Source organism: Muntiacus reevesi, chromosome X (assembly GCF_963930625.1).
Source record: "Muntiacus reevesi chromosome X, mMunRee1.1, whole genome shotgun sequence".
NCBI lineage: Eukaryota > Metazoa > Chordata > Mammalia > Artiodactyla > Cervidae > Muntiacus > Muntiacus reevesi.
Window position 1 is genome coordinate 131,839,014 of NC_089271.1, and position 144,179 is coordinate 131,983,192.

General features: G+C 37.6%; 1 protein-coding gene across 1 annotated transcript; it reads right to left on the reverse strand.

Annotated features, from left to right (window-relative positions):
- Positions 1-553: 553 nt before the first annotated feature.
- On the reverse strand, positions 554-94,172 carry WDR44 (WD repeat domain 44). The gene is made up of 20 exons (XM_065914925.1): positions 93,718-94,172; positions 67,155-67,188; positions 58,932-59,006; positions 50,043-50,679; positions 49,420-49,550; positions 46,931-47,026; positions 45,508-45,644; positions 38,000-38,083; positions 32,912-33,018; positions 31,766-31,917; positions 29,474-29,612; positions 28,117-28,181; positions 14,004-14,117; positions 10,422-10,544; positions 7,676-7,867; positions 7,366-7,467; positions 7,034-7,149; positions 5,808-5,935; positions 5,273-5,407; positions 554-1,625 (listed from the first exon to the last, which is right to left on the reverse strand). Exons 1-20 carry the CDS (start codon positions 93,792-93,794, stop codon positions 1,531-1,533), a joined length of 2,739 nt encoding a protein of 912 aa, XP_065770997.1. The 5' UTR covers positions 93,795-94,172; the 3' UTR covers positions 554-1,530.
- Positions 94,173-144,179: the final 50,007 nt, after the last annotated feature.

Genomic DNA, 144,179 nt, shown 5'->3' on the forward strand with positions numbered 1-144,179 from the left:
AATACACTGAGTCCTCTGAGACACTAGACCAATTCCACTGCCATCCAGACCTTGAGACTAAGAAAGAGACCAGTTAGAAAGTCAATGGCATAACAACTTGATCTGTCAGGCAGAGCACAGGAAAGTGAGCAGAGAGGTGGGGAGAGGATAGTGAGGGAGGTGGGAGGAGAGGAAGGAGGAAGTATGTCGCTGGGAAGAGGAAGAAAGCAGCATAGAAATAAAACCAAGATAAACAATACGGAATGAACTAGAAAATCCAGGACACTCAAGACTATGCTGATTAATAAGGATATGATCATGGCTCCTCAGCTTCTCACTTACATACTGAAAACCACTGCAGTAAAGAATGTATAAGCATAGAGATGAACTGGTAGCAGTGTTCATTTTAGAACTAGAATTAAAAACTATTTTTCTTAAAGGTATGTAGCTAATGCATTATAATTTAGGGGTCCAAAATTTGATCTCTGCTTGCTAAAAATCAAATTATATAACAAGACTTTTATTTTCTTACATTTCTCAAGTTACTGAAGTCATTGGAAAATAAAATCACATGTTTAACAATTTTTGGCCACCAACTTTTAATAATACATATTTAATTTTCAGAAACATATGCTAACCATCAACAACATTATTAGGGTTCCATCAACCCCAGATGTTATTTCATTGGTACATTATCAATATTTACAAAGGCTTCCAAATTTAACAACACAAAACAAAACAGCTTAATTTTTAAAACTACAATGCTTTAAAAAAATGTAAACAGTCCATTTTTACATTATTGTAAAAAAGAAGACTCACTCCTTAATGCGGCTTAATTTTTTTTAAGTGAGCAAAGCCTGGTGCTCATGGATAAAGAATGAAAAGAATTCTTTACATAGAAACATTGTGCTCCAGTGTGGCAAAAAAAAAAAATTATATATACACATACAAAGAAAAGAATCTTAAATCCACAATTTAGACCACACACAAAAAAAAAATCGTCCCCAAATTGAGAAATTTATAAAAACCATTTACACATGGTTGTTGACCTATTGAAAACCTATATAACATTTTTAAAACAATAACTCAGTCAAAAGATACCACTTCTCTTAAAAATGAAATTTTGTGCAAAAGAAATTATTTAAGCTAGAAACAAGACACTCCTCCTCAATAAGAGGCCAAAAGAGCCACTGAAATAATTTAACTCTGTTAGATTTAGTGCATGTAACCAAAAGGCACACACATGTGATTAATATATTAATATATTTTCATGCATAAACCTGTGCATGTTCACAATTATATAACAAAAACACAAACGTAACAAAATGTAAAGCCTAATGTTTGGCAATGTTATTCTAGCTACATTCCTTTCTAGTCTATCAATCCAGGGTTTACTAGATCATTAACACTGCCTCTCAAAAAATATATTATATTTGAACAACTTCCAATAAAAATTAAAAAAAAGGATGTTAACCTGAAACACTATGATTTTTTTCAGTCCTGGTAAATACAGAAACTTACTGATATGTTTATTTTAAATGTCATTTCAAATTAAGATACATTTTTCCTTTTGTTAATAAACACTTTGATTGCTCCAGTGAAGTCAGCAGAGAGAAGAACTTCTGTGTTGTCTGTCTTCATAATACCTTAAAAGCATAAAAAAAAAGTTTTTCATTGATTTTAAAGGAATATGAAGTCTGCTGCTACAAGCCTGTCACATGCCCATGACGCTCAACCTCTGGGGTGGGAAGAACCTCTCCCCGTCTTTTCAGTCTATTTCCTGGCTTGCTCCCGTAATCCTTTCATTCTCTCTGAGGCTCAATTCCACTTTACCTTGTCTTAGCTGCTCTTTTCCTGGCATAGGGAGATTATGGTCCCTTGGGGCCTGGATGCCTGGATTTAGTCCCAGGCAGCCAAGGCCTCTAAATTGTCTAATTCTTCATTTCATGGCAAAAGTGTGTGTGTGTTAGTCACTTAGTCGTGTCGAACTCTGTGACCTGATGGACTACAGCTCACCAGGCTCCTCTGTCCATGGGATTCTCCAGGCAAGAAGAATACTGGAATGGGTTGCTGTGCCTTCCTCCAGGGGAATCTTCCTGAGCCAGGGATTGAACCTGGGTCTCCTGCATTGCAGGCAGATTCTTTACTATCTGGGCCATCAGCGAAGCCCTCACAGCAAGAGGCTAGTGTATTATTCAGCCCCAGGACTGGAGTGTTGGCAAGATGGGATCAGCTGGGCAAGTCTTTTGCTAACAGGGTTCACTAATGAGATTGACAGTAAGGTTTACTGTACAGCAGACATACTGGAACTGCCATAAAATGCAGTACACATGATTGCTCTGTGAATGCTGACAACACCTTTTGCCTTTCCAGTTCATACTGAAGAACTATGTAGCTATGCTGAATGGCAAAAATGCTTACCTCTTATGTTTGCCGATAAAAACATTTAACAAACAAAATTCAGTGTTAACGATTATGCACAGGCAAAAATTGTAGACTTAAGAAGTGCTGATTTGTAAGGAAGCAGATAATCCAAACTTTAAATGGACAGTTGTGTACAGGATGAGTTAGACAAAATGGTTTCACTTAGATTTGCTACAAACATATGCTAAACCTTTGAACATTCCTAATACACTTTTCATTTATCTCAAAGTACCATCATGCAGCAGAAGCAGCAGCAAACAACTGACAGATATCAGAGAGGCTGGAGAAGAAAAGAAATCATCATATATATAAATATAAAAATGTTTTATAAGATACTATATAATGAAGATGATAATATCTATTACATGTCAGGCATTTTGCTAGACGAATGTGTTATCTTTAATTCTTATCACAACCTTGTTTCTTTCTTTAGTTTTCAGCTGTATCTTTTTAAAAATTGAAGTATAGTTGATTTACAATACTGTGTTAGTTTCAGTTATACAGAAAAGTGATTGAGACATGCATACACTTGGAGGTACATAAATATGTACATGAGCTTCCCACGTGGCACTAGTGGTATTGGACCCGCTTGTCAATGCAGGTGGATGTAAGAGACATGGGTTCGACCCCTGGGTTGGGAAGATCCCCTGTAAGAAGGTATGGCAACCTACACCAGTGTTCTTGCCCAGAAAACCCCATGGACAGAGAAGCCTGGCAGGCTGCAGTCCATAGGGTCGTACAGAGTCGGGCACAACTAAAATGACTGAGCATGCACACACATATATGTACCTATATATTTTTTCCATTATAGGTTGTTACAAGATATTGAATATGTTCCCTGTGCTATATAGTAAATCCTTGTTATATATATTTTATATAAGGTAGTGTGCATCTGTTAAACCCATACTCATAATTTCTCCCTCTCCTCTTCCTTTTTGGTAACTGTAAGTTTGTTTTCTATGTCTGTGAGTCTGTTTCTGTTTTGTAAGTTCATTGGTACTATTTTTTAGATTTCATAAATGATATCATACTTATCTTTGTCTGACTTACTTCACTTAATATAATCATTAGGTCCATCCATGTTGCTGCAAGTGGCATTATTTCATTCTTTTTAATGGGTGAGTAATATTTCTGTGTGTGTGTGTGTGTGTACTGTACCTTTGATTTGCATTTCTCTAATAATTAGTGATATGGAACATCTTATCATGTACCTGTTGGCCATCTGTATGTCTTCTTTGAAGAAATGTCATTTAGGTCTTCTGCCCATATCAAAACCTTATCAGTGAGGTATTATCACCATTTTAAACATGAGGAAAATGGAAGCTTAAATAGTCAAATATGTCAGGAATAAAGAGGAGGGCAATCAGATATACTTTATGATCTCATACCCTGGGTTTGAGAGTATTCTTAGAATATACCTACACAGGTAGAAAAGAGCAAACACAAATCTGAGTATGATCCAAAGTTGTGCCTCTTTAAAAAGGACCCAGCGAAGTGGTAACTGAACAATGTTAATACTGTGCGGTTTTGAGAAGTCTAAAAAAAAGCACTTTCCATTTTTCCTCAAATAGTTTAAAAAGCTAGAATTTTCTGTGCAATATGTAGGGGAATGTACAGAGTGTAAAAAGGAATCATTGGACAAAAAGAAAAGAAAAAACCCAACCAAATGACTTAATTTAGAAGACAGAAACAGGATTTGACTGTGAGGGAAAAAAATGAAAAGAAATATTTCCAAACAGGCATTTAGTAAAGGTGTAATAATTCTGAGTTGGTTTATTTTTAAATCATGTAATTGAAAGAAGTGCTAGACTGAAGCTTGTCTTTGGTATCAAAATTTTGCTTCACAGACAGAAGAAATAGTGTATTTAGTGCAGTGTAGAGTGCAAACAATACCACAAGGGAAACTGCTTGAGATTAAATAAACATGCTTGAGAACTTTTAAATATTCAAATAACTTTAGAAGCACTCTTGGTACACTGTATGTATTGCTGTGTCTTTATAACACTCTTCAAGACCTGGTGTAGTCTCTAAAGTGAGAAAACGCATTTACTAACATATTCTGCAATCGAAGATAACAATACAAACTGTTTTTGTTAACAACTGGTCCAAATTCACATGGCTTTATCTTGTTCTTAAGAATTAACAGAAAAAAAAAGAATTAACAGGAAAATAATTTTTATATAATTGGCACTCACTACTACTTGATGGTTTCTTTTCACTTCCTAATCTGAGCATTTTATATAACTGAAAGGACTCTTCATTATTAAAGCCTTATTACAGGCTTGGAGATATTGGGTTGACCAAAAATTTCATTCAGGTTTTTCCACTGGATATGAGGGAAAAACCCAAACAAACTTTCTGGTCAACCCAAGAGCTATCTATGAGAAGCTATAAATTTGTGGCAAGAGAAAAGAATACTGCTTTCGTTTTGGTTTAACTCACTTATTCAGTAATTCTTTATTAAGCATCTACCATATGCAGGCAAGCACTGGGCTAGGCACTGGCACTACAACAATAAATAAAATACATAAAATCTGTGTCCTCACAGAGATGATACTGTAGTGGAACAGAAAGGTGATATATTTTGTATATTTATGTCTTGTTTGCATTTCTCTAAAGAGAACAACTGTTCATAAAAAAATTACAAACTTTCAAAATTTTCATTTTTAATTCCCAGGTGAATTTAAGAGAAGTAAAATCTCCAAGAATTATGTTACCAAAACGTTCAGAAATGAATATCTGTCAACCATTATGCTGTATACAAGAAATATTCTTCATATTCATGAAGACCTCATAATACTCATAGATCAATGAAGCTACTAAAGGCTGATCAGAGAGCATGAAGGACAAATAAAACACAGGTACCTACCAGAGGGCATGGTTTCCAACACTTCGGCATCTTCACCTTTTTCATTTCCTTCTGATTTTTCAGATTGCACATCCAAAGACAACATTAAACTTGGGTTTGGAGCAAAGATAGCTGATGTAACAACTGCATTATGTGCTGTAAAAAAAAAAATCGACTTTAAGATAACTAATAAGCTTGATTCTAAACATCAAGATAAAAAGTATAATATGCAAAAAATATAATAGTGTATGTTCTATACAAATATCTTTAGAAATGAACAGATAAATAACTCAGAACTATTTAAAACTCAAAAATATTTTCTTAAAAAAAACACCAAAACCACACACAAGTTCTGAGATTCCATGACGTCTCAAATTTTACACAAGTATAAGTTCTTCCTTGGTATAGAAAAGTCAAACAAAGACAATACAAACTGAAAGCAGTTAAAACTGCCAAACTCTCTCTCTGAAATAATGCCTATACAAATTTACCTATAATATATCTTCATTTTAACTTTATTTATTTAAAAGACACACCAAACTGGGCATTTGCTTACCTTTAATACCTTCCCAAAAGTCATTACGATCTCTCCTGACTGAAGTAAACTTGCTTAAGTCATGGTAAGTACTCCAGATATAAACATACTTATCTTCTGAGCCACTAACAAGGTAATTAAAATCATGGCTAAATTTAGGGAAGAAAGAAAAAGAATCAAAGTTGTGGGGCTTTTTAGGGGTTTCTCTCTATCAGAGCTCCCTAGTTTGAAACACCTAAGAAAACATCTAAGAGAACTTGCTGAAATACAGACTCCTAGCCTCACTCCAGAGGCCCTAAACATTGATATGGGTGATATGGTTGATATAGGTGGCCAGTGGCATTCATATGTTCATCAAGGTTCTAGGTAACCGGTGCTGGGTTAACCCACACTGGGAGGAATGCCTGTTGCTGCTGCTTTGTCTCTAAGTCATGTACGACTCTGTGACACCAGGCCCGCCAGGCTCCTCCGTCCATGGGATTCCCCAGGCAAGAATACTGGAGTGGGTTGCCATTTCCTTCTCCAGGGGATCTTCCCCACCCAGGGATGGAACCTGTGTCTCCTGCATTGCAGGCAGACCCTATACCACTGAGCCACCAGGGAAGCCCTCAGGAGGAATGTCTACTTAAGAGATAAAAGAGAGAAGCTGAATACTTTACTAATTAAATTACTGGGTAATTACTGGGTAGTTCAAGAAAAACAGAGAACTGGTAAGAAAAGGACTGAAATAAAGAGGGCTATAAAGAAAGAAGAGGTAGGTATTTCAGGAGAGCCTGCAGACCCTAAATTAAAAGTTCAAATAATGACATGTAAAGGTATAAATACAGGACATTGTACCTTAGGGTCTCAAAATGCTTTATTAGTTTCTGTACTTAAAAGGCCAAGGGTGAGTGGTGGTGGGATAAATCTCCTCTTAGAAAGCATACATGAAAGTACAAAAGCACAAATTCTGGAGCTGGGAGTCTTCTAATCCTGGCTCTGCTACAACCAGTGTGACTTAAGGCAAATTACTTAATTTTCTGGATGTTGCTTCCTCATCAGCAGAGGAGGAGCAATTCTAACTCTACCAAACAGGTGGATAAGGTAAGTTCTGTATGATTGATAATATGAGATACCAGTTGTAAAAATCCAAAGTAACTAACACCATTATACACAAACATATAAACATAAGGTATAGATCAATGGAAAAATGGGAGTAGGGGAGAAATATTGTGATCTCTATGGGGAATTCCTCATTGTCAATTTACCTGAAACTTGCTTTGATCTGGCTGCTGCTGTTGACATAACCTTTATACTTCATGGACAGCGACAAATCTCTAAGATCATATAGTCTGATTCTGGAGTCATTTGAGGTTACCAGTATCTAAAAACAAATCAAAGGAAAAGTTAAAAATACCACCATTTAATCTGTGTTAAGGTATAACCAAAAAAGGGTGTTACACAAATATAGAATATACCTCAAAACTAGAAAAAGCAATATTCCATAAGAAAGGAAATATATTCTTAGCCGAGATATGAAGAACTTACTTTCAGGAGTCTATACATAGTGTGGAGAGAGATGGTTTTGAATACTTAGTACCTTATTTTCTCCAGGTAAAGGCTCAATGCCAGTAATTTTTCTTCCAACCTTGTTGCGCCCTCTAGTAGATCGGACATGTATCTGTGTGTGGTATTTCAAATGCTAAAAAGAAACCACAATTTAAAAAGATCAGAATTAGAACCTCAAAGATCATCTGAGTCAACTCACAGACAAACATGGTATTAATATTATTTGTCCCAATTTACAGATAAGGCAGTTAAAGTCCAGGGAGGATACGCCAACTTATTCCAAACCACAAAAGGGTCTTCCAAGTATTCAAGTACGTAATTTATACAAGATTGTCATTTACCTCTGTATCATAGAAAATACACCTTCCATCATATGTTCCAATCACTGCATATTTGCCATTCTGACAGAAATTTGCAGCTGTGATCAATTTTGTTTGACCATCTACTTCATTCCACAAAGCCACTTTTTTGTCAGGTATGTTCCAAAGGCGGAGCTTTCCATCCAAAGACCCACTTAGAAAATACCTGTCATCCTAAAAAGGTGGCAAAAGAGGAAGCTTTCATTTTACCACATGAAGAAAAACTAATCAGCAAAATCAATACATCAAGTCTATTAGAAATAAATGTTAAAATATGTAAGATATTATTTTAAAAATATTAAAGTAAGCATTATTTTATTGATTAAAAATAACAATTAGAAACCTCAATATTCATTTTTGAGAAATGAGGTTCTAATCATTTATCATATCCTTAAACTGCTTTTCCCAAAGAATAGATGTTAACAGACAATGGAGTAAGTATCATGTAGAGGTGTTTTATGATCAAATAAGTTTGAGAAATTCTGGGTTCTCTGTTAAAATGTGTTCTGAATCTTTCTGTGGGGGGTTGGCAGGGGGTCAGGTAGGGACACCTAGCAGGGCTAGCACATTCAAGGAACACGCTTTGGGAAACACTACCCTATAATGGTACATTTGCCCATACCTTCCTTGGGATACATGTAATAAATACATGGATAAAAAAGTAACTAATGTTAGTTAGCTCACAGAATCAGTTAATTTTTGGAGCTCCAACACCCCGTCAGCAGAGAATTGCGTCACTATTTAAATTCTCAACCAAATTTTCAATTTCAAACCAAGGATTCTCAGATGGGGGCAAACAGGCCCCACAGGGGACACTATGTCTGGAGATATTTCTGATTGTCACAATTTAGGGGGTGGGCGCTACTGACATCTAGTGGGAAGAGCCCAGAAATGCTGTTAAACACACTACAATGCACAAGACAGCCTTCCCTCTCTCTACAAAAAAGAATTATCCAACCCAAAATGCCATTAGTGCCAAGGTTTAGAAACCTTGTTCTAAACTAAACCAGGCCTATCACAAAGTTGCTCTAATTTTTGGTAACATAAGAATTAAAGATAAGATAAAATAATTAGGACACCAAAACATGAAACAGATTTTCTTTTCCACTCAAGATTATTATTCTTACCTACTTCTGAAGCCTGTCAAGAATAACCTTCATAGAATAGGTATTTTTACAGATATGGTATAGTAGGCTCAACTCAATGTATACCAGTAGAAGTGCTAACAAGTAAAAATACTTTATCTTTGTCTTACAATTCATTATATACATATATACACATGTGTATATGTGTGAGTATCTCTATTTTGCTATTTCTTTTATAACCCTGCTTCCTTCCAAGTTACATTATTTGATACAGTCATATTCCAAGGAAAATGTCAACATCACTCCATTCTTCGCTAGCCCTCTCATAAACTCTCCAGGTAAGTAGAAGTTTTAGAAAGAAGGCTTTTTGGCTTCTAAAATAAAACCAAATAAAGATATAGGAAAATTGCTGACTAAACAGAAACCTTAATGATAAAGTACTACATGGATAACTATCACCATCTAATACCCCTCTCTTTCCACTCTGATACATTATAGTTAAAATAGAGGTGGGGGATTTTGTTCACAGTTGCTGACAGGGGTAAATCCATTCTTCTGTTGCATCCTTAGGTGACAGGATGGGGGTATTTTTCAGAAAGAAGCCTCGAGAGCTTGATGGTCAAACTGATATGGTGTTAACACAGATTAAACATCTTTAATTTTCAAAAGTTCTTAATAAAGTACTTTATTAATGCCTATGTTATAAGCCTGCCCAGGGAGGGAAATTATATTGAGAGACAAAAGTCATTCTTCTTTCTTAATCTGAGGAAAGAGAGAAAGAAATGTGAATATAATTGAAAGTCTGCATTAAAAAGACAACGGGTATTAACATATAGAGATGAGGACATGATTGGAAATGTAATCATATACACCAACATAGGGGAGGGAAAGTCAACGAAGGTCAGCTCAAGCCTTCCACTTATTTCAACCTAGCTGGTGAAGCAGTGCCAACACATGACATCCCTATGCTTACAGCTGCAAAGAACTAAAACTTCTCTAGCCTTATGCATTTTAGTGGATCTATCTTACAAGGGCATCAGATAGGTCTGGAGTCCATGATAGTAGACTTTTCTCCTTTAGTTGAAATCATATGAAATTCCTTCTGGAAGAAAGATATTACAGGATTTTCTACACTGAAAATGAGTAAGAGGAGATCTCAAGATTCACAATGTTTCCAGATATGAAACCGGAATTCAGTCTATCTTGTAATGAATTTTGGTCTTTGCCACTTTCAACCTTTTCTTTATCTCTTCCCTTCCTGACTCTCCTACAACTAACTATTCCTGCCTATATGCTTCCCTTTCTTATTTATCTGCTGTATTTTCTTCTTCCACCATCTCCAACCTCTTTCCTCTTTAATAGGATATCTTATTTATTTATACCCTGCAGGTTTTATTAAAGACTTGGGATGACTTTTCACTAGTATATTGATATTTAGACTATAATATTTCCAGCTCTTCTAATGCAGATTAGTACAATATTTAGTTCCTTTCTTATTTCTAAAGCAGAATGAAACATTAAATTAAGTTGCTGTAAACTATATGGCTATTAATAATTTTTTTTCCTGTAGTCCAGATATCCTCCAGAGAAACCTGGTTCCCTCACCTTCCTCATAGTATAACAAAAAACATGTAAACACTTACTCTCGGATGGAAAGCTATGGCAGTGACAAAATCTATATGCTGAAAACAGCAAAGGCATTCTCTTCTGGAAATGTGCCATAATCTGACTGTTTTATCCATTGAAGAAGAAAGCAGAAAGTAGTTCTATGGAGAAATTGACATTGATTATTTTATCATCATATAAAAAAATATTTACACCATAAAAGTGAACTTTTAGTTTTAGTACCTCAATAGTTTTGTTATTATTATTACTGTTGTATGCAGGATCAGACAGCACAAAAGATATCCAATCCACTTGGACAATCCCATTTTTCCCCCAAATAGTTAAATACCATATTTCTGTGATTCTAAGACTTTTTCACATTACATATTCTGAAATGAGGATGAATCTTATGACTTCTGTTGAAAGAAATTTGCAAGATGCCAAGAGAGGACCAGGGTGTGCCTTAGTCGTTGGAGTCTGCACCTACTGGACGTTAGCATCACTTCGGTTATTTTCACATTGATAACACTAGTGAATTTTAACTTACATGAGTTCCCTAACTGTCACTTAACAGGCCTTCAAAAAGATCACCATCCAAAGCAGCATGGAAATGAAAAGTTACTGTGCACCTGTCACACCTCAGGCAAGAAAATTAGAGAATAGAAACTGTTAAATGTCTCAGAATTTTCAAAGCTAGAAAGAGGGTAGTGTTACTGACTTAGGCATTATGATGGCTCATCACCAGAAACCAAACATCTATTTGTCAAAAGCTTCCAGCTGGCTGAAGCTCTTTAACTTCTAAACACAAATCTATTTAAGGGAAGAACTATGAGTTATGCTGAACAAGGAAACTCAAATGAAATCTTAGTATTCTTTGGCATGAGTAAAGGTGCTAAACAAATTGAAATAATGATGATATTTACTGAGTACTTACAATATGCTAAACATTGTTCTCAGCACTATAGCGCAACCCTATGAGGTATGTACATTATTATCTGCTTTTGCAAATGAGAACACTGAGGTAGAGAGGTTACATAATTTGTCTAAGACTATACAGCTTGTCAGTGGCAGAGCTGTAATTTGAACCCAAGTAGTCTGGCTCTAGGTCAGGCTCTAACCACTACACTACTGTGCAGAGTGCTTATGAAAAATGAGGTGCTTTGTTATTTGCTTAAAGTAATAAAAACTCTTTAATCTTTGAATGTAAAAAGACTAAGCACAAATATGGATTCAGATATGTTACTGTACTGATACATATACTATCTGGGCTAGTGTAAAAATCTGTGTATTTTATGTGGTATACCTACTTTAAAATAAAAATATAAAATAAAACCAAAATAATAGAAAAAATAGAATTTTGAAAGATTTATAACTTTTGAAACATCTAATAACAATTCTTTTTATTTTCAAGGTCCACTCAGTTCCAGAAGTTTTGAAGAGTATATACAGTTTGCTTTATATTTCCTGATATTTAATAACAAGTGTATAAAAACTAAATCTATGGTCTGCTGTTCATTAAAACTGAATTTATTCAATCCTTCCAACAGTCCATTGGTTTAAGTATACAAAAGAAATACTAAGACATCCCTAAAAGTGAAGATGTCGAAGACGTGTTAAGACTGGTTCTATCATGCTAAGAGATTTTTGTTCAATAAATACTTATTAACTAAACAAAATTAAATAGTTTTCTTGAACTAAGCATGGTCTTATGAGTCAGAAAAATTAGATTCAGATCTAGGTTCTACCCATAACTAGTTTTGTGATCTGGGATGGGTCAGAGGCCCAGTCTTCTAATCCACAATATGAAATAGCATCCACCTCACAGCACTAAGAAGGTAAATGTTAAAAAAAAAAAAAAGAAAAGAAAAGAACTAACAAGGTAATTCTTGCTACCTGGCACAAAATAAATTTTCAACAAACAGAAAACCCCCTATAAATATCAACTGTGCTAGATACTGAAAGAAACAACAGTAAAGAAAGTCAGACCCCTACTCTTGAGGGGCTTAGAATCTCATTGCCAATAAGACCTAGAAATGTACATACATAAACAGTTAAGTAACAAGAAAGTTTAAGGGAAGAGCACACAGACAGATGAAGGCCTTAAGAACAAAACTGAGGTTTTCTGGAGAAGAAATTCTGCCTTAAGACTCCAGTATGACACCTGCTGTGCTTTCAAAGTCTGCCCTACAGATTTTAAACTTGCTTGGCCCCACAACCGTGTGAGCCAATTCCTTAAAATAAACTTCCTGATGTATGCATTTCCTCTTGATTCTGTTACTCTGGAGAACCCTGACTGATACAGCGGTCAATGGAGAATTAATTTCTTCAGTTAGTTTTGCATTTCACAAAAAATACTGGCTTGCTTTAAGACAGTAAAATGAGTGTAGGGTTCCCAATTAGGTGCTTTGTACTTCTTATTCTAGATGAACATGATTAGAGTGAAGGGGGAAGTACAAAGGTACAACTGGGGCTCAATTTAGAATTAGACTACCAGGTGAGGCCCAAGCTTGTTCCAGGAGGTTAGAGAAAGATGTTATGAAATGCACCCATAATATCTACACAAATATGATAGGTGCAGCAATTCAGAAGTGGAGTGACTCAAAGCTGAAGCTCAGGGAAGCCTGACTTGCTAGCATGTGTGCACGCTCAGTCATGTCCAACTCTTTGGAAGCCCACCCGGCTCCTCCGTCCATGAGATTTTCCAGGCAAGAATACTAGAGCGGGTTGCCATTCTCTTCTCCAGGGGATCTTCCTGACCCAGGGGTTGAACCCACATCTCCTGCATCGGCAGTCAGATTCTTTATCACTGAGCCACCTGGGAATCCGACTTGCCAATACATACCAGTGATATCTTTGTGATACGTGAAGTTCTCCTGACATAGTTAAAATATATGGGCATTACCAGTATCCTTGCTAGTATTTTGTTAACTCAGATGACTTTTCTCAATTTAAGGCTTTTAAATATTACTCTCCCCCACAAATTCTTAATATATATTAGATTCTGATTACTGACAAATTTTAATACAAGGGAAGTATATTGAATAATGTAAAAATTAAAAAAAAAAACCTCCAAAAATGGCTTCATGTTTCAGATATCTTAAATGAAATTTAAAATATCTCTTAAAATTTTTGCAAACTTCTAAGATATTTGATTGGTGGCAAAATAGCCCGCTACTCCTAAAATAATCTTGCTCTAAGGAAAAAAAGCATAAAATGAAGACTTACCATTGATTTGTAGAATATAATTGTTAAACCTAAATTAATAATTTCATGAAGGTAGCAGACTAGCTCCAAAACAGTCTTGATTGGCTAGGTCAGACTTCATCTTTGTAGTTGAAGTCATATGCATTTTGCTGAGGACAGTTATTTTGCAAAACTACTTTATAAAAGAAGCAAGAAGTATAAGTATATAGACAGATCCAGATAGAAGCTGTTAAGTAACATAAACATTTTCTTATTAGCCTAATCTATCATTTCTCTTTTTTAATTTCAATTAATTTGTAACTCCCACAAAGTAGTTACAGACATTCAGACTTGATGGTGACAATCATACAAATAAAACATTTGTTCTTATCCTAAAAAGTTATGTAGAATACAAAATTCAAACAAGAATTTCTTACTTTAGACCAGGAAAGATCAAGCAGATCAGCAGTATGTCCTTTATACTTGCAAAACGGCCGTTGTCGAAATGGTGCATTTTTATCATCAGGGTCTTCATCAGTTCCACTGCATACCTATTTAGACATGAAAACAACTATTAAAACTAGAAAAACAAAAGCTTCATACTCTTTCCTCCCTATTTGTTTTCCCATCATTCTGTACGATGTTTGACTAAAATCTTGACCCACTAAAACCCAATTCCTCTTTATGTTGAATCTACTACTTATTACTTCCTTACCTCCTTGTCCTAATAAACCAGGATCATCTCTAAAGACATTGTGCTATTGCAATCTTTCGCTCTCTAACAAAGCTCCCACTTTGTCTTTTTTTTTTTTTTTTTTTTTTAGCATCTGTTCCTTTAGGAGAGGTGGGACCAAATACCAGGGGATGATCATGGACTCAATAAAGGACAGAAATGGTAGGGACCTAACAGAAGCAAAAGATATTAAGAAGAGGTGGCAAGAATACACAGAACTGTACAAAAAAGATCTTCATGACCCAGATAATCACCATGGTGTGATCACTCACCTAGAGCCAGACATCCTGGAACGTGAAGTCAAGTGGGCCTTAGGAAGCATCACTAAAGCTAGTGGAGGTTATGGAATTCCAGTTGAGCTATTTCAAATCCTGAAAGACAATGCTATGAAATTGCTGCACTCAATATGCCAGCAAATTTGGAACACTCAGTAGTGGCCACAGGACTGGAAAAGGTCAGTTTTCATTCCAATCCCAAAGAAAGGCAATCCCAAAGAATGCTCAAACTACTGCACAGCTGCACTCATCTCACACACTAGGAAACTAATGCTCACAATTTTCCAAGCCAGGCTTCAGCAATACGTGAACCGTGAACTTCCAGACATTTAAGCTGGTTTTAGAAAAGGCAGAGGAACCAGAGATCAAATTGCCAACATCTGATGGATCATCAAAAAAGCAATAGAGTTCCAGAAAAACATCCGTTTCTGCTTAACTGACTATGTCAAAGCCTTTGACTGTGTGGATCACAATAAACTGTGGAAAATTCTGAAACAGATGGGAATACCAGACCACCTGACCTGCCTCTCGAGAAACCTATATGCAGGTCAGGAAGCAAGTTAGAACTGGACATGGAACAACAGACTGGTTTCAAATAGGAAAAGGAGTACATCAAGGCTGTATATTGTTACCCTGCTTATTTAACTTACATGCAGAGTACATCATGAGAAACGCTGGGCTGGAAGAAGCACAAGCTGGAATCAAGATTGCTGGGAGAAATATCAATCACCTCAGATATGCAGATGACACCACCCTTATGGCAGAAAGTGAAGAAGAACTAAAGAGCCTCTTGATGAAGGTGAAAGAGGCAAGTGGAAAAGTTGGCTTAAAACTCAACATTCAGAAAACTAAGATCATGGCATCCGGTCCCATCACTTCATGGCAAATAGATGGGGAAACAGTGGAAACAGTAGCTGATTTTATTTTTCTGGGCTCCAAAATCACTGCAGATGGGTGATTGCAGCCATGAAATTAAAAGACGCTTACTCCTTGGAAGGAAAGTTATGACCAACCTAGACAGCATTTTAAAAAGCAGAGACATTACTTTGTCAACAAAGGTCTGTCTAGTCAAGACTATGGTTTTTCCAGTGGTCATATATGGATGTGAGAGTTGGACTATAAAGAAAGCTGAGCGCCAAAGAATTGATGCTTTTTAACTGTGGTGTTGGAGAAGACTCTTGAGAGTAGTCCCTTGGACTGCAAGGAGATCCAACCAGTCCATCCTAAAGGAGATCAGTCCTGGGTGTTCACTGGAGGAACTCATGTTCAACATCAGCTGAAACTCAAATACTCTGGCCACCTGATGAGGAGAGCTGACTCATTTGAAAAGACCCTGATGCTGGGAAAGATTGAGGGCAGGAGGAGAAGGGGATGACAGGGGATAAGATGGTTGGATGGCATCATCAACTCAGTGGACATGGGTTTGGGTGGAATCCAGGAGTTGGTGATGGAGAGGGAGGCCTGGAGTGCTGCGGTTCATGAGGTCACAAAGAGTCAGACAGGACTGAGCAACTGAACTGATCATGATTGGTTTAAGCTAATTATGATGAGCTCACTCTCTTTTCCACCGATGATTGGTTTAGGCATAAGCATATGCTAGAATTTTCATCAATGAAACACGAGGGCAGGTTGTTTGGGGATGAGGAGATAGGGAAGGCTTCTAGAAAGATTTTCTCACTCTTAAAAAGGAGTATTCTAAAGGGACCTTTCTCTTTTCTGCCTCTGAACACTGTTGTTTGCATGTGACAGTAAGTCACCAAGACAATAGCAGTCATCTTACTACCATGAGGGGACCAAGTTAAAGAGAACAACAGATAATGAATTGCAAAGCAGGAGGATGGAATGACTTTGTGTCTCTGATGACATAACTGAGCTGCTGAATTAACCAACTCTGGAGCTGCCTTACCTCCCGGCTGGCTGCCTTATTGTTTAAGACATTTTCAGTTGAATTTCTGTTATTTGAAGTCAAAAGCATACTGACAGGTAGAGGTGGGTAGAAAATAATGCCATGCATGTTTTACAGTATGCTTTTGTATTCATTATCTGAATGAATCCTAACAACTCTGTGAGGTAGGTATTACCATTATGAAGATGAAGAAATAAAGAAAAAATTGAGGCTCAAAGATGTCAAAATAACATATTAAAGGTCACACAGCCACCTGTAAACAGCAGAACCAAAGCATCTAACTGTAAGTCCAGAGGTTGGTCCTCATATGTTTTAGAGGATGTTGCTTGAGCAAAAATACAGAAGGTTAGCTAAGACTTGTATTTTAGGGAAGGGTAGGTAGAATGATGAGGAACTTATATGGAAAAAAGCAGAGGATTGGGACAAAAAGGTACTTTGAGGCCAGATCATAAAGACCCCTGGATTTGCAGTTTAAAACTTCAGAGGTAATGGAGAGCCAAGACAAGTTTCTGAAAAGAAAAAAACAACATGATCTGACTGGGACTTTAGAAAGAGAATGCTGGGTAATAACATAAAAGGTGGTTTGGAAAGAGAGTTGGGGCAGGAAGAGCAGTCAGTAAGTTTAAGAGTAATGAGGGCTTAAATAAGACAGTGGCCATGAGGACAGAGAGAAACTACTCCTGTTAGTTGTTAACAATTTTACAGGTTATAAAAACATCCTCACATCCACTGTGGAGGGAGACCAACAATATCAATGCCCTGACCCCTTGCCAAACACTCCTAATGCTGGAAGACTACAGCTACTTCCTCTAATTTTACTGTCAGATTAGTGAGCACCATGGGAAGACACAAAACAAAACAGGCTTCTTGTCCTATTACATCAAATTCAATTTTATGTTTAATAATCATTTTCATTTAATTAACTCCTTAGTGTATTGCCCCTAGCCATGATTCCAGGTCTCTTTTTTTCTCCTTAAACATCCATTTTCTTTCATGTATATCTGAATCACTTTGCTGTGTACCTGAACCTATCCCAATACTGTTAATCAACTATACTCCAATATAAAGTTAAAAAAACATCCATTTTCTTCCCCTTGTATTCTACACATTTTTAAAATACTTCATGTAATTTTTATTATAAAGTAATACATACTCAGTATAGACAAATCAGAAAGCATAGAAAGTAGAAAAACTAAATGATCTGAGAGAATAGTATTGAAACATATATATTATCAAGTGTGAAACAGATCTCCAGTCCAGGTTGGATACATGAGACAAGTGCTCAGGGCTGGTACACTGGGATGACCCAGAGGGATGGGATGGGGAGGGGGGTTCAGGATGGGGAACACATGTAAATCCGTGGCTGATTCATATCAATGTATGGCAAAAACCACTACAGTATTGTAAACTAATTAGCCTCCAACTAATAAAAATAAATGAAAAAAAAAAAGAATTACCAAATGAAATCTTATATATTTTATCTATATCTCTCTGAATAGATATATATATGTAGAGAGGTATTTTTATCTCTATGTAAATATAATGTATATATTAAACCTTATTATGAATATTTCAAATATACACAGTAGATAAAATAATATACAGTAACATAAACTCCATGCATCCATCACCCTTTTAATGATTATCAACATTTTATTCATCTTGTTTTATCAATCTTCCCACTTTTATGTATTTGCTTATATTTGCTGGAGCAGTAAAAGCAAGATCTAAACATCAGTCATTTTATCAGTAAATATTTTATATGTATCTCTAACTAATAATCTCGTTTAAATATAACTATCATTACATTATCATACCTAAAAATACCATTTGTATCATCTAATATCTAACTTATATCTAAATATCCTGATTATATAAAAATGTCATTTTACAGTTAGATTGCTTCTATAGATTCAATGCAATCCCTATCAAGCTACCAATGGTATTTTTCACAGAACTAGAACAAATAATTTCACAGTTTATATGGAAATACAAAAAACCTCGAATAGCCAAAGTAATCTTGAGAAAGAAGAATGGAACTGGAGGAATCAACCTGCCTGACTTCAGACTCTACTACAAAGCCACAGTCATCAAGACAGTATGGTACTGGCACAAAGACAGAAATATAGATCAATGGAACAGAATAGAAAGCCCAGAGATAAATCCACGAACCTATGGACACCTTATCTTTGACAAAGGAGACAAGGATATACAATGGAAAAAAGACAACCTCTTTAACAAGTGGTGCTGGGAAAACTGGTCAACCACTTGTAAAAGAATGAAACTAGAACACTTTCTAACACCATACACAAAAATAAACTCAAAATGGATTAAAGATCTAAATGTAAGACCAGATACTATAAAACTCCTAGAGGAGAACATAGGCAAAACACTCTCCGACATAAATCACAGCAAGATCCTCTATGACCCACCTCCCAGAATATTGGAAGTAAAAGCAAAACTAAACAAATGGGACCTAATGAAACTTAAAAGCTTTTGCACTACAAAGGAAACTATAAGCAAGGTGAAAAGACAGCCCTCAGATTGGGAGAAAATAATAGCAAATGAAGAAACAGACAAAGGATTAATCTCAAAAATATACAAGCAACTCCTGAAGCTCAATTCTAGAAAAATAAATGACCCAATCAAAAAATGAGCCAAAGAACTAAACAGACATTTCTCCAAAGAAGACATACAGATGGCTAACAAACACATGAAAAGATGCTCAACATCACTCATTATCAGAGAAATGCAAATCAAAACCACAATGAGGTACCATTACACGCCAGTTAGGATGGCTGCTATCCAAAAGTCTACAAGCAATAAATGCTGGAGAGGGTGTGGAGAAAAGGGAACCCTCTTACACTGTTGGTGGGAATGCAAACTAGTACAGCCACTATGGAAAACAGTGTGGAGATTCCTTAAAAAACTGGAAATAGAACTGCCATATGACCCAGCAATACCACTTCTGGGCATACACACCAAGGAAACCAGAACTGAAAGAGACACGTGCACCCCAATGTTCATCGCAGCACTGTTTATAATAGCCAGGACATGGAAGCAACCCAGATGCCCATCAGCAGATGAATGGATAAGGAAGCTGTGGTACATATACACCATGGAATATTACTCAGCCGTTAAAAAGAACTCATTTGAATCAGTTCTAATGAGATGGATGAAACTGGAGCCCATTATACAGAGTGAAGTAAGCCAGAAAGATAAAGAACATTACAGCATACTAACACATATATATGGAATTTAGAAAGATGGTAATGATAACCCTATATGCAAAACAGAAAAAGAGACACAGAAGTACAGAACAGACTTTTGAACTCTGTGGGAGAAGGTGAGGGTGGGATGTTTCGAAAGAACAGCATGTATATTATCTAGGGTGAAACAGATCACCAGCCCAGGTGGGATGCATGAGACAAGTGCTCGGGCCTGGTGCACTGGGAGGACCCAGAGGAGTCGGGTGGAGAGGGAGGTGGGAGGGGGAATCGGGATGGGGAATACGTGTAACTCTATGGCTGATTCATATCAATGTATGACAAAACACACTGAAATGTTGTGAAGTAATTAGCCTCCAACTAATAAAAAAAAATAATAATAAAAAAATAAATAAATAAAAAAATAAAGTTAGATTGCTTTGAAAATTTGTTAACCTTTTGATATTTATTAACACTTACTATATATCAGGTATGGTATATAACTTGAATGCCAAAATGAATATTTCTAATCTACTTATAATCTATTCTCAGTATTTAAGTCAGAATATGCCTTTTAAAATATGTCAGACTATGTCATTCTCTGTTCAAAAATTCTCCATCGGCTTCTTTCTCGGAGTAAAAACCAAAGTCCTTGCAGTGGCCTACATATTATGGCTGCCCCATCTACACCTCCATGACTTCATTTTCTATTATTCTTCTCTTGCTCACTGGCTCCAACTACCCAGGCCTCAGTGCTATTTACTGAACATACCAGAACTCCTGCCTTATCACTGTTTCACAAGCTGCTATTCCCTCTACCTGGAATGTTCTTCTCCTCCACATAGCCAGATAGATGATCCCTCTCTCACCTCCTTCAAGTTTTCTTCAAATGACAACTTCTCAATGAAGCTTTGCTTGTCCACTGTATTTACCTCCCATCACCCCACTTTTTTTTTCCCATGAAAATTTTCACCTTCTAATATATTACAAAATTTACTTGCTTTGTTTCTCTGTCTTCGACCACTAGAGTAAGTTTCATAAAAATAGATTTTTTGGTTTCTTTTATTCACTACTATACCCCCAGCCTTCATGGATCACAGCCTTGTCATGCAGAAGGGGCTTGCAAAACTCAATGAAGCTCTGAGACATGCTGTGCAGGGTCACCCAAGACAGACGAGTCATAGTAGAGAGTTCTGATAAAATGTGGTCTACTGGAGGAGGGAATGGCAAACCACTCCAATGTTCTTGCTGTGAGAAACCCATTAACATAAACAGTATGAAAAGATAGAAAGATATGACACCGAAAGATAAGCGGCCCCCCCCCGCCCCCCGCAGGTCAGAAGGTGTCCAATATGCTACTGAGGAAGAGTGGAGGGCAATTACTAACAGCTCCAGAAAGAAAGAAGTGGCTGGGCCAAAGTGGAAATGATGTTCAGTTGTCAATGTGCCTCGTGGTGAAAGTAAAGTTCAATGCTGTAAAGAACAATAGTGTGTAAGAAGCTAGAATGTTAGGTTCCTGAATCAAGGTAAATTGGATGTGATCAAGCAGGAGATAGCAAGAGTGAACATCAATATCTTAGTAATCAGTGAACAAAAATGAATGGGAATGGGCCAATTTAATTCAGATGGCCATTATATCTACTACTGTAGGCAAGAATCCCATAGAAGAAATGGAGTAGCCCTCACAGTCAACAGAGGAGTTTGAAATGCAGTACTTGGGTGCAATCTCAAAAATGACAGAATGATCTCAGTTCGTTTCTAAGGCAAACCATTCAACATCACAGGAATCCAAGTCTATGCCCCAACCACTGATGTTGAAGAAGCTGAAGTTCTATGAGGACCTACAAGCCCTTTTAGAACTAACATCAAAAAAAAAAAAAAAAAAAAAAAAAAGATGTCCTTTTCATCATAGGGGATTGGAATGCAATTGGAATGCAAAAGTAGGACGTCAAGAGATACCTGGAGTAACAGGCAAGTTTGGCCTTGGAGTACAAAATGGAGCAGGGCAAAGGTTAACAGAGCTTTGTCAAGAGAACACATTGATCATAGCAAACATACTCTTCCAACAACACAAGAGACGACTCTACACATGGACATCACCAAATGGTCAACACTGAAATCAGTCTGATTACATTCTTTGCAGCCAAAGATGGAGACACTCTACACAGTCAGCAAAAAGAAGATTTGGAGCTGACTGTGGCTCAGATCATGAGCTCCTTATTGCAAAATTCAGGCTTAATTGAAGAAATTAGGGAAAACCATTAGGCCACTCAGATATGATCTAAATCAAACCCCTTATGATTATATAGTGGAAGTGACGAACAGATTCAAGGGACTAGATCTGGTAGACAGAGAACCTAAAGAACTATGAACAGAGGTTCATAACACTGTACAGGAGGCAGTGACCAAAACAATCACCAAGAAAAAGAAATGCAAGAATGTAAAGTGGTTGTCTGAGGAGGCTTTACAGATAGCTGGGAGGTGAAAGGCAAGGGAGAAAAGGAAAGATATACCCAACTGAATGAAGCATTCCAGAGAATAGCAAAGAGAGATAACAGGCCTTTTTCAATGAAAGTGCAACGAAGTAGAGGAAAACAACAGAATGGGAAAGACTAGAGACCTCATCAAGAAAACTGGAGATACCAAGGGAACATTTCATGCAAGGATGGGCAAAAGAAAGGATAGGAAATGTAAGGACCTAACAGAGGCAAAAGAGATAAAGAACAGGTGGCAAGAATACACAGAACTATACAAAAAAGGTCTTAAGGACCTGGATAACCATGATGGTGTGGGCACTCACCTAGAGTCAAACATCCTGGAGTGTGAAATCAAGGGGGCCTTAGGAAGCATTACTATGAACAAAGCTAGTGGAGTGATGCAATTCCAGCTGAGTTATTTAAAATCCTAAAAAGTTATGCTGTTAAAAGTGTTGCATTCAAAATGCGAGCAAATTTGGAAAACTCGGCAATGGCCACAGGACTAGAAAAGGTCAGTTTTCATTCCAATCCCAAAGAAGTGCAGTGCCAAACTACCGTACAATTGTGCTCATTTCACATGCTAGTAAGGTTATGCTCAAAATCCTTCAGCTAGGCTTCAACAGTATGTGAACCAATGTACAAGCTGGGTTTAGAAAAGGCAGAAGAACCAGAGATCAAATTGCCAACATTCACAGGATCACAGAGAAAGCAAGCGAATTCCATAAAAACATCTGCTTCATTGACTATGTGAAAGCCTTTGACTGTGTGGATCACAACAAATTGTGGAAAATTCTTCAAGAGATGAGAATACCAGACCTCTTTACCTGCCTCCTGAGAAACCTGTATGCAGGTCAAGAAGCAACAGTTAGAACCGGACATGGAACAACTGATTGGTTCCAAATTGGGAAAGGAGTAGGACAAGGCTGTATATTGTCATCCTGCTTATTTAACTTATACACAGAGTACATCATGTGAAATGCCAGGCTGGATGAATCACAAGCTGGAATCAAGATTGCCGGGAGAAATATCAATAACCGCAGATATGAAGATAATACTACCCTTATGGCAGAAAGTGAAGAGGAACTAAAGAGCCTCTTGATGAAGGTGAAAGAGGAGAATGAAAAAGCTGGCTTTAAACTCAACATTCAAAAAACTAAGGTCATGACATCTGGTCCCGTCACTTCATGGCAAATAGAAGAGGTAAAAGTGGAAGCAGCAACAGATTTTATTTTCTTGGGTTCCAATATCACTGCAGACAGTGACAGCAGCCGTGAAATTCAAAGATGCTTGCTCCTTGGAAGGAAAATTATGACCAACCTAGATAGCATATTAAAAAGCAGAGACATTACTTTGCCAGCAAAGGTCTGTATAGTCAAAGCTGTGGTTTTTCCAGTAGTCATGTAAAGATGTGAGAGTTGGACTGGAAAGAAGGCTGAGCACCAAATAATTAATGCTTTTGAATTATGGTGTTAAGACTCTTGAGAGTCCCTTGGACAGCAAGGAGATCAAATCAGCCAATCCTAAAGAAATCAACTCTGAATATTCATTAGAAGGACTGATGCTGAACCTGAAGCTCCAATACTTTGGCCACTTGATGCAAAGAGCCAACTCCCAGGAAAAGAACTTGATGCTGGGAAAGACAGAAGACAAAAGAGGGCAGTAGAGGATGAGATGGTTAGATAGCACCAACTCAATGGATATGAATTTGAGCAAACTCTGGGAGATAGTGAAGGACAGGGGAGCCTGGCGTGCTGCAGTCCATGGGTTTGCAAAGAGTCAGACACGACTTAGCAACTGAACAACAAAGACGCTCAGTAAGTATTTGCTGACTAAATGAAGACACAGTACCAGACCTTCAGATGCCAACTAGTGGAACATAATGGTTAAGAGCATTAGATCTAAAGACAGATCAGAAAAGTGAAAGTGTTAGTCGTTCAGTCACGTCCAGCTCTTTTTGACCCCATGGAGTGTAGCTCTCCAAGTTCCTCTATCCATGTGATTCTCCAGGCAAGAATACTTGAATGGGTAGCCATTCCCTACATCAGGGGATCATTCTGACCCAGGGACTGAACCCAGATATTCTCATTGCAGGCAGATTCTTTACAATCTGAGTCACCAGGGAAGCCCAAAAGACTGATTAGAGCTGGGTTCTAATTCTGGTACTGTATCTACCTAGTGTGTAAAACTGGTATATTACTCAGTATCTCTAAGCCTTCTTTTCTTCATCTGTAAAACAGGGTTCTTAATAGTACTTCACAACCGTACCAGGATTGTTGTGAATGTGAAGACATAAAATGTACTTAGTGAAGTACATGGCACAGAGTAAAGGCTCATAAAATGTTAGCCGGTGTTACATAAATTGATATAGTATATAGTAAGTGCTTTTAACAGAACTATGGGCAAAGTACCATGGGAAAAGTGAGGGAGCACTGATTAAATTAGGTGAAGCAAGGAATGTTTCAGTGAGGAGAAAAGTCTTAAATGAATTTCCCAGGCAAAAGGGGAAAAGCATATGTAAATACATGAAATCAACAAAGGGTCTGACATTTTTGTTGGGGCATGAACAACCAAGTGGCTCAGAACATAAGGTTTGGGAGAGGGAAGGGTTGAAAGTAACAGTGAGAACTGAGGTCAGGCTGATCTCTGGAAGACTGAGTCATCTAAGGGATTTAGACTTAATTCTATAGGAAAAAAAGAGAGCCAAAAGGAGTGCTTAAACAGTAGAGTAACATGATCAGATTTGTTTTACAGGAAACTAATTCTGCTGGCAGTGTGGATCAAAGAGTGGAACCTGGGAGAACAGCTATAATGGTCCAGGTAAGAGATAAAGCCCTGGATTGTAGCAGTGGAAATGAAAGGAATGGCCAGATTCCAAAGACATTTCTGAGATTAAGTGGACAGGATATGGTAAATGAGTAGACACTGAAAGAGATAAGAGAATGAAAAGTGATCACAGCTTCTAACTCAGGAGATGACATATTTATTAAACAATGACCTGATGTCAAGTATGTAGACCATCAAAGGAGTGATTTTCTCAGGAAAATGGTAATTCTGTTTTGGGCATATATTATCATTGTCAATATCTGTCTTCTCCCATGCATTGCTCGTTGGCATGAATTATCCACGGCAACTTTATATTTTTAGTGCCTAACACATTTTTGACATTTAATAACTGCTTGTTGGCTGAACCAAATATAAACTAGTGTGTATTTTTAATAAAATACTGTATGTGCACAATTTCACAAAAATTTCGTCTCACTTTCTCACAGTTAAATCTTTTCATCCGAGTTTTAGACTCTAATGATTTTGAAGATCAGAATGTCACCCCAAAACATGCCCCTTTGCCTAAGGATTATTTTGAGCTGAAGGGAACTGAGAAGAAAGAGAGACAAGAAAAAACATCTGCCCTCCTCCTTTCTATCTGAAAGCAGAGCATAAAATGCCCTTTGTGAAGCTGTCTCCCCCTCACCTCTCCCTTACCAGGAAGGAGAGAATCAATCTTATCTGGCTAAACAGAATCTTAGTAAATAACCGTTACCTTCCATTAGTTTCCTCAACAGATTTACCTTCTCACAATTTACTGCCCCTAAAAGACTAAGCTCCTTTTTCTTTATCTTGTCACTTTTCTGCTAACTTCTTGCTCTTTGTTAAAATGATACATAAGTTCCTGTGTATAACAGCTTTTTGGGGTCTTCATTCTTTCCCTAGGAAGGCCTCTATATGCATACATAATAAACTGTCTCTCCTCTTAATCTGTCTTTTGTCAGATTATTTCATAGATCCCAGCCACAGAATGTAAGATGGTATAGGAAACTTTTTCCTCCCCTACAATCTATTCTCAAAAATTCTAAGCAGAAATTAAATTCTATAACACCCATTTTGGTATTCCACTAATCAAGCACACCAAACACAAAGAGATTTATCCATTTATCCATTGGATAGAATTTTTAAGTAATATGACCTGTGAGTAAGAAAGAAAAAGTAATAGAGTGTTTCTAACTGAGTTAAAAAGGTAACTAATGGATGTTGATGCCATTAAAGATGGCTCAAAAGAGCAGAAGCAGGGTTGTGGGTAGATAATAATAAAAAACATTTTCAAGAATGATCATTAATATCTAACCAGCTGCTCAAGTCAGACACATGGGAATCATCCTATGCTACTCATTTTTTCCCCAGGTAGTGAGTTATCAATTCTTTCTTTTATATTTCTCAAATTCAGCTCCTCTTTAAGGTGTCTAGACTCATTGCTATCATAATCTACCATAATTGAAGTACTCATTTCTTTATGAAGTTGAGAGCCTCTTAAACAGTCTCCCTGTCTCTAGCCTGGAACCTCCATCCAATCTGTCTTTTACACTGCTACCAGAATGCTCTTTCCAAAACAAAAATCTAAACATTTTAACTCGGCTTCTGATCTAAACCCCTCAAAGTTCATCCTTCCCCAGTACCCTGAGGATAAAGTTTATGTCTTGGTTTAACCTGTCTACCTTTCCCACAACTCCCACACATGCAGCCTTTGGTCCAGCCAGGTAGTATCTTTAAAATGCCATGCTGTTTCAGCCTCCACACTTTTGCACTTGCTATCTGCTCTGATACTCCCCTTCCTTCCTTGTCTTACATAATTGACTCCTCATTCAAAAGCCTCCAGGGAGCTTTTCCTGACACCCTGATTCATAAGGCTAACTTGTATATTTGTGTCGTATCTTCGATAGAGTATTACCATCAAATATTATAACTGCAGGCATATCTATTTCACTAGTCAGCAAGGTCCCTGAGGCCAGAAAATAAGTCTCCTTTGATTCTGCAGAATCTAGCAGTATGTGGAACATGTAACAGACACTCAAAAAACATTTGTTGAGGGAGTATAGTTAATTGATGTGCTTAAAGAACATGTAGGTGGAGAGAGCCTTTATATATTGTTATGTGAAAAGGGTAGCATGCACAATAAGATTTCATTGTTGTTTAAAAAACATAAAGCTCTTGAAAGAAAACGAATTTTGGAGCCAAAGCCAGTTCAGGACTGGAGGTAGTGAGTGAATATCTTAAATGAGAATGGACAAAGGACAAAACTCAAAGAGAAACAGCAATACTTAAGGGGGTGGAAGAGGAAGAGACAGCAGGGGTACAGGCAGGGAACAAGGAAGAGCAGAACCATGGAAAGCTGAGGGGGAGCACGTTCAGAGTGGGGAAAACTAGTGTCAAATACTACAGAGTGAATGGAATCCCAGCAAAATACTACTGAGCAGGTGAACATTTTAGGTTCTCTTTGTTGACATCACCTTTGCCTCACTCAATACATAAGCACCACAGGGGACAGCTTAGAATAATATTTTGCATTCTGCTTTTTAGGTTTAAAATTGGTTATATTTAACTTTCCAGCTCTGAGACCAAATGAAAATCATTAAGATATTTTAAACTACCTGACACTGGGATAAAACATTTACTAAACCAAGAAGATGGAAAAATTAAGATATTTCAGTATCTTTTTTTCTTTTCTTAGTTACTTCTTATTCAGGTATTCGTTACTTTTATTATTTTAAAAATATCTAGGGACTTCCCTGGTGGGCCAGTGTCTAAGACACTGTGCTTCCACTGCAGGGGGAACAGGTTCAATCCCTGGTCAGGGAACTAAGATCTCACATGCTGTGTGGTGTGGGCAAAAAATAGGAAAAAATTTTTAAATAAAATATCTCACGTGAATTTGAGGGGAGGGAATTTTTTTTGTTTAGATTTACAATAGTATGGTAGCTTGAGTAATATTAGTTACTGTCTGACAACCTTTAACCATCACAATTTTTCATTTACTAATTCTAACAGAAGGAATTCTCATTTCTAATGCATCCAATTTTAAGTGCTTTCATGAATCTGTAATATCTGATAAACAATAAGGTACTTTATGGTAAAAGAAAAATCATAGCATGTAACAATAGTAACCATAAAATAATGAACATACCCCTGTATCTGTATCAGATTTTGATGAATTTAGACTTTCCTGAGAAGGTGATGGGGACACACGTCCTAAAATGACATAATAATTGTAAAAAGGCACGTATGTATATACAACTGTATACACACACACACAGAGAAAACATCAATCACAAATAATAATACAGTAACACCTAATTAAAAGTCATAGAATGTATCATTCTAGAAAAATGTATTTTTCTAAACAAGCGAAGCATTAACTCTTAGGCACCAAAATATTTGTTCTTATTATTTTTATATAGACTCTTTATAAATTGGCTTAACCACATCTCCAATTTAATAAAATATTGTTATATCCTCATTATTCATTGTGAAGACATTCTTGTCAATCAGAACAATTAGCAACATGAACAATAAAAGGGCAAAAAGTGTCTGGGCTGGGTTAAATCTCAATGGCCACTGAAAATAGTCTTTCTGCTCTAGGCAGGGCAATAAAGGAAATGTATAATAGACATAACTTTACTTTCTGTCAACTCATTATCATCTCAAATTATGTTATTAGAACATATTGCAAACAACCTCATGGGGCTGCTAAAGTATATGGGCCCCGCTGGCCAGTTTAGTGGCTCTCCCTAGATTTCTATGTTCCTCAAACTACTACTTCAACTATATTCTATACTCCTGCCCATGGTCACCTCTATTCTTCTTTCTCCCATATCTTAACTTCATGTATTCAGCCTTGGATGATTGGATAGCAAGAGGTTTGTGGTGAAAATGTACTGCAGTTAAATAATAATGACAATAATTACAAGAAAAGAATCCTATAAACTTAAAGCTCCTAAAACATCAATTCTAAACACTTTGCTGATAGCACAATACAGAAATATTTTACATAGTTGTAATCGTGTGTACACACATCATATTCTGGGGTCTCTCTTTTCCATTTAACCTAGTTTCATATACTCTTTGACGTACTGACAAATAACATTTACTTTCCAAGGCTTTTGTTTCCTTAATCATTCTTTACTTATTAGATGTATGTATTATTCTCATTCTTTTTCTAGATTAATCACACATTTCATTTTAACCTAGGATAGAACTGAAAGTTACCAGGGGAACCAAACAACCTTGTCCTCAATAGTTCATGAATTTAACTCTGCAGTATACCTGATAAGAGATAAAGTCAAAAACTTTGTGGTAGTTTTTTTCACTGGGTTTAAATGCTTTTTGCTGATGACTTCTGTCTTACTTTTAGGTTTGTGGCTTTTATGGAAAGTAGTGGTTGCTGCAAATGATTGCCAGATAAGAGGGCATTATTACACCCAAAATGTAAAAATGCCAGATGTCTCCAGATTTTTTAAACTCCACCAATAAAGGAAAAATACCTTCTGTATTGTATTTCATTCGCATATTGTTGAAATAGTCAAAAGCATTTTTTAAAGCCCATATTCTCACTACATTGTCTTGTCCAGCAGAGGCAAGTAATCTGCCACAGTGAGAAAATTTCATGGTCCACACAGCTCCCTGTGAAAACAAAGGAAGGTTCAAAGTTGAAAAGCTGAGACATTATTTTTCAGCCAAAAATAAATACTTATAAGTTGGATGCCAAATTGTACATACAGTAAAGTCCCTGCATATGAACAAATTCCATTCCAAAAGTGCCTTCATAAATCCAATTTGTTCTTAACTCCAACAAAGTTAGCTTAGGTACCCAACTAACACAATCAGCTATATAGTACTGTAATAGACTTATGATACTTTCCAAACAAATAATACACAACATAAAAAATTAAGACAACATTTTTAATCTAACAGCACAGTACCTTGAAAAGTACAGTAGTACCAGCTACATCACCACTGCTTTTATACTTGCTTCCAGACATCCTGGAAGGATACTGTACTACTGTACTCTATACAGTAAAGTACACAAAAGCACAACCACTTGTAGAGGATGCACACATGTGACCATGTATGCCAGACACGTGAACTAACTTACGTGATTGGACATGTGAACTCTGGTTCGCATCTTTGAAAGTTCGCAGGTTGAAGGTTTATATGTAGGGGACTTATTGTATACCAAAATAACGCTCACATTACTAGAACCACTTAAAGCTAACAGTCCAGTGGTGCTATAATACCACAAAAGGGGCTTTCGAAGACAGGGGAAAGACAGCTGAGCTGCAGTTTGCTATAATGTAAACTAACAACTTCAAGACCCATATATTGTCCACATATTAATGAAAATGGGAGATCTGAGGTAGCCAGAAATCTTCACTGCAAAAGTACAAATCCTAGTTTGTGGTCTTAGTCTCCTAGCTGAACATGACAGCAAGTAGGATAGGAGGGGGCACAGCCCTGAGAATAGCAATAACAACTCCTGAGAAGGGCTGAGGGAAGAAAAAGGTGCACCTTAGCAGTAACCCTCACAGCACAGGGCATTTGGAAATGTTGCAATGGTGTGGTCTCATTCTGTTTTTCTCCCCAGAAAAAAAAGTTTTGTAACATACTGCTAAAATTCCCAGACAGATAGTACTGAAAAGAATGGGGAGGTATGTGGGGGAAAGCAATAAAGAATGTGAATCCTTAAATTGGAAACGCCAAATCCCAAATAATCTTATAACCACTATTAAACTGATAACATACATCTATGCAGATCAAAAAGATCATCCAAGTTAGAGCTAACAGTTTATTTACTGGAATATTCATTTCCACAAAATTCCCACAAAAACGTTAAGAAATTTGTCATTTGGAGCTTATTGCCATGAGATTTTAACTTAAAACTGGAAATACTGACAGAGACTCAATACAGTACAAGGAAATTCATCAGATTTCTTAAGGAACTTACTATAAACAACTCAAGCTTTTTAAAAACTTTTATTTTATTGAAGTGTAACTGATTTACAATGTTAATTTCTGCCATATAGCACAGTGATTCAGTTGTAAATGTAATACATATTCTTTTTCATACTCTTTTCCATTATAGTTTATCACAGGATATTGAATATAGTTCCCTATGCTCTACTACTCAAACGTTTTATGTGTAGATTATAAGCACCAAATAAATTCAAATCTGGTTGCCACCTGATATGTATAAGCCAACTTTTAGATTTAAAAATATAAATAGATAAGTAGATCCCCTGGTCAAAGACCCACGGCATCACTTATCCAGCTCGAGTTTATTACACTCTTCCTTGTGTTTCTAGCATTTTCAGGGGGTAACTGTGATGTACTTTGTGAACTTGACATCTACTTTGGTACATTTTAAGACAACCTGTACCTCTACCTCTCTCTTTGCTCTTTCACTTCACAAAATATACTGAGCTTCTGAAACATTTGTATAAATTATTTAAAATATACCAAGGAACATTTTAAACATTGTTCAAAGTGACAGATCACCCTTAATTGCTTTTAAGTTTGGTACCTTTCTTTGGTAAAAGGAAGTTTACATAGCTTTCTTAATGATACAGGCCTAGAGTTTACTTATAAGTCACTTCTTGAACAACAATTCAGAGACAGACTCTGCATTACTTATTCATTAAATCATATTAATATCAATTCACTCTTCATGGCTCTGGCTAGCAAAACTATATACATAAGAAGACATCAGCTTTATAGAAGCCAAATTATTTCTCTCAATGAAAACAGAATCAATCCTAAAAAATGAAAAGGTTGCTTACCATATGTTCACCACTAAGATCTTGTACCACTTTGATCTGATCAAAATCGTAAGGTCCTTTGAAGCCATGTGCTGCTTTGAATTTAACTGGTCTTGTGTACGGCATTCCTTCATCATCACTTGATGAAGGATCATCTTGATCAGTATGAAAAACTGAATAGAAAAGCAATAGAAAGCATCACTAGCTAATGTAGATATTGCTACAATCATATTTTCATATCTACTGCTTACCAAGAAGATTCATTAATTGGAAAAAGCAAAATCTGTCTACTACTAAATAGCATATTGGTTTAGCAGCATGGAGTCTGGTAGTACCAGACTGCCTGGGTCCAAATTCCGCTCTGTCATTTATTATCTATGTGACTATGGGCAAGGTATTCGACCTTTCTGTGCCTCAGTTTTCCATCTATAAAATGGGATAATAATGGTATCCCCACTGTACTCAGTCATGGGGGTTTCCCTGGTGGCTCAGTGGTAAAGAACCCGCCTGCAATGCAGGAGACATGGGTTCAACCCCTGGGTCGAGAAGATCCCTTGGAGAAGGAAATGGCAACACACTGAAGTATTCTTGCCTGGGAAAACCCATGGACAGAGGAGCCTGGTGGGCTAGAGTCCACAGAGTCACAAAGAGTCAGATATGACATTGTGACTAAACAACAACAATAATGGTACTTACTTGATAGACTTTTTAAGAGGAGTAAATGAGTTCATACAGGTGAAAGTGCTGAGAACAGTGTTTGGCACAGAATAAATACTATATAAGTGCTTACTAAATAAAACAAATGAATACAGCTATAATAAGGGCACAGGAAGTTAAGGTACAGAAATTCAGAAAATTTACCTAATTTTGAGAATATTTATAAACACTAGTCTTACAAAACTAATTTACGACTGATTATTGAACAATCAACTCTTCCAAGTTGTCACAGTCGCAAAATATGTACAAATTCATGTTTAAGATAAATAAATTTTTCTTTCCACTCATAAAATTGATAGTGAGAGTAACATGATTTATTGAAATGCTAAGATAAAAACTATAAAGATTTACTACTTTCAATAAAACAGAATGTTTCTTATAAACCTCAGGCTAAACTTAAATGACTACAAATCAATTAAATATTCAGTTGAAGGGTTCTATTTCCCTTACCTTCATCTCTAACACTTTTAACTTTATTTACAGCACGTTCACCATATTCCTCAGCAAGGTGCTTCGCTCTCTTTACTGATTTTCCTAGGAACTTCTTTAGTTGAGTCCTTACCAAAAATGTAAAAAAAAAAAAAAAAACCAACCCAGATTACTTCTTATTAACTCAACTAACTGTAAAAGTTCAACAATTCACAGATAATCTCATGAGCTGTAACTGGTAAAGTCTATCATTTTGAAATAACTCCTTTTTTATATAAATAGTAGGTGTTTAACTCCCCAAATCCCTTGTTCTATGGAACAAATATACTCAAATCAATATGGCTACAAAGGAAATATAGGCAGTTCTCCCCAATGACAGTATCATATCCTCTACAGCATTATGTCACTAGAGGAAAACATAGGTATAACACTCATTGGCATAAATTGCAGCACTATCTTTTTGGATCTAACTCCTGGAGTAATGAAAATAAAAACAAAAAAATGGGATCTAATTAAACTTAAAAGCATTTGCACAGCAAAGGAAATCACAAACAAAAGACAACCCACAGAATGGGAGAAAATATTTGCAAATGAAGTGACCAGCAAGGGACTAATCTCCAAAATATAAAAAACAGCTCCTGACAGCTGAATATCAAAAAAACCCCCAAAACAATACAATCCAATTAAAAATTAGCAGAAGATCTAAAGAGATATTTCTCCAAAGAAGACATATAGATGGCAAAAAAGCAGACAGCAAGATGCTTCAACATTACTAATTACTAGAGAAATGCAAATCAAAACTACAATGAGGCATCACCTCACACCAGCCAGAATGGTCATCATCAGAAAGTCTACAAACAATAAATGCTGGAGAGGGTAGAGCAAAAAGGGAAACCTCCCACATGTTGGTGGGAATTTAAATTGGTAAAACCACTATGGAGAACAGTATGGAGACTCCTTAAAAAAATAAAAAAAGAACTACCATGTGGTCCAGCAATCCCACTCCTCTGGGCATATATCTGGAGAAAAGCACACTTTGAAAAGATACATGCATCCCCAATGTACATTACTCACAACAGCCAAGACAGGGAAGCAACCTAAATGTCCATCAACAAAGGAATGAATAAAGAAGATGAGGTACATATATACAATGGAATATTACTCAGCCATAAAAAGAATGAAATAATGAGATTTGTAGCAACATGGACGGACCTAGAGGTTATCATACATAAGTGAAGTAAGTCAGACAAACACAAATATCGTATGTTATCACTTACATGTGGAATCTAAAAAAACGATACAAATGAACTTATTTACAAAACAGAAACATACTCACAGATTTCGAAAACAAACTTACAGTTACCAAAGGGGAAAGGTGGAGGGGGGAGATAAATTAGGAGTTTGGGATTGACATATACATACTACTATATATAAAATAGATAATCAACAAGGATCTACTGTATAGCACAGGAAACCCTATTCAATATTCTCTAATAACTTATATGGGAAAAGAATCTGAAAAAGAATGAATATATGCACATGCATAACTGAATCACTTTGCTGTACACCAGTCAAGCTAACATGATATTGAAAGTCAACTATACTCCAATATAAAATAAAAATTAAATAAAGTTATTATAAAATAGTGGCTATATCCCCCATGCTGTACAATATATTCTTGTAGCTTATTTTATACATAGCAGTGTGTATCTCTTAATTCCCTGCCCCTATCTTGCCTCTCCCTTCTTCCCTCTCCCCACTGGTAACCACTAGTTTATACCTGTGATACAGAGGTTAAATAAATATAGAGATTAAAAACAGATAAACCATTTTAAAAACCACAATAAGGTCTCTGCTATTTATAACTGAAGTTATATTTTTCTGGTTAACTATAGGTTTACTACTACTATAAGCAAGAAAGCAGATATTTTAGCCAGTTTGTATGAGACCATCTCTAAAATACATACATTTGTGCCTTCTTCAATGGTACTTAATGCTTAATAAGTTTCTTTAATAAATAGGGTCAGTTACCATCTTTACTATTCTTTAATACACCTGATGCTGGGAGGGATTGGGGGCAGGAGGAGAAGGGGACGACAGAGGATGAGACGGCTGGATGGAATCACCGACTCGATGGACATGAGTTTGAGTAAACTCCGGGAGTTGGTGATGGACAGAGAGGCCTGGCATACTGCGATTCATGGGGTCGCAAAGAGTCAAGACACGACTGAGCAACTGAATTGAACTGAACTGAACTGAATACACCAAGGCTTCTCAAATGATTGCAAGTGGGCCATAATAATGGTTCCCCTCTCAGCCTTCAAGACAACAGGGTAGGGCCCAGAGAAGCCAGAGCCCTGGGTCAGTCTCTTCTGACCATCAGCTGCCTCATCAGCTTACCCCAGGATTCAGTGCAAATAATACCATGTTCTGAACATCATGATGTGAGAAGAAGTTGAAAGCACTGCCATGTGGAATGGCTGAGCAATATATGAGTCCTTTTTATCATTTTCCTGATTCTTCTCTTGCAATCAGAATATTCTCTGACATTCGTATGTGCTAACTTATATCTGTCATGGTTTGATGCTTCTATTTTGCTCTGAGATATAACATCAGATGACCAGACTTTTTAAAAATTATGTAAAAAGTAAGTATAAAGGTTTTCAATAAACCTGAGGAGCTTTTCTTTTTAAAAAATAATGAGCTTTACTGCATGGAGCACTCTTTCCTAGATGTCTATACGCCTCCTGAATAATTCTAATTATACGGTCCTTAATAATTGCCACTGCTAGACAGCCAGGGTCCAGATGGCTGAGGTGTTATCATATACCTCCACTGTGGGCATACCTTTTCTAAAAAAATCTCAGTGTTTTCTTTGCTATACTTTCCACATGAGGAAAAGATCAGACTTGAGTGGAGAACTCGCTTTGGCCTTATACTAAATTATTGCCAATTAAAGGACTTCCAGATGTACAAGCTAGATTAAGAAAAGGCAAAGGAACCAGAGATCAAATTGCCAAGATCCACTGGATCATAGAAAAAGCAAAGGAATTCCAGAAAAACATCTATTTCTGACTCATTGATGACACTAAAGCCTTAGACTGTGTATCACAACAAATTGTGGAAAATTCTTAAAGAGATGGGAATACCAAACCACCTTACCTGTCTCCTGAGAAACCTACATGCAGGTCAAATGCAACAGTTAGAACTGGACATGGAATAAAGGACAGTTCAAAATTGGGAAATGAGTATGGCAAGGCTGTATATTATCACCCTGCTTAATTAACTTGCATGCAGAGTACATCATGAAAAATGCCTGCCAATCTGGATGAATCACAAGCTGGAATCAAAATTGCGAGGAGAAATATCAATAGTCTCAGGTATGCAGATGACACCACCCTCATGGCAGAAAGTGAGGAAGAACTAAAGAGTCTCTTTATGAAGGTGAAAGAGGAGAGTGAAAAAGCTGGCTTTAAACTCAACATTCATAAAACGAAGATCACAGCATCCAGTCCCACCACTTCATGACAAACAGATGGGGAAGCAATGGAAACAATGACAGACTTTATTTTCTTGGGCTCCAAAAATCACTGCAGACAGTGACTGCAGCCATCAAATTAAAAGATGCTTGCTCCTTGGAAGAAAAGCTGTGACAAACATAGACAGCATATTCAAAAGCAGAGATATCACTTTGCTGACAAAGGTCCATATAGTCACAGCTATGGTTTTTCCAGTAGTCATGTATGGATGTGAGACTTGGATCATAAAGAAAGCTCAGTGCCAAAGAACTGATGCTTTCCAACTGTGGTGCTAGAGAAGACTCTTGAGAGTCCCTCGGACAGCAAGGAGATCAAACCAGTCAATCCTAAAGGAAATCAGTCCTGAATATTTATTGGAAGGACTGATGCCAAAGCTGAAGCCACCAACTAATTTGAAAAGACCCTGATGCTGGGAATGACTGAGGGCAGGAGAAGGGTGTGACAGAGGATGAGATGGTTGGATGGCATCATTGTCTCAATGGATGTGAATCTGAGCAAACTCTGGGAGATAGTGAAGGACAGGGAAGCCTGGCATGTTGCAGTCCATGGGGTCGCAAAGAGTCAGACACAACTGAGTGACTCAACAACAAGGGACTTGTGTATAATCAAGGAAATCCTACATGTCTACCACTGTGCTAGATTTTTATACAGGGAAAAAGAATGGTATGATCAAAATCCTTTTGGAACATATTGTTGTTGTTCAGTCATTCAGTCACGTCTGACTCTTTGTGACCCCACGGACTGCAGCATGCCAGGCTTCCCTGTCTTTCACCATCTCCTGGATGGAGCCTGCTTAATCTCATGCCCACTGAGTAGGTGAAGCCATCCAAACATCTCATCCTCTGTCGTCCCTTTCTCCTGCCTTCAATCTTTCCCAGCATCAGGGTCTCTTCAAATAAGTCAATTCTTCTCATCAGGTGGCCAAAGTACTGCAGCTTCAGCATTAGTCCTTTCAATGAATATTCAGGTTTGATCTCCCTGCAGTCCAAAGAACTCTCAAGAATCTTCTTCAACACCACAGTTCCAAAGTATCAGTTCTTATGGTCTAGTTGTTTAACATGTATTTATTTTTTAAATCAGAAAACAATTTAAGATAATATAAATAGCAAATATATGGTATATAGACTATGGCTGTCATTGAAATTGAGAACAGGAAAATCTTTACTATGAACTGGAGTAGTCAGGAAGAGTCTCATGTAGTTGAGTTTAGAAAGACAAATAGGATTTGGAGCAATGCTGTGAAATGGAAAAAGCAACTTCAAGAACAATCATGTTCTTCTACCAACACTTCTGGTACCTATCTACCATTAGAAAAATAATACAAGCATGAAGCAAAACGTTATTGATCATTTACTGTATGTCAGATGCTATAAAAATGACCAAGATAGCCTCAAGGAACTCATAATCCATTGCCTAAGGGCAGGGAGTGGTGGTGGACAAACAAACTGGCCAGAGCATAGATTTAAAACAGTATGACAGTTCTCATATATAAAATACACACACACACACACACACACACACACACACATAGTAATAGAAGCCTGAAATGAAGAAATTGGATGTAACTCACGTTTTCTGTTTTAACCGTCCACCATCAGTATCTGTTTGTTGAGACTGTAACTTCTCTTCATCGTCTGACTGTGCTGCATCATTACTACAAGAAGAAGTCATTTTATTTTATTTTATTTTTTAAGGGTAACAGAGTTTTATTTTATTTTTTTTTTAATTTATTTTTTTTTAATTATTTTTTTTTTTATTTTTCAGGGGGTTTTGTCATACATTGATGTGAATCAGCCATAGAGTTACACGTATTCCCCATCCTGGTCTCCCATCCCACCTCCCTCTCCACCCGATTCCTCTGGATCTTCCCAGCCCAACAGGCCCGAGCACTTGACTCATGCCTCCCACCTGGGCTGGTGGTCTGTTTCACCACAGATAATATACATGCTGTTCTTTCGAAACATCCCACCCTCCCCTTCTCCCACAGAGTTCAAAAGTCTGTTCTGTACTTCTGCGTCTCTTCTTCTGCCCTGCATATAGGGCCATCGTTACCATCTTTCTAAGTTCCGTATATATGTGTTAGTATACTGTAATGATCTTTATCTTTCTGGCTCACCTCACTCTGTGTAAGAAGAAGTCATTTTAAAAGAAGCCATTTCTCAAAACTTCTCAAAACTCTCTATGTATACTTACTATACAATTAACTAATCAGTGTTAAGAAAAAAAATGTTTACATGCTTTATGTAGGTTTAATTTAAAAGACCCTGAGAATTAAAAGACTTGAAAGATGGTACAATGCATAAAACATAAACAAATGCAATTCAGGAATTTATGAAAAAACTAACACAAAAAAGGTATTGTGCTGGGTAAAACATGCTGCGCAGAAATGACAAATTAACTTGTAAATATCTTCCTCCTTACTTATCAGGCACATCATGTGAAAGCTTTGGTTTCACAGAAATTACTTCTTGGGTCTACATATTTCTCACAGTAAAGACAATCATTTCACTCTAAAGACACTGTCTGACCCTAAAAAGACAATACAATTATTTATAAAATTTCTGATCTTTAAAGCAAGGTTTCAGAAGACCAGGTATTTATCCCACATGGCTTTTTAGCCTCTTATGTTTTAATATTCTCTCTAGAATAATAAAAATCATTTTAAAAGAAGACAAACCAAATATTATGATATTTAAGACACATCATGGAATCCAGTCCCACCACTTCATGGCAAATAGATGGGGAAAAAGTGGAAACAGTGGCTGACTTTATTTTTGGGGGCTCCAAAATCACTGCAGATGGTGATTGCAGCCATGAAATTAAAAGATGCTTACTCCTTGGAAGGAAAGTTATGACCAACCTAGATAGCATATTAAAAAGTAGAGACATTACTTTGCCAACAAAGGTCCGTCTAGTCAAGGGTATGGTTTTTCCAGTGGTCATGTATGGATGTGAGAGTTGGACTATAAAGAAAGCTGAGCACCAAAGAATTGATGCTTTTGAACTGTGGTGTTGGAGAAGACACTTGGGAGTCCCCTGGACTGCAAGGAGATTCAACCAGTCCATCCTAAAGGAGATCAGTCCCGAGTATTCATTGTAAGGACTGATGTTGAAGCTGAAACTCCAATACTTTGGCCACCTCATGCGAAGAGCTGGCTCATTTGAAAAGACCCTGATGCGAAACCATGACAAGCCAATCGTCTAACCCCACCCACTGGGTAAAACCTCCACAATAAAAAGGAACCACAGACCTCCAGAATACAGAAAGCCCACTCCAGACACAGCAATCTAAACAAGATGAAAAGGCAAAGAAATACCCAACAGGTAAAGGAACATGAAAAAAGCCCACCAAGTCAAACAAAAGAGGAGGAGATAGGGAATCCACCTGAAAAAGAATTTAGAATAATGATAATAAAAATGATCCAAAATCTTGAAAGCAAAATGGAGTTACAGATAAATAGCCTGGAGACAAAGATTGAAAAGATGCAAGAAATGTTTAATAAAGACCTAGAAGAAATAAAAAAGAGTCAATTAAAAATGAATAATGCAATGAATGAGATCAAAAACACTCTGGAGGGAACCAAGAGTAGAATAACGGAGACAGAAGATAGGATAAGTGAGGTAGAAGATAGAATGGTGGAAATAAATGAAGCAGAGAGGAAAAAAGAAAAAAGGATCAAAAGAAATGAGGACAACCTCAGGGACCTCTGGGACAATGTGAAACGCCCCAATATTCGAATCATAGGAGTCCCAGAAGTAGAAGACAAAAAGAAAGGCCATGAGAAAATACTCGAGGAGATAATAGCTGAAAACTTCCCTAAAATGGGGAAGGAAATAGCCACCCAAGTCCAAGAAACCCAGAGAGTCCCAAACAGGATAAACCCAAGGCGAAACACCCCAAGACACATATTAATCAAATTAACAAAGATCAAACACAAAGAACAAATACTAAAAGCAGCAAGGGAGAAACAACAAATAACACACAAAGGGATTCCTATAAGGATAACAGCTGATCTATCAATAGAAACCCTCCAGGCCAGAAAGGAATGGCAGGACATACTGAAAGTAATGAAAGAGAATAACCTACAACTGAGATTACTGTACCCAGCAAGGATCTCATTCAGATATGAAGGAGAATTCAAAAGCTTTACAGACAAGCAAAAGCTGAGAGAATTCAGCACCACCAAACCAGCTCTTCAACAAATGCTAAAGGATCTTCTCTAGACAGGAAATGCAGAAAGGCTGTATAAACGTGAACCCAAAACAACAAAGTAAATGGCAACGGGTCCACACCTATGAATAATTACGTTAAACATAAATGGGTTCAATGCCCCAACCAAAAGACAAAGATTGGCTGAATGGATACAAAAACAAGACCCCTATATATGCTGTCTACAAGAGACCCACCTCAAAACAAGAGACACACACAGACTAAAAGTGAAGGGCTGGAAAAAAATATTTCACACAAACGGAGACCAAAAGAAAGCAGGAGTCGCATAAAGTAGACTTTCAAATAAAGGATGTGAAAAGAGACAAAGAAGGACACTACATAATGATCAAAGGATCAATCCAAGAAGAAGAAAGAGACAAAGAAGGACACTACATAATGATCAAAGGATCAATCCAAGAAGAAGATATAACAATTATAAATATATATGCACCCAACATAGGAGCACCGCAATATGTACAGCAAACGCTAACGAGTATGAAAGAGGAAATTAATAGTAACACAATAATAGTGGGAGACTTTAATACCCCACTCACAACTATGGATAGATCAACTAAACAGAAAATCAAAAAGGAAACACAAACCTTAAATGATACAATGGACCAGCTAGACCTAATTGATATCTATAGGACATTTCACCCCAAAACAACCAACTTCACCTTTTTCTCAAGTGCACACGGAACCTTCTCCAGAATAGATCACATCCTGGGCCATAAATCTGGTCTGGGAAAATTCCAAAAAACTGAAATCATTCCAGTCATCTTTTCTGACCACAGTGCAGTAAGATTAGATCTCAATTACAGGAAAAAAATTGTTAAAAATTCAAACATATGGAGGCTAAATAACACGCTTCTGAATAACCAACAAATCATAGAAGAAATCAAAAAAGAAATCAAAATATGCATAGAAACGAATGAAAATGAAAACACAACAACCCCAAACCTATGGGACACTGTAAAAGCAGTGCTAAGGGGAAGGTTCATAGCATTACAGGCTTACATCAAGAAACAAGAAAAAAGCCAAATAAATAACCTAACTCTACACCTAAAGCAAGTAGAGAAGGAAGAAATGAAGAACCCCAGGGTTAGCAGAAGGAAAGAAATCTTAAAAATTAGGGCAGAAATAAATGCAAAAGAAACTAAAGAGACCATAGCAAAAATCAACAAAGCTAAGAGCTGGTTTTTTGAAAAAATAAACAAAATTGACAAACCATTAGCAAGACTCATTAAAAAACAAAGAGAGAAGAACCAAATTAACAAAATAAGAAATGAAAATGGAGAGATCACAACAGACAACACTGAAATCCAAAGGATCATAAGAGACTACTACCAGCAGCTCTATGCCAATAAAATGGACAACTTGGATGAAATGGACAAATTCTTAGAAAAGTATAACTTTCCAAAACTGAACCAGGAAGAAATAGAAGATCTTAACAGAACCATCACAAGCAAGGAAATCGAAACTGTAATCAAAAATCTTCCAGCAAACAAAAGCCCAGGACCAGATGGCTTCACAGCTGAATTCTACCAAAAATTTAGAGAAGAGCTAACACCTATCTTACTCAAACTCTTCCAGAAAATTGCAGATGAAGGTAAACTTCCAAACTCATTCTATGAGGCCACCATCACCCTAATTCCAAAATCAGACAAAGATGCCACAAAAAAAGAAAACTACAGGCCAATATCACTGATGAACATAGATGCAAAAATCCTTAACAAAATTCTAGCAAACAGAATCCAACAACATATTAAAAAAATCATACACCATGACCAAGTGAGCTTTATCCCAGGAATGCAAGGATTCTTTAATATCCGCAAATCAATCAACGTAATACACCACATTAACAAATTGAAAGATAAAAACCATATGATTATCTCAATAGATGCAGAGAAAGCCTTTGACAAAATTCAACACTCATTTACGATTAAAACTCTCCAGAAAGCAGGAATAGAAGGGACATACCTCAACATAATAGAAGCTATATATGACAAACCCACAGCAAGCATCACCCTCAATGGTGAAAAATTGAAACCATTTCCTCTGAAATCAGGAACAAGACAAGGATGCCCACTCTCACCACTACTATTCAACATAGTTTTGGAAGTTTTGGCCACAGCAATCAGAGCAGAAAAAGACGTAAAAGGAATCCAGATAGGAAAAGAAGAAGTGAAACTCTCGCTGTTTGCAGATGACATGATCCTCTACATAGAAAACCCTAAAGACTCTTCCAGAAAATTACTAGAGCTAATCAATGAATATAGCAAAGTTGCAGGATATAAAATTAACACACAGAAATCCCTTGCATTCCTATATACTAACAATGATAACACAGAAAGAGAAATTAAGGAAACAATACCATTCACCACTGCAACAAAAAGAATAAAATACTTAGGAGTATATCTACCTAAAGAAACAAAAGACCTATACACAGAAAACTATAAAACATTGATGAAAGAAATCAGAGGACACAAACAGATGGAGAAACATACCATGTTCATGGATTGGAAGAATCAATATTGTCAAAATGGCTATTCTACCCAAAGCAATCTATAGATTCAATGCAATCCCTATCAAGTTACCAACGGTATTTTTCACAGAACTAGAACAAATAATTTCACAATTTGTATGGAAATACAAAAAACCTCGAATAGCCAAAGTAATCTTGAGAAAGAAGAATGGAACTGGAGGAATCAACCTGCCTGATTTCAGACTCTACTACAAAGCCACAGTCATCAAGACAGTATGGTACTGGCACAAAGACAGAAATATAGATCAATGGAACAGAATAGAAAGCCCAGAGATAAATCCACGAACCTATGGACACCTTATCTTTGACAAAGGAGGCAAGGATATACAATGGAAAAAAGACAATCTCTTTAACAAGTGGTGCTGGGAAAACTGGTCAACCACTTGTAAAAGAATGAAACTAGAACACTTTCTAACACCATACACAAAAATAAACTCAAAATGGATTAAAGATCTAAATGTAAGACCAGAAACTATAAAACTCCTAGAGGAGAACATAGGCAAAACACTCTCCGACATAAATCACAGCAAGATCTTCTATGACCCACCTCCCAGAATATTGGAAGTAAAAGCAAAAATAAACAAATGGGACCTAATGAAAATTAAAAGCTTTTGCACAACAAAGGAAACTATAAGTAAGGTGAAAAGACAGCCCTCAGATTGGGAGAAAATAATAGCAAATGAGGAAACAGACAAAGGATTAATCTCAAAAATATACAAGCAACTCCTGAAGCTCAATTCCAGAAAAATAAATGATCCAATCAAAAAATGGGCCAAAGAACTAAACAGACATTTCTCCAAAGAAGACATACAGATGGCTAACAAACACATGAAAAGATGCTCAACATCACTCATCATCAGAGAAATGCAAATCAAAACCACAATGAGGTATCATTACACGCCAGTCAGGATGGCTGCTATCCAAAAGTCTACAAGCAATAAATGCTGAAGAGGGTGTGGAGAAAAGGGAACCCTCTTACACTGTTGGTGGGAATGCAAACTAGTACAGCCACTGTGGAAAACAGTGTGGAGATTTCTTTAAAAACTGGAAATAGAACTACCATATGACCCAGCAATACCACTTCTGGGCATACACACTGAGGAATCCAGATCTGAAAGAGACACGTGCACCCCAATGTTCATCGCAGCACTGTTTATAATAGCCAGGACATGGAAGCAACCTAGATGCCCATCAGCAGATGAATGGATAAGGAAGCTGTGGTACATATACACCATGGAATATTACTCAGCCGTTAAAAAGAATTCATTTGAACCAGTTCTAATGAGATGGATGAAACTGGAGCCCATTATACAGAGTGAAGTAAGCCAGAAAGATAAAGAACATTACAGCATACTAACACATATATACGGAATTTAGAAAGATGGTAACGATGGTCATATATGCAGGGCAGAAGAAGAGACGCAGAAGTACAGAACAGACTTTTGAACTCTGTGGGAGAAGGTGAGGGTGGGATGTTTCAAAAGAACAGCATGTATATTATCTGTGGTGAAACAGACCACCAGCCCAGGTGGGATGCATGAGTCAAGTGCTCGGGCCTGGTGGGCTGGGAAGACCCAGAGGAATCAGGTGGAGAGGGAGGTGGGATGGGGGACCGGGATGGGGAATACGTGTAACTCTATGGCTGATTCATATCAATGTATGACAAAACCCACTGAAAAATAAAAAAGAAAAAAAAAAAGAAAAGACCCTGATGCTGGGAAAGATTGAAGGCAGAAAGAGAAGGGGATGACAGAGGATGAGATGGTTGGATGGCATCACTGATGCAATGGACATGAGTTTGGGTAAACTCCGGAAGTTGGTGATGGACAGGGAGGCCTGGCATGCTGCAGTCCATAGGGTTGCAAAGAGTCAGACACAACTGAGCCACTGAACTGAACTGAATTGAACTAAGATATATATTTCCCCCCAAATAACTGCACAGTTATAAGAAAGAACAAAGTTAAATGAAGAAAATGTGACACACATAGGAATATTATTCAGCCATAAAAAGGAAGGAAATCCAGCCATTTGTGACAATATGGGTAGACCTTGGGAACATTAAACTAAATGAAGTAAATCAGACAGAAAAAGACAAATACTTTATGATATCACTTAAATGTGGAATCTTAAAAAAAAGAACTTGTTTTAAAAAAGAGAGGACAAAGTTTAAGAATATATACATTAACTGACTCTATTTTAATTCTAACTTTAAAAAAAGAACACTGAATGAAACCAAATTAGGGACTCTCGCAGTTCATAAACAGAACTCTTCACCACTTTGAATGAAATACTACAAATGATGAATAATAACATTAGGCCATACCTTACATATTCCTTAGTCCTTCTCATGATGTGTAGAGTGAGAGGATTAATACCCGTTGGCAGTTTCTCTTCTGCAAGACTCAAAGGTATTTCTTCTCCAGTATCTAGGTTCTTAATCATTACACTGGCTAAAATTTCCTGAAGTAAAAAATAACACCAAGAGTACCTATAATTTAATTATCTTTTTGAGTCCACAAAATCCTAAAAAATTTAAGCTAAGAACTCTCTAGATACATTCAGTACTGTGTGCAATAATTTTGTAAACATTTTTAGTGAGATACAATTCCCACACCACATAATGTACACATTTAATATATAATTCAACAGTTTTTAGTACACTGAGAGTTGTACAATTACCATCACTATCTAAGTTTGGAACATTTCTGCCTCCCTCAAGAGAAACCCTATATCCATTAGCTGTCATGCCTTATTCCCTTTTCCTCTCAGTTCCTGGCAACCACTAATCTACTTTTTTCCTCTATGTAATTGCCTATTCTGGGCATTTCATATAAATTATATTATATAGCATGTAGTCTTTTGTGATTGACTTCTTTCAGTTAGCATCATGCTTTCAAGGTTCATTCATGTTATGGCATGTATCAGAATCTCATTCCTTTTAATTGCCAAAAAATAGTCCACGTGGATGGATATACTACATTTTATTTATCTATTTATCAGACATTTGTATTGTTTCCACACTTTAGCTAGTTATGAACACCTATGTACATTTTTTGTGTGGACATATGCTTTCATTTCACTTTGCTGTATACATAGGAGTGGTATTGCTGGGTCATGGTAACTCAATGTTTAATATTTTGAGGAAGTACAAAACTGTTTTCCAAAATACAATAATTTTTAAAAAATGTATTGTTTAAAAGAAACAAAAACTCAGATTTTGCTTCAAAGCTTCATTCTGAATAAATTAGCCAACAGATAATTTAAGGTAATTTTAAGTTAAGAATCAAGCATTGAGCTTGTATATACTGTACATCATCTACATGTATAATGACACATGTATATAATATCAAGTTCCTTTTACACCTACTTCCTGTAAAACATAGGCCTTGGCTTTCAATACATTTATTCTACCATATATTTGTGTGAAAGGGCAAGTTTAAGTCAGAGTTAAAATTCCAGCACATTAAAAATACAAAAACTAAGACAATCTTCAATTTTCATTTTTTCTTTTACAATATGATTTTTTACCTAATAGCAATAAACTTATTTTTTTGATCATAGTAAAATATATATAATACAAAATTTATCATTATAACTACTTTTAATTGTATAGTTCAGTGGCATTAACTACATTTACATTGCCATGCAACCACCATCACCATTCATCTCTGGAATTTTTTAATCTTCTCACTATGACCTTTATATTTTATATTTTCAAGAACAAAAAAAAAAAAATTTAATTATACCTCATCAGTAAGCTCTCGCCCAGAGTTGGATCTAGGTCTCTGAGGGCCCATCACTTCACCTGCTATTGTCTGCCCATCAGGTGCTTTTCCATTTTCCTGAAATTATAATTTTATAAACAGAAAGTAGACTGAGTCAGTTTTTATAAATATTCAATTATTCATTACCACACACAGTTCTAAAGAATTCCATAATACAGATAATGGAGTCTACTGAAAATTTAAACAGAACATTCCATTTCAGTCTTTTATTATTCCCATCATGCTAAAAAACATTAGGTACCAAAAGTGTCGCTGCTCATGAAATAATGTCTGAGTAGTCTTGAAAGCAAATAAATGTTCTATTTGAACTTGGTCCAAAATCAGTTCTCTGCTAGTAAAATTTGCCATTAATCAGGACTATACACATGGATGTCTTGAGGGCAGGGGTTGGCAAACTTTTTTGTACAGCCAGATAGTAAAGATTTTAAGCTTTTTGCTTCACATATAGTGTCTATTGAATATTCTTTTTTAAAAAAAACAATGCTTTAAAAATACAAAGACCATTTTTAGCTTGAGGATCCTATAAAATCAGGTCACTATTGACCTCTGCTCTAAGGCTATGAAAAGACCATTGTGTCTTTTTGTGTGTATGTGTGTTTTGAATTTTATTCCAAGTCCACTGGCCACAGAATCCTTGATTTTCTAAAAAAAAAAATTAAACATTTTTATTTCATATTGAAGTACAGTTGATTAACAATGTTGTGTCAGTTTCAGGTGTACAGCAAAGTGATTCAGTTATACATATACACATAGCTCTTCTTTTTCTTTTTCACTTATTAGTTGGAGGCTAATTACTTTACAATATTGTAGTGGTTTTTGCCATACATTGACATGAATCAGTCATGGATTTACATGTGTTCCCCATCCTGATCCCCCCTCCCACCTCCCTCCCCATCCCATCCCTCTGGGTCATCCCAGTGCACCAGCCCTGAGCACTTGTCTCATGCATCCAACCTGGACTGGCGATTTGTTTCACACTTGATAATATATATGTTTCAATGCTATTCTCTCAGATCATCCCACCCCACCCTTGCCTTCTTCCACAGAGTCCAAAACCCTGTTCTATACATCTGTGTCTCTTTTTCTGTCCTGCATATAGCATTATCGTTACCATCTTTTTAAATTCCATATATATGCATTATTATACTGTATTGGTGTTTATCTTTCTGGCTTCACTCTGTATAATGGGCTCCAGTTTCATCCGTCTCATTAGAACTGATTCAAATGTATTCTTTTTAATGGCTGAGTAATATTCTATTGTGTGTATGTACCATAGCTTTCTTATCCATTGTCTGCTGACGGGCATCTAGGTTGCTTCCATGTCTTGGCTATTATAAACAGTGTAGCTCTTCTTTTTCAAGTTCTTCTCTCATTTAGGTTATTACAGAATATTGAGCAGAGTTCCCTGTGCTATACAGTAGGTCCTTGTTGATTATCTATTTTAAATATAGCAGTGCGTATACGTCAATTCCAAACTCTCAATCTACCTCACCTACTCTTCCCCCCCCCCACCCCTGGTAATCATAAGTTCAATTCTCTAAGTCTGTTTCTGTTCTGTAAATAAGTTCATTTGTGTAACTTTTTAAGATTCTGCATATAAGCAATATCATATGATATTTGTCTTTCTCTATTTGATACTTCCCTTAGTATAATATCTCCCAGTCTGCCAACCTGCCCCATCAGAGCTACCATGTAAGTAACCCTTGAATTCCAGAATTTGGCAGAGGTAGAAATTCATGTTATCAAGTTCTTTCTATATTGCCTCATATATGGATGTATAGTCTACTGTATGAAGGCTTTTTTTTTTCATGATTAGGAAAAGGAAATTGTAAAAAAATAAAAGTTCCCAATTTGACCACTATGTGTGCGTGTGTGTGTTAAGTCGCTTCTGTTGTGTATGACTCTCTGCAACCCTACACTCCTCTGTTCATGAGATTCTCCAGACAAGAATACTGGAGTGGGTTGCCATACCCTTCTCCAGGAGATCTTTCCGACCTAGGGATCGAAGCCTCATCCCTTATGTCTCCTGCATTGGCAGGCAGGTTCTTCACCACTAGCGCCACCTGGTAAGTCCTTTGACCATTATAGGTCAGATAAATGAAGACAGTAGTTGGTATTTTTAATAAATACTACATATAGCAGCATCTGTCACTTTTTGAACACACATACCAGGTACCTGGCATACTTTAGCTCATTTCAATCTTGCAATAAACCTTCAAGGAAGGTTTTCCCCTCATTTTATCAATGAGCCATTTCAGACTCAGATATTAAAAAGGTTGCTAGAATCAGTCAGCTACTTAGTAGCAGAGCTGGACAAGGGATGTGGTAGCCAGGTTTTGGAGACAAGGAAATATTTGGCCTGGAGAAGAAAGAAGGTTCAACAATCAACAAACCAGTTAGTTGCAGAAAGTTGAGACAGCCTGTATCAAATATAACACATATTCACCAACCTGGGCAGTAACTATTTTATCTCCACTGGTAGCACTTGCCAAATCAAGAGAAGGCTGAGAATCTTTGACTGTACTCTCTGAAGCCATGCTCGTAGTTAGGAGAGTATCAGATGTAATATTCTCTTTGGGAACTGCAATAATAATAATATAATAATAACAACAACAACCAATACTTATATGACCTTATTCATAGCTTAAAAGTGCTTAAACCTTTATCTGATTCTTAGAACAATCCTATGAGAAAAGTGGTTTCATTACTCTCTTTTTATATTAGGGGAAACCAGGGTTCAAATAAGTTATTTAAATTCCTCAAGGCTATACACCTTATACATGAAGAGATCTGAGGCTTGAATTCAAATCCTAAGTCTCCAAATCCTATGTTCTTTTCACTGTGCCACTCTGGCTCTCCAGCGGTAACAGATTTGAAAGCCTGCTGAAATGTTTAATTACAATAATGCAACAATACCAATGTAAATATTTTGGCTTTCTGTTACTAAAATACATTTTATAACTTGATCATCAATGTGGTTAAATACAGCATAAATTGAAAAAAAAATCAGAAAGGTCAAGTTTCAACTCCCCAAACTCCCCACAAAGATCCTTATTTCTCAATTAACACTTACCATCTAGATCAGGTGTCTTAAGAGCCTCAAACTCCAATTCACTCTTCTTTTTTCTTGGTGGTGGAGCAGGTCGAGATGGAGGTGGGGGCCTAGGAGGTGGGAAGTTAGCTGGAGGGGGTGGGCGTGCTGGAACAGGCTTCTTTGTACTAGCTACTATATCAGGTTCTGGAGTAAGCTGTCTTGGCGGTTTAGCAGGTGCAACTTCTTCCACTACGGCAAAATCTTTCATAGATAAGGAGTGTGAGGATACAGATTCTAGAACATCACTTTCTTTGACTTCCACTTCTTCCTTGTTCAACACTTCTGTTACAGTTTCAGGAATATTAAGCTGTGCAGTTGAACTTATTTCAGTTAACTCTGTGGTTTCATCTACTGGCTTCTCACATGTGTCATCAGAAGGAAAACATTGTTTTGATTCTAATTCAGTTTCTTCAGATACATCCTGACTCTCTGCCTTCTGAGAATCTTCCTGCAGTGCTTGATCTATGGCTAACAGTCCAGGTATATTGCTAAGATCTCTTCCAGCTGTGACAGGACTGGCAATAGCCTGATCAGACTGTCCTTTTCCTTTGGAATCCAAAGAATCATCTTCAAGCTGTAGTACTTTCTGACTCTCCTCAATAATACTTTCAATAATCTGATGAAAGGTTAAAAAGCAGTTTAAAAAAACAGTGAAGTGATTTTCAAGAACATAATATTAGCTAATCATTTATATTTTACTTACTATGTGCCAGGCAATGTTCTTAACATTTTACGTGTTTTAATCTTTATAACAATCTTATAAGATAGCACTCTTACTATAGTCAATATACAAATGAGGGAACTAAGTCACAGAGATTTATTCAAGGTTACAAAGCTAGTAAGTGATGAAACAGGTATAAATGTAGGGAGCTTGGTTCCAGAAACTGCACTCTTAATCATTATAACAAGGAATCTGTGTTAGTCTGTGTAATCACAAAAGTTCAATCAACCCTGTAAAAAAAAAAAAAGTTTAAACCTAAATTTACATTCAGATGCTTCATGTCATAGTTTATTTACATATTTATGCCAAGTTAGTTGCAGTAATAGCCTGCTGGTTTGAGTCTAGTTAACAAAACTATGAGAATGAAAACCACCTTGTACAAGAATTCAAGTTGTTTAGCTCTGAACTCAGGCCTGAACATGAAAAGCTAGCAGATCCAAAGAGATTAAAGTTCTTAAACAGGCTACATCTAACTCCCCACTCTGCAAAGAGATGTCAGGAGCATCAACAGTTCAAATACCCAGCTCATCTTGCCTTTTTCCCCTTTTATGTCTTATCTATAGTTGAAAAATACAGGCAGGGTTTCTGTTACTTCTACCAACATTTACAAGAAAATGTATTTTCTACTCAGTCTTGTCATCATTAACACATTAAATCTCCCAGCCCACTCACTTATCTTTCTACCACAGAGCCATAGATGATTTCTGCTTCCTCAATTCTTTGGCTCCAGAAAATTAACAGACCGTCTCATGAAACTATCCTGATGTGATTTACTACAAATTTGTGCCAAGTTGAACTGGATAGTATGACATTCAATAATATTCATCCCTGATTTTGCAGCATATTCTATATATGATTTTTTGTCAATCTTCACATTTTTATCCTAGATCTACCTCACTTTCACCAGAGAAATATTAACTAGACTCCACCTAATTTGTGAATTAGGTAGTTACTGAGCACTGAGTCCTTTAACAGGAACAGAAGCCAGATTATAGTAGGTTCAAGAAGGAATAAGGGGTGAAGGGCATCCTGGGTGGTCTAGTGGTTGGGAGTCTGCCTGCCAACGCAGGGGACGCGCAGTTCAGTCCTTGGCCTGGGAGGATCCCATATGCCGTGGAGCAGGTGGGCCTGTGCAGTACACCACAACTACTGAGCTCACATGCCACAACCACTGAAGTCCACGCAGCCTAGAGGCTGTGTTCTACAACAAGAGAACCAACTGCAATGCGCATATAATGAAGAGTAGTTCCTGCTCTCCGGAACTAGAGAAAACCAGTGTGCAGGGACAAAGATCCAGCACAACCAAAAACAAACAAATAAATCTTTTAAAAAAAAGAGGTGAAGACACAGGGACAGCCAGTACAGTCTATGTTCTCAAAGAGCTTGGCTACACATGGAAGAGGGTTCAAGAAAGTGCTCCAGCATTTTTATAAGCTGAGGGGAAGGTGCCAAAGGAAAGGAAGATAAGTTCTGGAGAAGAGAAAGGGTCTGCTGTGTATTAGATCCAGTACACACATTTTCTAGTCAATCTTTACACAGCTTTTGTGAGGTAACTAGATTATCTCCCTTCTACAAAAGCAGCCCCACCCATCAGCAGAAAATTGGATTAAAGATTTATTGAGCATGTCCCTGTCCATCAGAGCAAGACCTAGTTTCCCCAACAGCCAGTCCCTCCCATCAGGAAGCTTGCACAACCCTCTTATGCTCATCTATCAGAAGGCAGACCAAAGAAGCAAAAACTACAATTCCACTGCCTCCAGAACAAAAACAATCACAGAAAGCTAACCAAAATGATCACATGGATCATAGCCTTGTGTAACTCAATGAAGCTCTGGGCCATGTAGTGCAGGACACCCAAGACAGATGGGTCATGGTGAAGAGTTCTGACAAAGCCTGGTCCACTGGAAAAGGGAATGGCAAACCAGTTCAGTATCCTTGCTTCGAGAACCCCATGTAAAGTATGAAGAGGCAAAAAGATATGACACTGAAAGATGAGCCCCTTATCATCAGGTCAGTGTCTAATATGCTACTGGATAAGAGTAGAGAAATAGCTCCAGAAAGAATAAAGAAGCTGAGCCAAAGCAGAAATGATGCCAGTTGTAGATGTGTGTTGTGATGAAAGTTACAGATTGATGTTGTAAAGAACAATATTGCACAGGAATCTGGAATGTAGGTTCATGAATCAAGGTAAATTGGACGTGGTCAAGCAGGAGATGGCAAGAGTAAACATCAACATTTTAGGATTCAGTGAACTAAAATGGATAGGAATGGGAGAATTTAACTCAGATGACCATTATATCTACTACTGTGAGCAAGAATCCCTTAGAAGAAATGGTGTGGCCCTCATAGTCAACAGAAGAGTCAGAAATACAGTACTTAAGTGTAATCTCAAAAACAACAGAAAGATCTCTGTTCGTTTCCAAGGCAAATCATTCAACATGACAGTAATCCAAGTCTATGCCCCAACCACTAATGCTGAAGAAGCTGATGATGAACTGTTCTATGATGAGCTATAAGACCTTCTAGAACTAACACCAAAAAAAAAAAAGATGTCCTTATCATCACAGGGGATAGGAATGCAAAAATCAACAGATACTTGGAGTAATAGGCAAGTTTGCCCTTGGAGTACAAAACGAAGCAGGGTAAAGGTTAACAGAGTTTGTCAAGAGAACACATTGGTCATAAGAAACACCCTTTTCCAACAACACGAGAGATGACTCTATACAAGGATATCACCAGATGGTCAATACTGAAATCAGATTGATTATAATCTTTGCAGTCAAAGATGGAGAAGCTCTGTAAGCAAAAATAAGACCTGGAGCTGACTGTGGCTCAGATCATGAGGTGCTTATTGCAAAATTCAGGCTTAAATTGAAGAAAGTAGAGAAAACCACTAAACCATTCAGGTATGACCTAAATCACATCCCTTATGATTATACAGTGGAAGTGACAAATAGACTCAAGGGATTAGATTTGGTAGACAGAGTGCCTGAAGAACTATGGATGGAGGTTAGTAACACTGTATAGGAAATGGTGACCAAAACCATCCCAAAGAAAAAGAAATGCAAGAAAATACGGTTGTCTGAGGAGGTCTTACAAATACCTGAGAAAAGAAGGGAAGCAAAAGGCAAAGAAGAAAGGGAGAGATATACCCAACTGAATGCAGAGTTCTAGAGAACAGCAAGGAGAGATAACAAAATCTTCTTAAGTGAACAATGCAAAGAAACAGAGGAAAACAACAGAATGGGAAAGACTAGAGTTCTCATCAAGAAAATTGGAGATACCAAGGGAACATTTCATGTAAAGACTGGCACAATAAAGGACAGAAACAGCAAGGATCTAACAGAACAAGAGACTAAGACGAGGTGGCAATAATACACGGAAGAGCTGTACAAAAAAGGTCTTATTAACCCATATAACTACAATGGTGTAGTCACTAACCTAGAGCCAGACATCCTGGAGTGTGAAGCCAAGTGGGGCTCAGGAAGCATCACTACAAACAAAGTTAGTGACTGTGATGGCATTCCAGCTGAGCTATTTCAAATCCTAAAAGATGACACTGTTAAAGTGCGGCACTCAACATGTCAGCAAATTTGGAAAACTCATCAATGGCCACAGGACTGGAAAAGGCGTTTTCATTCTAATCCCAAAGAAAGGTAATGCCAAAGAATGTTCAAACTACTGCACAATTGCACTCATTCCACATGTTAGCAAGGTAATGTTCAAAATCTTTAAACAGTATGTGAACCAAGAAATCTCAGATGTATGAGATGGATTTAGAAAAGGCAGAGGAACCAGAGATCCAACTGCCAACATCCATTGGATCATAGAAAAAGCAAGGGAATTCCACCCAGAAAAACATCTACCTCTGCTTCATTGACTGCACTAAAGCCTTTGACTGTGTGGATCACAACAAACAGTGGAGAATTCTTCAAGAGATGGGAATATCAGACCACCTTACCTGCATCCTGAGAAACCTATAGGCAGGGCAAGGAGCAACAGTTAGAACCGGACATGGAACAACAGACTGATTCAAAGTTGGGAAAGGAATATGTCAAGTCTGTATATTGTCAACCTGCTTATTTAACTTACATGCAGAGTACATCATGCGAAATGCCAGGTTGGATGAATCACAAGTTGCAATCAAGATTGCCAGGACAAATATCAACAACCTCAGATATGCAGATGATACTACTCTAATGGCAGAAAGTGAAGTGGAACTAAAGAGCCTCTTGATGAGGGTGAAAGAGAGTGAAAAAGTTGGTTAAAACACAACATTCAAAAACTAAGATTATGGTATCTGGTCCCATCACTTTTGGCAAATAGATGGGGGAAAAGGGGAAACAGTGGCAGATTTTATTTTCTTAGGCTCCAAAATCACTGCGGATGGTTACTGCAGCCATGAAATTAAAAGACACTTGCTCCTTGGAAGAAAAGCTATGACAGACCTAGACAGAGACTTCATTTTGCTGACAAAGTTCTGCAGAGTCAATGCTATGGTTTTCCAGTAGTCATGTATGGATGTGAGAATTGGACCATTTATGGCTGACTGTGGAAGAATTGATGCTTTCAAACTGTGGTGTTGGAGATGACTCCGGAGAGTCCCTTAGACTGTAAGGAGATCAAACCAGTCAATCCCAAAGGAAATCAACCCTGGGTACTCATTGGAGGACTGACGCTGAAGCTGAAGCTCTAATACCTCGAGCCAACTCACTGGAAAAGACCCTGATGCTGAGAAAGACTGAGGGCGGAAGGAGAAGCGGGCAACAGATGAGATGGTTGAATGGCATCACTGACTCAATGGACATGAGTATGAGCAAATTACAGGACACAGTGAAGGATAGCAAAGCTTGGCATGCTGCAGCTCATGGGGTCACAAAGAGATGGACATGACTTAGCAACTGAACAACAACCATACAAAAGCAGGAATCTGAGACAGAGGCATTAAGAATTTCGCCCAAGGTCCCACAGCTAGTAAACTACAAAGTCAAAATGAAATCCAGGTTTTTCTCCAAAAGTCCAGGGTTCTTTATACCATTCTACTTTGGACAGGAAAAAAAAGAATACTAAATTCTCAGGAATTACATGAAAAAGAGGTAAAAGATGAAAATTTGCAGAGAGGGAATTTCGAGATGATGGAAAGGAGTGAATTTAGGCTTCTTAGCCTCTGATGGGCTTCCCTGGTGGCTCAGCAGTAAATAATCCACCTGCAATGCAGGAGCTGCCAGTTCTCTCCCTGGGTCGGGAAGATCCCCTGGAGCAGGGCATGGCAACCCACACCAGTATTCTTGCCTGGAGGATCCCCATGGACAGAGGTGCCTGGTGGGCTACAGTCCATAGGGTCGCAAAGAATCAGACATGACTGAAACAACTTAGCACGCCACAGCACAGCCTCTGACACCTACATGCAGTGGAAAGCAAGGTTATCTGCTAAAAGTGAGCAGACCCAAGTGGGCACCATGAGATGAGGTGAATGTAAAGGTTTCAAATGACAACTATGCAAAGTGAAAAGGCCTATGCCATCAGAGAGGTTAAAAAAAGGTTGAAAGTCTTAAGCCTTCCCTCATCCCTTACCTGAAGACAATCTCTTCCTTTTCTGAACTCCTATCAGTCTTACTGTTCATTATAATATGAACTAGAATATAATAAATGCAGAGTAGTACATGAGCTAACTCTGTACAAATATTTTCTCTACACCTGGAAAGCAAGGCCCATGTTTTCTACCTCTTGATATGCTCCCATAACACCTATTTATAGTACCAAGCTCTGTTTTTTTCCCCCTGGGTTTCAGGAGGCAGCAAACAGGGAAAGAATAAGAGAACAGTGAGAATCAAAACTATGTTTCCTATCACCTCTCTGCTTCAAAAAACTCATTCCTTTCACAGTGACTGTAAAATAAAAACCAGATGTTTTAGCATGACATAAGAGGTATTCCAGTAATCTGGCCCTAAATTTGGTTTCTAGACTCATCATCAAACATTCTGCACATTCCGAATCTCCACGCCTTTGTTTATGCCTCTTCTCTTCCACCTCTGCCTGCCCAAATCTTATCCATCCATCAAGAACACCAGTTCAGATGCTACTTCCTCCTTCCCCATTCCTATCCTCAAGCAGAAAGTAAAGTCTCCCTTGTTTTTTTGTAATAGCTTGAGAGTTTATTTGAATACTTACTACATTCGGTTTTGTGTTGATCTAATTTATTCTACTAAAATGTAAGTTACTGAGAACAGGGATTGTGTCCTGATCCAGCACATAACTTCCATACCCTGTATCATTAATGTTGGATACTTAATTTACCTGAATGGCCTAGAACTTAAAAACTAATACCTAGAGTCTTAAGACTCACTCTATAGCCCTATGTGCGTGCATCGTCAATCAGTCGTGTCTCTTTGCAGCCCCATGGACTGTAGCCTGCCAGGTTCCTCTGTTCATGGAATTCTCCAGGCAAGAATTATTGGAGCAGGTTGCTATTTCTTCCTCCAGGGGATCTTCCCAACTTAGGAATCAAACCCACATCTCCTGAATTGGCAGGCAAATTCTTTACCACTGAGCCAACTGGGAAGCCCTATTGCCCCATAGTGTTTACTATTTTTTCAGCTTCTAAATGCTCCTTAAAATGCCACTTTTGAGGGTGGTGGTAGTGGTTTAGTTGCTAAGCTGTGTCTGACTCTTGTGACCCCATGGACTGTAGCTTTTGAGGGTGGGGGGCTACTAACTATACTTAGTTATAGTCACTCAGTCGTGTTGTGTCTGACTCTCTGCAATCTCATGGACTGTAGCCCACCAGACTCCTCTGACCATGGGGATTCTCCAGGCAAGAATACTGGAGTGGGTTGCCATTTCCTTCTCCAAGGGATCTTCCAAACTCAGGAATCAAACTCACATCTCCTGCACTGGCAGGCAGATTCTTTACCACTGAGCCACCTGGGAACCCCTATTGCCCCATAGTGTTTACTATTTTTTCAGCTTTTAAACTCTCCTTAAAAAGTCGCTTTTGGGGGTGGGGGGCTACTAACTATACTTAGTTAGTTATAGTCACTCAGTTGTGTTGTATCTGACTCTTTGCAACTCCATGGACTGTAGCCCACCAGGCTCCTCTGACCATGGAATTCTCCAGGCAAGAATACTGGAGTGGGTTGCCCTGCCCTGCTCCAGGAGACCTTCTTGATCCAGGGATCAAACCCAGGTCTCCTACATTGCAGGCAGATTCTTTACTGCTGAGCCACCAGGGAAGCCCAAAGGAAAACGTAGGATCAATATTAAAATTTTTAGTCCATTAATTTTCTAAATTCCATAAGGGTATGACAACGAATCTTCAGGGGTGGTGATTTTGCCCAGTACCATTCCCCTAGACATTTGGTGATGTCTGGAGACATTTTTGGTTGTCAAGATGGGTAGGGGTGGGTGGGGGTTGGGATCTGACATCCAATGAGTCAAAGCCAGGAATGCTGCTAAACATTCACAGAACAGTCTCCCTTTCCCTCCACAACAAACAATTATTCATCCCAAAGTATTGCTGTTGAGAAACTCTGGGGTAGATGTGTCATTTCATTGGTCTCTGGCAATCTACTGACTAGAACAGTGCCTGGGGCACAGAAAACACCCAAAACTTATATAAATGAATGAACACACACCATTCTTTCTCTTTGGTTTTTATTCCAATACTGTCAACATTTTTATCTTATACTCAGTCTCTTTTAGTAAATCAAACTCTGAAGGTTCATATCATCAATTCCTTAAAAAATATCAAATGTACTACAAAAGTAATGACTTCTTGTAACCTCTAACTCCTCAAGACATCAGAATTTGCTGCACTAAGCTTTTCAATACCTTTACCTCTTGGTACTAACCTTAAGAGTAGCTATAGCTTACTTTAACAAAAATACAAGTATGAAAAATAAAAATATATTATAAAACATTTTTCAAAATACTGATTCAAAGATAAATTACCAATTAGTTGGATTACAAAATGACTTCTAAAAAGTCTTATGTGCTTTCAATCAAATTCAACAGATTCAAGGAACATTTACTGAACATTCAGCATGTACAAGGTACTACGCTAAAATAATATAAAAAAAATTCCACTTTAAATATACCATATAAATATGACATCTGCTAAATTAATATTTACATTTTATCTTACCAACCTTTTTAGATACATCTTGTTTCAGTTCTTGTACAGTGGACTCATTTCCAACTTTGTATGCAGAGTTCTCTGTTTCCTATTTTCAAAAGAAAAGAACAAACCAAATGATGACATATTTTTTTAAAACTCTGTTTAAAATGTCTACAAATTAGAAATTATAGCATTAATAAATCAAAGGCCCATAAAGGGCTTAGACGTTTGGGTACTGATAGATTCCCAGAGATTTTAGGCCAATTGGGACAATTTAATTTTCATAAGAAGGTTACCAATCAGCAATTTTCTATTTTTCTACTGTAATAGGATATTTTCTTTTAAAGTGTACCTAACTTTTTAACAATAAAAAACTGTACAGGAATATAAGAACTACTAAGTACTTTTGCAGCTCAAAAAGAAGAAAACCATATTCAGAGAGTTGTTTTCTTGGAAACTCTATATGCTTTAGATAAAAGGAATCAAAATTTAACTGGTATTAAATGAAGTTCCCAAAATAGTAACACATGAAGAAAATTAAACCCACCAAAAATACATATATATCTACGTATACATTCATATACACATACGTACATATATATATATATTTGAGAGGTTAAAGAAGGTAGAAATGGATGCTGCATTTCTGCTGGAAAAAAATTTGGGTAAAATAAGACAATCATACATTTGCAAATCATAACACAGTATTCTTTTCCATCTTAAATTTTCTTTACATTTATAAAAGTACAGGAATTTGAATGCTACTACTGACACTGAGAAAAAAATGTTCCTAATTCTTGGTGTCCATCACAGAGTCTGTCAAGAAGTCACTATATAACCATTTTTAACTGACCTAAGATATATAAGGATGTATGTACATATTAAGGAAGCAATTACACAAGCATCAGGATAGGCTCCAATAATCTCTCTACTCCAGAGATTATTATACTGCTAAAGATTTAATATGCTAGATGTATTTCTGTAGGACTGTGGGATTTCCAATATCTTCAAGCTGAAAAGTTGTTTCATTGAATTCCTCTCAGCATTTGGGAAATACTACCAATCTTATATAGATTATTCTAGAGAAAAGTTGTTTCAGGGGATTTGAAGTATTAGATAAAATCTAATCTCTACCATAGTCCATGAGCACCTAATATGATTTGGCTCCTGCATACATCTTCCACATTCAACATTCAGAAAACTAAGATCATGGCATCCAGCCCCATCACTTCATGTCAAATAGATGGGGAAACAATGGAAACAGTGACAGACTTTATTTTAGGGGGCTCCAAAATCACTGCAGATGGTGACTGCAGCCATGAAATTAAAAGACGCTTGATCCTTGGAAGAAAAGTTATGACCAACCTAGACAGCGTATTAAAAAGCATAGACGTTACTTTGCCAACAAAGTTCCGTCTAGTCAAAGCTTTGGTTTTTCCAGTAGTCATGTATGGATGGCTTCCCTGGTGGCTCTGTTGGTAAAGAATCTGTCTGCAATGTGGGAGACTTGGGTTCAATCCCTGGGTTAGGAAAGATCCCCTGGAGTATTCATGGACTGGAGAATTTCATGGACTATTCCATGGGATCGCAAAGAGTCAGACGTGACTGAGCGACTTTCACTTTCGCTTTCCTTTCACTTTCATGTATGGATGTGAGAGTTGGACTATAAAGAAAGCTGAGCACTGAAGAATTGATGCTTTTGAACTGTGGTGTTGGAGAAGACTCTTGAGAGTCCCTTGGACTGCAAGGAGATCCAATCAGTCCATCCTAAAGGAGATCAGTCCTGAATATTCATTGGAAGGACTGATGATGAAGCTGAAACTCCAATACTTTGGCCACCTGATGTGAAGAACTGACTCATCTGAAAAGACCCTGATGCTGGGAAAGATTGAAGGAGGGAGGAGAAGCAGATGACAGAGGATGAGATGGTTGGATGACATCACGGACTCAATGGACAGGAGTTTGAGCAGGCTCCAGGAGCTGGTGATGTACAGGGAAGCCTCGAGTACTGTAGTCCATGGGGTTGCAAAGAGTCGGACACGACTGAGCAACTGAATTGAACTGAACTGCATCTTTCACATCTATATTGATCACCTCCCTTTCCCATCATAACCCCAGAATTATACTTTGGCCAACTGGATGGTTCCTTAACATCCTTAGTGTCATAGCTCAAGCATTATTATATTATAAAAGTCTTCCCTGATCACTTTAAAATAGCCATGTTGACAAGATGAGAGCAAATTCTTGAAAGCTGATGATCGTTAAGAACAGTTCATGCATATTAGAGAAACACCTTCAACTGTCCTACAAATTAACTGCATGCATGTGTTCCAAGTCCCTTCAGTTGTGTCTCACTCTTTGTGACCCCCTGGACTGTAATCAGTCAGGCTCCTCTGTCCATGGGATTCCCCAGGAAAGAATACTGGAGTAGGTTGCCATGTCCTCCTCCAATTACCTTCTAATAACTGTTCATTATTAGTAGGGAAGTCAGAAGCACTGTACTACCTTAATTCCATAGATATTTTCCCTAAGTTAACCTAAGAAAAATAAATACCAATAATTCTTGTACCTCAATTTAATTTGATTTAATTAAGTGTACTTACAAAGATCACAGACCAAAACTGCCAAGCAGTGATTAGGCTTCTGTTTTATTTGGCTTTAAAAAACTCTCTTAGACTTTGAACTTTTGAAAGATATCAACTCCTATAAGGTAAACTGCTGCTAAGTCCTAGTTTTAAGGAGTGATACTGTACCTACCAGATGATCTAATCTATAAAGAGGTTAACTAGATTTCTTAGTAAAATCTGATTTGGTATATAGTCATCTATGATTCTCTCCTTGGTAAGGTCTAAGGTTCAGGCCCTTCCCCCAGCACTTCAATCAGGCTGAGGACAAAGCAATGGAAGCCAAGCATGTGCCTGCAGACAACCAACATCAACTTAGCTAGACTTGAGACAGTCCTCAGTTATTACCTTCTTCTGGAGATGGGCTGCCCCATTACAAAAGCACAGTACCAACTAAATCCCGGTTCCCACCATCAGGCCATTTCTCTTAATTACTACCTATCAGAACCTAAGAAACATGCTTTCTTTTTTTTTTTTTTTTTAAACATGCTTTCTTAAAAGGTATGTATGGTTTTTCTATCCAATTTCCATTCAATTTCCAGCAATTCACACCATTGTTTCCCTCCATCTATATTGGATATTAAAGAGTCATTTGTACCCTCCTCATAGTATTGAGTTGTAAGATTTGAGCTTTTTAATTTTAAAAAGCACACCACCAAAGGACCTAGTTTCACAAATAATTTGTACAAAGGTGATCTATACTCAAAGAAATCTTCATTATTATCTACTAAAGAACATTAAGCTAAAAATGTTAGTTACTAAAAAATTCAGGTCGCTTCTGTTTTAGTAGTGAGGAAGGGGAAGTTATTAACTGTGACTAAAGTGAAATTTTAAAAAAAATGCTTGAGAGATGAGATTGCTGTTCTTTTTTCAGAGGAGAGGAAAAAAAAAAAAAAGGAAACTCAAATAGCTGTCATATGCATCCATACGTTCCTATCAACCCCATCTCTCCATCAGAGTCTTTTGCTTTAAAATTTTAAAGTCCGGATTTAAAATTTTTTTTAATTTATTTTTAATTGGAGGATAATTGCTTTACAATGTTGTGTTGGTCTCTGCCATACATCAACATAATGAATCAGCCATAGTTATACATATGTCCCCTCCCTCTTGAACCTTCCTCCCACTGCAGACCCCATCTCATCCCTCTAGGTTGTCACAGAGCACCAGTTTGAGCTCCCTGAGTCATATAGCAAATTCTCACTGGCTATCTTTTACATGTGGTAGTATATATGTTTCTATGCTACTCTCTCCATTTGTACAACCCTCTCCTTCATCCTCTGTGTCCACAAGTCTGTTCTCTATGTCTGCGTCTCCACCGCTGCCCTGCAAATAGGCTCATTAGTAACATCTTTCTAGATTCCACATATATGCATTAATGTACGATATTTGTTTTTCTCTTTTTGAATTACTTCACTCTGTATAAATAGGCTCTAGGTTCATCCAACTCATTAGAACTGACTCAAATGTGTTCCTTTTTATGGCTGAGGAATATTCCATAATATATATGTGCCACAGCTTATCCATTCATATGTCGATGGATATCTAGGTTGCTTCCATGTCCTAGCCATTGTAAACAGAGATGTAGTGAACACTGGGATACATGTGTCTTTTTCAATTATGATTTTCTCAGGGTATATGCCCAGTAGTGGGATTGTTGGGTCACATGGTAGTTTTATTCCTAGTTTTCGAAGGAATCTCCATACTGTTTTTCATAGTGTAAAGGCCAGATTTCTTAACCTGACATTCAAGACTCATGGAAATATGGCCCCAATTTATTTTTCCAACATTCCACCACTGAAATGTTTACATTGGTCACACCAGTCTTTCAACACTCCCATCAAATTCTCTCCTTTGCATACTATTTAGTTCATACTATTACCTAACATATAATGCTTTCCCATTTTTTCTCTACCTACCTATGTAAATATCTCCCAATTTTCAAAGCCTAACACAAGTTCTATCTCCTCCCAAAAACTTTTCTCTGCTATTCCAGGTAACACTGCCCTCACCATTGTTCTATCTTCCCATTCCTCCTCCAAGCTCCTTGTAGTACTTAAGATCCATTCTAGTCTACGAATATCAATACCTCATCTATTATCCCTTCCTATATATAGCTCTCTTCTGTGAGCTTGTAAAATCATCAAAAACCGGGACTGTATCAAACTTTTCTTTAGATTGCTTAAGATATCAACAGATATGCTGTTATACATAATAAGCACTCAATAACCCACGTACATCCACATCATAGAATATTACTCAACAACAAAAAGGAATAAACCATTGATACAGGCAACAACTTGGATGGATCAATTGAGCCAATCTCAAAAGGTTACATACTACATGATTCAATTTTTAGGACATTCTCAAATGACAAAATTATAGAGATGGAAAACAGATTAGTGGCTGTCTAGGATTAGGGATATTGTGGGGGAGGTGGTGGGTATGACTTTATAAAGGAAGATCTCTGTGGTGATAAAATCTCATCTTGATTGTGGTGGTGGTTACACAAATATACACAAGTAATAAACTGACACAGAACTATACACTTACACTGTACTGATGTCAAATTCTTGGTTTTGATATACTATAATTAAGACATAATCAGTTTTTTAAGAAATCTCCACACTGTTTTCCATAGTGGCTGTACTAGTTTGCATTCCCACCAACAGTGTAAGAGGGTTCCCTTTTCTCCACACCCTCTCCAGCATTTATTGCTTGTAGACTTTTGGATAGCAGCCATCCTGACTGGCGTGTAATGGTACCTCATTGTGATTTTGATTTGCATTTCTCTGATGATGAGTGATGTTGAGCATCTTTTCATGTGTTTGTTAGCCATCTGTATGTCTTCTTTGGAGAAATGTCTGTTTAGTTCTTTGGCCCATTTTTTGATTGGGTCGTTTATTTTTCTGGAATTGAGCTTCAGGAGTTGCTTGTATATTTTTGAGATTAATCCTTTGTCTGTTTCCTCATTTGTTATTATTTTCTCCCAATCTGAGGGCTGTCTTTTCACCTTACTTATAGTTTCCTTTGTTGTGCAAAAGCTTTTAATTTTCATTAGGTCCCATTTGTTTATTTTTGCTTTTATTTCCAATATTCTGGGAGGTGGGTCATAGAAGATCTTGCTGTGATTTATGTCAGAGAGTGTTTTGCCTATGTTCTCCTCTAGGAGTTTTATAGTTTCTGGTCTTACATTTAGATCTTTAATCCATTTTGAGTTTATTTTTGTGTATGGTGTTAGAAAGTGTTCTAGTTTCATTCTTTTACAAGTGGTTGACCAGTTTTCCCAGCACCACTTGTTAAAGAGATTGTCTTTTTTCCATTGTATATCCTTGCCTCCTTTGTCAAAGATGAGGTGACCATAGGTTCGTGGATTTATCTCTGGGCTTTCTATTCTGTGAGCCACTATGGAAAACAGTGTGGAGATTTCTTAAAAAACTGGAAATAGAACTGCCATATGACCCAGCAATACCACTTCTAGGCATACACACTGAGGAATCCAGATCTGAAAGAGACACGTGCACCCCAATGTTCATCGCAGCACTGTTTATAATAGCCAGGACATGGAAGCAACCCAGATGCCCATCAACAGATGAATGGATAAGGAAGCTGTGGTACATATACACCATGGAATATTACTCAGCCGTTAAAAAGAATTCATTTGAATCAGTTCTAATGAGATGGATGAAACTGGAGCCCATTATACAGAGTGAAGTAAGCCAGAAAGATAAAGAACATTACAGTATACTAACACATATATACGGAATTTAGATAGATGGTGGCGATAACCCTATATGCAAAATAGAAAAAGAGACACAGAAGTACAGAACAGACTTTTGTACTCTGGGGAAGAACGTGAGGGTGGGATGTTTTGAAAGAACAGCATGTATACTATCTATGGTGAAACGGACTACCAGCCCAGGTGGGATACATGAGTCAGGTGCTCGGGCCTGGTGCACTGGGAGGACCCTGAGGAGTCGGGTGGGGAGGGAGGTGGGAGGGGGGATCGGGATGGGGAATACGTGTAACTATATGGCTGATTCATGCCAATGTATGACAAAACCCACTGAAATGTTGTAAAGTGATTGGCCTCCAACTAATAAAATAATATTTAAAAAAAAAAAAAAAAAACTGACATGAAACCTATAAAAACCAATAAAAAAAAAAAAAGAAAAAAAAAAAAAAGACATAATCACTGGGAAAAATAAGTGAAGGATAAACAGGACTTATCTGTACTGTCTTTGCAGCTTTCTGTGACTCTATAATTATTTCAATATAAAAAGTAAAAAAAATACAAATATCTAACTTCATCTTTATTTACTAAATATGTATATTTTCTACCTAATTTTATTCAAGCTAAGGATAATCTATAATTACTGAGATAAAATAAATTCCCCAAACCTATTTGTGATAACCTAAAAACATCTTACAATCTAAGTGGCTTTTAAAATCTACAAGCATAACCAGCAACAGTCTGTGGATAGGGGGACTGGGAAATGGAGGGTGAGGAATGGGAGGGAAGCTACAATTTCAACCATGAACTTTAACCATGTCCATGCATTATTTTTAAATGGTTTTATTAAATAGTTCATATAAAGGATTTTTATAAAATATAAGAATGAAAGAATTATGATATAACCTTTCTTAAGTACTCAGTTTAATAAAAAGAAGTCTTATTATTAGCTTTCAAGTCTCCTGTATATCCTTCTCCATTTCCATTACATTCTTTACCCCCTCAGAGATGACTGATATCCTAAACTTTGTGCTTATCATTCCTTGCTGTTCTTTAGTTTTACTCTGCTTATATCTCTAAACAACATATTCTTTAATTTTGCATGTTTTGAGACTTAATATAAATGGAATCTTACTGCACATATTTTTCTGTGACTTGTTTCCCCCCAACTCAACACCATGGTACTGAAATTCATCCATGTTATTGTATATAATGAATTCATTCATAACCACTGTACAGAATATTCCATATGAATATCCCATAATTTATCAAAGATTATCAGTATCTAATATATATAAATAGAAGGTAGAGACAGTGGAACTGAAAAAAATATATGGCATGTTTGAAATTACACATACATATGTACAGACATACACACAAACACCACCATATACAAACATACACATACAGTATATATTCTATTTGATGTAAATAGTTCTGTTTGGTGATATTCCTGTATTTAAAATGGTTCTCATTGGCGTAATTTCTCAGTATCAAATTTCTTTGCTTGAATATAAGGCTAGGATTGATTTTTATATGTAGTTATGATACCCATACATGTGCCCATAATAAATATACAAGTGTTTTAGTTACTTTATAAAATATACACATACACAAATACAAGTGTTCCTTTATTCTAAAAATTATAAACCAAATAAAAATTAGTACAAATCTACAAAAGACTTATAGTCCCTTCCTTACAGTACAGTATTTAACTAGGTTACTTCTAGAATACTTAATCACACCTCAAATAAGATACAATGATAATATTACTTAGCAAAAAATAAGTAATAGAAAGCAAAAGCAGAAAATGAAGAATTACATAAAAAAGAGAAAAATGAATGAAAAGTGTATGCGATTTGTAGAAATACACTTATGACTTTCACAAAGCACAACTTACCTTTAATGCTGAAATCCCAACTTTTCCTGGATACCTGTTCAGAAATAAAAGCAAGAAGGTGTTGAATAGTGGCTATGAGAAGGGAAATCCTTCTATACACTCATTAAAGGCAAGCCCATATTTTTAAAAACATTTATATATTTTGTCATTTAAAAAACTCTTCTGAAAAAAAAATAAAATAAAAAACTCTTCTGTACATACAGAAGATGCAGAGAACATAAAAAAGTAAAGAAAATTAAAGTGACCCATAGTCTTACCACCAAGAGATCTGAGTTTGTATCTTTTGTTTTCCTACATATATAACACTATAATTAGCATTAATGTGAATATAATTTTGTACTCTTCCACAAATTTCTTTAGAAGTGGAAATGCAGCTTAAAAGTATACATGCTTTTCAGCGTTTGGAGAAACTCTGAAATTGTTCTCTAGAACAGTTGTGCCAATTTACACTCCCATTGCTCTACATCTCTGTTTCTTAATAACCTTGCCAAAAATGAGTGTTATTTTTAAATGTTTAGAAAATTTGATAGGCAAAAGTATATTTCACTGCTGTCTTAATTTGTGCTTCCTTGATTTATAGTGACGTGAAGTGACGTGAAAGTCACTCAAATAAAAACCTGACACATTATTTTGGGGAAAAAAAAAATGAAAGTCGTTCAGTTGTGTCCAACTCTTTGCAACCACATGGACTATATAGTCCATGGAATTCTCCAGGCCAGAATACTGGAGTGGGTAGCCTTTCCCTTCTCCAGGGGATCTTCCCAACCCAGGGATCAAATCCAGGTTCGCATTGCAGGCGGATTCTTTACCAGCTGAGCCACAAAGGGAAGCCCAATGGATGAAAAGCTTCATATGGATTAGACATTTACGTTACTTTTAAAGACAGAGAAACCATTTTTGTTCATAGCTCTTTTTTGCTTTGTTTTTCACTACAACAAAACTCAATTCTTAAATACAGGCTACTTTAGATATGATGATTTTAAAAAGTAACTTTTCACTAATTATTTTCACCCCCCATGTTTTTCTTCAAATAGGAACAATTTGATACCTGCTTCAAAACATAAAAGAGTGACATACCCTTACAGCTGCTTATTATATTTCAGGGTTACACACTAAGAAGCTTTTAAATCATAAATATTAATAAGCCATTTCTAAATTTTTTAAATGCAGTGATCACAGATGATACAATTTTGTGTAGAAAGGTGCTTTCAATATCTATCTAGCCATAGAGCCTCTTTTTACAGGTAAAGAAACTGAGGCGCTGAGAGACTAAATGGCTTTCCCTAAAGTCACATATTTAGTTAGGGGCAGAATCAAGAGAAGCATCAAGTCCTACTACCAAGCATCTCAATGTGCCAAATTGAGTAATCTTTGACCTCTAATCAAAAAAAAAAAGTGTGATTAAAAAGCTACTTTTGCCACTCAATAGAAAATCAACTCCTTTATTCAATGAACATTTATGAAACACTTACTATATATCAGAGACTAAGGAAAGGAAGATGATTAAGACACAATCCTAGTTTAGGGGTTTTTTAGAGCTTGTTTAAAAAAAAAAGGTGGCTGTATAAAATAGTACCTGCCCATTGCAGAGCCTGGACAATATAATTTAATCTTAATAAAGGATAATTTCCAGGAATGAAAAAATTTTATCCCCAATTACTTATTTTCCTTGGCAAACATATACTGCTCTGTAAGAAAATCCTCTTTATCCAGAGGTGATTAGGACCAAGGCTATTCCAATTTTTAAATAAGGAATCAAGATTCTACACAAAGAATGTGTAAAATAATACAAGTGCAATCAAATCAATAACAAAAGGTTAAAAAGAAAAAACAAAAAACCTTGAAGAGGCTCAAATTCCCATGTAGCACATATTCTGAATTCCAACCAAGAAGAAAATCACCTGCCACAGAGGTATAGAGACAAGAGGAAGTAAGATTTTTTTTCAAAAAACTTAAGCCCCATATGAGGTAGAGAAGGAAAGAAAAAGAAAATCTGCCTTCCTCATGACTTCCACTTTGAGAAATCTGATCAGGTTTTTTAGCTGTCAAAAAAAGAAAAAAAAAAAAACAGAATAGGGCACATTTTTCTCTCTTGTATGTAACTGGTTTCATAAAGAGCTCTAAGTTATAGATCAGTTGTTGACATACAAGGAAACAGTTCTGATTGGTTATGGTGGAGCTTTACATATAACTATGTACAAACCATAAAAAATAATTTATTACTTCCTTTTGAGAGCCAAGGGAATGTAGTGAAAAGAACATGTACAGATAGATGTTGCTTGAATATTGTTTCTGCCGTTTACCTTCTGTGTGATCTTGATCAATTCATTTAATTTCTCCAAGCCTCAATCTCCTCCTTTGGAAAAGGGTAAAACCATTTACACTTCATAGGATTAAGTGAGAGAGCACATGGGGCACACACAATAAGCTGTAGTTTCCTCAGCAGCTTTGAATTGCTCCATTGAAACTCACAAATAAAGAGTGTCACCAAGTTTCTCTAAGGGACTTTGGCAGTCTGTCAGCAGTGAGCAGCCTGAGACCAATTTCTGGATACAGAAAAGATACCCTACAGCCCATAAAACTCCAGCCTATTTAACAACAGGGAACATGAAAAACACCAGATTATACTGAGCTGGGGATTAAAATGGGATCCTGCTTGCATTTTGTGATGTCATTAAACAAAAAACTAATAAGAAAAGCCACTCATATTTGAAACATAATGTAAATATTAAAAGGTTGTTAAGGTTTGGGTAGGTAGTAAAATACTTTGTAGCTTCTTCCAGTCTGATTAAGCCTGAATTTGTCTTTAACAGGTAGTCTGTAAGACCAGAATTTTTTGTGATAAATTTTTTCATCCATTTATAGAACATTCAATTCAGTTAAATCGCTCAGTCGTGTCCCAACTCTGCGACCCCATGAATCGCAGCACGCCAGGCCTCCCTGTCTATCGCCAACTCCCGGAGTTCACTCAAACTCAAGTCCATCGAGTCGGTGATGCCATCCAGCCATCTCATCCTCTGTCGTCCCCTTCTCCTCCTGCCTCCAGTCCCTCCCAGCATCAGGGTCTTTTCCAATAGAACATTAGCACCTAGTAAAAACTGAAAGCATATTTATAATTTGCAAAGTTAGCTAAAATGATTTGTATCATGTGCCAAAATGTGAAAACAACAATTCATTTCACTATAAGAAACAGTAAATCATTATTTAGTATTCCCACATGAAAAATTCTTAATAGGGGCCTTGTAATAACAATTACACAATGGCCATCAGTTACTAAGCATGTGCCAAAAACTGTGCTAAGACTTGATTGCTTTAGCTTCTTTAGTCCTCACAACTTTCCAATGAGGTATAGGTTATACTATCTTCCCTATTTTATACAACAAAAAAACCCTGAAGCTTGGGTCAGATGGGGTAACTGCACTGCTAGCAAATAACTGGGCCAGAATTTGACCCTAGGCAGTCTGACTCTAGTGTCCACTCTCTCAACTACATTGCAATGCTGCCTTTTTTCTGTGTAAGGCCTTAAAAGATGACAGTTATGAGAATATTCTAAGCAGTGCTGTGAATGAACACCAAAGTAAAGGTAATTAGCATTGCTTCTTGGGTTGGACTAAACTAATTAAGTCAAAGGCTTGAATCCTGATCTGCCTTTAACAACTACAATTAACATCTAATTGATTTGGCACTGCTAGGAAATAAAATAATGAAATGTTCCATATAGAAAACTGCCAGAGAAATGAAGCTTCTCTTTTCAGTGCCAAACTTCTGAAAGTGTTTTAATTATTTTTGAATTTCAAATTTCAAAAGCAGCCTGTAGATAAGTACATTATAGGCTAAGCCTTGCCATTTCAGTAATCTTGCTCTAGAAAATACCTTCTTAAAGGATATACATTTTCCCCTTTGCTATTGACTCAGAATAATTATGATCAAATACTACACTATATGGTAATACAGTAATGCCCTTCAGGGACTGTAAGGCACGGAGGTTTTATGTGCCTTCACACTACAGGACCCTAGGCTATAATGCTTGGAATGTCTGGGTTTTATAGCTTTACATCTCCCTCCTCAATGGAAGTGGTCACTTTATACAGTTGGCCATGTGCCTGCCTTTAAAAGCTCTCCTCCCCCTCTCCTTCTATCTTTTGCTTTTAGTCTGGGAAACCGGGTTTTTCAAAATGTAATTGTAGTGGTAAAGAAAGAATCCAGATATTATGAGGATCTCCCCAGACAACCATTCAACTCTTCTTTGTAACTCAGTCTATACATTCAAAGTAGAGATAATATTACTATACTATTTCAGAGTGATTATGTGCCTAAAGGCAATTTATTCATGTTTGAGTTTGGGGACAAGAGAAATAAGGGACTAGATCAAGAAAATTTAGTTCTACTCTTGGCTTTCCCAACCAACTAACTGCAAGACCTTTAAGCAAGGGTTTTTAGAATTCCATAATTTTAGGAAAGTTTATTTTGAGACCCTTCATTAATTTGGGAGTGAAGATGTAATTTTTATACCATGATTAATGATCTAAATTTTATACCCTCTGATTTCCCTTAAATTTGAGATACATCATAGAAAACATGGACATAATCCAGCACACACACACAGACATCCAGAAATGTCTGGTAAATATTGATACATCTAGTTAACTAAAAAAAATACTCCTTCAAAATTTTCTGTAGATACTAAATATTAGATTCCTCCTTATTTAAATGTTAAGGTTAGTAATTCTTCCCATAAAAAGCCCCAATTTTCCCATAAAAAAAGTAAATAAAATAATTTTTATTACATCCCATACATATGAGAAATCTTTAAGAAAACCAAAGTAACAGGTAGATATATTTAAGTATTGGTAGTCTACCACACATTTAAACAAAACTTTTATAAACCAAAATGAGAACTTCAAAAGTTCAATTTTCATTTCAAAAGTTTTTACTATAGGTTATTTTTAAATCAAATATTTTTGATACATTTAAATACATGATTAACAAAGCTTCATTGAAATAAGAAATGTGCTTTTTACAAAGCTGAACAAAAATATGACTTTAACAGGCAAAACTACCTTCATCACCTAATAGTATAAAAAGAATCTTCCAACATATTCTAATTACAAATGCAGTAAATCTTTGATTTTGCAGCACAGTTTCTGAAATTAAAGACAATGTCTATCAATGGTACTATTAAACATGAAAACAAACAATTTCTGAAACAGTTCCAAAATAGAGTGTAAGTTAAAAAAATACTGGTATTCTACTAAACAAAAAAACAACAACAAAAAACCCACATGGCTTACAGATCAAATACTAATTTTTAGTGTAGCTTGCACTCAGGTTTTGAATATAAAAACAATTTTAAGGTTAGCATTTCAGCAACTTATGATACAGATAGAATATTTTAATTCATTATATCCTGTTTTCTGTAAAAAGTTAATTTCATGCATTCACTACATTGAGTTTATACTAACGAACCTCATGTTTGAATATAAATCAATGTGTGACAGATGCTTTCTCCCATTCCTATCCATTTAGCATTTTAATTCTAGAGTTTTCCTTTTGCAGCTAGGGTATTTGTGTTCAGTACCAAACAGTAAGGATGTAACAGAAGCAGAAGAGATTAAGAAGTAGAAGAATACACAGAAGAGCTGTACAGAAAAGGTCTTAATGACCGGGATAACTACAATGGCGTGGTTACTCACCTAGAGACAGAGATCTGGACTGTGAAGTCAAGTGGCCCTTATGAAGCATTACTATGAACAAAGCTAGTGAAGGTGATAGAATTCCAGCTGAATTATTTAAAATCCTAAAAGATGACACTGTTGAAGTGCTGAACTCAATATGTCAGCAAATTTGGAAAACAGCAGTGGGCACAGAACTTGAAAAGGTCAGTTTTTCATCCAATCCCAAAGAAGGGAAATGCCAAAGAATGTTCAAACTACCCTACAATTGCGTTCATTTCACATGCTAGTAAGGTTATGCTCAAAATCCTTCAAGCTAGGCTTCCGCGGTACATGAACTGAGAACTTCCAGATGTACAAGCTGGATTTAGAAAAGGCAGACCAGAGATCAAATTGCCAACACAATTGGATCATAGAGTAAATAAGGGAATTCCAGAAAAACATCTACTTCTGCTTCATTGACTACTCAAGTTTGTTGTGTGTATCACAACTAAAATTCTTAGAGAGATAGGAATAGCAGACCACCTTATCTGTCTCCAGAGAAATCTGTATGCAGGTCAAGAATCAACAATTAGAACTGGACATGGAACAACATATTGGGTCCAAATCAGGAAAGGAATAAGTACGTCAAGGCTGTTTATTGTCACTCTGTTTATTTAACTTGTATGCAGAGAACATCATGCAAAATGCTGGGCTGGATGAAGCTCAAGCTGGAATCAAGATTTCTGGGAGAAATATCAATAACCTCAGATATACAAATGATACCACTCTAATGGCAGAAAGGGAAGAGGAACTAAAGAGCCTCTTGAGGGCAAAAGAAGAAGGTGTAAAAGCTGGCTTAAAACTCAACATTTAAAGGATTCTGCACAACACAGGAAACTATAAGCAAGGTGAAAAGACAGCCTTCAGAATGGGAGAAAATAATAGCAAATGAAGTAACGGATGAAGAATTAATCTCAAAAATATAGAAGTAACTCCTGCAGCTCAATTCCAGAAAAATAAAAGACCCAATCAAAAAGTGGGCCAAAGAACTAAACAGACATTTCTCCAAAGAAGACATACAGATGGCTAACAAACACATCAAAAGATGCTCAACATCACTCATTACCAGAGAAATGCAAATCAAAACCACAATGAGGTACCATTACACGCCAGTCAGAATGGCTGCAATCCAAAAGTCTACAAGCAATAAATGCTGGAGAGAGTGTGGTGGGAATGCAAACTAGTACAGCCACTATGGAGAACAGTGTGGAGATTCCTTAAAAAACTGGAAATAGAACTGTCCTATGACCCAGCAATCCCACTGCTGGGCATACACACCGAGGAAACCAGATCTGAAAGAGACACGTGCACCCCAATGTTCATCGCAGCACTGTTTATAATAGCCAGGACGTGGAAGCAACCTAGATGCCCATCGGCAGACGAATGGATAAGAAAGCTGTGGTACATATACACGATGGAATATTACTCAGCCATTAAAAAGAGTACATTTGAATCAGTTCTAAAGAAGTGGATGATTAGCCTCCAACCAATAAAAATAAATGGAAAAAAAAATAAAATAAAATAGAACTAAAACAACTATAAAAAAAAAGAGGTGGATGAAACTGGAGCCTATTATACAGAGTGAAGTAAGCCAGAAAGAAAAACACCAATACAGTATACTAACGCATATATATGGAATTTAGAAAGATGGTAACAATAACCCTGTATGCGAGACAGCAAAAGAGACACAGATGTATTGAACAGTCTTTTGGACTCTGTGGGAGAGGGCGAGGGTGGGATGATATGGGAGAATGGCATTGAAACATGTAAATTATCATATGTGAAACGAATTGCCAGTCCAGGTTCAATGCATGATACAGGGTGCTCAGGGCTGGTGCACTGGGATGAGCCAGAGGGTTGGGATGGGAAGGGAGGTGAGAGGGGGGTTCAAGATGGGGAACACTTGTACACCCATGGCGGATTCAAATCAATGTATGGCAAACCCAATACAATATTGTAAAGCAAAATAAATAAATTAATTAATTAAAAAATAAAATGTTTCTAATTTAAAAAAAAAAACTCAACATTTAAAAAACTAAGATCACTGGCATCCAGTTCCATCACTTCAGTGATGGGAAGCAGTGACAGGTTTTATTTTCTTGGGCTCCAAAATCACTACAGATGGTGACTGCAGCCATGAAATTAAAAGACGCTTGCTCCTTGGAAGGAAAGTTATGACAAACCTAGACTGCATGTTAAAAAGTAGAGACGTTACTTTGCCAACAAAGGTCCGACTAGTCAAAGCTATGGTTTTTCCAGTAGTCATATATGGATGTGAGAGTTGGACCATAAAGAAGGCTGAGTGCCAAAGAACTGATGCTTTCAAATTATGGTGTTGGAGAAGATTCTTGAAGAGTCCCTTGGACTTCAAGCAGACCAAACCAGTCAATCATAAAGGAAATCAGTCCTGAATATTTATTGGAAGGATTGATGCTGAAGCTCCAGTACTTTGGTCACAGGATACAAAGAGCTGACTAATTGGAAAGGACCCTGATGGTGGGAAAGACTGAAGGCAAAAGGAGAAGGGGGTAGAAGAGGATGAGATGGTTAGATAGCATCACCAAATCAGTGAACATGAATCTGAACAAACTCTAAGAGATAGTGGAGGACAGACGAGTCTAGCGTACTGCAGTCTACAGGGTTACAAAGAGTTGGAAATGAATTAGCAACTGAACAACCACCACCAATGTAGTTTAGTATCTACACAACATTATTTTTAAAATGTTACATGGCATCAAAACATTGCTCTGGTCATTTTGCAGAGCAGTATAGGAATTATTTTTTCTTTTATTAACTCTGACCTGACCCAGTGATAACTTTGACACCTTAGGTGACATTTTATTAGAATAATAAGGTCATTACTTCCAAAGGTAGGTGCTAATCACTGGGATTTGGATCTGACGACAATAACTACAACTTATCTAAAAGCTGCTAAGTTTCCATAGAAAGCAAAATGTCAAATCCTTTCAATAATACTGCATTCAATTCAAAATATGCAAGCAATGCAATATTTTATTTATAACTCTCTTAGCTTGATTTTGTTGTTGTTTTTAAGTCACTAAGTTGTGTCCTACTCTAAGCAACCCAATGGACTGTATCCCCCAGGTTCGTCTGTTCATGGGATTTCCCAGGCAAGGATACTGGAGTGGGTTGCCATTTCCTTCTCTGGAGGATTTTCCCGAGTCAGGGATTGAACCCGTATCTCCTGCGTTGGCAGGTGGATTCCTTACCACTGAGCCACTGGGAAGGCTGAGCTTGATTTTGCAACTTGTTAATAAACCTGACTCTTTAATTTACTGAGTGGGCTTCCCTCATAGCTCAGCTGGTAAAGAATCCGCCTGCAATGCAGGAGACCCTGGTTTGTATTCATTCACTTAATAGAAACAAAATCAATCCAACAGAAAATGCATAGCAGGAGACTACTTTTAAGGGATTTTGATACAACATAATAACTGTGAGTTTTCTGTCCCAGGTGTTAAAAGTGAGCATACTACCTATAGACATTACCTAGTGTTAAAAAGAAATGTACAGTAATTCTTTTCAAAGTCCTAAAGGGATTTTTTTTTTAAATCAGTAAAAAAAATTTTCAGTGTTTGAAGGAAGATTCATTCAGACCACTGTCTCATTTCACATGTGAGGAAAACAAGGCTGAAGAAGGTTAAATTAACACCTTCATTCAACATTTACCTATTGCTTACCTCATACCAGCACAGTGCTAGGCACTGGTTGGAAAGTAGTGAACAAGGCAGACAAGCTCACGCCCTCCTAGAGCTACGCTAAGATGAGGGTCTGATTAGGATCCGGGTTTCTTTACTGATTTGAACAACACATGCAGCCTGTCAGTTTACCCCAGGAGGTATAAATCCCCTCCTACTTTCACACAGGCAGGTAGCCAGTCAAGTGAAACTGGTCATTTATTAAAGTCTTAATTATCTAGGATTGCCACCACAAATTCTCCAGCAAAGGTTTGGGGGTTCCCAAAGACTGAAAGGGCACCAAGACACCAACCTCAAAGTAGAAAGGCTGTAAGTTTAGCTACCCAGTAAAAGAACATGAACTGGAATCAGGACACCTGAGTTTTAGTTGTGAATCTGCCAGCAACAATGTATGTGACCATAAAAAATATTTTGGGGCAGTTTTTCCAACCTTTAGTTATGGCTATTTCAAGCATGCACAAAACTGGGATAATATTATGAACCCACATGTATAAAATGTTGACCATGGTCAACAGTGATCAATATCAATATGCCTCCCTCCACTCCCTTGCCAGATTATTTTGAAGCACATCTCAGAAATTATTTAATCTTTACCCATAAAAATTTCAATATGTATCTAAAATATAATTATAACACTATTATCAAATTTAGCAATTCCTTATTATAAACAGTAAACATTCAGATTTCCCAGATCATCTCAAATTTTTTTTACAGTTGGTCCATTTCAATCAATATCCAAATAAGCTTCACGTGCCATAATCAGTTGATATGTCTCTTTCAATCAGTAGGTTTCCTTTCATTTTTTTATTTCTTGCAGTTCATGTATTGAGGAACTAGGCTGTTCATCCTAAAGATGATTTTTCTCGGGTGGTGAAACTATTGTGAACGATACTATAATGATGGCTACATGCTATTATGCAGTTATCCAAAACCATAGAACCTACAACACCAAAACTGAACCCTAAGGGAAACTTTGGACTTTAGGTGATTATGCTGTGTCAGTGGAGGTTCATCAGTTGTAACAAATGTACCACTCTGGCGAGGGAATGTTGATAATGGGAGAGACTATACATGTGTTGGGGGAGGGGGTGTGTGGGAAATCTCTGTACCTTCCTCTCAGTTTTGCTGTGAATCTAAAACAGCACTTTAAATAAGTCTTAAACAAACAAAAACACTAGGTTGTTCATCCTGTAGAATTTCTCATTGTCTGAATTTTGTTGACTGCATCTCCATGGCGATATTTCATAAGGAATATTTTAAAGGAGACCATACAGAAGAGATTGGAGGGACGGAATGGACACACATCCAAGGAAAAGTACAAAAATCTAAAAGAACAGTATCAGAGAGACTGTTGCTCAGAATGTGAGAAGATTTAAAAAATACCAGAGACAGTTTTTCATTATTTTAATTTATATTAACAAGAATAACAAAAATAAACTGCAGTCTGCTTATACGTGGATAAATTATAAAATGTAATAGGCTGGGCTTCTCTGGTGATTCAGACGGTAAAGAATCCACCTGCCAATGCAGGAGACGTGGGTTTGATCCCTGGGTCAAGAGGATTCCCTGGTGAAGGAAATGGCAGCGCACTCCAGTATTCTTGCCTGGAGAATCCCATGGACAGAGGAGTCTGGCAGGCTATCAAATCAGACACGATTTGACTGAATGTACATATGTGAAAAATATATCGATTCTTTTTTTTTCCAATTAAGATTGCTAATAGTCAAACCAGAAAGGGAAAAATAAATTATAGAATGAGGAAATTGAATTCCAAATCATTCAAAGAGATAAAAGTACCTGGCTACTCTAAATGAGTTCAGTTCTTCTATCCTAGACAAATTATATCCTAGCAAAAGCTGAGAATTTATAGAGTTCAATCTCTAAAACCTCTGAAGAATCAGAGTATGGAAGAGGATATTAGGGAAAACTTTGGTGGTCAACACTGGAAAGTAAGTAGTGCTACAAACTATAAACAGATTCACCTGATGTCAATGTCAAGCAAAATTCTTAAACACATGATGAAATGGTTTAAGGGCCTTAGGTGTAGGGAAAAGATACTCTTATTTAAGAATAAGCATTCACAGAAAGCCAAACATGCAAAATTAACCTAATTTTCTTTTTTGATAGGGCTACTGGCCTAGAACATAAAGAGCATATTGTACACAAAAAAAAAACTGGATATTTTTGTATACAAATTTGTACTAAATTTTATAATTCTCTCAAGATATCCTTTTAGACAACAAAGGGATGTAGGCTAGAATACACTTAGGTGGGTTTGTAACTGGCTAAACATTACTCAAGGTGTGCTGATTAATGGATCAATGAAAAACCATAAGGAAGTATTAATTTTTATTGTGCTCTATCCTACTCGATATTCTATCCACTTGATGTTCTAATGTCTTAAACAAAGAAACTGATGGTATATCTACCAAATTTACAGATGGCACAAAGTTGGAGGGCTTAGGGAATATACTAGCAGACAGTATCCAAAATATATTTCAACAGGTCAGAACCACCAGCCAAATCTTAACAGAATATAATGTAGTAGGGATAAATGCAAAATGCATGACTGGGGAGATGTGACTTAACAAATCACATGAAAACATTCAGGTACTTTTGTTGATTTCTCAGACAGAGTAAAGGCTGTGATATGACTGCTGAAAGAGTCATAAAAGACTGCTATGACTTCAGCATATGACTGCTGAAAGAGTTGGTGTGATCTTAGGCTGAATTGCACGCATTCTAAGTCACTTCAGTCATGTCCAACTCTTCGCGACCCCATGGACTGTAGCCCTCCAGGTTCCTCTGTTCATGGGATTTTCCAGGCAAGCATACTGAAGCGGGTTGTCATTTCCTTCTCCAGGGGATCTTCCTGACCCAGGGATTGAACCTGCGTCTCTTATGTCTCCTGCATTGGCAGGCATAACAAAACTATTATGTCCTGAACAAGGCGGGGGGTAAATTCTACTCTACTTCCCACTAATAACACACTTTAGAATATCATGTGTCATTGGGATACCATATTTTAAAAGAAACACTGATAAAATGGAACATATCCAAAAAAGAAACCAATTTGCTAAATGTTTCAGAAACTGAGTAGGATGATACAAAGTACTAAGGATGGCTAATCCAGAGAAGATAAGACAGAAACTACTGCCTCTTGACTTTTTTGACTTTGGTTTTAGTTTGGAAAGTATAAGCAGTGAAACTTTGCATATAGGCTAATTTTCTTACTGAAGTCTGTCTTAATTTAACTTTTAAACTGTTATTCTATATTTGATATGTACAAGAGTATAATGTAGCATGTACATGTAATTATGAAGCACAACCAATAAACTAAACTGTGACACACGAGGTTACCCGAGAATAAGAACAGGATCAAGATGAGAGCAGCACTGCGGGCCGGACTCCGATGCCTTTGTCTCAGAGGGAACCACTAACCCAGACCTGACTTACTGTGCCCTTACTTCTTTTTAAAATGCCATGTATCTCTGAACAATATATTAAGTTTTGTTATTTCTGAGGTCTGTTTTCAGGAATGCACTTACAAAGACAAAAAGAGTTGGACTCTTAAAATTAACATTGCGAAAATCTTGGTATTCATGTCAGAGTAAATAAAGGCGACCCTCGTCACTACTCAGTTGTGTTTAAGTCTCACAACTGTGCCCATACCTACTGGTCTCCTCCTGCTTCTCCCCCACCTAGGGTTACCACATTTAGCAATGATAAATATAGGCAGCTCAGTTAAATCCAGTTTAAGTATGTTTATCTGAATGGGATTTAACTGGGAGGTCTGTATTTTATCTGGCAACTCTATCCTATCCCTAAATTAATTAGGTGGACAATTAATTCTATGCTCTGTTTGTGTGTGATAAAGGAACAAAGTGGGAGGATTTGTATGGCCAATGTCATTGTATAAATATTAATCTAAGTATTAAACAGTATTTACCGACTAGGGAAAAAAATAGAACATCTGTGAATTTAGTCAAAGCTCTTCCAGACAATGCATTCAGTAGACCTGCCCAAATGCAAATATTGTATATACACTATTATATACATTTTTCAAAAACACTCTGTGAAGAGTAGGAACGTGTATTATTAACAGCTTCATTATTTTGACTTAGATCAAATCCCTCAAAAAAACAAGATGGCTACTGTAACAAACTGATAAATCTCTTGATATGTAAATTGACTTATAACCATTATTTATAAAGATATATCATTTGAAACTGTCCTCATGTTAAAAATGAACTTAACCTATATAGGTCAAATAAAGATCAGCAGTCAACTTTCTGGATAAATATCAATTAAAATTATGTTGTCATTAAAAAGGGATTAGGTTACTGTATTTACAAAGTCATTTTAAGGACAGGCTTCACTTTATAAAGGGGATATTAGAAATATTTCAGATATTTTTCAATAATTTTCAATCAAGAAAACTAATGAACCTTCTACGATATGAGGTAGAACCTGCTTTTCAAATCTGTCTCAACATCTTCCCACAACCTGAAGCACAAATAGCTCCTAGATTTGAATGGCAATCAATACAAGTGTGCATTAAGAACACATACAGATTAGATTCCCCAAATAGAAGCCAGCTGCATTCCCTTCACTGTCTTACTGCAAAATCCGCATTCTGAAATCAGGTATAGACATGGCTGACTACTGCAGGAGTCTAACTTGTTTTTCACAGCTTCAGCAAGTGGTTTCTCTCTAGGCAATCACTGGATCACCTTTTCCAACTTTTAAACTCAAATCTTCATCACTCATGCACTAAGGTTTTAGGATAATCAGTGCTTAAGTCCACTTTAAAAAAGAACATGGAATTTCTGTAATTTCAAAGAGGCAGATCCCATAAGCCATTCTACCTCTAGTTTCTCACCCTTTATCTACAGACAGATCCTTCTGCCTTTGGGGTTTGGTGTTTCTCTTACCTCTTACCTGAGAGTTATCTGAAAACAAAACAAAACAAAACCTGTAAGCCTTCTGAGAATAGGGCAGAAGGAATGTGCAGACTAAACCTGGCACCTGCTTCAGAGTCAACTAAATAACTAGGAACTCAAAGACCCACTACACAAAATCTAAGAATGATCTCACATTTAACATCCCCATTTCTAGACTTCTGGATGAAATTGGGCAACACAGAAAAATGGTCTAACAAGGTCTTCTTTTCTTTTTCTGTCAGTAAAAGGACTCGTTTTTTATTTTAGGTTCTGAGGAAAAAAAGTAGTTGGCTCTGAAGAAGCCTCTTGTCAGGTTGCAAAATTCCTGACAGACCCTTAAGGAGGTTAAAAAGAGTAATGACACGGAAGGAAGGAGTATAGAGTGAGTCAGTGAAACTAAAGCTGGTGGCTTGGCAAACACTTTTCTTATAAAAAGGTGACTACCAAGGGCTTTGTGGAGAATTGCCCCATAGCTTGATTTTGTTTTTATCCACCTTTTTTTGCCTTTGCCATCAGGAAAATATAAAAGTAGGATGAGCTTAAGCAGTACATCAACGAACTGAATCAAGCAGAGCAAAAAACAGCTCAACTGTACAAAGGTTTGGGATTCTAAGGTCCTTGAGGTGAAAAGGAGATAAGCATAGATAAGGCCCTAGCTAGCCATTAAAATAAGCAGGTAATTAAAGGGTTTTGATTTCCAAAGCCCAGCAAGCTGAAATACGAAGATCTGATGGCAAACTAAGACCAACACAAAAGTGCTCAGTCTAAACTAGTAATCGGAAAGATTCTGGTGCTCACAAAACACTGACATGAGGATTTCTTCCCACTTAAGCCAGGAAAGAGAAAATCAAAAACAAAGTAAAAATCAAAATAAAAAACAAAACCAAACTTCAAGTTGAACAAGAACAGTTCAAATTTAGAGAATAATATACTGGGTTTTATTTTTTTTTAAATCTTGCTCTAAGTGCATAGTTTTTAAAAATTTGTTCACTGGAATGAAAATGTATACACAGATGCATATACATCATTAATAAATGCATTTATTAGTTACATTCTTATGGCAAGTTTTACTAGATTATATGCTAAGCATAAAAGTTCCCACAGAAAGTTTCCCTTCATACATGGTAACACTGGCTTATTAACAAGATTAATTAAAAAAGGAGAATATACTTAAGACAGTTATCTAATAGGGAATTAACCAAATCCTCAAGATGTGAATTAATACTTTTAATATTCTTTGAAATGCCATTTTAAAGTACTATGAAAGTCAAGAAGCAGAATATGTCTAAAACACCTAGTGACTATTTTATCACTGATGTTAACAGAAAGAGATGGTGAGAAAGTCTGGCACAATGGTTCTATGTTTTCTGAAAGTGGGTTTTGTGGCAACATTTGTAAGTGATCCATAATGAAATCAAAGGAAACTTTATAATGAAATATAATTCCAGCCATATATACAGTATTTACAAACTTGAAGTGGACCTTAAGCAACTAAATATTGTCTAAAATGACAAGCTGATTTTTCAAAACTGATTTATGTAACTCATGTAGTTTTATGTCATATTTCTGAAAGAACAGCTTGATAATCTATTTATTGACAAAATAACAGAATAATCACTTCTCTAGGCCTACTCAAGAATTCTAAACTAAAAACATTCTATCCTGCACATTTACAACCATTCAATAAATACTCACATTCAAACAGTAACTCCAGGGTAGGGCAGCTATATCAACATTCCAAATTGTCAAACTGGGTTAGATAAGTCACATCTATTAATGATTTAAAATAATTTCTAGAAAATTGCAACAGAAATAGATGGCTAAATTTACCGACTGTATGGAAAAAATCAATATTAATGCAATCGTGCTAAATCACTTTGTAACTTACTTCTTAGAAAGTAAACAAGATTTTTGTCTACAGGCCACTTTACAGAAGCTTTATCAAGTTAATGTGTTAATATGATTTTTAAGTTATCTAAAACATTCATTGGTGTACTAATCTTTTTTTTTTTGGTGTACTAATCTTAAAAAGTAAATGCCAGTAACTTCTAATGTCACCCCACATAAAAATTAAGAGCACTAAAGAACCTGTCACAACTCCCCTTTTTAAAAAATGTAAATAAATCAATTATATTATCAATGAGCTGATTATTCAGCCTTTGATATTCTTTTTCTCCTTCTGAGTTCACTAGTTATCACCAAAGATTGGCAGAGGAACGAAAAAAATCAAACTAAATGACACACAAAACATTACTGTCATCTCTGATAAAAGATTTGATGGGAAAGGAAGTTGTAAACTAATGACTGAACTGAGGGTTTGGTGTAACTGGTAACATTTAATTATTCATATTATCCCTCAATATTATGAAGAATAGAAAACTGGACATACTTCAGTAATTAAGCATTTTAGTTTATAAATTCTACTTTTACAATTTATCTGAATTTCTACTTCTGCATTCTTTAATGAAGATATATAAAACTTGATAAAATATTCTAGAAAAATCTCAAATTACCTAGAATGCTTACCTATATAAAACAATCTGTAGGCCAAGTTTATTATTAAAAATATTATTCATCCTTATTTCCACTTTAAATAGTAATTACTGAGAATGTAATTTTCTAATTAGCTACTGGAATGCATTTTTCCCATTAATTTGATAGCCAAAATGTTTGACCAGCTGGAAAATATTAAAAACCACTACATGCATTCATTGTGACTGCTAGAAAACACCTCTGAAGAGGAAGGGGGGGCGGGGAGAAACATTGTGTTTCCAATTAGTGACTTGTAGCTAAAAATATGAACCAGAGTTATACTGAAAAAAAAAAAGGGGGGGGGATGTGGTCTAAACAACTAACAACAACCTACAAAACAATTACAGAAAAGAAAAATCTGGGATCAAGACTTTTTGATGGAGCACAGAAGTCCAAATCAGCAGTGTCTCACATCTTGAGGAGTTTTCCCTTAGAACATAGAAAGATCATAGAAAGAACAAAGAACATACCCTTTGAAGTGTAATAGCAGTGTCTGGGATTCCAGCTTTTTCAGGAGCAAGGTCATTTTCTGACCTAGCTACCATAGCATAATCAATTTCTTTAAAGCATAAAAAGAAAACCATTTAAATTACTGCTTTTTGATGTTTTCAAGAGTGAATTATACATACCCAACTGGCAGGAGAGTCAGCCTCATCATTTTAATAATTCACATTTAAAACATATCATCAAAAAACATTTATAGCTTAGAAAAGTGAAGTGGGAGAGACCTAATGTTTTACATCTTCATTCAAAATCATCATCTAAGGATCACAAACTAGTGAAATTCCACTTTTGCTAGCTGATCCCTGTTCACCCTGAGCTGTTTTTTATTTGCAAAATTAACATAGTAACTGTCCTGTCTCACAAAAATTGTCCTATCTTACAGAACTGCAGGACAGTCAAAGAGATAATGTAAATAAAAATACTTTGAAAATTAATGTCCAACATTAATTGACAGTATGGCATTACCATTCTTTGCATGTTTAACAACATGCAGGACTATAATACTTCTTTATTATTGGGAATACATTCAATCCTGGGGTGGGGGGTGAAGTTGGTAACAAGAAATCGATATGATTGCAGGATAACTGGCAACACTTCCCAAGGCTTCACTGTTAACACAGTATTTACTGAATACAGAATGTCCCCAAGTTACAAAGGTCCTATAAATCTAAACCACCATCTTTGCCTTAGTCCCCTCCATTTCTTCCCTTCACTCTTACAGGAACCAGTGTGTATAGGAATGGGAAGTGGGAGTGAAGATTTGAGAGAAACCAGGAAGTTCAAAAGTACTGCTAGAAGAAATTGTGAAGGGAAGTGGAAAACCACAGACCATCCCTATTGCCACCTAGGATAGGTGATGCTTTCGAACTATGGTGTTGGAGAAGGCTCTTGAGAGTCCCTTGGACTGCAAGGAGATCAAACCAGTCAATCCTAAAGAAAATCAGTCCTGAATATTCATTGGAAGGACCGATGCTGAAGCTCTAATACTTTGGCCACCAGATACGAAGAGCCGCCTCATTGGAAAAGACCCTGATTCTGGGAAAGAATGAGGGCAGGAAGAAACGGGGACAATAAAGGATGAGATGGTTGGATGCCATCACCGACTCGATGGACATGAGTTTGAGCAAGCTCTGGGAGATGGTGAAGGACAGGGAAGCCTGGCATTCTGCAGTCCATGGGGTCGCAAAGAGTCAGACATGAATGAGCGACTGAACAACAACAACAACACATCAACTGCAGACATCTCTCTACCCAGGAAAATAAGGCAAAGGTTAAAAGTTAACAAACAGGAGCTTTGACCTGGGATACAATAGGTATAGCAAAGTTCACTTAAAGGAAAAAAGACTGATCTCGGTAACTAGCTTTAATCTCTAAAGCCAATCCAATAAAGATAAAATGCCAATTGCATAATACTGACAAACCCACTCACTTTCACTCACAAAGGTACTAGTTTTATCAAGCTACCTATTCCTTCTGCTCACCTATCTTCCACTAATCCAATGCTCCACTCTACATGTGACACTAACCAATCCCACTTACCAATGCATCTGCTATAACCAATCTTCCCCTTATTCATCCCCAAAGACCCACCCATTCATTATATTTCATCCACCACTGTTTCTTCTCAGTTGTTAAAGAAGAATAAATTATTACACTGGGGAATCTCTGTACTAATACCTTGAGGTAAGCTAGGAAGGAGAAAGCTGAGGGTGAATAGGGTAGAAGTGGGGCTGAGTAGAAATGTCAAACCACCTTTCATTTGGGTAGATAAGCATATTTTAAAAGAGTGATTTTTTTTTTAAACCACACAAATTGTTAATAGTACTGCTAATAACTAGAAAAATAATTTTCTCGGTCTCCCAATTTAAATAAAGACGTTCAGAAACAAATTTAAAAGAGGACTATGGATATTAAGTTCATCCATGGCTAGTCTTTCCAGTTCAAGAGTGATGCCAGAAAGAACACTTTTACCTCTTCTCTTGATCCTACTTAGTAACCAGGATGCCTGCTTCTGAGAAACTGGGTTTGAATACAGCTCTATATTCTATTTATTGGTTCTCTAAAGAGTTTGACCTGTGGTTCATAAGAATGCCCACGGTTCAATGAGTTTGTACTGGAGCAGTCTATTACAATTAGTAGTGGTCAAGTACATTTTATACAGGTATGGCTGGCTCTGTACAGGCTGCCTACTGGAAAACATTAAAGTTTTCTGTCAGTCGTTTCCAAAATCTTTATGGTTCATCCTTGGCCTTTAAAAAAAAATTCTTATCTTCCCCTCCCCCTTTATTTAAAAAATTTTAAGGATTAGGGTCCTGTGGATAAAGTAAAACCTTTTCTGCTCTGTAGCCTATTTGTGCAATTAAAATAAAGTTCTCCTTGGGGCATCATCAGAAATTAGTAACCAGAGTTTTGAATAGGATAAACTAATCTTAAAAGGCTTTAAACTCTTAAACCATTCAAATGATTTAAAAATAAAAATTCAAGCCAGAAAATTTTAATTTAATCATTTCAAAACTCACAAGCTTACTACATAATATTCTAACTCAGAAAGATAAACATTTCTTGAAAAGTACACAAAGTATCTTAAGAGAAATTCTACTCTGATTTTTAAAAACACATTACTTATGTTATTGTTATATATTTAAACACATGCCAAAATTGGCTAAAGCATTAAAAGATTAATCGCCTCAGTTAAACTGAAAGATTAATTAGGCATATTTAGAAAGACTAATCAGGCATATATTTATTACTACACCATATAATATTAACAAGCATGAGCACCAAAAACAAACATTAACATAAACATTATATAAACTACTATATGAACTACCAGTTTATATATCCTAAATATTTCTTCAACATTCTTATTTTTAGCAAGGCAAACGTGTTTGTAACTTAACTATTTTAGTTATTTGAATTCTGAGGTTTCTACGAGATTTTAAAAAATAGAACATAATAAAGATCCATACAACTATTCAATCTTTACGTTTCTATTCCCATTTATCAAAGGCTGCAAAAGAAAGATAACCTTTCCTATTAAACTTTTAAACTGCTTTCCCAAGTTAGAATGAAAAGTCCATTCTTTCTACTATCTACAGAAATAATTTTAGGTAGAAGCTAGATTATTTGTTTGTGAGTTGATGAATCAAGGTACTTTTAAGTCACTTCAGCTACCTGGTGATGACATAGAGTCTAAAATCATATTTGTATATATTTCTTTTTTTCTTCAGTTTTTTTTTCATTTATTTTTATTAGTTGGAGGCTAATTACTTTACCATTTAAGAAATTATATATTTCTTAAATTTCAAGATCGAGTGACCATTTAAGAAATATATACAAATATGTGTTTGTATATATTTCTTAAATGATCACTCGATCTTGAAATTTATTCTAGCTGATATGACAAATGGATGGCCATTGGATGCCAGTGATGTAATGCATTCAATCTTCAAGACAATGGCTAACAATGAACTGATAAAATTAGTATGAGAGAAATATTGCCTAAACATGTTCCTGTTAAATTCTGTATGTTTAAAATGTTTGGAGACAAAAGGGTTTTGTGAACTTAAAACCAATTGACCCTAATGGAATGCCAAGCTGAAACTGTCAGACAGCTGCAGCTGGTAATGAAATGCTAAGATCTGAAGGGCTTTAGCAGAACCTGATTATATGGTAATCCTAGTATCTGAGAAGGCAAAAGAGCTAGAAAAATAACTGATAGGCTGGTTGCTATAGTAACCAAGATAAATTTGTATACGGACTGGGGAAAAACATTGGGGTTGCCATCAGGTACGAGGCCCACATTATGTCTTATGCAGTTTTTCCACAATTTTGAATCACGAGATGACAGACTAATACAAAGGCTGCTCAGTCTGAAATAAGAGAACAGACAAGATTCCACTCTGAAGAGTAAGGAAAGCACCCAATTAAAGGTTTAGCTTCTGACAGCAAGGGTGGAACAAACCTTGTGAAAGTTTGTCGAAATTAGCTTAGCTATGGGTAGAAAACAAAAATGTAGGTTAATTAGCAATTCAAGTTAAATATCAGTAGGGCATCATAAAGTACCTACAATTTTTATTACTTTAAATTTTGTTTGAGTTAATTCTTATAGACTATTAATCTCTCACAGAAAGGGTTGTTTAATTCACTGTGTAGGTGCATATCTAAAACAATACTAAATACTGTGATTTGTCTGATCTCAGTTATCCATGTCCCAGTAAGCAGTCTGAGAACCTGGTCTCTCTCTCTTGGCTTGGGGGGCTACCTTCACCACCTACTCCCTCACCATCACCACCATCACCACCACCCTGTCCACCACCTACATACCCCAGGAAGTAATTACCAGAATTGCAGGCAGAGTTTGAGGAGGAAACAGCCTCTTCAAGGTGTTTGCCTGGCAAATTCACCTGACTGTCAAAATCTAAACAATGAACTGAAAAGAACACAAGGACTGTCATGTACTGTGAAGGTTATACAGGTCTCAAATAACAACAATTAGTAGTTACTTTTTGTTCTGTAGGATCATCACTGAACTGTCAACATCCTAAAACTATCTAGGCTTTTAACATTTTTAAAGATCAAATTTTATCTACCCTATTTTTTGAAGTAGGTTATCCCAAGAACAGAATAAAGTTTTCAGTTTATAAGAGTTTGTACAGATTCAAATTGAGTCCCCAAACTGCAGTGCTGCTTCGGACTGTCCTACTTCCCTGAGTCACCAAACTGACAGCTGGAGACCACTAAATTTAGAGCCTGAATTCACTAATTAATATGTAAAAGGTCCCCTCCTACCTCTACATGATGGTACATGGTGTGACAAAAAAGCATATGTAAATATGTTTCTATCAATCCACAAAGCCAATGGCAATTAAATATAATCCATAATTCATCTATGCTTCCAGGCCAACCCATGAACAGCCATTTTTAATAAGGCTGTTAAATAACAGCTTATCTTTAATAGGGCTGTTAAATAACCCATATCACGCAAATAATTTTTAACTGAAATGCATCAATTTTCAATTCAGAGAGAAATGTTTCTGAAGTCTAAGTGAAAAACCGAGTTTTCAACAAAGGCAGTTAGGCAACTTTTTATTTTTTAGACCAAACAACTCTGGGACAGTTTGATCTCAGTTCTTATGACTTAAAAAATCAAGATTTGGGTTATTACTCCAATCTAAAATAATAGACTGCAACTGACTCTAAACTAACAAAACAAAACAAATAACCATCCCTGTTCGTATAATAGCTGTTCTGTCACCGTTTTTTCATCCAGACTTGAAGAAAATTAGTGGGCAAAAGTGAGGATCCTAGAACATTCCATGTCCTCTGACAGCAAGACATGAAAGAAACAGAATCATGGTAGATGTAGCTGACTACCTCAGGAGTCCCGCTAACAGAGTATGTGCCAGAAACCTACAGCAGGGATAACTGCCAACACTTTCCTTCCTTCTACAGACAAGGCATCATGGTATAAATGAGGAATCAGGAGACTTGGGTTCTAGTTCTGAGTTTGCCGCTAATCAGCAACGTGTCACTTCCCCTCTCTGAGCATAGTTTCTCTTTCAGTTAAATGGAAGGGCTGGGCCAAATGATCTTCTGTCCCTTCCTACTCTAAAAATTTTGCCATTTCTTCCAATAAAAAAATAAAGAATGCTCAAAACATCACGTTTGTTTTTACAACATGTTCTCAGTGCCAGCCTTTAGTATGTGTATGCATAATCCACACAAAATAACACAAACATTCATTTCACATATAATTTATCCAGTAAATATCTAATTTCAAATCTATAGGTCTTAAATCATGTACCAAATACCATCAAGTCTGTTAAACTCTCCTCAAATTAAAGATGAGGAAATGAAATGACTCATAGTCCAGGGCCTTTTTGTACTATACCAAACTTCCTCCTCCCTTTCCTGCTTTATCAAAAGATAGCATGATAGCAGAAGATAATTCTAGACAGTGAAACTGATCTGGATTCAAGTCCTAACTTTGCCATTAGTTTGCTGTGGCACCTTGGACAAGTCACTTTCCTTTCTCTGGGCTTTGGCTTTCACATTTTACATGAAGGAGTTAAACTAGATGTCCCTTCCAGCTGTAACATGCTATGATCTTATAACAGCCCTATATGACAAAACAAAATACACATTCTTGAAAGAGAAAGTGGGAATTTCTAGTCAAGAGAACTGAAGTTTTGGCTGCTAGTTTTAAATATATGCATCAGTTCAATTTAGCAAGTTGGTCCTAAAGCATTTGACTCAAGTATCTCTTGGAGGAAGTCACCTTGAATACACACACACACACACACACACACACACACACACACACACACACACACACACACACACACACACACACACACACACCCAGTATGGGGTAGCTATGATGTGTCACCTTGAATACACACACACACACACACAGCACACACACAGCACACACCCAGTATGGGGTAGCTATGATGTACTAGAAAAAAAATACTGGAGTAGGAGTCCAAAGAAATGGTTTCAAATTCCAGCTGTCACTTACAAGCTGTGTCCCCTAGGCCAACTTAGTAACCTCTCTGAGAAAAGAATAAGGAAATCTGACCTAAAATATCAATCAAAATAAAGCATTGTAACTGTGATGTATATGCAAAGCTGGACAAGTGGAGATGAGCTGCCACTGTGGAAAAATAGCTGCATTCAAATCAAGTCTTCCTATAAAAAACTGGACTGATTTTTATATTAACTCTGATTTCAAAGAGTAGAATAACAAAGCTGAAGACACCATTGGAAAAGAAGAAAGAAATCAGTTTTAGGAAATGGATTGTTTATCTGGATTCTGCTAATTACCAAAACACATGAGATAACTCTCAACAGCCTACTCAGTTTACTACACTCTGGTGAAATGTTCTGTGTACTCTAGAACATGCAATGCAAGGAACATTTCTTAAAGTGCCCAAACCGGGTCGGTTAACCTCTTAGACTGCAGGTGGTGTAAATCTCCGAGTGTATCTCAAGGGAGAGAAGATACTTCTAATAACTGATATCTCATGATACCATACGTTTTCACAAATCAAGATTTCTCACTCATTTCTAGGTTGTTAGTTACCCAGCCAAGTTTCCTCACAGTACCTTATGCAAATAACAAAAACTGTCACAAAGGACAGAGGGCAAGTGAATAATGCCAACCTTATGCAGTCCTCTCAGTACTGCTAGTTTTTTTCAGATTAAATTCTCCAGTTGAGTTTAATTTCCTTTGAAATCCCCTCAATAATGCAGGATGGAGCCTTGAAATTCACAGACTGACAGTTTTACCCATAGAGCTCAACATCCTCAATATTTGGGCAGATTAGAGTTAAAATCAGAAGACTGTGTCCTAAGAGATGTTTTTACTTTTCACCTAGCATATCAAAGGATCAAAGTGCTTGAGAAATTTATTATCCCAGGAGGGAAGAAGTGACTAGCAATTCTATCAAAATGACTCATTCAGTTTAGATAAGTTAAATAAATCCAAAGTTGTGCATACTTCCTCCCAAAGTAAGTACCCTGTGAAGTTAAATTTGCTAATTACAAGAAAGGAAGGAGAAGGGAATGAACACTGGAGTTCTTTCTGCCAGGTACTGGACTATTAGGCAGTTTACACAGGTCCTGATGTAGCTGTTCTTCACAATTAAATACTACATTCATTGAAAAGAAACAATATTCATACAGCTCTAAATTTATTAAATCATATGATTACTTTAAGGGGAATACCAGGAAGGCAAATTTAATTTCAGAGAACTCCAATATACTTGGAAATCCAAGTCAATTTTCTATCCTCTACCGTCTAGCTGTGAATTTGTTTCATATATCGAACTTGAAGGAGATTCAATGCCATCTCAAGATTGGCCATTGCCACCTTCAAATCCCATACTAGTGATTTGAAGGTTGGTGGAAACACACTCATTAACGACCTATCAACGTACATTTTCTCTGCTTTTGTTGCTGTAACTTTTGGGGTACATATTATATATATATATGGGGTACACATTATATATGTGTATGTATATGTATATATGGGGTACATATATATATAATACCTATTCAGTTTTAGAACGACTTCTAGAATGTACAAATAACATTAATTTGCATTAAGGTATTTCTTCCACGGGTAAGCTTACAAATTGAAGGCAGCTGACTTCTGGAACTATGTTAGTGACTTACAGTAACATGACAAATTTTACCCATTTTCACGTTCTTATAGGACGAAAATGTATTTCACTGCCTCTAGTGCCACACAAGACCAGTAGAAGAGTTCGGTGAACTCGCTTTAAACATTATTCCAACTTGGAAGAGTCGGGAGTGGGTCAGTAGAAGTCCCAGGCAAGCGAAGTATTCCAACTACTGTAGTTCCTACTCAGAATCTCCCTATTAATCACCACTAAAACATTTTGCAGAAATAGATAAAGAGCACAAAGCTGTGGCTCTCCTTCCAACCACAGATTACTCAGCACTTGTTTGTATCGCTGTAGTCGGTTGTACACATTTCTGTATGGCAACTCTTTTAAGACCGCAGTCTCGCTAATGGTAAAGGACCTCGTCTTCGATTTCCTCTGCCTCACGGCAAGGTGCTATTTTAATAAAACACCGTGGATCTAGAGTACATCAGCTAGAGGACTTTCCTAAGTAAACACCCAGTCTTCCCCCTCCCCGCGCTCCGCTCCTTTTCTTTTTGTACAACCCAAAGAGGACGGCAAAGAGGGAGAAGTAGAGACACCTCTGAATCGGATAGGTAAGTTAGCGGCAAAAGAAGAAGAAAACAACAACCAGTACTGCAATTTCTCCTGTTACCGCTCCTTTCATCTATGGCCCCCAAGGCCAAAACGGATGTTTCAAGGTAAGCTCTGAAACCCTCAAATACACATCTCCGGCTCTCGAGCTCATAAACTGTCCCACCTCGCAGAAAGCTGGACAAGAGAAAGAGGCTCCGAGAGAAGACCGGGGGCCGTTTACCAGGGCCAAGAGGGGGGTTTGCCCGAGGTGGGCGATCGCCCTCCCCCGAACTCACTCTGAAGTAGCCGAGCGAGACGCAGAGGGGCTGCGGCGGCGGGACCTAGAAGAGGTGTAGGGGGGAAGGCACAGGGGAAGCCGGGAGACGGGGACGCCTGGCTTCTGGGCCAGGGCTCCGGTTACTTACTCGATAGGGTCGCCGCCCTCCAGGTGCACATCTTCAGGGGCATCAAAGAATTCCTCCGTGTCGCTTTCCGACGCCATTTATAGGACACACCCGCGGGTGAGGGGGCCGGCGCCGCCTGGAGGGAGGGTGACTCTCGTCTCCTCCACGTCGTCCTCCACCCCGGCGAACCGTGGGGAGGTGGGTCCCGGGAGGATGAGGAGGGAGCAGACGACCTGAAGAGAGGAGCTGGACAGCGGGCCGCCGGCAACTGTCGGACTGAGGCAATAACCAGCAGAGCGGCCGTCTGAGGAGGCGGCGGTGGGTCCAGGGACTGTTGCTGCCGCCGCTCCCGGCGATAGGTGTGTGAGGAGAGCGAAAGAGGCGGTGGCTCGCCTCAGTGGGGGAGGGCGGGCGCGCGGACGGCAGCAGCTCCGATATCTCCCGCAGCAGCAATTACAGCTGCTGGGAGAGCTAGTTGCCCGCAAAACACGGACTCGCACCTACCCTCGCGAGATTTCGGGAGGGGCCGGTGAGGCGTGGGCGGGGCGAAGAGGAGGCGGGGGCGGTTCCTGAGAGGCAGAGCTCAGATTTTTTGCACTCGAGAAGCCTATCAAGACGGCGCAAGCGCCGTTGAGGGCGTTAGGTGAGGGCCGGAAGTAGCGGAGAAGGGTGGGGATGCGTGTTCTGAGGGGAGGAGTCTAGAGCTTACGCCTGACCGGCGCGGTCCCCCGACTTTGTGGGAGCGCGCCCGATGTAGGTGGGGTCCGGCAGAGTGTCCCATCCACTAACTCTGCAATTCTAAAGAGAGGCATTTTTAGAGGGGTGATTTGGAGTCTGCTTTTTTTCTTATGAGGAAATGGTGTCGGGATAAGTTGACATTGTGGTTTAAATTTTCGTCGATTTAATTTATCCAAGCCCAGATTCCCAAACCCTAGGGAGTAGGCGGGTCCACCTCCTCTAGCGTTATGGGGCATAACCTGTGCTATTTAGTACAAGATCTCTAATTGAGATCTCTAGATAGGATCCTGCCGGCCAGAGGGTGGGGTCCAAGAGAGATAGTGGGGAGTGTGCCAGTTCAATGGAGTAATGATGGATTTGTTGCTGGAGCTGAGCCACTGTAGGGCCTCTGGTTACTTTCTCTTTACAGATACCTATTGTTGCCGACACTTAACGGGAGAGAAATTCTTACATACTGGCTAAGATGTGCATCAGTCAAATGGTAAATATATTGAGCAGATTCCTTTGCAAGGCTAAGAGCTTGTAACTTAACTCTGATCCTCTACTGCCCAGTGTCCAGGGATGAAAATAGAAAGGTGCTTATAAAAGACCAAGATGTTCTTTGTTAACGCATCATTGACCATCAAAGTGATAATGCTGACTTTATATATAATCGGGAAGCACATTTATTTTTCCAACTGCCGTAACAGGAAGACACTCTGAGCTCTTTGCACTGCAATTGTTGCTCAAGATGGCGGCAGAAAAGCAACTGGGACCGGGGGCATGGCCTCAGAGAGGCTGGAATGGGACTCTAGATTCCTACGTGGAAAGCAACCGGGAAAAGATCTGGGGTTGTCTGGCGAGTTTGTGTAAAACCAAATGCGATATACTATGTATTCTTTAACACCCTACGGAGTTGAGGGAAAACGCTGCGTAATCAAATAGGGTAATATTTCTTGCAGCAAACCTTATGATTATTCATAAGGGGTAGATAAACACCAGTAAGTAGCCACCTTCAGTTCAGGTCAGCTACTACTGTCAGATAAGTTTAGATTAGACTAAATTGACTGTCAAATAAGTCACTAAAAATACAAAACAAAAATGTTGGACTTCCAGAGCTTTTTGTGTTTTAAGAAGTGCACATAAGGGATTTGTGGACCCAATTATTAGCTTTTATGTGTTTTAAACTTGCTAATTTTCTAGGTTTAAAAATATATGTCAAAGTACAAACTTTTTCTTTTGTTGCTCATTATAAGCGGCTTCCCAGGTAGTGCTAATGGTAAAGAACCCGCCTGCCAATGCAGGAGACCCAGGGTTCAATCCCTGAATCAGGAAGATCCCTTGGAAGAGGGCGTGGCAACCCACTCCAGTATTCTTGCCTGGAGAATCCCATGGACAGAGGAGCCTGGTGGGCTACAGTCCATAGGGCTGCACAGAATTGGACATGACTAAAGCAACTTAGCATACAATCAAGAAAGATATGCTTTTTTTCCTTACAGAGTATGGAAAGATATAAGTAAATAAACTATCTGAATTTATTTTCTTCCTAGCTATGTAATAGTTAATTTGCATTTGCTTTAAAAATTAAAACTTGGTGTCATGTTCTGTTCTAGGTGCTGAGCATAATTCAAAGAGGAGGAAGACAATTTACTTCCTGTTTCCCAGGAGCTCACAATCTAGTTTACAATGGAGGAAAATACAGTCTCCTAAATTGGTGTTTTTTCCATTATTTCTTACCACCTCTCTTGGACCTTTTAAGGTACCGTAAACATTATGTTTAGAAAAAGCTGAAATGAAATAGGAATGATAAGCCAATAACATTTTTAGAGCTGTTCAAGTTATCTATTTAAATGCTCTTATCAATTTTATGAGAAAGTGAATTTCTGGGAACATCAAAACAAATGTGTACCACCTATGATCATTTTTAAAGATGTCAAAAGATGTGTTTGTTTTGCCTTAAACATCTGTTCTTGAGTTTTAAGGCAGCAGATTTTAGGCTTAGTCCAAGGCTGTGGTTTTAAAGCTTTTCTCCTTATTAGAAATGAAACTCTTTAATCAAACCTGATTTCATACAAAGGTCCACATATCATAAAAATAAAAACTATTTTATTTGAAGCAGAGATAATTCAGGTTCCTGCCTGCGTGGCCTTCCTTGAGTCTCAAGAGACTGCTGCAAGGCTCCATTAAAAAAAAAAAAGTGAAAACTATTGGTTCAAAGCAGGCGTTGGCAAATTATGGTACCGGAACTTTGGACAAATCTGTCCTGCTGTCTGTTTTTGTAAAGAAGGTTTTATTGGAACATAACCAGCCGTACTTGTTTATATATTGTTTATGTCTGCTTTCAGAGCAGAGTTGAGTGGCTCATTTCCAATGACTATAAAAACTACACAGATCTAAGGCTGATGGGTTTAAGGAAACTTTTTATGCCTCCTTATCTGCACAGCATAAACCCGGTTAGGGATTTCAAATGCTGAAGTCACAGGCAGTATATGGAAGAACTTGTCTGTGGTGTGAAATACTCGCTCTCTCCTCTTGTCAAGAATAATACAAAATGGCAATATCTTTGGGGCCAATTTTGCTCCAACCCCAAGAGTAATCACCTAGAACATCAGTGATAAAACTGTAATGCATGTAGGCCTTTGCATAAACAAGAGCTAAAGTGATAACCCAGGGAAAAACTTTTTTATGTACAAGGTTAGGTGATTTGAGATATAATATTTACATGAAAAGATTTAATATTGCAATCACCATGAGAGTTTTTATGGATTTTAAAGTAGCAGAATCCATGGGAAAAATCATTCTGAAAATGGCCAAAACTTGTCAGGGCCAAGATTAAATTCTGTAATCATCAACTTTCAATCATCTGTTTGAAAAGTCAGTTGTGTTACAGATTATAATAATAAAATTTTAAAAATCTTTTGACTTTGAATTGTTATGCTTTTTTCAGGTCCATTCTACCTTCTTTTTTAAAAGTCTTTATTGAATTTGTTACAATATTGCTTCTGTTTTATGTTTTTGACTGTGAAAGATGTGGGGTCTTAGCTCCCCGAACAGGTATTGAACCCGCACGCACCCCCTGCATTGGCAGGCAAAGTCTTAATGCCACTGGACCACCAAGGAAGTTCCCACTTCACCTTCTTAATGATGGTTTATGTTAATATTAAAATGAATTTTCAATCTCTGAGCACACAGGAACTGAAAGTAGAGAGAGTCTAGAAATGTGTCAAGAGACATAGAGAAGCCAGCCTGGAACTTAAAATGTGTTACTGATGTGTTATGAAATATTTTTTAGCTATATATTACTATTCAGGACCCTGGAAGAAAGCTAACTGGAATTATGTTAAACCAATAAAGGGAATTTATTCACTTACATAGTCAAGTACAGACTGCTCTAACACTTGTCTGTTCCTTAGTGACTAATGTATTAGAGAACAGTTTAAGTGTAAGAGGAATTTTGCATTTTCTTATGTGCAATTTTGTCAGCCAGAAACATTAGGTGAAAACAGAAAACTAAACCCAGATGAATCAAGTTGCAGAGGAGAACATGAAATACACACATAGACCTCAGACATCTACCAGTTGCCTCACTTCTTTGTATCTTTTGAGTCATACCCATCCACATCTAGTGTTTCAGCTTTCCACCTGATTTCAGATAACCATCCATCTGTCACCTCACAGTAACTCATAAGTTGCAACCCTTCTGATACCTGTTTCCACAAGCAAGCTTCGGGTCTTTTTCAAACTAAAACACCATGTTCATTGTAGTATTTTTGTATTTCATCACCAGCTAGCGTGTAAAACTGTGCTACCATTTTCATTAAGTTCATATCTTTTTTGTATATGTGTCAGTGACAAAGTTTTTAAATCTTGTACTCCTAGTCCCATTTCCCCCATAAGCCCTGTGATTTTTACTGAACAACTTTGCATAGTGCAGTAATTTTGGGGAAAGCCTATATTGTATTATAGCAGCACTGACTGTAGTCCAGATGAAGTAGCTTCAGGCATAGTGGGATCTAGGGTCTAAGATATCTCAAAACTTTCTTTTTCATCTTTGCTTATCTCTGCTTCTTTTGTGCTTTGGCTTCAATTTTCCTGTCACAGACAGATTCCTTTTTGTTGTCAGCAAAGATGACTGTAGGCAATTGGTTTATACTGTCTTAATAATTCTCAATCCTAAAGGAAGTAAGACTCTCTCCTAGTGTTGATATATTAAATCTCAGGGCCTATCTTCATTGGTCTTAGGAAACCCCTGTAGCTAAGGGAATAGAGACTGAGTTTTCAGGTATGGGTCAACTGATTCCCTGCCACACACCATGTAGGGAGAGACTACTCTGATCATCTTTCTTACTAGGACCATGTGGAGTATGCAATGGATGTTTTTTCCAAGAAAGGGTTACTAGCAGACAAGAACAATGTGCTAACCACCAGTTGTTAAGGGGTAAGTCTCTATATTCACTGACATGATGGGAGCTCATAATGTATTAAATGAAAACAGATGTTATGAAATAATTGCATGAAGAATAATTCCATTTACAAAAGTTATTTTTCTATGTATCTATATGTGTATATAAGCATAGAGAATTCTGGAAGAGTGTTCCCAAATGATTAATGGTGATTGTCTTTGGTTGTTGATTAAAATAATAATGAAACTTATGGTTATTTGTACCTTTATAAAATGACTCAGTTTTCTACAGTGAATATGTGTTACTTTGTAAACGAGGGGAAAATATTAAAAGAAAATATATAACCAATCATATACAAGGTAGACTTACACATGAAATGAAAATCTGAGATTCATTTCCAATATAAGGTATTACTTGTGTCACATTTAGCTTCTGGAACAGTTTAATAAGTGCCACTAAGAAAATGAACTTGGAAAGAATACCCACAAAGAAAATATTGGAATGTAATTATTCTACTGGTAAAAATCATGTTTTCTACACTGTAGGCCTGACAAACAAAGAGAGTGGTAATGATAATTTCTAAAGCAACTGTGAAATGATGCACTGATGTGGAGCTTCTAGAAGCAAAGTATAATGTTAGAGGTTCACTTCTAAATAATATGGACTAAGAATAATTTTGTTTTTCAAAACAGTAAGCAGTAATATATGACCTAATCTAAAGAGAGAGAAACTTAAGACATATGAACTTTATGCTTCAAAAATTCACTCCAGGTCAAAATCTGAGGAAGAAATCTTTTATTTTTCTTTCATGGAAGAAAAAGAATATATGCATTCATACATATATACATATATATGTATTTTTTAATTGGTGAAATAATCTGGTGGCAAACAATTACATAGATATATCAGTCAGGCTAATGTGTTCACATGTGTGTGTGCATGTACAGTTTGAGTTTACTATCTTATAGGAAATGAGTCATGTTAATGAGAGAAGTGTCTGAAATAGTAATATTACTACAAACTTAAAGCAACTGGTTGATACTTCTTTTTTCCCATTTTTATGGTATTTATCTAAATAGAAACATCCCAACATTGGGGTTTATGGTAGGCAGAATTTTAAGCTAGACCTCCAAGACTGCCTCGCTCCTTCTATACATACATCTTCTCCCAGTTATTTAATTCAGTGCTAATCCAGCTGCTGTTGTGATGGGATTGTGCAGATGTAATTAAAGTTCCAAATCAGTTGACTTTAAGATAGAAAGATGATACTTGTGAATCTGACCTAATCACATGAGCCCCTTAAAAGCAGAGTTTTCTCTAACTAGTGGGAAAAGGAAGTCAGAGAAATACTCTCTGGCAGGCTTGGGAGAAAGCAAACATCTAAAAAAAAAAGAAGGAAAGCAAACATGATGCTGTGTGCTGACGTTGGGGGCCAAGACATGTGAAAATGGCCTCTAGGAATCAAGAGTAGCTCCCTGCTGATAGTAAGGAAATGGGAGCCTCAGTCTTCTGGCTGCAGGGTATGAATTCTGCTGATAACCTGAATGGGGTGGGAAGAGGACCCCAAACTCCATATGAGAAAGCAGCCTAGCTGACACCTTGATTTCAGCCCTGCTTGACCCTGAGCAGAGAGTCCAGCTACACTGTACCCAGACTTCTGATTTACAGAACTATGAGCTAACAAATTTGTCTTTTTTTTAGGCCATTCAGTTTGTGGTAATTTGTTATGAAACAGTAGAAAACTACTCCAGGGATAAATATGCTTATCTTCCCTCTGCCAGTTGAGAACCACGAATCTAGGTGGGTCCTGGAAAAACAAGTGTAACACACCAGCAGGTGCTGTTTGCCCTCTGAAGTCCTTGAATGCCCTTGGGAATAAATATCACCCTGGAAGTGAACACTATGGTATGATATAACAGAAGAAAAAACAGTGAGTTCAGAAAAAAGAAAAAGCTGTAACATGAATTTAAAATATGAAAGAAGTATCTTGCTTCACATACACTCACACACAGTACACCTAAAATTCAACCCCATTTCTAAATATTCTCTAGAAACTCAGCAATCTTACTGCCCATGTGATGTTAGGGACCATCTGGTTTCCTTTCTTCTGTGGTCTTTAACCACTGAGTGAACCTGCTTGCCTTTAGAATTTAACCTTAGTTTCAATGTTAATCTTACTACTGACCTTCCAGTATTTTTATCTGGCTTTACTGTGGTTGCTTGATTATTTATTCACTCAACAGAGGGTTTGCTATGTGCTAGGCATTGTATTATTAGTAGGTTAACAGTGGTATAGTTTAGTCGTTCTGTGATGAGCTTTTCATCTCTGTCACCTAAACTTGAACTCTGACACATGTAACCCAGATGATCTGGGAATTGAGCTTCTAGTGGTCATTGCCCAGTCCCTGAATAATTAAATCCCTAGCTTTTCATTTATGGCTCTTGCCTATGTTCCTCATCTTTGAAGCCTAAACTTCTGGTTACCAGCCTTCTCCAGTCTGCCTTGACCACAATCTTCCAATACTCCCTGGTTAGTGCTAAGTTATGGGCTTGAAATCTTTTTGCCAGATCTTTTTTCCTACTTCAGTCATCCTATTCACCCGGGTCACATTGACTGGCCATTCTGGTTGGTCAATATCTCTTCAATCTTTAGACCCAGCCTGCCTATATATATCTTGAAGTTGAGAAATAGTGGACATAATTTTAGTTTTTCAAAAGTTTAACAAAGTTTTATAACTAAAATGACTATTTTGTCAAAAGTAGGCAATTTGTTTAAAAATTAATCATGGAGCTGACCTCAGTCTTGGACAAAAGTCTGAAAGTTGTGACGTAAGTAGAGGGATGGGGGGTGAAAAGGAAATAATCATTTGTTCTGTACCAGTGACCTGGCTGGCATTTTACATGTTATCTCAGTGATTCAATTCTCTAACCTTCCCCCACTGTGTTGTTTTTTAAAAAAATTTTTTATAGGAAGGGACCTGAAGCATGGTAGCAGGGTCAGAATTTGAAGTTAGATGTACCTGGCCCTCAAATTTGTGCTTTTCCTAGTATTCTGCATCAAAATGCATATTTTTCTCTTTTTTTCTTTTGGAGATTGCAGAATGGTCACACTAGGATTTAGGATTAACAGAGCTCACCTACCGCTTCAGACTCTGAAGGAAAGATCAGCGTTAACAATACGTAATCTTACTTCTGGTATTCTGAAAGATAAACCATAAGGCTTATTCAAGCAACTGTACTCAATCGCCTTTGCTCCTTTTGAAGGTGGCATGAATGGACACTAATTGTGGTCTATCCAGGATTGCCATGTGGGCAAATGAAAGGTTGATATTAGCCTAATAAGTTTAGTGGAGTGAGCAAGTTCATTAAGGGTGGCCTGAATGTAAAGATTTGCATATTTCACTAACTTTGGAAAATGCTTAGCCATTCTCTCTTTCTTATTATTTTTAGTATTTCCTTCTAGGAAATACTAGTCCTTCTAGTCCTTCTAGGACTTCCATTAGATACTTGTTGATCCTTCTCATTATATCCTCCATATATCTTTACCTGTCTTTCATATTTTCCCTTGTGTATATTATGATATTTATTTGTGAACATGTGTTCCTTGGAACTTTTTCTTTGGATACTGAGACCTGGGTTTAAAGTGAATTCTTCTAGAGGAGAGTTGCATTTGCTCCTACTAGTCACCCGGGAATATTGCCAATCCACAACCATTTTAAGCTAAATTTCTCATATGAGATGTTTTGGCCATAGATTTCTGGACCCATATGACTTCTGGACCCAGAGCTGCCTGGGGTTATGATGTCTGAAGGGAATTTGTCTCTGTCTGTCTCTTATACTCAGAGCCAAAACCAGCGCAAGCTGGTCTCTACCATCTGCCTCTGGGTGGTAGTTTTGCCCCCATTCATCCATTAAGAGCATCACCCTTTGGGAGTCTGACTGTAAGCAGAGAAGGAAAGGGATGGTGTGCACCTGATCTAACTGCTAACCTTGCTTGCCTCCCAGGATTTGTCTTCTTTGTCCCTTGCACTTGACTGGCTCTTTAAAACTACTAGGAGCCAGTAGCGATCCAAAGGTAGATGCCATCTTCAGAGCTTCCTTTTTTATTCTGAATCAGTGCTGACATGTCCTTACTGGCTGTTATTTTCCCACTATCTCAACTATCAGCCCTGAATTTAAAAGAATATATTCTATCATACCTGTCTATCATTATCTATCTGTCTATATATCTATCTACTTATTTTAAGATGTGCTAAACTAGAGGTACTTCTTTGGCCATCTCTTCTGCCATATTACCTCAATTCAATTCTATTCCACAGAATGATGTTTGGATAGGTGGATTAAGATCTGTACAGTTATCATGGAGGCAGTCTTCCAGGCAAAAAGTAAAACTGATGATACAGAAGCTCTGCTTCTAAGTTTATATCAATTAGGCCATTGCTTAGTTCTGGTGGATGTGTTTTTACCAGATTTATCGTATCTTCAAAAAAGTAAAAAAGTTTGAGGCCCTGGATCAGGTAGTGTGATAGAATTACTTCTACCAGCAGCAGATCCTAAAGGAGACACTTTCTGGACTAAAGAATTGCAGAAAGTAGATAAAAAACTGGGTAGGAGGTGAGACTCCTTTCTTTCCAGAAGAGCATAAGGATAGCTAGTCTGCCTAGGAAGTATGGAGATTCAATTTATTTGAAACTGAGCTACTTCCTTACTGAGGAGCCATAACCTTTGTCTAAGAAGGGGTCAATCATTTCTCTGATTGGAATCTAAGTCTTCCTCCTTTGGCTATATATTGGTTAGTGAACAGCTATTCAATGTCCATCATTTTGGTTGAGGGATGAATGTCAGTGAGGCTAGCAACAGAAACCCATTTCCTCTGGTCATACACCACATGTGGGAAACTCAGAGTCTAAGTCATATTTCATACCACCCTGGGAAAAACTCTAGATCCCGTCAATTTCTGAGGATGCCCATTGTAAATCTAAAAAGTCATTCTGTAGACCAAAGGGTAGAAGGGAAGAAGTGATTAAGTAGTAATACCTGAGCTGATGCCACCTGAGGACTATGGTCATGGAGGGTGTTTATGGTGTTATAAAGGAAGAGTTACATAGTGAGAGAAATAGGAGAATTTGTTTTCAGCTTAGATTCAAAACCATAAGTGGCTTTTCCAGCGAAATGTATTGAAAGTGCATCTCCTATTGTCTTACCTTGAAAAACACTGATTTAAAAAAAAATAAGAGACTCCTACTATTCCAGAGAATATAGATGCAGAATGCTGTTTAGCCTGGTAATTCTCAACCTGAATTTACTATCCTGTCCACAAAAATGAGTCTTGCCAAAAGCTCAGCCATCTTGGATAGAAAATCAGTTGATTTTCATATATCCCATTGCCTCCCCACTGAGTCTCTTTTGAAACAATCAGATTAGACATTTACTGAAAGTATTGCAGAATCTGGGACTTCACCAATGGCTCAGAGGTAAAGAATCTGCCTGCAATGCAGGAGATGCAGGAGATGTAGGTTCAATCCCTGGGTCGGGAAGATCCTCCAGAGGTGGAAATGGCACCTCACTCCAGGATTCTTGCCTGGAAAAAAATCCCATGGACAGAGGAGCTTGGTGGGCTACAGTCCATGGGGTCGCAGAGAGTAGGACATGACTGAATGACTAAACACACACACATTGCCAATTCCAGTTAACTAATACACTAGGTAGTCAGCTATTCACAGAACACGTTGGAAGAATGTAAAGCTTAACATAGAAATCGTTTAATTTTCCATATTTAGAGCAAGTACACATGATTCCTAAGAAGCACCCTGAAGCTAGAATTGGATCTCCCAGGTCAGTCAGCATGGGAAAATAACTTGGCAGATAGACAGTGATCCTTGGATCCTAGAAGGAAAATATACACAATTCCTTAGAAAGGAGAATATGGAGATTGATATCAAAACCTGCCATAGACCCTTATAGTTTGTTTTATCTAAATATATGTAGTAAATAAACAGGCAGAGGGTGTCTGTGTATGTGTGTGTATTGTGTATGAATGAGTAGGTATATGGTTCTTGTTAGGGTTCAGTTCAGCTTCAGTTATTCTCAACAGATATTTTTGCTGTCTTCATAAAGCCCCAAGTTAAAGAACTCTACATACTGTTATAGGTATATAACCTGATGACCATGGTCAAGATTGTAACACCTAAAGTAAAGAAAGCTGGAAATTCCCTGGTGGTCCAGTGGTTAAGACTGTGTTTTTCACTGCCATTGGCATGGATTCATTACCTGGTTAGGGAACTAAGATTCTGCGAGCTGTGTGGTGTGGCCAAAATAAAATATATAAATAAAGTAAGTAAGGAAAGTTATGTAAGCAACATGTCTTACTGCAATGGTTTTCAAACTATATGCTCTTCTAGGGAGCTGCTTAAAATATAGATCCAGGAACTTCATCCTAGGCCTATTGAATTCTGATTTCTGGGAAGCCCCTGAAATTAGCATTTTAAGGAGCTTCCCTCAAGTGACTGTGATGCAGGTAGTCCTTAGATAACACCTTAAACAAGATCTATTTGAGGGAGTGTCACATTATATTTGCTTATTTGGTCATCAGACTGAGGATTCTAGCCATAAACACTCAGAGACATCTATAGAAAAAAATGCCTCCCTTCTTAAAAGTGACTGTGAAATTGAGGAAGAGAGGTCTAAAAGTGGGACTATTAAAGTATAAATGTAAGAATCTTAAGTATATGTAAATGTTTAATAGCAATTAGTGTGTGTAGGGCAGTGCTTTTTTAAAAACAAAATTATTTTTGGCTGCGTTGGCTCTTCAGTGGGGTGCACAATCTTCTCTTTCTAGCTGTGGTTCTAGAGTACATGGGCTCAGTAGTTGCTACGCTCAGGCTTGGTTGCCCTGTGTCATGTGGGATCTTAGTTCCCTGACCAGGGATGGAACCTGTGTCCCCTACATTGCAAGGTGGATTCTCAACCACTGGACCACCAGAGAAATCTCCTGGGAGGTACTTTTGAAGATGTGAATTGTTCAAGCCTGAATGAGGGAAAGATTGAACTACAGGAAGGTAAGGAAATGGAACCTCACATAGTGGGTGGGTGATACCTAGGGGTAGGTAAACTTGTGAAAAACAAATCCAAAATCCAAAAGTATATTTTTTTGGAAAGGCAGAGAAGAAATGGAAAGTGTAGGATGGCCAGAGTCAAAAAGAAGCTCAAGAGCACTGGATACAGAATATATGATGAATGCTAGAAAGTACAGCAGCCAGGGAGAATCTGAAGAGAAGCAATAGAGAGAAATGACAGACCACTCAGGATGCTCTAGTCCTGGGGATAGGGACCAGGAACAGTGTGGGAGCAGGGCTTCTGTCACAAGCCGGGAGGAAGAGATAGAAAGAGGACATCCTGGGAGCAGCCAGAGGGAAGCTAACCAAGTGGGTGATGAGAAGTGGTCAGGAAGATAATGCTGTTTCAAGCTGAAGTCAAAACTCATGTCTGTTGAAGGCCAGATAACAAAGGACTTTAACTCCTTAAAGACCAAAAAGGAAGTTAAAGCTTATATTGTAATCTGGGTCTGGAAGGTGGAAGTAGGGAAAATTAATTAGAAAAACTATACTTTGTGGTCTGAGTCTAGGGACTGTTCTCACTCCCCTGTTTTATAGGGAGTATTAGCAGTGAATACTGAAAGGACCTACTTACTGGTTCAACCTGTGCAAAGTTGAGCAACACTTTGTGAAAAAGTGAAAGTGTTAGTCGCTCAGTCATGTCTGACTCTTTGAGACCGCATGGACTATAGTCCACCAGGCTCCTCTGTCCATGCTATTTCCTAGGCAAGAATACTGGAGTGAGTTGCCATTTCCTTCTCCAGGGGATCTTTCTGACAGAGGGATCAAACCTGTGTCTCTTATATCTGCATTGGCAGGTGGGTTCTTTCCCACCTGAGCCATCAAGGAAGCCTGAGCAATACTTTGCCATCACCACAAATGTAAATAACTTTTCCTCAAATTTTCCTCTCAATGCTTTAAATTTACTTGTGTCTGAAATAGACCAAGATAGTTGGTCAATGGAGAAAAAATGAGGAACCCATTAGAGGTTGTCCAGATCCATTTCATCCTATCTGCAACCACAAACAAGATGCTTACTCTTTAAGTCCTGAAAATAGGAAGAATATTTGCCATTTTTATTGTCAAACAGTCCTCCTTAGGGGCTTCCCAAGTGGCTCAGTGGTAAAGAACCTGCCTACCAATGCTGGAGATGTGGGAGACATCAATTCTGCTCTCAGCTTTCTTTATGGTTCAACTCTCACATCCATACATGACTACTGGAAAAACCATAGCTTTGACTAGACGGACCTTTGTTGACAAAGTAATGTCTCTACTTTTTAATATGCTGTCTAAGTTGGTGATAGCTTTTCTTCCAAGGAGCAAGCATCTTTTAATTTCATGGCTGCAGTCACCATCTGCAGTGATTTTGGGGCCCAAGAAAATAAATCTGTCACTGTTTCCATTGTTTTCCCATCAATTTGCCATGAAATTATGGGACCAGATGCCATGACCTTAGTTTTTTGAATGTTGAATTTTAAGCCAGCTTTTTCACTCTCCTCTTTCACTTTCATCAAAAGGCTCCTTAGTTCCTCTTCACTTTCTGCTGTAAGAGTGGTGTCATCTGCATATCTGAGGTTATTGATATTTCTCCTGGCAGTCTTGCTTCCAGCTTGTGCTTCTTCCAGCCCAACGATTCTTATGATGTACTCTGAATATAAGTTAAATAAGCAGGGTGACAATATACAGCCTTGATGTACTCCTTTTACTATTTGGAACCAGTCTGTTCCATGTCCAGTTCTAACTGTTGCTTCTTGACCTGCATACAGATTTCTCAGGAGGCAGCTCAGGTGGTCTGGTATTCCCATCTCTTGAAGAATTTTCTACAGTTTGTTGTGATCCACACAGTCAAAGGCTTTAGCATAGTTAACGAAGCAGAAGTAAATGTTTTTCTGGAACTCTTTTGGTTTTTCTATGATCCAATGGATGTTGGCAATTTGATTTCTGGTTCCTCTGCCTTTTCTAAAACCAGCTTGAACATCTGGAAATTCTTGGTTCACATACTGCTGAAGCCTCACTTGGAGAATTTTGAGCATCACTTTGCTAGCGTGTGAGGTGAGTGCAATTGTGTGGTAGTTTGAAAATTCTTTGCCATTGCCTTTCTTTGGGATGAAAACTGACCTTTTCTAGTCCTGTGGCCCCTGCTGAGTTTTCCAAATTTGCTGGGATATTGAGTGCAGCACTTTCACAGCATCATCTTTTAGGGTTTGAAATAGCTCAACTGGAATTCCATCACCTCCACTAGCTTTATTTGTAGTGATGCTTCCTAAGGCCCACTTGACTTCGCATTCCAGAATGTCTGGCTCTAGGTGAGTGATCACACCATCATGGTTATCTGGGTGGTCATGAAGACCTTTTTTGTATAGTTCTTCTGTGTATTCTTGCCATCTCTTCTTAATCTCTTCTGCTTCTGTTAGGTCCTTACCTTTTCTGTCCTTTATTGTGCCCATCTTTGCATGAATTGTTCCCTTGGTATCTCTAATTTTCTTTTTTTTCCCATTTATTTTTATTAGTTGGAGGCTAATTACTTTACAATATTGTAGTGGTTTTTGCCATACATTGACATGAATCAGCCATGGATTTACATGTGTTCCCCATCCTGAACCCCCCTCCCACCTCCCTCCCCATCCCATCCCTCTGGGTCTTCCCAGTGCACCAGCCCCAAGCACTTGTCTCATGCATCCAACCTGGGCTGGTGATCTGTTTCACCCTTGATAGTATACTTGTTTCAATGCTATTCTCTCAAATCATCCCACCCTCGCCTTCTCCCACAGAGTCCCAAAGTCTGTTCTGTACATCTGTGTCTCTTTTTCTGTTTTGCATATAGGGTTATCGTTACCATCTTTTTAAATTCCATATATATGCGTTAGTATACTGTATTGGTCATTATCTTTCTGGCTTACTTCACTCTTTATAATGGGTTCCAGTTTCATCCGTCTCATTAGAACTGATTCAAATGCATTCTTTTTAATGGCTGAGTAATATTCCATTGTGTATATGTACCACAGCTTCCTTATCCATTTGTCTGCTGATGGGCATCTAGGCTGCTTCCATGTCCTGGCTATTATAAACAGTGCTGCGATGAACATTGGGGTGCACGTGTCTCTTTCAGATCTGGTTTCCTCGGTGTGTATGCCCAGGAGTGGGATTGCTGGGTCATATGGCAGTCCTATTTCCAGTTTTTAAAGGAATCTCCACACTGTTCTCTATAGTGGCTGTACTAGTTTGCATTCCCACCTCTTCTTAATCTTTTCTGCTTCTGTTAGGTCCTTACCTTTTCTGTCCTTTATTGCGCCCGACTTTGCATGAATTGTTCCCTTGGTATCTCTAATTTTCTTAAAGAGATCTCTAGTCTTTCCCATTCTATTGTTTTCTTCTATTTTTTACATTGATCACTTAGGAAGGCTTTCTTATCTCTCCTTGCTACTCTTTGGAACTCTGCATTCAGATGGGTATATCTCTCCTTCTCTCCTTTGCCTTTTGCTTCTCATCTCAGCTATTTGTAAGGCCTCCTCAGACAACCATTTTGCCTTTTTGCATTTCTTTTCCTTGGGGGTGGTCTTGGTCACAGCCTCCTGTACAATGTCAGGAATGTCTGTCCATAGTTCTTCAGGTGCTCTGTCTATCAGATCTAATCCCTTGAATCTATTTGTCACTTGCACTGTATAATCATAAGGGATTTGATTTAGGTCATACCTGAAAGGTCTAGTGGTTTTCCCTACTTTCTTCAATTTAAGTCTGAATTTTGCAATAAAGAGTTCATGATCTGAGCTACAGTCAGCTCAACTCAGTTAGGCCTTCACATTTCCTCATGGGCCAGAAATCTCCAAATTGTGTTTAGGCACTTGTACCCAGGATGAAGGTCCAAGTTGTTTGGTGTCTTCTTTACTGTGGAAAGACAACAACAGATGTCCTCTATTTCCATGGTCTCTGAACTCTCTCTCCTAATCACAGAAATATCTTCAAGTTTTGGGGTTAGGCTGGATGAGCTGTCCTCAGGACTTTTTAGCTAAGCAGCTGTTGATAAGAATGTGATGGTGTAATGGAGGCATCTAGGGAAGCTGCTGTGGGGATAAATTGTCCTTGGTCATAGGATTGAGTTCTATCTAAAAAAGAAAATTTTAGGTGGCTTCATTGTATGCTGTGTCTCCTACCAGGCTCTGGAATGCTGCTGCATGCCAATAGTAAATGTATCCCTACAAAATAGGGCTAGCTGAAATTATAAATAGCTTCTAAAGAGACTTATTAATTATTCTATAATGTTTTTTAATAATTAGTTTAGGAAGCTAAAATATCTTTGAGCAGATTAAAGTAGTTGTTAGTGACAATCATGTTCTTTTACACTATTGGTGACAATATTTAGTCTAAATCAGCAATACAATTTTTATGTTATTTTTTGGGGGGGAGAAAGCAGGTATTGTGTGGCATGCCAGATCTTAACTCCCCAATCAGGTATTAAACCTTTGCCCCTTGCAGTGGAAGTACAGAGTCTTAACTGCTGGACTGCCAGGGAAGCCCCAATTCCTATGTTCTTATAATGTAATACTTCCTCATATTTTTACAGAGGAGACTCATATGACACAAAAATATTAGTGGAAACTTGTATTTTTATATCATTGGGAGGGTTTATTCACTTGTTCTTTCATTTCTTCTCCACAGGTACTAGGACTATAAAATTGAATAAAACATAGCTTATTCCCTCAAAGACCTTAGAGTTTAGAAAGGAGGACAGATATACCTAAAACTGGTTGAAATACAGTGGAGTTTTAGAGATATGTGGTGGCAGTGGTTCTCAGTCTCAGTACATGTCAGAATCACCAGAGGAGCTTTGACAAATCCTGATTTCCAGGCAGTTCCAGAGTAACTGTCTTTCCCTGAAAAGAGAAGGAAACTCCATAGCTGAATTTTGAAAGATGAGTAGCTTATCAAGTTATAAAGAAGAGGAAGGACATGGTAGACAGGAAATACACAGGTGGGGAAACTTCAAGATTGTAGACATCAGATCTTAGCATGCTCGAAAAAACAGGCTGAGAAAGATGTGTTTGGAGAAGTAGGCAAAGAGCTAGATCTTAAAGGGCCCTAAAGGGATATTTATACTTTATTATGTATGGAGCTGCTGAAGGGTTTTAAGCAGGGGACTGCCATGATCACGGTCAGCTTTGGGGTTTTGAAAGCTCATTCTGGTGGCAATGTTAAGGAAGGAGTAGACAACCCCAGACTGGGTCAGAGAGACCTGTTAGGAGGTTACTATAAAAATCCAAAGGAGAAGTCCTATGGGTCTGGTCTAAGGCCATGGCAGTAGGGATAAAGTAGAAGAAATGGGGACTTCCCTGGTTGCTCAGTGGTAAAGAAATTGCCTGCAATGCAGGAGACTCGGGTTCGATCCCTGGGTTGGAAAGATCCCCTGGAGGAAGAAATAGCAACCCAGTCTAGTATCTTGCCTGGAAAATCCCATGAACAGAGGATCCTGGCAGGCTACAGTCCATAAGATTGTGAAGAGTTGGACACAATTTAGTGACTAAAACAAAAGAAAACAAACAGAAGAAATGGATGTGAGAAATATTTAGGAGGTAAATCAGTTTGGAGCTTGGAGGGGACACATGGGAAAAGAAAGCATGGGGTTGTGGAGTTTCTCATTATGTGCCTGGGAGAATCCATCTCCCAGAATAATGGAAATAAAAATAATCAAATGGGACCTACTTAAACTCAAAAGCTTTTGCACAGTAAAGGAAACGATTAGCAAAATAAAAATGCAGCCTACAGGTTGAAAGAAAATACTTGCAAACGATGTGATCTATAAGGGATTAGTCTCCAAAATTTACAAACAGCATCAAAACAAACAACCCACTTAAAAAAATGGGCAGAAGACCTGAATAGACATTTCTCCAAAGAGGACATACAGATGGCTAATAGGCACATGAAAAGATGTTCAGTATCACTAGTTATTAGAGAAATTCAAATTAAACCTACAATGAGATATCATCTCGCACCAGTCAGAATGGCCATCATCAAAAAACCCACAAACAGTAAATGCTGGAGAGGGTGTGGAGAGGAGGGAACCCTCCTATGTTGTTGGTGGGAATGTAAATTGGTACAGGGACTATGGAGAACAGTATGGAGGTTCTTCAAAAACCTAAAAACAGAGCTAACATATGACCCTGCAATCCAACTCTTGGGCGTATATGCAGAGGAAAACATGCCCCCCAAATATACAAGCACCCCAGTGTTCATTGCAGCACTGTTTACAATAGCCAAGACATGAAAGAAACATAAATGTCCATCAACAGAGGAGTGGATAAAGAAGATGTGGTACATATATACAATGGAATATTACTCAGCTATTAAAAAAAGAAATAGTGCCATTTGTAGCAACATGGATGGACCTAGAGAGTGTCATACTGAGTGAAGTTAAGTCAGACAGAGAAAGAGAAATATCTATGACATCCCTTATATGTGGAATCTAAAAAGAAATGATACAAATGAGCTTACTTACAAAATAGAAACAGACTCACAGACTTAGAAAACTAACTTATGGTTGCCAGGGGGAAGGGATAGTTAGGGACTTTGGGAAGGTCATGTACACACTGCTATATTTAAAATGGATAACCAACAAGGACCTACTGTATAGCACAAGGAACTCTGCTCAATGTTATGTGCCAGCCTGGATGGGAGGAAGGTTTGGGAGAGAATGGATACAGGTATATATATGGCTGTGTCCCTTTGCTATTTACCTGAAACTACCATAACATTGTTAATTGGTTATACCCCAACACAAAATAAAAAGTTTAAAGTTTGGGGGAAGAAAAAGAAAAACATCATGAACAGGAACAGAAGTCAGAGGGGAAGTCAGTTTGGAGAGGCATGTGTTTGATTTTAGTGTTGAGTTGAATGTGAAGTGGTGAATAATCATGAAGAAATTGCAAGGCTGCACTTGAATATACAGGACTGGACATTTGAAAAGTGATCAGAGCAAGTGATAGAAAGCTTAGATTCGTACTCATCAAAATGATAGGAACCGTGGGAGTAAATGGATTCTCTGAATTTTGACAGTTTTGTTTCTTCCTTCTTTCTTCCTTACCTTACCTGACGGCCCTCTAGTGACAATGAGCACATACTACATTTTTTTTAAGTGCCTCAACTCAAGTTAATGTGATCGTGAAATGTATCTTCAGAACCCTGATTTGGTCAAAATATTATTGTATTACTATTTCAATATGAGTGTATGGCAGCACATCTATGCAGTAGGGGCCTCAGGTCTCAGATTGAGCCTAAAGATGTCATTCGTTGTAATTCTGGGAGATTCGAGAGGATTTGAAATTGACCTCCCAGGAATCTAATTTCTATGAGGACTCAAGGAGGCTCCTTGCCAAAGACTTTATTCCAAAGCAGTGGTAATCACATCAGAATCATCTGGGGAGCTTAAAAAAACATCCCTTTGCCTACGATGCATCTCAGACCAATTAATCAGAACCTCTGAGGGTGGAACATGGCCAGGCATCAAACTTCCTCGGGTAATTCTTTGCACAGCCAAGATGAAGAACTGTAGCTCTAGAGGATGAGAGCATAGAGATACACGGGATTGAGTCAAGGATACTGACAAATGAAACAGGGGAAGAGGGGTTCTGGGTACAACATGTTTCTATCAATCAAGTTGCCCCTGGATTCAGTCCCTAGGGAGTCATACCCATGGCTATCCCTGGATTGCTATACTTGAGATTAGGTCTAAAGAGCAGCAAAAGAGTAAAAGCTAAAATAACAGTGTCCTCTAAAACTCAGTAGGATAGTAAGAGCACAAGAGGTTACCAGCTTTGTGGTATTGGTTGTGGTGTATTGGTTGTGGTGATTCCTTCATTCAGCAAAATTTTATTGAAAGCTATATTATGTGCTAGGCACTAGTCTAGGTGCTAAGGATACAGTGGCGAACAGAATTGACAAGGTCCTTTCTCTCTTGGATCATGGATTCTCATAGTTTTTTGGTGGAAATGAGCTAAAAAAAAAAAGTGTCCGTTATTGAGAAATGGACTAACAAAGGAGGGTGCAGAATATTAAATGGAGTGATATGATAGAGAATGAGTGGGCATTTGTATTGGTAGGTCAGGGAAGGTTGCTCTTTGCAGAGGAGACATTTAAGGTAAAGTATGAATGACAAGGAGGAGGCAGCCACATAAAATGCAGGGCGATGAATATTCTAGGCACAGAGAACAACAAGTATAATGACTTCAAGGCTTTTGAGAAGCTTGGCATGTTTGAGGAACAGAAAGGAGGCCAGTTTTCATTGATTTTTTATTTTTTGGCTGTGGTGTTTTCGTTGCTGCACACAGACTTTCTCTAGTTGCAGTGCTCGGGTTTCTCATTGTGGTGGCTTCTCTTGTTGCAGAGCACAGGCTCTAGGGTGCCTGGGCTTCAGTAGTTGCAGGACATGGGCTCAGTAGTTACGGCTTTAGTAGTTACAGGCTCAATAGTTGCAGGCTTAGTTGCTCCATGGCATGTGGGATCTTCCCGGGCCGGGGATTGAAACTATGTCCCTTGCTTTGCAAAGTGGATTCTTAACCACTGGACCACCATGGAAGCCCGGGAGGCTGGTTTGATTGAGGAGAGTGTAGCACAAGATGAGGTTCTAGAGGTAGTCAGGGGTCAGATGATGTCCAGTGCCATGAGTCATGGTTAAGAGTCTGAATTTTAATCTAAATGGAATGAAGAGTCACTGAATAGTTTTCAGCAGGGAAATGAGAAGACCTAATTTATATTTTAAATGATCATTCTTATTACTGTAGTGGAAAATGGATCATATTGATGTAAGAATGGAAACAGGGAGAGTACTTAGGGTGTTTGCAATAGCACAAGTATGATGGTGGCTTGGGCCAGGGTGATACAGTGGAAGGCATATTTGAGATATGTTTTGGAGCTTGAATCCATTGGACTTATACATAAATAGGATGTGGGGGTAAGGGAAAGAGAGCTCTCCAGGTGATGGTGATGGTGGCAGCACATCAGCAGAGGCATTGTTGAAGGCAGTAGCTCTGTTGGCAGCGGTATCTTCAGTGTCTCTGACAAACAGCATTGGCACCTTCAGCTCAGGCATCAGCTTACATGTCTTTCACAGGCATTGTTGGCATACTAGCCACTCTTGGTGGTGAAAGGAACGGAGACATCATTACTGGAGGAAAATGGCAGGCGCCACATGGCAGCAAGCAGATTCATTTACAGAGCATATGTGAGATAGCCTCTGGGGACTTAATGCCAGAAATATTTGGGAAAAATTTAAGAAGAGTTATTTTTAACTTCCGCAGAGCAGATGGGAGTGAAGTCAGAGATATACTATTTTGTGATTGCGCTTGTGAGCCCATATTATCCATAAGCTGATTTGACAAAAGTAATCTGGTTTATTTTAAGGGAAGTCCCAATCAAAGCTATACTAAATTAAACATTATCAAATATATTTTTGTAAACATTTCCCCACCAACTATGCAAGCATTAGCATTTTTATGTTATAGTTGTGCAAGAAATCTTCAGGTACATGCTGATAAAGATTCAAACAATATAGAAGTTAAATGCTATAATTGCTAATCTTTCTCCAGCTGCCACCCAGTTACATTACCCAACAAGAGGTAACCATAATGAAAAGTTTAGTGGTTTCTTTCAAAATACTTTCTGTGCTTATATATATATACACACACATGTATATGCTTTTTGATATACTTTTATATACCATGTGTAAATTGTTTAAAAGCATATAGAAAAAAGAATATATAAGCAGACAAAAACATATAGACAAAGGCATATATATTTTAATATGTTATTTTTTATATATATGTAAATTCATATATAGAGTTTTTGATAAATTAAATCATTGATCTGCATATCACTTTTTAAAAAATATAACTATAAACCAGAGGCATTTTTCTGTGTCAGTGAATCTTCTTTTTTCAACACATGCATATATTCCATTATATGATCCATTATGAGTATCTTGTGATATATTTAATCTGTCCTCTATGGATGGGAATTTATTTTTATTTTTACATTTTTACTTTGTGTACCTATCTAAGTGTGTCTGAAGACTAGGTTTCTAGAAGAGGGATTGCAGAGTTGAAAAATGCATTTAATATTCTGTTAGATGTATAACCAGATTGTTCTCTAGGAAGAATGTACATTCTCACCAATCGTATTTGAGAGGCTGCCTTCCTTACACCCTCACTAACACTGGATATCTATCATCAATCTTTTTTATCTTTGCCAGCAAAGTGGGTGAGAATTGGCATTTCATTATTGTTTAATTTGTTGTTTCTCCAGTATTAGCAATATGAAATATTTTTCATCTGTTTAATATTTGCAGTTTTTTCTATGAGTTGTCTGTTGACAACAGATAAGTCTTTACTGTTTTTTGATGTGTTATTTGTTTTTTCTCACTGATTTGTAGGGACCCTTCATATATATTAAGTATTAATCCTTTCCTTACATAATAGAAAAACTTCCTTCCTACTCTGTTACTTGTTTTTTAACTTTATGTTTCTTTTGTTGCACAGAAATTTAAAATTGTTGTGTAATCAAACCTGTAAATCTTTTGAATTTGGAGTTTGGAGTCTTGCTAAGGAAGGCCCTCCCAACTGAAGATTATGTAAAAATATTCTACTGTATTTTATTTTACTACATAATTTTTCTTTTGTGTTTTCTTTCTTTTTTCTATTTTATTATTACTTAAATATTTTAAACTATTAAATGCATATTATATATATGATGATAATTATATATATTACATTTTTAAAAACCATAGGCATAACAATAAAATAAACCTAGATATATCTCATCTGACTTAAGAATAGAACATCATCAATACCTTAGAAGGCCCCTGTGTGGATCCTCCTCACTTCTGTCCCTTTCCCTCACCACCAGAGATAATCACTATTTTGCTTTTTGTTTTAAATATTTGGTTTTTTCTACGTATATTAAACACATATGTGTAATGAATTTTGTTTAATTTTGAAAAATTGAGTAGGAAGCACTAATCTCACTGTATTAAGAATGGGCAATATTGCCATTATTAAATAAAGTCTTTCATATGAAGTCTCTGGGGCATAGCCTGTCTTCAGCTTTCCTGAGAGTTTATAGGAATCCTTTCTAAGGGAATTCTTGGGCAAAATCTTATGTGAGTTTTGTTGTGTTACACAATGGTGTGCTGGAGCTAGCTTGTACTGGCTGATGATTACATTTTCAAGAAATTGATCTTATATTGACAGCTTGAAATTGGCCCTAAGGAAAATATTTATATCATTAAAATTGACAGACTTTACACTCAAAGCTTTTTCTTTTGATTAAAAAATATTTTGGAGAGCCAGCAAACCACTTGTCCTAAGAAACACAGGACTCACAGCAGAAAGGGTATTTGGCAATGGTAGAATAGTATGGATCAGGTTTTGAACATTCTGCAGAAAGATGACCAGAGGGAATGGGCTACCCTATATTTTTAAAACTCACCGTGGCTAATCCTCAGTACTCAGGGTCAAAGCATTTAGACAATACTACAAAGCTACAGTATTCAAAACAGTGTATCACTGGCACAAAAACAGACGTAGATCAATGAAACAAAATAGAGAGTCCAGAAGTAAACCCATACACCTACTGTCAATTAATCTTTAACAAATGAGGCAAGAATATACAATGGGGAAAACAGTCTCTTCAGCAAATGGTGTTGGAAAAGTTGGACAGTCACATGTAAACTAATGAAGTTAGAACACTCCCTCACACCATAAACAAAAATGAACTCAAAATGGCTTAAAGAATTCAATATATAAGACATGACACCATAAAACTCCTAGAAGAGGCGAAACATTCTCTGACATAAGTCATAGCAATATTTTCTTAGTATGCCAAGGCAATAGAAATAAAAGCAGAAATAAACAATGGGATCTAGTCAAACTTATAAGCTTTAACACAGTAAAAGAAACCATCAGCAAAATGAAATGACAACCCATGGACTGGGAGAAAACACTTGCAAACAATGCAACCAACAAGGGGTTAATTTCCAAACTATACAAACAACTCATACAACTCAATAACAGAAAAACAGAACTACAATACCAGAAATCAAAGCTACAATGAGGTATCACCTCACACTGGTCAGAATGGTCATCATTAAAAAGTATACAAATAATAAATGCTGGAGAGAGTGTGGAGAAAAGGGTGGGAATATACACTGTTGGTGGGAAGATAAATAGGTACAGCCACTGTGGAGAACAGTATCAGTTCAGTTCAGTCACTCAGTTGTGCCTGACTCTTTGCAACCTCATGGACTGCAGCACGCCAGGTTTCCCTGTCCATCACCAACTCCCGGAGCTTACTCAAACTCATGTCCATTGAGTTGGTGATGCCATCCAACCATCTCATCCTCTATCGCCTTTTCCTCCCACCTTCAATCTTTCCCAGCATCAGGGTCTTTTCAGATGGGTCAGTTCTTCACATCAGGTGGCCAAAGTATTGGAGTTTCAGCTTCAGCATCAGTCCTTCCAATGAATGTTCAGGACTGAATTCCTTTAGGATGGACTGGTTGGATCACCTTGCTGTCCAAGGGACTCTCAAGAATCTTCTCTAACACCACAGCAAAAAAGTATCAATTCTTTGGCACTCAGCTTTCTTTATAGTCCAACTCTCACATTCATACATGACTACTGGAAAAACCATAGCTTCAACTAGATGGACCTTTGTTGGCAAAGAAATGGCTCTGCTTTTTAATATGCTGCCTAGATTGGTCATAACTTTTCTTCCAAGGAGTATCTTTTAATTTCATGGCTGCAGTCACCATCTGCAGTGATTTTGGAGCCCCTCAAAATAAAGTCTGTCACTGTTTCCATTGTTTCCCCATCTATTTGCCATAAAGTGATGGGATCAGATGCTATGATCTTAGTTTCCTGAATGTTGAGTTTTAAGCCAACTTTTCCACTCTCCTCTTTCACTTTCATCAAAAGGCTCTTTAGTTCCTCTTCGCTTTCTGCTGTAAGAGTGGTGTCATCTGCATATCTGAGGTTATTGATATTTCTCCTGGCAATCTTGCTTCCAGCTTGTGCTTCATCCAGCCCAGCATTTCGCATGATGTACTCTGCATATAAGTTAAATAAGCAGGGTGACAATATACAGCCTTGACGTACTCCTTTCCTGATTTGGAACCAGTCTGTTGTTCCATGTCCAGTTCTAACTGTTGCTTCTTGACCTGCATACAGATTTCTCAGGAGGCAGCTCAGGTGGTCTGGTATTCCCATCCTTTGAAGAATTTTCCACAGTTTGTTGTGATCCACACAGTCAAAGGCTTTGGAATTATCAATAAAGCAGAAATAGATGTTTTTCTGGAACTCTCTTGCTTTTTTGATGATCCAACGGATGTTGGCAATTTGATCTCTGGTTTCTCTGCCTTTTCTAAATCGAGCTTGAATATCTGGAAGTTCACGGTTCAGATACTGTTAAAGCCTGGCTTGGAGAATTTTGAGCATTACTTTACTAGTGTGTCAGATGAGTGCAATTGTGCAGTAGTTTGAGCATTCTTTGGCACTGCCTTTCTTTGGGATTTGAATGAAAACTGACCTTTTCCAGTCCTGTGGCCACTGCTGAGTTTTCTAAATTCGCTGGCATATTGAGTGCAACACTTTCACAGCATCATCTTTCAGGATTTGAAATAGCTCAACTGGAATTCCCTCACCTCCACTAGCTTTGTTCCTAGTGATGCTTCCTAAGGCCCATTTGACTTCACATTCCAGGATGTCTGGCTCTAGATGAGTGATCACACTATCGTGGTTATCTAGGTCATGAAGATCATTTTTTGTACAGTTCTTCTGTGTATTCTTGCCACCTCTTCTTAATATCTCCTGCTTCTGTTAGGTCCTTTCCTTTTCTGTCCTTTATTGTGCCCATCTTTGCTAAAATGTTCCCTTGGTATCTCTAATTTTCTTGAAGAGAAAATCCTTCAAGAGAGAAATTTTCTCAAAAGAGAAAATTCTTTTCTTTCCCATTCTATTGTTTTCCTCTATTTCTTTGCACTTATCACTGAGGAAGGCTTTCCTATCTCTCCTTGCTATTCTTTGGAACTCTGCATTCAAATGGGTCTATCTTTCTTCTTCTCCTTTGTACCTTTTGCTTCTCTTCTTTTCACAGCTATTTGTAAGGCCTCCTCAGACATCCATTTTGCCTTTTTGCATTTCTTTTCCTTGGGAATGATCCGGATCACTGCCTCCAGTACAATGTCACAAACCTCTGTCCATAGTTCTTCAGGTGCTCTGTCTGTCAGATCTAATCCCTTGAATCTATTTGTCACTTCCACTGTATAATCATAAGGGATTTGATTTAGGTCATACCTGAATGTCTAGTGGTTTTCCTTACTTACTTTAGTTTAAGTCTGAATTTGGCAATAAGGAGTTCATGATCTGAGCCACAGTCAGCTCCTGGTCTTGTTTTTGCTGACTGTATAGAGCTTCTCCATTTTTGGCTGCAAAGAATATAATCCATTTGATTTCAGTATTGTCCATCTGGTGATGTCCATGTGTAGGGAATCTTCTCTTGTGTTGTTGGAAGTGGGTATTTGCTATGACCAGTGTGTTCCCTTGGCTAAACTCTTATTAGACTTTGCCTTGCTTTATTCTGTACTCCTAGGTCAAATTGACCTGTTACTCCAGGTGTTTCTTGATTTCCTACTTTTGCATTCCAGTCCCCTATAATGAAAAGGACATCTTTTTTGCATGTTGGTTCTAGAAGGTCTTGTAGGTCTTCATAAAACTGTTCAACTTCTTCAGCATTACTGGTCGGAGTATAGACTTGGATTACTGTGATGTTGAATGGTTTGCCTTGGAAATGAACAGAGATCATTCTGTTGTTTTTGAGATTGCATCTAATTACTGCATTTCAGACTCTTTTGTTGACTATAATGGCTACTGCATTTCTACTAAGGGATTCTTGCCCACAGTAGTAGATATAATGGCCATCTGAGTTAAATCCACCTATTCCAGTCCATTTTAGTTCTCTGATTCCTAAAATGTCTTGCCATCTCCTGTTTGACCACTTCCAATTTGCCTTGATTCATGGACCTAACATTCCAGGTTCCTATGCAATATTGCTCTTTACAGCATTGGACTTTACTTCCATCACCAGTCACATCCACAACTGCGTGTTGTGTTTGCTTTGACTCCGTCTCTTCATTCTTTCTGGAATTATTTCTCCACTGATGTCCAGTAGCATATTGGGCACCTACTGACGTGGGGAGTTCATCTTTCAGTGTCCTATCTTTTTGTCTTTTCCTACTGTTCATGGGGTTCTCAATGCAAGAATACTGAAGTGATTTGCCATTCCCTTTACCAGTGGACCATGTTTTGTCAGAACTCTCCACCATGACCCATCTGTCTTGGGTGGCCCTACACGGCATGGGTCATAGTTTCATTGAGTTAGACAAGGCTGTGGTCCATGTGATCAGACTGGTTAGTTTTCTGTGATTGTTTTCATTCTGTCTGCCCTCTGATGGAGAAGGATAAGAGGCTTATGGAAGCTTCCTGATGGGAGAAACTGACTGAGAAGGATACTAGGTCTTGTTCTGATGGGCGGGACCATGCTCAGTAAATCTTTAATCCAATTTACTGATGGGTGGGCTTGTGTTCCCTCCCTGTTATTTGACCTGAGGCCAAACTATGGTGGAGGTAATGAAGATAATGGTGACCCCCTTCAAAAGGTCCCATGCATGCTCTGCTGCAGTCAGTGCCCCCAGCCCTGCAGCAGGCCACCACCGACCCACGCCTCCACCAGAGACTCCTGGACACTCACAAGCAAGCCTGGGTCAGTCTCTTGTGGGGTCACTGCTTCTTTCTCCTGGGTCCTGGTGTGCACAAGGTTCTGTTTGTGCCCTCCAAGAGTCTGTTTCCCCAGTTCTGTGCAAGTTCTGGTGGTTCTATGGTAGGATTAATGGTGACCCCCTCCAAGAGGGCTTATGCCATACCCAGGTCTACTGCACCCAGAGCCCCTGTCCCTGCAGCAGTCCACCCGTACCTACACAGGAGAGGCTCAAACACAGTTCTGTCTCAGTCTCTGTGGGGTCTCTGGGTCCTGGTGCACACAAGGTTTGTTTGAGCCCTCTGAGTGTCGCTGGCAAGTATCAGGGCTTCCCTGATAGCTCAGTTGGTAAAGAGTCCGCCTGCAATGCAGGAGACCCCGGTTCGATTTCTGGGTCAGGAAGATCTGCTGGAGAAGGAATAGGCTACCCACTCCAGTATTCTTGGGCTTCCCTTGTGGCTCAGCTGGTAAAGAATCCGCCTGCAATGTGGGAGACCTGGGTTCGATCCCTGGGTTGGCAAGATGCCCTGGAGAAGGGAAAGGCTACCCACTCCAGTATTCTGGCCTGGAGAATTCCATGGACTGTATAGCCCATAGGGTCTTAAAGAGTTGGAGAATAGTATGGAAGTTCCTTAAAAAACTAAAAGTAGGGCTATCATATGATGATCCAGCAATACTATTCCTGGGCATATATCCAGAGAAAATTAACTCAAAAAGATGCACCCCAGTGTTCAAAGCAGCACTATTTACAATAGCCAAAACTTGGAAACAATGGGTATGTCTATCAGCAGATGAATGGATAAAGATGTAGTATATCTATATATATAATGAAGTATTAGTCATAAAAAGACTGAAATAGTGCCATTTGCAGCAAGAAGGATGGACCTTAGAGATTATCATATGAAATGAAATAAGTCAGATAAAGACAAATATTATATGGTATCACTTATATGTGGAATCTAAGAAGTAGTACAAATGAACTTATTTATAAAACAGACTTTGAAAACTTATGGTTCCCAAAGGGAAATGGGGGTAGAGATAAATTGGGAGTATGAAATTAATAGAAGCACATCACCATATATAAAATAGATAATCTACAAGGACCAGCTGTATAGCACAGGGAACTACATTCAATATCTTGTAATAAACTATAATGGAAAGAATAAAAATGAATACATTTGCATATATATGTATAATGGAATCACTTTGCTGTACACCTGAAACTAACACTATTATAAATCACTATTATAAACACTATTATAAATCAACTATACTTCAAAAAAAAAGAATAGGTCAAATCAAAACATTTCTGTGTGTGTGCACGCATGTGTGTGTGTGTTTGTGTGTGTGTGTGTGTGTGTGTGTGTGTGTGTGTGTGTGTGTGTTGGGCATGGGGAGATGAGAATCTCAAGCATTATTTGAGCTCTTACCTGTTTGAAATGTCTTTACCCTTCACTTGATTTTTGGCTGAATGTAGAATTTCAGTTTGGAAATAATTTTCCTTCAGAATTTTGAAGGCATTGTTCTATTGTCTTTGAATTGCCAGTGTTACATTGAGAGGTGATTCAGTGATCGTGATTACAGATTTAGGTTATGGCAGTGAAGTGGGCAGCTGAGGCAGCCTGGAGAAAAGCACCATTGGATGTGATGTAGATCAAGGAACTGATTGGCTAGAGGGGGTTTAGTGATCATCCATGTGAATATCAAAGTCACCAAGAACAACAGCAGTAGATTTGGAGAGCAAGATTAAGACTGATGGCAAAGTCATCAGTGTTGGGGCTAGATGACAGCAGCAAGGTGTGGAGCTGGTGATTTTTAGGCAGGAAAGGATTAGAAATGGCTGTGAGAGCAGGGGCGACATGGAGGGCACTTTATCTCCAAGTCTAGTGGTGTGATTTGTGTAAAACAGGTACACCCTCCACTTGAGAGGGCTGTAGGGAAAGCAGTGTGCTCAGGGAAGTGTGAGGTTTTAGTGAGAACAGGAGGGTGAAGGGAACATTTTAAGGAAGAGACTGAGAATATGACAGAGCTTAAGACTGACACAAATGGAGTTCCAGAGGACACAGTAGAAGAACTAGGGAGGTTGTAAAAGATAGTGAGAGATTTGGTTATTTTAGAAAAGGAAGAGAGCTGTATGAGAATTAACATATAAGTTATAATAAAGGAGAGGTTTGGATTGGTGTGACCGAAGGAAATAGGGTATGTCAGGCACACAATTACTGGATGTTGGGATATGTACATGTAAAATTCTAATATAAACTTAAATATGTAATTGACATTTTTATAGATTTTAATGTAGAGCTTTAATAGTCAATAACAATTTGCCTTCTGAAAAGCTTGAAGCAATTTATAATCACTGTCACCAGTAGGATTTAAGAGAGTCCACTTCTCCATACTTTCATCAGTGGCATTGCATGCATGCTAAGTTGCTTCAGTTGTGTCCGACTCTGTGCGACCCTATGGGCAGCAGCCCACCAGGCTCCTCCGTCCACGGGATTCTCTAGGCAAGAATACTGGAGCGGGTTGCCATTTCCTCCTCCATCAGTGGCATTGGATATGCATTAACAAGTGTTTGATTGTTTTCATTTTTGCCAACCTGAGTAAAAAGAAAAGATCTCATTGTTTTTATTTGCATAAATTGATTACTAGTGAGGTTGAACATTTTGAAAATGTGTACTTCTTATCTTTGAATTGCCTGTTTATACCTATTTTTCAAAATTCTCTTCTATTGATTTTTTGGAATTCTTTATCCTTTGCGTATATTAATCCTTTAATTTGTTAGTGTATTTTATCCAAATAGTACTTATTAGTATCTTATTAAAACACTTGATTTTTATTTATGCTGTCATTTTTTATGCAATTTAAAATTTATCTGCAGTCAGATCTATCATTTTTTCATTTTATAATTTCTGTGTTTTGTGAGTTGCTTAGAAAGCTTTTCCTATTTCAGTATTGTCATGAGTCTTATTTTTTCTTCTATATTTCCTTTTAGATCTTCAATCCATCTGGAATTTATTTTTTAATTTTTAAAAGTTTATTTATTTTTAATTGGAGGATAATTGCTTTACAATGTTGTGTTGGTTTCTGCCATACAACAACATGAATCAGCCATAGGTATACATATGTCCTCTCTTTCTTGAATCTCCCTTTCATCTCCCACCCTGTCCCACCCCTGAAATTTATTTTTGTATGTGGTATAAGGTAGAGATTCTAATTTCCCCCCCAAAGAATAGAAAACTGTACTAACCTTATTTGCTGAATAACCATTTTTTCCCCTCTGATTTGAAATTTCACTCACTAACTTCCCAGATGTAAAAAAAAAAATAAAAATACAAAAATAAAAATAAATCCCCAGATGTGCATAAATATGCTTTGAAACTGCATTCATCACTGTTCCTTTATATAAATTTTGCTTTCTTGTGAAGCAAGTCCATTCTCATTATTCCTCTTTTTCAAAAATTTCTGGGATATGTTCTTCCAGAGGAATTTTGGAATTAACTTTTAACATTTCCAAAAATTTCTTTAGGTTTTTGATTAAAATTGTGTTAGATTTATATATTAATTTTAGGAAAAATTGTTTTATTTAGACTACTTATTCTAAATAATACAAGTTCCTCCAGGAACTTGGTATATTTTTCCATTTTTAAAAATTTTCTTTTATGTGCATCAGTGAAGTTTTATGATTTTCTTCATATAGATTTTGCACATTTTTTTCTAAGTATTTGATAGTTTTGCTATTATGAAGAATAGGTTTTTTTAAATTGTATTTTTGATTAGTTATTTTCATTATATCGAAAGCAGTTGATTCTGTGTATTCATCTTTTATCCTGGTGTCTGTAATTTTATTGACTTTTATTCTTTCCCAGTTAGACCATCATATCATCAGCAAATAATGTCAGTATTTAGCACTCACTTCTTCTTCTTCTTCTTTGTTTTTTACTAAGACTAGTGTGGGGAAAGTGGATATCTTTTTCTTGTCACTTAATCCTGATAGCCTCAATGATAGATGAATGCTAAGTCTGCATCTCTTGCAATTTAAATTCAGATTTGGGTTTGAAATGTTGGGTAGATATATTCTAGTCATTCAGGTTCAAAATCTAAATCATCCTTGATTTTCTCCTTATGTCTTTCCTCTCTCCCACTATTTTGTTCAGAAAATTCTCTCAATTTGGTATCTATTCATTGTTGTAACACACATCTCCTCCTCTCTATTCTTTTTTTTTCTCCTCTCTACTCTTACTGTTACCTCCTTCCATCTAATTTACAAACTATTATTTAGGACCTTCAGTTTTTAAGTACAGTATATAGAGGTGCAAATGTAAATAACACAAAGTTCCTGCTCTTGAGTTCACAAGAAATGGATGATGGTTCTTAACTAACTATAATACAGTGCAGTAGATGCTATAAGAACTTTTGATTGTTTTGTTGTTTAGTTGCTAAGTCATGTCCGACTCTTGCAACCCCATGGACTTTAGCCTGCCAGGCTCCTCTGTCCGTGGGATTCTCCAGGCAAGAATACTGGAGTGGGTTGCCATTCCTTTCTTCAGGAGATCTTCCCGACCCAGGAATTGAACCAGGGTCTCCTGCATTGCAGGCATATTCTTTACCAACAGAACTTTGAGGGAAGTCTGTGGGCTTCCCCTGTGGCTCAGTTGGTAAAGAATCTGCTAGCAATGTGGGAAACTTGGGTTTGATCCCTGCATTGGGAAGATCCCCTGGAGAAGGGAAAGGCTACCCACTCCAGTATTCTGGCCTAGAGAATTCCATGGACTGTATAGTCTATGGGGTCACAAAGAGTCAGACATGACTGAACGACTATAAGAACTACATGTACACTAACTACAGTAGCCCAGAGGAGGAAATGATTATTTCTGCATTATGCTGAATCAGAAAGGGTTGACATTTGAGCTGAATCTTGAAGAACAAGTATAAATTTTTTTTCAAGTGCAAAAGGAGAGGGAGAAGAGGCATTTCTGGTAGAGGAAATAATATGAATATATGTTACATATTATTCAACAAGCATCTATTGAGTGTTGACTATGTGTCAAGCATTGTACTGGGTGTGCAGCTTTAAGAAGCTCTTACTCTTGTAGGAGATACACAAATAATCACAATAAGAAATTATGGGGAATATAGGTTGTTCGTTTTTAGAACTGTCAGTTCACTCAATGAAGATTTCCTTTTGGCCAATAATTTGCAGATAGAAGCAATTTATACACAATATTAAACAGTCTTAGCCAAATTTGACAAATTTCTCAAAATGTACTTATGACTGGGTTTGGACCAGATTTTTTTCTTCCTCAAAAAAAGAAGATTTTTTTCCCTCATTTCTGGATTGGGGCAGGGGGATTTGTTTAGCAATGAAATGACAGGACTGAGTTCATTTATTTGTTTATTTAACCAGCAAGAATTTATTGAGGGCCTGTTGTGTACCACATATTGTTAGACCTTGGGATACACAGAGAGATAAGACAGAGCCCTTCCCTAAGAGAGTGCTGCCATCAGATGGGTTCAGTGGCACACTAAAATATAATTAAAAAAACAGTGAATTAAAAACTGTAATAAATTTCATATTCTGTATTATAGGAGGATGTATGAAAGATATTTAACCCAGTGTTTGGGGAGAAGCTACCTGGGAACCAGGGAAGATTTCCTGGAGGTGATGACACTTGAACTGAGGTTGGTTTTAATAACTTAGGAGCACGTTGGTGTAGGGTAGGCAAGGCTAAAGGCAAAGGACAACAGGGATTTCAGTTGCCGGCATGTTGTGGCTGCAGCCCGGGACTAGGTAAAAGCCTGCCTTCTTCTTGAGAAGGTTTGTTGATAGGGTTACTAGGGTGGAGGTGGAAAACTGGGGGAACTCCAGTGATGGGTTGATGCCCTTAATAAGAGTTCAGGGGGGTTTCCACTCCAAGATAATTGATACTTTGTCCAGCATCCTGAAGATGTCTCAGCCAAAGAGAACTTATCCTTTGCATGTCTAAGTTTTTTATTTATTTTATTTTATTTTATTTTATTTTATTAGTTGGAGGCCAATTACTTCACAACATTTCAGTGGGTTTTGTCATACATTAACACGAATCAGGTTGGCTGAAGAATGTTCCTGTGACAGCTAAGACGCAGGGAGTTCTACAGACTAGTGACACCCTGTGCTGCTGAGACTCGAAGGACAGCCAGTGGCCAGGGGCCCAGCCTCGACTACCATGAGGACATCTTGGGAAGGAGAAGGGAGTGAAACTTTGAAAACTAGGCATTTACCCAAAGGAGATTATTTGAAATAGAAAAATATTATTTTTTAAACTTAATGAGTTACAGATATCTTTAATTGACAAATTTATGTCTGTATGCCTCCTGTATCATCCGGAAGAATAAGGATACTAAAAAAACTTTAGATATTAAAAAATAAAGTGGCTACACATATTTGCTCAATATGAACTGTAAAGTATAAATTTCTTGTTCATATCCTTTAATCTAGCCATTACACATCTAGTAGTTTATTCTAAAGAAATGATTTTAATGGGTCAAACATATCCACTCATATTCACACATATATGCAACTAAATGTTCATCACAGTATTGCCTTAAAAATTGAAAATTGGAAACAAGCTAAATGTTTCATCATCTGAGGAATGGTTACAGTATAATAAATCTACACAATGAGTATTAATAAGCCTTAGTTTAGTAACTCTTCAGTCATTACAAAGAATAAGAGAAGGCAATGTGTATCAGGATGGGAAAGACATTTGAATCATATTGTTAGGAGATAAAGTCAGGGTAAAGAATATTATATATAGGATAATCTCATTTATATAAAAGTGTATAGTGATCAGGGGCTTCCCTGGTGGCTCAGTGGTATAGAATCTGCTTGCCAATTCAGGAGACACAAGAGATGTGGGCTCAGTTCCTGGGTTGGGAAGATCCCCTGGAGAAGGGCATGGCAATCCACTACAGTATTCTTGCCAGGAGAACCCCATGGACAGCAGAGCCTGGCGGGCTACAGTCCATGGGGTCACAAAAGAGCCGGACATGACTTAGCAACTAAAGCACCACCACCACATATAGTGATCTATATTTTCATAGAAATATACCCATATTCTACAGGAAAATTAAAAATATTTTATCACTAAACATAGAGTGTGATCCCTTATTTGTTTAAAGTGTATATAATATAAAATTTGTATGTGTGTATTTACACATACACACAGAAGAAGGTTTCCAAGTATTTACAGCAAATTGTTAGCAGTGATTATCTATGGATGGTGAGATTAAGTAAAAATTTCATTCTTATTTATACGTTTCCCTATTTCCTGATGCTTTCCCCCTGTGAGCTAATATTATTTTTATAATTAGAAAAATTAACATGTTTATTTCATTTTGAAAACAAAAATGTATATATTTAGTGACATAAAAATGTTTTTAATGTATTAATATAGTACATGCATGCATGCTTAGTCACTCAGTTGTTTACCAGTCTTTGCGACTCCATGGACTGTAGTCCACCAGGCTCCTCTGTTCATGGGATTCTCCAGGCAAGAATACTGGAGTGGGTTGCCATGCCCTTCTCCAGGGGATCTTCCCAACCCAGGGATCAAACTCAGGTCTGCATTGCAGGTGGCGGATACTTTACCACCTGAGCCACCAGGGAATAAAAGAACAGATTACTAAAAAGTTGTGATTTAACATTTGTTCTTATAGAAATGTTATAAAAATTAGTACATGTGCACATAAGTAGGATATATACCAAAATACCTAGAGTGGTTATCTCTGGATCTTGGGATTAGCAATGATTTTTATATATTTTTATTTTTGATTAATCTATTTTCTAATTTTCCTCTAATATATTTCATGAAATTAAGGGGGGAAACCCCCCATAAAGTACCATCAAGTTCCAGCCTGCTTGAAGGAGAGCTAGAGTACCTGGTTGGTAGATTTGAGTGGTTGATGTGTCTTGCAAGGAAAATGTGCTCATGCTGGACTAGCTGCCTGATGCAAGGCCCATTGCAAAATGAAAATGCTTTTTTTCAAAAGCAAGGGGAAAATTGCTGTTAAAGGTACTAAAATACAAAGCTTTTTTTCTTTGTTCTACATACCTTCTCTCATCATGAACATGATCTATTGTCCCATTGGACTTCACTTACAAAACATAATTCAAAGATAAAATCATGAAGAATTTCAAGATGGTTCTGGATACAGTTGGCTAGGAACACCCATGAAACTGTGGCAGTGTCTTTTCCTATCAGCTGCAGAACAATTTGGAGTGCCATGCTTAGGATTCAGATCAGGCTTCTCTAGTCCAGGCTCCACTTTGCAAAGCTAATAGTTACTTTTCCAAAGTGTGTCTTTGGAATCCATTTCTATCTATCCTGGTCTCCACTAAGGATTCATGTTTATTAGGGGTAGTGCTGACCCAACCAATTGTCCCTTTATTTGTGGGCTATGTGATTTCCAAACAGTGACTGTGGTTCTGTTTTGAACAAAGGAACCTGGCCCATCAATGTTTAGTGAGAACTTTACCCAACTCTATCAACTTTTTCTTCCTTACTTTGGAGGTAGTATCTAAGCTTTGACTTCAGCCTCATACAAAAGTCTATTGTCTTGCTGCCTTTTAACTCAGTACTCCTTACCCCAATTCTAGAGCATTCCCTGCTATTTCCTGACAACAGAACTGGAGATTCCCCAGGTCCAAGCAGCTAGTGGCAACTTTCCTGGTCTGCCATTCTGGCTCAATAAGATGGATGCAGGCTGAGTATAGAAAGGAGACAGAAATGAAAGGATATTGAGTTGAGGAAGCCTAGGGAGAGGATTCTGTAGAAAGAAATGGGATGGGGACAATAGAAAAGTGAAGAAATAGAACATAGTTTGAGGAAAGGGAAAGATGGTTGAAAAAGAGGAGCAAGGACTCCAGAGGTCTGGAGAAATATGGCAAGGTTTAATCTTGGGGATATATTAAAAATAAATGCCAAGCGAGGGATTCAAATTGTGGCATATTTAAAGTGTTTACTTACATTTAAAGAATTGATGCTTTCGAATTGTGGTGCTGGAGAAGACTCTTGAGAGTTCCATGTACAATAAGAGGATCAAACCAGTCAATCCTAAAGGAAATCAACTCTGAATATTCACTGGAAGGACTGATGCTGAAGCTGAAACTCCAATACTTTGGTCACCTGATATGAAGAGCTGACTCATTGGAAAAGACCCTGATGCTTGGAAAGATTGAGGGCAGGAGGAGGAGAAGGGATTGAGATGAGATAATTGGATGGCATCACCAACTCAAAGGACATGAATTTCAGCAGACTCTGGGAGATGGTAAAGGATAGGGAAGCCTTGTGTGCTGCAGTCCTTGGGGTCGCAAAGAGTCAGACAAAAACTTAGCAACCAAACAACAACACATTTAAGAAGTTATTTTTTCTTAACATGGACAATATTGTGCATGGATAATAATATTCTGAAATATTATTCAGAATAATTCCTGGGTTCATACAAAATAAGGATTTATAGTATGTTATATAGGCACATATTGGAAATGAAACACAAAGTTAAACTTATATGATGAATGTTTTTTTAAAAAGTTTTAATTGTGGTAAAATATACGTAACAAAATTTACCACCTTAACCAGTGTTATGTGTACTGTTCAGGCATGTTAAGTACATTCACATTCTTGTGCAACCAATCTCCAGAACTCGTCATCTTGTGAAACGGAAACTTTATACCCACTAAACAACAGCTCCCCATTTCCCCCACCCCCACAAGTCCCTGATTAACCACCATCCTACTTTCTGTTTCTATGAATTTGACTACTTTAGATACCTCATGTAAGTGGAGGAATATGGTATTTGTCTTCTGTAACTGGCTTATTTTATTTATCATAATGTCCTTAAGCTTAATCCATGTTGTAGTATGTGCCACAATTTCCTTCCTTTTTTTAAAGGCTGAATAATATGCCACTGTATGTATATAGGGTTTCCCTGGTGGCTCAAAAAGTAAAGAATCTGCCTGCCATGCAGGAGACCCAGGTTTGATCCCTGAGTTGGGAAGATTCCTTGGAGAAGAGAATGGCTACCCATTCTAGGATTCTTGCCTGGAGAGCTCCAGGGTTGAAGGAACCTGGTGGGCTATCACATTTTGTTTATTCATCTGTCTATCAATGGACATTTGGGTTGCTTCCATCTGCTGCTATGAATATGGGTGTGAAAATATCTCTTTGAGACTGCTTTCAATTCTTTTGGATATATATCAAAGTGAGATTGCAAGATTATTTGGCAGTTTTAGTTTTAAATTTTTGAGAAACTTCCACATTGATTTCCATAGTGGTTGCACCATTTTACAATACTGTAAACATGTACTATGGTTCCAATTTCTCCACATCCTCACCAGCATTTCTGTTTTTTTTTTATAGTAGCCATGCTAATGGATATGAGGTGACATTCATTCCAGTTTGCTGCTGAGTATTATTCCATAGTATGAGTGGAACACGGTTTAGGTATCTACCTGTTGAAGGACATCTAAATTATTTCTAGTTTTTTACTATTATGAATAAAACTGCTATAAACATTCTTGCATAGGTTTTTGTGTGAACATAACTTTTCATTTCCCTGGGATAGATGCCCGGGAGTGCAATTGCCGAGTCATATAATGGTTGCATGTATAGTTTTTTAAGAAATTACCAAACTGTTTTCCAGAGCAGCTGTACCATTTTACATCCCCACCAGCAATGTATGAATAATAGTTTTTTACATCCTTGCTAGTATTGGGATGTTGCCATTATTTTTTATTTTTGCCCTTCTTATAGTAGTAATATCTCACCATTTTGATTTTCATCTCCCTAGTGGCTAATGATTTTATTTTAAAAATTTATTTATCTACTTTTGGTTGAGCTGGGTCTTCATTGCTGCTCAGGGGCTTTCTCTAGTTGCGGTGAGCGGGGACTAATCTTTGTTACAGTGCTCAGGCTTCTCATTGTGGTGGCTTCTCATTGCTGAGCTCTAGATGCATGGGCTTCAGTAGTTATAGCATGCAGGCTCAGCAGTTGAGGCTTGCAAGGCCTAGAGCATCAGTAGTTGTGGCACACGGGCTTAGTTGCTCTGCAGCGTGTGGAATCTTCCTGGATCAGGGATTGAATCTGTGTCCCCTGAAGTGACAGGTGAATTCCTATCCACTGTATCACCAGGAAAATCCAGCTAGTTACTTTTAACATATTTTCATGTACTTCTTTGTGATATGTTTATCCTCTTTGGTGAAATGCCTCTTCAATGTCTTTTGCCCATTTTTCTAATACTGTTGAGTTTTCAGAGTTTTTTGAAAAATCTATTCCATATATTAGTCCTTTGGAATATTTGGAATATCTTCTTCCATTCTGTAGCTTCTCTTTTCATGTTCTTAATTGGATCTTTCACAGGGCAAAAGGTTTTCATTTTGGTGAAGCCCAACTTACCAATTTTTTCTTTTATGGATCCTGCTTTTGATGTCAAATCTAAGAATGTCTTGCCTACCCCAGATTCCAATGATTTTCTCATAAAAGTTTTATAGTTTTATTTTTAAATACCTGATATATTTTTAATTAATATTTGTATAAAGCATGAGACTTAGATTGAGTTTCATTTTTTGCTGATGGATGACCAGTTGCTCCATCATCATTTGTTAAAAAGTCTATGTTTCTTCCATTGGGTTGCCTTTGCACCTCTATCAAAACTCAGTTGGGCATATTTGTGTGGGTCTAGTTCTGGGTTCTCTATTTTATTTCATTGGTCTATGTGTCTATCCCTCCACCAATATTACACAGTCCTGATTACTATAGCATTATAATAAGTTTTAAAATCATATAGACTGATTCTCCCCCACTTTATTCGTGTTCAAAATTGTTTTAGCTATTCTAGTTACTTTGTTTTTCTATGTAATTATGGAATAATCTTGTTTAGATCTATAAGAAATTTTGTTTAGATTTTGATAAGTTAGGTAGGTTTAGTTGTTCAGTCATGTCCAACTCTTGCAACCCTGTGGACTGTAGCCTGCCAGGCTCTTCTGTCCATAGGATTTCCCAGGCAAGAATACTGGAGTGCATTGCCATTTCCTTCTGCATTAAAACTGTATATCAGTTTGGGAGAGGATTGACTTCTTTATTATGTTGAGTCTTCTAAGCCATGAACTTGTGTTTAGATATGTAATTTATTTTATAAGCATTTTGTAATTTTTAGCATTTAAGTCCTATATATGTTTTGTTAGAATTGTTGTTAGTTGCTAAGTCGTGTCCGACTCTTCTGTGACCCTATGGACTTTAGCCCACCAGGCTCCTCTGTCCATGAGATTTCCCAGGAAGAATACTGGAGTGGATTGCCATTTCCTTCTCCAGGGGATCTTCTTGATTCAGGGATCAACCTGCATCTCCTGCACTGGCAGGTAAATTCTCTACTGCTGAGCCACTAAAGAAGCCCTTATTAGAATTACACCTACACATTTAATTTTTGAGCAATTGTAAAGTGTATTTTATTTAAATTTTGGTACTTTGGTGTAGATGTTTTCATTGCTATTAGATTGGTACAAATTTAATTACAGTTTTGGACCATGAATTTTAAATCATTATAGCTAGGCTCAAACACATCTTTGTTAATCAAAATAGGAACCATTAAATCAACACATTTTTTGCCAACAAGAAATAAATTTGCTTTTTCCTATAGCATGAAAATCCATGTTTCGGGATTTGATTAATTCTTGGAAAGCATTTTTTGCCTCCTGCTGGTTGTGGAAGTATTTTCCCTGCAAAAAGTTGTCAAGATTCTTGAAGAACTGGTAGTTGGTTGACGAGAAGTCAGATGAATATGGCGGATGAGGCAAAACTTTGTAGCCCAATTCGTTCAACTTTTGAAGCATTGGTTGTGTGACTGGCAGTCAGGCATTGTTGTGGAGAAGAATTGGGCCCTATCTGTTGACCAATGCTGGCTGCAGGCATTGTAGTTTCCAATGCATCTCATCGATTTGCTGAACATACTTCTCAGATATAATGGTTTCACTGGTATTCAGAAAGCTGTAGTGGATCAAACAGGCAGCAGACCACCAAAGAGTGATGATGACCTTTTTTTTTTTTTTTTTTTTTGGTGAAGTTTGGCTTTGCGAAGTGCTTTGGAGCTTCTTCTCAGTCCAACCACTCAGCTGGTCATCGCCCATTGTCATATAAAATCCACTTTTCTTTACCACCTGAGCTATAGGGAAGCCCAAAATCCACTTTTCATCACACATCACAATCTGATTGAGAAATAGCTTGTTGTTGTTGTGTAGAATAAGAGAAGATGACACTTCAAAACTATGATTTTTTTTGATTTGTGGTTAGCTCATGAGGTACCCACTTATTGAGCTTTTTCACCTTTCCAATTTGCTTCAAATGCCAAATGACCATAGAATAGTTGACATTGAGTTCTTCTGGAACTTATTGTATACTAATATTATATAGAAATTCAGTGGATTTTTATGTATTTATCTTGTATACTTAAATTTTCCTGAACTTCTAAGGCTTCTATGGCAGATCCCTTGGAATCATGTCGTCTGCAAATAGGGATAGTTTTGTTTCCTCTTTATACCTTTTATTTCCTTTTTTTTTTTTTTTTGTCTTATTGCACTGGCTAGAATTTCCAGCACCATGATAAGTAAGAGTGGTTCAGAGTAGATAACCTTGCCTTGTTCCTGATCCTAGGAGGAAACCATCTAGTTTCTTACCATTAAGTATGATGACAGCTGTAGGGTTTTTGTAGATTTCTTTATCAAGTTGAGGAGGTTCCTCTATATTCTTAGTTTTTCTGAGATTTTTTTCTTATGAATAGTGCTGGATTTTGTCAAATTCTTTTTCTGCATCTATTGATATAATTATGTGATTTTTCTTCTTTAGCTTGTTTGTACGGACGATGTTTGACTGCTGCAGAGTAGTTGTTGTCTAAAAGTTTTCTGTCTTACTAGGCTGTCCCTTTCCTAGTCTTTTAGATAGAGAGTGCAGTCTTTTCTAACTGATTTTTGTGTTTGTGCCCATTGTAGTTTGGGGGATGCCAGTTTACTCAGATTTAAGCCTTTTTTCTTCTGCTGAAAGAACTTTTAACATGCATTTTGACTAAACAAACTATCTTTACTAATAAAGTGAATATCTCTACCCTCTTCCAAATCAAAACAAGAACTTCAGAATGCTTTAATTCCACTGAAACCCCACACCTCTGCATTTGTACTTGTTACTGTTGTTCATTATTATACTTCCCCCTTATCCAAATCATATATTGTTAATATTATTTCATACAGCCAATGCTTGTTTGACTTTGACCATATATTTTCTGATTTCCTTCCCAGTCATCTTTTCTTTACTATCAGTTCTTCCTGTTGGGTTCCTTTTTCTTCTTTCTTCAGTTTGTTGTTGTTGAGTTGCCAATTTGTGTCCAGCTGTTTGTGACCCCATGGACTATATAACCCTCCAGGCTGCTATGTCCATATAATTTTCCAGGCAAGAATGCTGAAATGGGTCGCCATTTCCTTCTCTAGGAGATCTTCCCAACCCAGGGATAGAACCCATATCTCCTACATTTGCAGGCAGTTTCTTAAGTTTATTCATTAGAATTTCCTTTGGTGAAGGTCTTTTGGTAAAACTTCTAATGTTTTTTAATTTAAATTTTTTCTGTTATTTTAGCCATACTAGGTCTTTGTGGCGGTATGTGGACTCTTCATTGTGATGCACAGGCTTTCTCTAGTTGCAGTGCTCTGGCTTCCCTTGTTGCGGAGCACGGGCTCTAGAGTACATGGGCTCAGTAGTTGCGGTGCACAGGCTTCTTTAGTTGTGGCAATGGGCTTAGTTGCCCCACAGCATGTGGGATCTTAGTTTCCCGACCAGGGATCAAACCTCTGTCCCCTGCATTGGAAGGTAGATTCTTAATCACTGGACCACCAGGGAAGTCCCTCTAATTTTTATTTGTCTGAAAATGTTTTTATTTTGCTGTATGTAGTTTTTTGATAGTTAGTTTTGCTGGTTACATAATTCCAAGTTGACAATTATTTTCTCTCAGCACTCTGAAAATATTATTTTATTTTCTTCTGGCTTTTATTGTTGCTTTTGAGATGCCTGCTGTCAGTTTTTTTTTTTTTTAAATGATAATCTATCTTTTCTCTCTGGCTGCTTTAAGTTTTTTGTTTTTGATATTTGACAGCAATGTATTTAGATTTGTGTGAGGTAATAAAAAATATATATATTGATCTCTGTCTCAATTCCTGGCACAGAGCTCCTGAATCCCTTGTAATTTCTTAGGTGATAAGAATACTAGAAGCACCTTTTGTTCTAATTCTGTCTTTGACCACATCCCTGACACAGGGCTCCTAAAACCCTGGTAAATTCTTAAGTGATCAGAGCACGGAGGAGCATCTTTTATTCTGCTGAGGTGATTCTGGGTGGGTTCTTGCATATGGCTCCTGCATGAGAGTGATCTCCAGAAAGACCAAGCCATAATAAAAAATCTTAGGATTTTCAGCTCCCTCCATATACTCCAGAGAGGGAAGAAGGGCTGGCAATGGAGTTAATGATAGATCATGCCCATAAAATTTATGGAGGCCTCCATAAAATCTCAGCAATAGGGGGTTCAGAGAGCTCCAAGATTGGTAAAACACATCCATACTGGGAGGATGACATATCCCCCAGCTCCACAGGAACAGATGTTCCTGCATTTAGGACCTTCCCAGATCTTGCCCTATGTATCTCTTTTGTCTGGTTGTTCATCTGTAGCCTTTATATCCTTTAATAAACTGGTAAATATAAGTGTTTCCCTGATTCTGTGAATTGTTATAGCTAATAAACAAGCCTAAGAAGGGGGGTTGTAGGAACCTCTGATTTGTATCAATAACTAAATTGGATGGAAGTTGTGGGTAACCTGGAGACTTACTGCTTATAATTGGCATCTGAAGTGGGGTAGGAGCAGTCTTGTGGGACTGAGCCCTTAACTTACGGAACATGACACTATCTCCAGGTAGATAGTATTAGAATCGAGTTTAAAATTATAAGATATACAGCTGGTGTTATAGAGAATTGCTTGACATCACATTTGGTGATTGGGGTGTCAGGAGTGAAGTGTTCTTTGTGAGTAGGGTGTCTGTGTAGAGGAAAGGAGAAACAGGAGGGAAGGAAGAGGTTTTTCCCAACATGGGAGGTAGACTTAACTGAGGTTCAATAAGGAAGAAAAATCTTGAGTTTTCCTTTACAGTTTGGAATTTCTTTTTTTAAAAATCCTGTTTATGGTTTATGCTTTTAGAATTTGAGGCTTTATAACTTCCATAATTTCTGAAAATTTGTCTGCTAATATCTCTTTGAATGTTCATTACTGACAACTGCAGAAACACCCAGGGCTGTTGAAACATCAACATTTGATTAGTGTTCTGCTATCAACTTCTTTTCGTTTTCGACCTCTGGAGATTTACTCTTTTCTCTTGCGGGCTGAGTTTTGTTACACATCAGAAAGATTAGATAAACCTACAGAGGGCTTCCCTGGTGATTCAGTGGTAAAGAACCCGCCTGCCAGTGCAGGAGACAGGAGTTTGATTCCTGAGTCAGGAAGATACCCTGGAGAAGGAATTGGCAACCCACTCTAGTATTCTTACCTGGAAATTCCATGGACAGAGGAGCCTGGTAGGCCACAGTCCATGGGGCCACAAAGAATTGGACACAACTTAGTGGCTAAGCAGCAATAACAACAAAACCTACAGAATTTCTAGTTATTATGTAACAGGAGATTTTTAAAAGAGATCTAGTCCCCCAGATTCCTGGAAATGAAATTTCACCAAGTTCTTTCCATCCCTTTATTTGTCTCTAAGATTGTATATGTGACTTTATTGTAGGCAACATTTAAGAGTTAAAATAAAGACCCTGATGCTGGGAAAGATTTAAGGCAGCAGGAGAAGGAGACAACAGAGGATGAGATGGTTGTATGACATCACCGACTCGATGAACATGAGTTTGAGCAAGCTCCAGGATTTGGTGATGGACAGGGAAGCCTGGCATGCTGCAGTCCATGGGTTGCAAAGAGTCAGACATGACTGAGCAACTGAACTGAACTGAACAGTGAGGGTTACAGTTGAAGACTATTCAGAATATGGGGGCTGGAGGCCATTGACCTGCATGGTCCCATGAAGCTGAGCCGTGAGGTTGAGGGCTTCAGAGAGGTGGTAAGGAGTAAAGTGAGTAAAGTTTGCCTTCTGTTTTTGTTTTTTTTTTTCTCTCTCTCTCTCTCTCTTTTTAACCTTTGCTAGCTGCCTAAGTATTGAGCACATTTTAAAAGGTTTTAGCCTCGATTTCATTATCTGTCCGTTGAGAATAATAGCTCCAATTCTGTAAGACTGTCGTAGAATTAAGTGAGATGACATGTATAAAATATTTGGCTCAGTGCATGGCGCAGAAGTATGTTCAAGGAACCCTAGTTCCTTTCTTTCTCATCAGTAACATCATTTTCTTTTTCTGATCTCCATTTGCCAACCAGCACTTAGGCAAAATGGGACTAGAACTGAGTGGAAGAGATACTAGGCAGTGTTTGGCAAAGTAACAATGGAGGAAGTGTAACTAGAAGAGGAAAGCCCCAGTGATATGGGAAAGAAAATGGAAATATTGACTTCCACCCCAATGACTCAGCCATTGATATATAATTTGGAAACATAGAAAAAGACCACCATCCTCTGCACCACCTGCAATAGTTTTGTCATTCTGTTTATAAACAATGGTTCAATCTCATGCAGTTGTAGCTTATCCATGATTCTTAGAAAAGAGGCATCAAAGGGAAAAAGGAGAGAATGGGAAAGAAAAGAGTATAGACTTAAATCACAACTAAGAAGAAATAGGATGTAATTCCTATTGCTCAGAATAATGGAGTGTAGATTTGATGGTGTAAAAGTGCTTCTGGAATTTTATTAATTGGGAAAATATGTTTTCAAAGAAATAACTTGTCATCTGCAAATTACTGACTTTTAGTTTAGATAAAAGGCCCTAACCTAAGTAACAGGCAAAATAAATGAAAACAAAATATATATCTATTTAGCATGATATGTGCTATAGTTTTAATACTGAGGATTAGAAGTAGAGTTTCAATCTCAATTCTTAATTTATGAGTTATCACTCTAGAGTTTATCACTCTAGGTGATAGAGTTAGATTTTATGGTAATTTATATAGGCTTGCTTCATGGTTTAATCTTAACTATATATTACTGATCCTAATTCAAATGTCAGAGTCTTAGATTAAGAACCCAAAGAGGATTTAAATTATGGGCTTCTGATGGTTTTTTTTTTTTTTTTTTTTTTTTTTTTGCTGATTTATCAATTGCAGTAAAGCATGAATTATAGCCTTGCTATTCTCTGGAAGACCATGACTAATACTAGAAATAATAATAATTGTTACCACTCCTAAATCAAGAGAAACAGCATAAACATAGTAACTGATTTGGGATGTGGATAGGAAATTTATTTCTTTTGAAGTGAGAGTAAAAAAATAGGCAATTTGCCTGTGGTTTAGGGAAAAAGATATAGAAATGATTTTGTAGTCAATAGTTATTCAAGGGAGACTTTGAGAGAAGAGCAATTATTTTGGAAACTATCGGACTGATGTGGGGAGCTGTATGTAATTCAGAGGAAGTCAGAATGTAGCTCAATTGGTTAGTTTATATCTTTTTAGTACATCACTCAAAAAAGTCAGGATCATTGTTTTAAAATCTGTATTTACTAATATGACTTCTTAACTATAAAACAATTATCTGAAATATCAGTATTAGGAGTATTAATATATTTAGTTAGAGTTGTGATCTGTTGAATATAGTATAGAACGAAGATTGTTATTCTTAACTGTGTGAGAACTTTTAATAATTTATTATGCAAAAGAGAGTTGAGTCTTAAGAGCATTGGACTAATGTGCTCCTAGTCAATGAACCTCTAGGCCTTTCCTGCCGTATACCTTAGTCAAGCCTCAGGAAAAAAAAAAATCTTTCCCATTTCTCTTCCTAGCCCTTCTTTTAGCAAGGCACTCTGTCACTTTTCCTAAAGGTGTCAAAGCTGTGATATTGGCGGGGCCAAGGGTGGAATTCCTTTGTAACCTAATTAAAAGCCATTTACAGATACATAGACTAATTGACAGAGTCCAGCCTGAGTGGATAGGTGTCTCTTTCATCAGTGATTGATTTAGAGAAACTGAAATCAAGAAATTCATTTAGTGTGATACAAACAGCAACCTCATTCTTTATGTTTAAATTGTTATTATTTTTATTTTATTATTATTTTTAGTAAGTAAGTAAGTAAGTGTTAGTTGCTCATCGTGCCCAACTGTTTGTGACCCCATGGACTGCAGCCCACCAGGCTTCTCTGTCCATGAGATTTTTCAGGCAAGGATACTGGAGTGGGTTGCCATTTCCTTCTCCAGGGGATCTTCCCAACCCAGGGATTGAACCCAGGTCTCCTGCACTGCAGGCAGATTCTTTGCTGACTGAGCTACAAAGGAAGCCCCTTTTATTATTTTTAAATAGTTATATATTTATTCATTTGATTGTGCTGAGTCTTGTTTATGGTACACAGGATCTTTGATCTTCGTTGCTTTGTACCTTAGGGTGGCTGTCAGCCTTAAATGTGATAACACATGTAAGACATTTATCACAGTGTCTTGGTATATAGTGAATACTCTGTCAGTCAGTTCAGTCACTCAGTCGTGTCTGACTCTTTGCAACCCCATGAAGCACAGCACGCCAGGCCTCCCTGTCCATCACAAACTCCCGGAGTTTACTCAAACTCATGTCCATCGAGTCGGTGATGCCATCCAGCCACCTCATCCTCTGTTGTCCCCTTCTCCTCCTGCCCCCAATCCCTCCCAGCATCAGGGTCTTTTCCAATGAGTCAACTCTTCACATGAGGTGGCCAAAGTATTGGAGTTTCAGCTTCAGCATCAGTCCTTACAATGAACACCTAGGACTGATCTCCTTTAGGATGGACTGGTTGGATCTCCTTGCAGTCCAAGGGACTCTCAAGAGTCTTCTCCAACACCATAGTTCAAAAGCATCAATTTTTCGGTGCTCAGCTTTCTTCACAGTCCAACTCTCACATCCAAGTTAGCTATTATTGTTCTATGCTGGAGTGATAAATGACATCAAAGAGTTAATAAGCTAATATCTTTGATCAGCATTTTGTTGATCTCAACAAACACTATTTTGATAAAATGACATACCTCAACGAGAACAGTACCACCATTTTAATCAGTAAGTTGGGAATAGTATGTGAAGTCATTCAGTCGTGTCCGACTCTTTGCGACCCCATGGACTGAAGCCTACCAGGCTCCTCCATCCACGGAATTTTCCAGGCAAGAGTACTGGAGTGGGTTGCCATTTCCTTCTCCAGTGGATCTTCTCAACCCAGGGATCAAACCCAGGTTTCCCGCATTGTAGGCAGATGCTTTACCGTCTGATAATTTAATTTATTAATCATTTTGTGGACATTAACCAGCTAGCTGCCAGTCAGTGGCATATCTAAACATACCCTACTTTGTGCATTGTTCTTCTTCTAACAAAACAATTCCTTTAATGAGCCATACAGACTCCATCAGAGAGGTCTGAAGGGGGATGGTACATCTTGGAAAATACTAGTAATGGTACACAACTGAGCTTTCATAGTGGAACAATATGCGAAGCAGTATTAGCTAAGTAATCCTATTACCAAAATCTCTAGCATTCTACTGTTTTTGATTTAGTCATTCTGTCTGTGACATTTTGAGTAAAACATGTTATTTATTATTTTAGTGTTAATCACATTTTCCTCTAAGATATATAATTGAAAATTCTATAGCATTTATTATCTTGGGCTCCAAAATCACTGCGAACAGTAACTGCAGGCATGAAATTAAAAGACACTTGCTTCTTGGAGGAAAAGGTATGACAAACCTAGACAGTGTATTAAAAAGCAGAGACATCACTTTGCTGACAAAGGTCCATCTAGTCAAAGCTATGGTTTTTTCCAGTAGTCATGTACAGATGTGAGAGTTGGACCATAAAGAAGGCTGAGCACCAAAAAAATGATGCTATCGAACTGTGGTGTTGGAGAAGATTCTTGAGAGTCTCTTGGACAGCAAAGAGGTCAAGCCAGTCAATCCCAAAGGAAATCAACTCTGAATATTCATTGGAAGGACTGATGCTGAAGCTGAAACTCCAATACTTTGGCCACCTGATGTGAAGAACCAATTCACTGGAAAAGACCCTGATGCTGGGAAAGATTGAGGGCAGGAGGAGAAGGGGACAACAGAGGATGAAATGGTTGGATGGGATCACCAGCTCTATGGACATGAGTTTGAGCAAGCTCTGGGAGTTGGTGATGGACAGGAAAGCCTGGTGTGCTAGAGTCCACGGGTTTGCAAAGGGTTGGACACAACTGAGAGACTGAACAACAAACTAGCATTTATAATTTGCAATTTTAAAAAAATAACCAGGGAACAAAATTCTTTGCAGGGCAATGTGGCTCCTAATTTGGTAGGGCAAATCAGTGAAAAAACATGAATTCCTTGTTTACTGCTTTACAGTAAACCTTTCAGAAACTTAGCAAGTGTGTTCCGTTAGGATTACCTATATAAACATTTAATGCCATAGTGTGTGATTATAGAGAAAACCAGAAAATATATTCTTCTTCCAATAGTTAGATTATAGCTTGTGTGTTGTAGCCAGAAATAGAGTAAGGGGTTGTTACGGAGAGTGCTTCTTCGGAAATTCCCGGAGGCATGCATTTAGCTTCCTTCTCCCCAGGGCTAGAGATGTCTGTCCTTTTGCCAGCTGCTCTGTTCAGTTGTCAGGGCTATTTTGAGCGGCAGTGGGTTGATTCCAGTGGGGAAACGGCTGTATATCTCTGCTTTTTGAAATGTCCTGTTCAGATGTATTATGAAAACCTTGGGGGTGGAAATCTTAGTCTTTCTGAAACAGGTTTTATTTGAATTCTGGGGAGTCGGCCAGGTTGTAAACTTTAGAAACCTGCAGAACTTAGTAAATAAACCAATTGTTTATTAATTTTGAACACCTACCGTGAAAGGGGTGTCAGAGCAGCTTAGCCAACAAGGGAATGGTATGGACAATTTGCAGAAAACATTGGGAATCTCCAGATAGCCTGATGGGTGAGGGGAGATTAGGGGGTGTGAGTGGAATGATAGATAGTACAGTCCATTGGATTGGTAGCTCATTACCGAGAGAGATTGATTAATGTGATTATAGAGGGATCCCTGTTCTCACCAACAGGGCTCTGCTTAAGCTCCATCATGTGTTAAACATTTTCATCAACAACCTGGATGGAAACAGAAAGCATGCTTGCCTCATTTAAGTATTTCATAAAGATGAATGCTATGCATTCAGAATCATGATACAAAAAGAGCTTGGCCCACTGGGTTAAAATGATGAAATCTGGCAGGAATGCATTGACAGGTCTATACTTAGGAATGGCAGTGTATTATTAATTGGCAGAATAGTTATTCA

Coding starts and splice junctions, on each gene's coding strand:
- WDR44 (XM_065914925.1), bottom strand. CDS start 93,794: ATGGCGTCGGAAAGCGACACGGAGGAATTCTTTGATGCCCCTGAAGAT. Junction 45,645..46,930: donor GGCGAGAGCTTACTGATGAG/GTATAATTAAAT, acceptor TTTTTACTTCAG/GAAATTTTAGCCAGTGTAAT. Junction 1,626..5,272: donor GTTGGAAACCATGCCCTCTG/GTAGGTACCTGT, acceptor TATGCTTTTAAG/GTATTATGAAGACAGACAAC.